The following is a 141,186-nucleotide window of genomic DNA, read 5'->3' as shown; positions in this document are numbered from 1 at the left end:
GCGTACATATTCTGTATTTAGCAGATGTTATTGGTCGCGTACATATTCTGTATTTAGCAGATGTTATTGGTCACATACATATTCCGTATTTAGCAGAAGTTATTGGTCACATACATGTATTTAGCAGATGTTATTGGTCACATACACATACAGTGCCTTGCGAAAGTATTCGGCCCCCTTGAACTTTGCGACCTTTTGCCACATTTCAGGCTTCAAACATAAAGATATAAAACTGTATTTTTTTGTGAAGAATCAACAACAAGTGGGACACAATCATGAAGTGGAACAACATTTATTGGATATTTCAAACTTTTTTAACAAACCAAAAACTGAAAAATTGGGCGTGCAAAATTATTCAGCCCCCTTAAGTTAATACTTTGTAGCGCCACCTTTTGCTGTGATTACAGCTGTAAGTCGCTTGGGGTATGTCTCTATCAGTTTTGCACATCGAGAGACTGAAATTTTTTCCCATTCCTCCTTGCAAAACAGCTCGAGCTCAGTGAGGTTGGATGGAGAGCATTTGTGAACAGCAGTTTTCAGTTCTTTCCACAGATTCTCGATTGGATTCAGGTCTGGACTTTGACTTGGCCATTCTAACACCTGGATATGTTTATTTTTGAACCATTCCATTGTAGATTTTGCTTTATGTTTTGGATCATTGTCTTGTTGGAAGACAAATATCCGTCCCATCAGGTTTTCTTCCAGAATGGTCCTGTATTTGGCTCCATCCATCTTCCCATCAATTTTAACCATCTTCCCTGTCCCTGCTGAAGAAAAACAGGCCCAAACCATGATGCTGCCACCACCATGTTTGACAGTGGGGATGGTGTGTTCAGGGTGATGAGCTGTGTTGCTTTTACGCCAAACATAACGTTTTGCATTGTTGCCAAAAAGTTCAATTTTGGTTTCATCTGACCAGAGCACCTTCTTCCACATGTTTGGTGTGTCTCCCAGGTGACTTGTGGCAAACTTTAAACGACACTTTTTATGGATATCTTTAAGAAATGGCTTTCTTCTTGCCACTCTTCCATAAAGGCCAGATTTGTGCAATATACGACTGATTGTTGTCCTATGGACAGAGTCTCCCACCTTAGCTGTAGATCTCTGCAGTTCATCCAGAGTGATCATGGGCCTCTTGGCTGCATCTCTGATCAGTCTTCTCCTTGTATGAGCTGAAAGTTAAGAGGGACGGCCAGGTCTTGGTAGATTTGCAGTGGTCTGATACTCCTTCCATTTCAATATTATCGCTTGCACAGTGCTCCTTGGGATGTTTAAAGCTTGGGAAATCTTTTTGTATCCAAATCCGGCTTTAAACTTCTTCACAACAGTATCTCGGACCTGCCTGGTGTGTTCCTTGTTCTTCATGATGCTCTCTGCGACCTCTGAGACTATCACAGTGCAGGTGCATTTATACGGAGACTTGATTACACACAGGTGGATTGTATTTATCATCATTAGTCATTTAGGTCAACATTGGATCATTCAGAGATCCTCACCGAACTTCTGGAGAGAGTTTGCTGCACTGAAAGTAAAGGGGCTGAATAATTTTGCACGCACAATTTTTCAGTTTTTGATTTGTTAAAAAAGTTTGAAATATCCAATAAATGTCGTTCCACTTCATGATTGTGTCCCACTTGTTGTTGATTCGTCACAAAAAAATACAGTTTTATATCTTTATGTTTGAAGCCTGAAATGTGGCAAAAGTTCGCAAAGTTCAAGGGGGCCGAATACTTTCGCAAGGCACTGTATTTAGCTTTAAACTTCTTCACAACAGTATCTCGGACCTGCCTGGTGTGTTCCTTGTTCTTCATGATGCTCTCTGCGACCTCTGAGACTATCACAGTGCAGGTGCATTTATACGGAGACTTGATTACACACAGGTGGATTGTATTTATCATCATTAGTCATTTAGGTCAACATTGGATCATTCAGAGATCCTCACCGAACTTCTGGAGAGAGTTTGCTGCACTGAAAGTAAAGGGGCTGAATAATTTTGCACGCACAATTTTTCAGTTTTTGATTTGTTAAAAAAGTTTGAAATATCCAATAAATGTCGTTCCACTTCATGATTGTGTCCCACTTGTTGTTGATTCGTCACAAAAAAATACAGATTTATATCTTTATGTTTGAAGCCTGAAATGTGGCAAAAGTTCGCAAAGTTCAAGGGGGCCGAATACTTTCGCAAGGCACTGTATTTAGCAGATGTTATTGGTCACATACACATATTTAGCAGATGTTATTGGTCACATACACATATTTAGCAGATGTTATTGTGGGGTAGCGAAATGCTTGTGGTCCTAGCTCCAACAGTGCAGTAGTATCTAACAATTCACAATAATTCACAAATCTAAAATTAAAATAATGGAATAAAGAAATATATAAATATTAGGACGAGCAATGTCGGAGTGGCATTGACTAGCATATAGTAGAATACAGTATATACATATGAAATTAGTAAAGCCGTATGTAAACATTATTAAAGTGACTAGTGTTCCATTATTAAAGTGGTCAGAGATTCCATCTCTATGGAAAGAGGCAGCAGTCTCTAAGGTGCAGGGTTGAGTAGCCAGGTGGTAGCCGGCTTGTGATTGCTATTTAACAGTCGGTGGCCTTGAGATAGAAGCTGTATTTCAGTCTTTTGGTCCCAGCTGTATGCACCTGTACTGACCTCGCCTTCTGGATGGTAGCGGGGCGAACAGGCCGTGGCTCGTATGGTTGATGTCCTTGATTATCTTTTTGGCCTTCCTTTGACATTGGGTGCTGTAGTTGTCCTTGAGGGCAGGCAGTGTGCCCACGGTGAAGCGTTGGGCAGACCGTACCACCCTCTGGAGAGCCCTGCGGTTGCGGGAGGTGCAGCTGCCGTACCAGGTGGTGCAGTTGCCATACCAGGCAGTGATACAACCCGACAGGATGCTCTTAATTGTGCATCTGTAAAAGTTTCTGAGGGTCTTAGAGGCCAAGCCGAATTTCAGCTTGTCAAGTTGTCATAATTACTGTATAAGTCTATGGAAGGTGGTGAGAACCATGAGCCTTCTAGGTTTTGTATTGAAGTCGATGTACCCAGAGGAGGACGGAAGCTAGCTGTCCTCCGGCTATACCATGTTGCTACCCTACAGAGTGTTGCTGAGGCTACTGTAGACCTTCATTGCAAAACATTGTGTTTTCATAAATTATTTGGTGATGTGAATATATTTTGTATTGTTCTAAAAATGAGAACTTGTTTAATGTTTCACAATTTTTATTTATATGAAATTCACTGAGGAGCTGAAATGGCATCATTACTAGTTAATTAAAAGTGTTGTTATGTTCTTTATGTTCCTGGAACATGGACACCAACCTAACAGGAAGTTACATACACTATAGTAACGATGTACTGACTGTGCACAGGGTGTGGTTGTTCACAATAATTTACCCTCAGGCCTTTGGGTTTTCCATATTAGAAAAGAGAGGGAGAGGGGAAGGAGGAGTGGGGAGAGAAGAGGACAGAGAGACGGGTAGGGGGGAGAGGTTTAGACTTTGAGGTTTGGATGGGATCATAGAGAAATTCCCAGTAAAATGACTGACTGACTGACTGTGCTGTTTCAATAGAGACTGACATTAATGCAACTGAAGAGGTTAGTCTACTTTTGTGAAGAACTAAATAGTTGAAGGTCAAACATACAATCAAACAAATTGTATTTAGAGTTGTGAAAAACACTTCCTGGCTGTGTGCTAGCTTATTGACAATGTTCAAGTCAGGATGTGTTCGGTAAAGAATATCAGAGAAGTATCAGCTTTCACTACCTCCAACTCCTGTTTGGGGGAGAAAGGGCAGAGCTGAAACTGTGTGGGAGCGGTTTGGGACCCAGCCACTGGTTCTGCTCCAAATAGAGAGAGGGAGGCACCAGAGTTTAATAAGTTTCCAGGGGAAAGTAAGGTCAGATATATAATAATTTGGCAACTTCTCTAGTGCAGCCAGACACTGTAATCTTACAAGAACAAGCCTGGAAAGCGAGGCCACCCTAGACCTATAGGGATGTAAGGACACCCCTTACTGCAGAGGCCCGACTGGAATAAAAAATCTCATAAACAATTATGACATATATCTGGAGCATGGTCTCAATGAAAAACGATACCTCTGTAGTCCTATAGAGACCATGTTTGCCATGTACACACAAACACAATGAAAAAGACACCAGAGTACTATAGTTCGTAACTTACAATGTGGAAATATTTTACCAACAGAGTGTTTTCAGTTTCACTGTTCAGTCTTTGTCTACCAGGATTTAGAATTTTCCCTACAAGGGCTTTAGTGAAATCTGAGCTGTCTTTGTGGGTGCCATTTTGCCCTGGTTTGGTTTCAGTACATCAGTACATCAGAGTCCCATTGGGCTGGCTGGACACAGTCACTGAAGAGTAGTGTTGATGTTTGAATACTTTTATACTTACCCATTGGAATGACCAGCACCTGTTTGTGGACATTGTGCTTCTCCTGCAAGCCAAAACATATGAAAACCTAAATTAGAGCTTATTCGTTATTTATGTCATTGTGAAATGTATATCAACACCAGAGCCCACTCTGTCTTATTTGAAGACATTCAACAGATGTTGATTTATTCATAGTATATTAATTCTTCACGCATTTGAGACATGTTGTAACAGTACAACCTCCATGTTTCAGGTGTGGTTGCAGCAATATGGCTACCTGCCGCCAGGTGACCTGCGGACACATGCTGCCCGCTCCCCTTACTCCATCACCACGGCCATCACAGCCATGCAGAGATTCTACGGCCTGACCATCACCGGCTCTATCGACAATAACACTTTAGAGTGAGTCCCTTTCATGCTAAACTGTTGCAGGTTCAGTACCATATTACCCTGTTTGTTAGAGTTTCTTCTGGTCAGGTCATGTGGCAAGGAAAACGCATGGTCTTACCTGTGTGAACTCACTGATTCAAAGATAAATTAATCAATGACCTGTTTCCAAGATAGAGATTCTAATGGGCATTGTGTGACCGGTCCCTGAATTGTGTTTGCCAGGGCGATGAAGCGGCCGCGCTGTGGAGTTCCAGACAAGTTTGGCACTGTGCTGAAGAGCAACCTAAGAAAGAAGCGCTATGCTATCCAGGGCCTGAAATGGGACAAGACCGATCTCACCTATTGGTAGGTTAGCCCTCCAACTCTAAGTGCATGTGTCGGGTAAAAATGAAAAGAACCCCCACAACCCATATGGTGAAGTCATGTCAAGTCATACTGTAAATTCCCCTCATCTCAACCAGATTTTCAGAAATTCCCCAGTGACTTAATATACCAAGTAAAGTGTATCACCGTTTCCTCTCTTATTCCCCCTGTCTCCATCTTCCTCCTTTCACAAACTGTTCTCTTCTCTCTCTCTAATGGTGCCCCCTCTCTCCATCTCTCAGTATACAGAACTACACCCCTAAGGTGGGGGAATATGAGACCAATGAGGCTATCAGGAAGGCCTTCAAGGTGTGGGAGAATGTGACCCCTCTACGCTTCAGGGAGATCCCCTACAGTCACATACGGGACAGGGTGGTGGACATGGCAGACATCATGCTCTTCTTCGGTGAGGGTTTCCATGGTGATGCCAGTCCCTTCGATGGCGAGGGGGGCTTCTTGGCACACGCCTACTTCCCCGGTAACGGCATAGGGGGAGACACTCACTTTGACTCTGCAGAGCCCTGGACGGTCGGCAACAGTGATCTGTCAGGTGAGTGACCTTGAGTGTTTGGAAGAGGAACGTTATGACGGGAATTCATGTTTGATTCCTGATGTCAGGAAAACCAGTTTAACCTGTTGGGAGTTACCATGCTCCCCGGGCAGTTGTGAGCAGCAGGCCATAAAACACACCATCAACAGGCCCCAACGTGTTTGTGTTTTGAACTTATCTCCAGGGCATGTTTGTGTGGGGGAGATGAATGATCTCCAGATTTTTTTAGTTTTTAGTTTTGATGGTGAGAGAGAGGCCTGCTATTTAAAACCATAGTAATAGGGTGTCAATACTTTAGATGTTTCTAGTCAGTTACATTTGAATGGTGCTTTTGCTATACATGCATAAGCTATTGTTATACAAGATTGAATTTCATGGGACAATTTAATGTGATGGTGATGACATGGTACCTTCTTTCTCAGATACTGTGTTATGGTATTCGCATGGTTCTGTTGGTCTTAGGCAATGATGTGTTCCTGGTGTCGGTACATGAGCTGGGTCATGCTCTTGGCCTGGAGCACTCCAACGACCCCTCTGCCATCATGGCTCCATTCTACCAGTGGATGGACACTGAGAACTTCCAGCTGCCTGAAGATGACCTCAGGGGAATACAGCAAATCTATGGTGAGCAAAGGCTAAGAGAAAATGCTTTATCATTCATTATCATTACTGATAATACTGTTGTTCTACTGTATCTAGGCTGTAACTAGGGCCCAGAGTTTATTTTTATCAGATCACAAAAAAAGGGCCTATGTAATGATAGTAGTAAAGGATAACATTGGATTACATCTCCCGCTACCCTGCAGGGGGTAGATCAGGTGGTGGCCCTCGCCCTCCTCCACCTAACCCACGCTCCCCTCACCACCCACCCAAACCCACTCACACCCCATACAACCCTGGCTTTGGTCCTGACATCTGTGAGGGACACTTTGACACCATCGCCATCCTCAGAGGAGAAATGTTTGTGTTCAAGGTACTTAATTACATATATGTATAGCTGAAATCAGCTTTGTTGTTGTGTGTATATACAGTGGGGCAAAAAAGTATTTAGTCAGCCACCAATTGTGCAAGTTCTCCCGCTTAAAAAGATGAGAGAGGCCTGTAATTTTCATCATAGGTACACTTCAACTATGACAGAAAATCACATTGTAGGATTTTTAATGAATTTATTTGCAAATTATGGTGGAAAATAACTATTTGGTCACCTACAAACAAGCAAGATTTCTGGCTCTCACAGACCTGTAACTTCTTCTTTAAGAGGCTCCTCTGTCCTCCACTCGTTACCTGTATTAATGGCACCTGTTTGAACTTGTTATCAGTATAAAAGACACCTGTCCACAACCTCAAACAGTCACACTTCAAACTCCACTATGGCCAAGACCAAAGAGCTGTCAAAGGACACCAGAAACAAAATTGTAGACATGCACCAGGCTGGGAAGACTGAATCTGCAATAGGTAAGCAGCTTGGTTTGAAGAAATCAACTGTGGGAGCAATTATTAGGAAATGGAAGACATACAAGACCACTGATAATCTCCCTCGATCTGGGGCTCCATGCAAAATCTCACCCCGTGGGGTCAAAATGATCACAAGAGCGGTGAGCAAAAATCCCAGAACCACACAGGGGGACCTAGTGAATGACCTGCAGAGGGCTGGGACCAAAGTAACAAAGCCTACCATCGGTAACACACTACGCCGCCAGGGACTCAAATCCTGCGGTGCAAGACGTGTCCCCCTGCTTAAGCCAGTACATGTCCAGGCCCGTCTGAAGTTTGCTAGAGAGCATTTGGATGATCCAGAAGAAGATTGGGAGAATGTCATATGGTCAGATGAAGCCAAAATATATAATATAATTTACTTTTTGGTAAAAAGTCAACTCGTCGTGTTTGGAGGACAAAGAATGCTGAGTTGCATCCAAAGAACACCATACCTACTGTGAAGCATGGGGGTGGAAACATTATGCTTTGGGGCTGTTTTTCTGCAAAGGGACCAGGACGACTGATCCGTGTAAAGGAAAGAATTAATGGGGCCATGTATCGTGAGATTTTGAGTGAAAACTTTCTTCCATCAGCAAGGGCATTGAAGTTGAAACATGGCTGGGTCTTTCAGCATGACAATGATCCCAAACACACCGCCCGGGCAACGAAGGAGTGGCTTCGTAAGAAGCATTTCAAGGTCCTGGAGTGGCCTAGCCAGTCTCCAGATCTCAACCCCATAGAAAATCTTTGGAGGGAATTGAAAGTCCGTGTTGCCCAGTAACAGCCCCAAAATATCACTGCTCTAGAGGAGATCTGCATGGAGGAATGGGCCAAAATACCAGCAACAGTGTGTGAAAACCTTGTGAAGACTTACAGAAAAAGTTTGACCTCTGTCATTGCCAACAAAGGTATTGAGATAAACTTTTGTTATTGACCAAATACTTATTTTCCACCATCTGCAAATAAATTCATTAAAAATCCTACAATGTGATTTTCTGTGTACCTATGATGTGTACCTATGATGAAAATTACAGGCCTCTCTCATCTTTTTAAGTGGGAGAACTTGCACAATTGGTGGCTGACTAAATACTTTTTTGCCCCACTGTACATGTATATTTAGTTTGTAGAGGTATTAACCCTGTCTCTTTCTCTCCTTCAGGATAAGTGGTTCTGGAGAGTCCGTAACAACGCGGTTCTGGATGGGTACCCAATGCCAATAGGCCATTTCTGGAGGGGCCTGCCGTCAAACATCAATGCTGCTTATGAAAGGGATGATGGCAATTTTGTATTTTTCAAAGGTAAATTTGACTTTACTCTGTTAACATTACAACCTCTGTTAAGGTTCCGTCACAATATTTACATAGTCTACTATTCCCATTAAATTAGATATCATTACTGAGGAAAACCACTCATTCAGATTCTCTCTCTGACTCTGTGTAGGAGACAGGCACTGGGTTTTCAAGGAGTCTCTTCTGGAGGATGGCTACCCCAAGCCTCTGAAGGAGATTGGAAGTGGTCTACCCAAAGACAAAATAGACGCTGCTCTCTTCTACACCCCCACCGGCAAGACATACTTCTTCAGAGGACACAAGTCAGTCTTTTTGCATCTGATTGTCTCTGTGTCTTTGTTTAGGTCAACATTACATGACAGAGTGGAGTGGAGCGTACAAGACTAAAGAACGTTGAAAACATATTTCTCTGTCATGAATTGCCCTATTTGGCCATAAGATGATAGCAAATTTCCCAAATAAGTGGTTCTGACTTTTGAAATGGAGAACTAAAACCAGCAATGTGAAACACAGAAATGCTACAATGATACTATTCACTCACTGAATATCAGTTATCCGGCTGAACTCAAAAGGCCAAGCTAAGAGAACCAGAACGTCTGTCTCCGGCAGGTTTTGTCTTTCAGTGGCTCACTTATATCTCATAACCCAGAGCACACCAGCTGAGCAACCACATCTTTGGAAGAGTAATAGGCCTGTAGGTGTGAGGTCAGCACAGACCAGAGGTTTGGAGACATGCGGATGCACTGACGTTGAACTGAAACATGTCTATCTCTCCCCATGTTAGGTACTATCGATACAATGAGGACTCACGCTCTGTGGACCCTGAATACCCCAAACCCATCAGTGTGTGGCAGGGCGTCCCAGACAATATTAAAGCTGGCATCATGAGCAGAGACCAAGGTAACCATCCTGTGTGTTTTTGTGTACGTGCGTGTGGGTGCATGCACGCGTGCAATTGGTATTTTTTCTGTTTTAATCTAGAGGAAAAAAGTTATTCCAACTCTGGATTTATTTTGTTCATCTTTATCTCCACACTGTATTTGTCTCTCAGGACACACCTACTTCTACAAAGCCAATAAGTATTGGAAGTTCAACAACCAGAAGCTTCGTGTTGAGCCTGGATACCCCAAGTCTGCTCTTAAGGACTGGATGGGCTGTCCAGAGGAGGACCCCAAGACCGACGGAGGGAGAGGGGGTGGAGGACAAGACCGGGAAGACAGAAAGGACGATAGAGACGAGACGGAGGTGATCATCATCGAGGAGGAGGGAGGATCTGGCGGAGGGGCGGGCGTGGTGGCGGCGGTGGTGGTTCCCCTCATGCTGCTGGCGTGTGTGATCCTCACTCTGGGGGCACTGCTGTTCTTCCGCAGGTACGGCACCCCACGCCGTCTCCTCTACTGTCAACGCTCACTACTGGACAAGGTGTAGAGGGGAGGAGAGGGAGAGAGAAGGAACGAGAGGAGGTTGAAGAGTTGAGAGGGACTGTATAGGAGAGAAAAGAGCAAACAGAGGGAAATGCAAGTGGAGATGAGGGAGAAAAATTAGAGAACTAAAGTCAAAGGGATCTGTAGACTGTGAGCGAAGGTTAGCCAGAGCAAGATATATTTGTTAGCTTAGATATTCCTTACTGGGGCCAACTTAAATATGGAATAGATTCCTTTTGCTCTTTCACTCCCACTCTATTCCTCTATTTCTCCCCCCTCTTCTGTTCTCTCATTGTGGTTGTTGACGCCAGCTCATCGCTGTTTGTTTAGCCTTTTTAAATTTTGTTTTTCAGTTGCTGTTGTCAGTGTTTGTGTCCTGGTAAATTTCAGCTTTATTTGAACATAATTATGTGCAGTGCCTCCATCCATCCATTCCAGCACCTATTGTGTTAAAGAATACAACCAGCGTCATGTGATGTTCTGCTCCATGTTAGCAGAGGATGCTAGATTCTGTCAAAGCCATTCACCTATTAAGTGTTGCCTCATATACAGTATCTCAGTTATATCACATGAACTATGAACGGTCTGGAGAGAGAGGGGATAAACACTGAGTTTACCAAACATTAGGAACACCTTCCTAATATTGAGTTGCACCCTCCCCCCTTTGCCCTCAGAACAGACTCAATTCGTTGGGGAATAGACTACAAGGTGTCGAAAGCATTCCACAGGGATGCTGGCCCATGTTGACTCCAATGCTTCCCACAGTTGTGCCAATTTGTCTGGATGTCATTTGGGTAGAGGACCATTCTTGATACACACAGGAAACTGTTGAGCATTTTTTTTAAACAGCATTGTTGCAGTTCCTGACACAAACCGGTGCACCTGGCACCTACTATGGAGTTGGGGGGCCAGACCCTGGTTTCTACACAATGAGAACACTCTTTACAGCAAATACTGTTTGCTGTGAATTATTAGTATCTTTCATATGAATCTTAACCTTGTGACCCATTCTATACACCTGTGATTTGTCATGAACATCCAGAAGGATGGACTTAGTCCTGCTGGTTGGGCTCTCGCTGAATCACCTACGTGGGGCTCGTTGACAAGCTCCATTACTGCAATAATTCAATAATAAAGTTGACTTGTTTTGAAGAAATGTAAAAGTCTCTCCTTCTGATTATAATAATTCCACGACAGTCCTTAATATTCTTTAATGTCATGCAGTGTTTTAATGATTATTATAATGATTATTATTATTATTATTATTAATGATGTTGTCATTATTATTATGTCTAGTACTATTGTTTTTTGTTCTCCATGTATAGAATGTGTTTGTGTACATTGTCATTAAATGTCCTGCTGGACAGGGAACTACGTTTTGAAAGTGGCCTTAAATGTATATTTGATTTGAGGGAAAGGGAATGGGATGGGGATATTATTTTGTGAAACTTGATTGTTTTTCCATCTCAATGCAATAAATAGAAGATATGAAAATGACTCCTTTTTGTCATTCCACTTGTTTACAGTTCTCAAATCATGGTGCTGTTTTTATTTTTCAGGGACGCAAAAGTTTACTAGTATTTAGAACAATAATAATGATATTCATTTTTATAATTATAATAATTATAACTACTGTATTTAAAGTATTTGAATAAGATTGTGCCTGTATTTTTCACATTAATCCTTTAAATAAAATGTTTTTAAAAAATGCATAGTAATATGTGCTCTTTATTTTTGTTTCAGCACTAATTGGTCAGTCACAGACATACACAGGAATATACACTCAGAGGCACTCCTTAACAAATTACTTCATAAACAACTTACGCAAGTAAAATCCTAACTGAAGCTCAATATCACCCTGGTATTGTAATCATTCACCCTTACTGCTTACCTACTCTCCATATTACTCCACCTTACCATCGTACGGCAACTGGTCCCATACTCTCACTCTTGCTTTACCTCCAGGGTTCTTGCTCCCCAAAAGCTCCCCTCTCTTACTGGTGCTTGGCAACTGGCAGGCCTGAAACTGGGTCGGAAAACAAAGACTATGTCTAAGGATTAAATTAAAATAGGAATGAAGAGGATTGTGTAAACCCTATGGTGTTCATGGCTGTGTGTGTGTGTGTGTGTGTGTGTGTGTGTGTGTGTGTGTGTGTGTGTGTGTGTGTGTGTGTGTGTGTGTGTGTGTGTGTGTGTGTGTGTGTGTGTGTGTGTGTGTGTGTGTGTGTGTGTGTGTGTGTGTGTGTGTGTGTGTGTGTGTGTGTGTGTGTGTTATATGAGCCAATAGAGCTAGCAATCAAATCATGAAGCAACTGGCTAAGGCGTCTCCTAACAGCTTTTGACAAAAAACGGATTTGTGCATAAGAGAAAGAGAGAGAGAGGAAATCACTTTAGTTAACATATTCAATGTTATGATTAAAGCATGACGTTTGGGCAATTACGTTGATGAGGTAGTGTATTTTCCTATTGTGTTAAAATGATTTAGGTCGACCAGCCTTTCCATCTGCTGGAGACAGTGTGTTGTGGAGTTGAGTTTTGAACTGGGGAGAGAGTCATGAGGCTCACTTGGTTGGGATGGGAAGGGAGAGGGAGTGTTGAATCACATTTGGAAGCCAGAGAGGGAGAAGAATTCCATTAACAACATCTGGAATTCCAACTGCATCTGAACTGCCAGACACACAGCAGGCCAACAGGATGGCGGTTGGAGGGTGTATTTCCATTGTGTGCTGAGTATATCACTGTAAATGCACAGTACATGTTTTATGTGTGTGAGTCTACCTCCATGCCTTGTGAACTTGTCAGACGTGTGTTTGTGGGGATTTGTGTGTGTGTGTGTGTGTGTGTGTGTGTGTGTGTGTGTGTGTGTGTGTGTGTGTGTGTGTGTGTGTGTGTGTGTGTGTGTGTGTGTGTGTGTGTGTGTGTGTGTGTGTGTGTGTGTGTGTGTGTGTGTGTGTGTGTGTGTGTGTGTGTGTGTGTGCACGTACTCTTTTCCCAGCTGATTCTTCAGTATGAAAAACAACCTCAGCATATTCCTCCCCACAAATCCTTTTCTATCTCTCTCCCTCCCTCTCCTTCTTCCCCTCTCTCTTTCCTCTCCCTCTGTGTAATTGGAAACAGTTTCTTCCCTTTTGCCTAAATTACTAACTTTTTTCACAAGCCCTAACAAAGACCACTCCGCCAATAACCTCCTCCTTTCCCAGCCCCTCTTTCATCATCCAGCTCTCATTTCTTTTTCCAAATAGATGAACAGAAGAAAACCCACTATTTTCTTAATCTCGTTCTCTTATCCATCCATCTCTCTTCCCCTCTCTATGGGGCCTACATTTGTTGCAGTCCAACACCTAGCTACATTATATGCACCCCAGGCAATGTCCCTGCTCTCTCTTTCTTTTGCTTTCCCTATTTTTCCCCAGTTTCTCTATCTCTCCAGGAGAGACTTCCTGGGGCTGTTTTAGTTGCAGTGCCGCAGACCTGCTAATGAATGGGCCTTGGTGATGAGGAAGTCACCGTCTGTCTGCCACAGAATGACATCACTGTCTGGCCAGGCAACCCATGATGAATAGGACCTAGAATCTTTGCTGACCACATGACTTGAAGAGGCAAAACTCTGGCCCCAAGGCTATAAGCACGAACTAAAGTTGTTTTGGTCAGGTCAATTGGTCAGGAAGAACAGGATGGTCTCATAGACTAGTAACATAGTAAATGAAAATCCGGGACACTCAAATTCGTATGATATGTTACGTTTGGTAAGGTTACATAAGACAGAAGATTACTTAAGGCAAAAACAAAAAGAGGGTGGTTGGTTGGGGGGTTGGGGGGGCGTATAACACAAATGTCTAGCAACCCAAAGGTTGCACGCTCTAATCTCGTCATTGACAACTTTACCACTTTGTGACATCTGCTGATGTAAAAAGGGCTTTATAAATACATTTGATTGATTGATTTTAGCTAATTAGCAACTTTGCAACTAATTAGCTAACCCTTCCCCTAACCCTTTAACCTAACTCCTAACCATAACTTTAAACCTAACTTTAACCGCTAGTGTAGCTAACGTTAGCCACCTAGCTAACGTTAGCCACAACAAATTATCATTTGTAACATACTGTTTCATACAAATTGTATCAAAAAATATCAAACAAAATGTAATTCATAACATATCATGCAAATGGATAGACATCCACAAATTAATACATACCTTACCAAACGTAAAATGTAATAATTTGAGTGTCCCGGATTTTCCTTTACTATGTTATGTTTATCCCTGAGTCCAGGTTGAAAATTGAAGGTCCTACTCATGACCATTGTTGTAAAACAGTGGCGGTCAGTGACGTTTAATTCGTATGTCATTCATATTCCATTCACCCAGCTCAATGTAACATCGATAGGTATAGGCTACTACATGATACTCAAATTTTCCCTACACCCATCATGAGGTTGCTACATCCTATCCTATGAATGAAAGTATACAACGTAGGTGCACAGGTCCAGAGGAAAATTAGGTGACAAACAATGACACATTCAATACTGCCTTGCACTCTCTTGCCTGCATCTAGCTGATCTAGAGTGTAATCATTAGTCTAACAGTTGCAAACAAGAGTTTCTATTGGACAAATTCAGGTATGTTTATCCCCGTTTCGTTATGTTTGCTTCTGTTTAAGAAATGTTTTTTGGCGGAATGAATACACCCCAGATCATACGCAAGCACAGTTCACTTTCATAGCAGCCACATACAAACAGCATGATCATTTGCTCATTGAATAAATTCCTTCTCGAATCTACGTGCTCTCCTCCTCATACAACTTTTCCCTTTGCTAGTGGACTTCAGTGCACAACACATCAGCTGTCTGTGACCAGGCAAAAAAAAACATTTCTAAGCCAAACCTTTATATCATAACCACTAACCTCTACACACAGCCTACATCGTTGTCACCATAATAGCTAATAATCAACATAGCTACTAGAACTCATGCATTAGTAAACCTGCTACAATCATGCAGTACAGTGTACAGTCAGCAAGCAGTTTAGCATTTACACCGGTGGGCTCCGGTGGCAATAAATGAATTAGGGCTGACCCCTTTTAGTTGACTGGTCGATTGTTTGGTCGAAAGGCTGTTGGTCAACCGAGAGTTCTTTCATCGAGCAGTAGCAAATATATATATATATATATATATATATATATATATATATATATATATATATATATATATATATATATATATAATATTTAAAAAATAGATAGTGGTTGCTGTCCGTGGGTCAGACACACATCAGTGCGCTGTTGAATTGACACCTTTTCCTAGATCATGTTGCTATGTGCATGATAGCAAAGTTAACCAGCATATTGGTGTTGAGAACAATGCGGCAGAGGCTGCAGCAGAACGAGTAGATGAGAAAACAGCCCAAGCCTTAGGAGAGAGGATACCCCCACGTAGGTCTATAATCAATAGTCTAACTTTGTGTGCCTGGCTTTATAAATCATCAATATATCTACAGAAATAAGACAAATCCTGCTTGGGTTGCATATTTGAGTCTTTGTTTAATAGTCTACTGATTCTGTGAGCACCAAGTCTGCAACAAAATGTCAAGTAAACAATTTTACAAATTCTCCTGTTTTTAAGCTTTGCTTTGCTGTAATAAAGGCTTTACACTTATTTTTTGTTAGAACAGCCTCTCTGGTATTATTTATAATTTATTTAGTGTTGTTTACACTGTTACAAATTGTCAGAAAAATTCTATTTAGAATGCTAATAATAATAATATGTTGTCATTTATACAACACTTGTTTGGCACACATCGTACGCACGCAGCACTTGCTCCTTACCTTATTTTTCTTGATCTCCAATTTTTTCCACAACTAGTCAAATGTATTACACACATCTGACTTTCCTTTTACCTCCTGAGCAACCAGTAAACATTCCCAAGTTTCAAGTTGGTCACACACACATATTTAGCATATGTTATTGCAGGTGTAGCAAAATGCTTGTGTTCCTAGCTCCAACAGTGCAGTAGTATCTAACAATTCACAACAATAAACACAAATCTAAAAGTAAAAGAATGGAATTAAGAAATATATAAATATTAGGACAAGCATTGTCGTCGTGGCAATGACTAAAATACAGTAGAATAGAATACAGTATATTCACATGAAATGAGTGAAGCAGTATGTACACATTATTTAAGTGATTAGTGTTCCATTATTAAAGTGACCAGTGGTTCCATGTCTATGTACATAGGGCAGCAGCCTGTAATGTGTAGGGTTTAGTAACAGTCTTGGTGGCCTTGAGATAGAAGCTTTTTTTCAGTCTCTTGGTCCCAGCTTTGATGCACCTGTATTGACCTTGCCTTCTGGATGGTAGCGGTGCGAACAGGCCGTGGCTCATGTGGTTGATATCCTTGAGGATCTTTTTAGCCTTCCTGTGACATCGGGTGCTTTAGGTGTCCTGGAGGGCAGGCAGTGTGTTACTGGTGATGCGTTGGGCAGACCACTCCACCCTCTGGTTAGCGTTGCGTTTGCAGTTGTCATACCAGGCGGTGATACAGCCCGACAGGATGCTCTCAATTGTGCATCTGTAAAAGTTTGTGAGGGTCTTAGGGGCCAAGCCAAATTTCTTCAGCCTCATGAGGTTGAAGAGGCGCTGTTGCACCTTCTTCACCACACTGCTTGTGTGGGTGGACCATTTCAGATTTTCAGTGATGTGTATGCCGAGGAACTTGAAGCATTCCACCTTGCTCCCATGCTCCCTCTGCTGTTTCTTGAAGTCAACGATCAGCTCCTTAGTTTTCTTAACATTAAGTTGTCTCGTCATTGTTGGTAATCAGGCCTACTACTGCTGTGTCGTCTGCAAACTTGATGATTGTGTTGGAAGCCTGCATTGCCATGCGTTGCCATGCAGTCATGGATGAACAGGGAGTACAGGAGGTGAAGGTGTTGTTTCCTTCCTTCACCACCTGGGGGCGGCCCATCAGGTAGTCCAGGACCCAGTTGCACAGGGCGGGGTTCAGACCCAGTCTGAGGTTAATGATGACCTTGGAGTGTACTATGGTGTTGAAGGCTGTGGTATAGTCAATGAACAGCATTCCTACATAGATATTCCTCTTGTCCAGATGGGATAGGGCAGTGTGCAGTGTGATACCAATTGCATCGGCTGTGGATATATTGGGGCGGTATGCAAATTGAAGTGAGTCTAGGGTGTTAGGTAAAGTGGAGGTGATATGATTTTGGTCTCCCAAGTGGTGCAGCTGTCTAAGGCACTGCATCTCAGTGCTTGAGGCATCACTACAGACATCCTGGTTTGCATCCAGGCTGTATCACAACCGCCCGTGATTGGGAGTCCAATAGGGTGGAAAACAATTGGCCCAGCATCGTCCGGGTTTGGCCGGTATAGGAATTTGTTCTTAACTGACTTTGCTAGTTAAATAAAAAAAATCCTTAACTAGCCTCTAAAGGTACATCATGATGACAGACGTGAGTGCTGCAGGGCGATAGTCATTGAGTTCGTGGACATCTTGAAGCAAGTGGGGACAGCAGACTGGGATAGGAAGAGATTGAATATGTCCGTAAACACTCTAGCCAGCAGGTCTGCGCATGCTCTGAGGACAGGGCTTGGGATGTGTTCCGGAGTTCTAAATTGAGCAGCTGCTGAAAAATGAGCTCCTGTATATATTGAGATTTAAATGTTTTTTTAGAGTGAAGTACATCGAAAAAAATCAAGAGAAAACTGCAAGACTCAATAGAAGACAAAACAAGGAACAAACCAAAAAAGACAGGCTTTTGAAAAGTAACTATTTTTCATAAAATTGTACAGTTATCTTAGCTAGCTGAATTGCTAGCAGAATTGTTTACTTGTTGCTAAGCAGTTGCTAGGGACTCTCCTGGAAGAAGCTAGCTAGCTTACAAAGAATAACAACAAAAAATATCTAGTTAACAGAAGAAAGGAAGACAAAATAAGGACAAAAGAAGGACAGAAGAAAAGGAAAAGAAAGAGGACAACAAAGTGAAACAGTCAGCACTTCTATTGCAACTTCGTATTTCGTCGTCCTAACGTAGTCTACACTGCTATCTGCCCAGCAGCTAGCCAGCTAGCAAACGTCCACCGTCTACCGAATAGCAGCACTGTAGAAACTATTACACTCAACTGAACGACTTGATTAGTGTAGTGTTAGCTAGCTACATAGTTGTCTTTGCTGTCTTCGTATCCAAGATAATTGTGTAGTTTAGAGCGTGTAGTCTTAGAGTGATTATCTTAATTTACAGAGGTTAGCTAGCCAGCTATTTGTCGTCCTTAACGTAGGAGACACTGCTAGCTAGCCAACAGCTAGCCAACGTCTACTGAATAGAACTTCCGCACTCAACAACCCGGTCGCATTCCGCTTCGCTCCACAGGTAGTATCACATTTTAATTTAATTTCATTACAGCACAACGGTTTGATTTGTTTGATCGTAGCTAGCTACATAGCTAGCTACATAGCCGTCTGTGTATCAAAGATAATTGTGTAGTCTAGAGCGATTTTCTAGGTTAGCTAGCCAGCTATTGTCGTTCTTTTAACGCAACGTAACGTAATCAACACTGCTAGCTAGCCAGCTAGCCTACTTCAGCAGTACTGTATCATTTTAATCATTTTAGTCAATAAGATTCTTGCTACGTAAGCTTAACTTTCTGAACATTCGAGACGTGTAGTCCACTTGTCATTCCAATCTCCTTGCATTAGCGTAGCCTCTTCTGTAGCCTGTCAACTATGTGTCTGTCTATCCCTGTTCTCTCCTCTCTGCACAGACCATACAAACGCTCCACACCGCGTGGCCGCGGCCACCCTAATCTGGTGGTCCCAGCGCGCACGACCCACGTGGAGTTCCAGGTCTCCGGTAGCCTCTGGAACTGCCGATCTGCGGCCAACAAGGCAGAGTTCATCTCAGCCTATGCCTCCCTCCAGTCCCTCGTCTTCTTGGCACTGACGGAAACATGGATCACCACAGATAACACTGCTACTCCTACTGCTCTCTCTTCGTCCACCCACGTGTTCTCGCACACCCCGAGAGCTTCTGGTCAGCGGGGTGGTGGCACCGGGATCCTCATCTCTCCCAAGTGGTCATTCTCTCTTTCTCCCCTTACCCATCTGTCTATCGCCTCCTTTGAATTTCATGCTGTCACAGTTACCAGCCCTTTCAAGCTTAACATCCTTATCATTTATCGCCCTCCAGGTCCCCTCGGAGAGTTCATCAATGAGCTTGATGCCTTGATAAGCTCCTTTCCTGAGGACGGCTCACCTCTCACAGTTCTGGGCGACTTTAACCTCCCCCACGTCTACCTTTGACTCATTCCTCTCTGCCTCCTTCTTTCCACTCCTCTCCTCTTTTGACCTCACCCTCTCACCTTCCCCCTACTCACAAGGCAGGCAATACGCTCGACCTCATCTTTACTAGATGCTGTTCTTCCACTAACCTCATTGCAACTCCCCTCCAAGTCTCCGACCACTACCTTGTATCCTTTTCCCTCTCGCTCTCATCCAACACTTCCCACACTGCCCCTACTCGGATGGTATCGCGCCGTCCCAACCTTCGCTCTCTCTCCCCCGCTACTCTCTCCTCTTCCATCCTATCATCTCTTACCTCTTCCCTCTGCTCAAACCTTCTCCAACCTATCTCCTGATTCTGCCTCCTCAACCCTCCTCTCCTCCCTTTCTGCATCCTTTGACTCTCTATGTCCCCTATCCTCCAGGCCGGCTCGGTCCTCCCCTCCCGCTCCGTGGCTCGACGACTCATTGCGAGCTCACAGAACAGGGCTCCGGGCAGCCGAGCGGAAATGGAGGAAAACTCGCCTCCCTGCGGACCTGGCATCCTTTCACTCCCTCCTCTCTACATTTTCCTCCTCTGTCTCTGCTGCTAAAGCCACTTTCTACCACTCTAAATTCCAAGCATCTGCCTCTAACCCTAGGAAGCTCTTTGCCACCTTCTCCTCCCTCCTGAATCCTCCTCCCCCTCCCCCTCCTCCCTCTCTGCAGATGACTTCGTCAACCATTTTGAAAAGAAGGTCGACGACATCCGATCCTCGTTTGCTAAGTCAAACGACACCGCTGGTTCTGCTCACACTGCCCTACCCTGTGCTCTGACCTCTTTCTCCCTCTCTCTCCAGATGAAATCTCGCGTCTTGTGACGGCCGGCCGCCCAACAACCTGCCCGCTTGACCCTATCCCCTCCTCTCTTCTCCAGACCATTTCCGGAGACCTTCTCCCTTACCTCACCTCGCTCATCAACTCATCCCTGACCGCTGGCTACGTCCCTTCCGTCTTCAAGAGAGCGAGAGTTGCACCCCTTCTGAAAAAACCTACACTCGATCCCTCCGATGTCAACAACTACAGACCAGTATCCCTTCTTTCTTTTCTCTCCAAAACTCTTGAACGTGCCGTCCTTGGCCAGCTCTCCCGCTATCTCTCTCAGAATGACCTTCTTGATCCAAATCAGTCAGGTTTCAAGACTAGTCATTCAACTGAGACTGCTCTTCTCTGTATCACGGAGGCGCTCCGCACTGCTAAAGCTAACTCTCTCTTCTCTGCTCTCATCCTTCTAGACCTATCGGCTGCCTTCGATACTGTGAACCATCAGATCCTCCTCTCCACCCTCTCCGAGTTGGGCATCTCCGGCGCGGCCCACGCTTGGATTGCGTCCTACCTGACAGGTCGCTCCTACCAGGTGGCATGGCGAGAATCTGTCTCCTCACCACGCGCTCTCACCACTGGTGTCCCCCAGGGCTCTGTTCTAGGCCCTCTCCTATTCTCGCTATACACCAAGTCACTTGGATCTGTCATAACCTCACATGGTCTCTCCTATCATTGCTATGCAGACGACACACAATTAATCTTCTCCTTTCCCCCTTCTGATGACCAGGTGGCGAATCGCATCTCTGCATGTCTGGCAGACATATCAGTGTGGATGACGGATCACCACCTCAAGCTGAACCTCGGCAAGACGGAGCTGCTCTTCCTCCCGGGAAGGACTGCCCGTTCCATGATCTCGCCATCACGGTTGACAACTCCATTGTGTCCTCCTCCCAGAGCGCTAAGAACCTTGGCGTGATCCTGGACAACACCCTGTCGTTCTCAACTAACATCAAGGCGGTGGCCCGTTCCTGTAGGTTCATGCTCTACAACATCCGCAGAGTACGACCCTGCCTCACACAGGAAGCGGCGCAGGTCCTAATCCAGGCACTTGTCATCTCCCGTCTGGATTACTGCAACTCGCTGTTGGTTGGGCTCCCTGCCTGTGCCATTAAACCCCTACAACTCATCCAGAACGCCGCAGCCCGTCTGGTGTTCAACCTTCCCAAGTTCTCTCACGTCACCCCGCTCCTCCGCTCTCTCCACTGGCTTCCAGTTGAAGCTCGCATCCGCTACAAGACCATGGTGCTTGCCTACGGAGCTGTGAGGGGAACGGCACCTCAGTACCTCCAGGCTCTGATCAGGCCCTACACCCAAACAAGGGCACTGCATTCATCCACCTCTGGCCTGCTCGCCTCCCTACCACTGAGGAAGTACAGTTCCCGCTCAGCCCAGTCAAAACTGTTCGCTGCTCTGGCCCCCAATGGTGGAATAAACTCCCTCACGACGCCAGGACAGTGGAGTCAATCACCACCTTCCGGAGACACCTGAAACCCCACCTCTTTAAGGAATACCTAGGATAGGATAAAGTAATCCTTCTCACCCCCCCCCACCCTTAAAAGATTTAGATGCACTATTGTAAAGTGGCTGTTCCACTGGATGTCATAAGGTGAATGCACCAATTTGGAAGTCGCTCTGGATAAGAGCGTCTGCTAAATGACTTAAATGTAAATGTAATGTAAATGGATGCCGTCTGGGCCGGCAGCCTTGCGAGGGTTAACAAGCTTAAATGTCTTACTCACGGCCATGGAGAACGAGAGCCCACAGTCCTTGGGAGCGGAATCCTGGATTCATTCTCTGATCCTTTGATTGGGTGGACAACATGTCCGAGCTCTGATAGGTTAGAGGACGTCATCTATAAGTTGTAATAATTACTGTGTAAGTCTATAGAAGGGGGGTGAGAACCATGAGCCTCTGAGGTTTTCAAATTAAGTCAAATCAAATTGTATTTATCACATGCGCCCGAATACAACGGGTGTAGACATTACCGTTAAATGCTTACTTACAAGCCCTTAACCAACAATGAGTTTTAAGAAAACAAGAGGTAAGAAAAATATATACTGATAAACTAAAGTAAAAAATAAATGAGCAACAATAAAATAACAATAACTAGGCTATATTCAGGGGGTACCCGTACTGAGTCAATGTGCGGGGGTACAGGTTAGTCGAGGTAATTGGGTTACTATGTCCATGTGGGTGGGGGTAAAGTGACTATGCATAGATAATAGATAATAAACAGTGAGTATCAGCAGCGTAAAAAAAGAGGGGTTCAATGTAAATAGTCCGGCCATTTGATTAGTTGATCAGCAGTCTTATGGCTTGGGGGTAGAAGCTGTTAAGAAGCCTTTTGGACTTGGCACTCTGGTACCACTTCCTGTGCAGTAGTAGAGAGAACCGTCTATGACTAGGGTGGCTGGAGTCTTTGGCAATTTCTAGGGCCTTCTACTGACACCGCTTGTTATAGAGGTCACGGATGTCAAGAAGCTTGGCCCCAGGGATGTACTGGGCCTTACGCACTACCCTCTGTAGTGCCTTGGGGTCAGAGGTTGAGCAGTTGCCATACCAGGCGATGATGCAACCAGTCAGGATGCTCTCAATGGTGCAGCTGTATAATTTTTTGAGGATCTGAGGACCCATGCCAAATATCTTTTCAGTCTCCTGAGGGGGAATAGTCTTTGTCGTGCTTCACAACTGTCTTGGTGTCATTGGAACATGATAGTTTGTTGGTGATGTGAAGGAACTTGAAGGTCTCAACCTGCTCCACCATAGCCCCGTTGATGAGAATAGGGTCCTGTTCACGTTGAGGGAGAAGTTGTTGTCCTTGGACCACACTTCTAGGTCTCCGACCTCCTCCCTATAGATTGTCTTATTGTTGTCGGTGATTAGGCCTACCACCGTTGTGTCATCGACAAACTAAATGATGGCGTTAGAGTCGTGCTTGGCCACGCAGTCGTGGGTGAACAGGGAGTGCAGGAGGGAACCAAGCACACTATGGTGGTCTGCTTGAAACATGTAGGTAATACAGACTCGGCCAGGGACAGGTTGAAAATGTCAGTGAAGACACTTGCCAGTTGATCAGCGCATGCTCAGAGTACACGCCCTGGTAATAACACAAATTGAATTTACTGTACTTGTGCAGTTTTCCCCAAACCTCTCCTCCAGTAACCCCAATCATTGCATGTATTCAGTGTATTCCAGTACCCACACAGGGTAAAGGCCTGGTGTAGCGAGTGAATATTTAGGCTACACATGACTTCATTTTCAAACAGCCATGCCACATCCTGCACAAGCTCTAAATACACAAAATAAAATGTGTCATTAGCTATACTCAACACCACACATGTTCATTCAAATAGGCACACTGACACAAATACGAGTGTACACAGAAACAAAGACACCTACAATTGTTTTTATGGTATTTGCTCTGTGTGCATATTTGTGGTGTGTTGCTGGACTCAATGGAAAAGAGAAAGGGTGGAAAGAAAGATGGTATGTCTAATATTCACAGTCTTCTATTACATATTCTATTAGTTTCACTGGAAAGACAATTCCCTCACTTATAGGTCTATAGTGTGTGTGTGTGTGTGTGTGTGTGTGTGTGTGTGTGTGTGTGTGTGTGTGTGTGTGTGTGTGTGTGTGTGTGTGTGTGTGTGTGTGTGTGTGTGTGTGTGTGTGTGTGCTTGCGTGCGTGCGTGCGTGCGTGCGTGTGTGTGTGTTAAACTATCCTTGTGGGTACCAGAAGTCTTCACACGGATAGTAAAACAAGGAAAATACGGCCAAGTGGAGACAACAAATGTGTGTGTATGTGGCTTGTATTACTATCCTTGAGGGTACCGGAAATCCGGTACAAAATTCTCCCTTGTGGGGGAAAAGGGTATTTTAGGCTTAGGGTTTAGGGTTAGAATTAGGGTTACGGGTTAGGAGTTAAGGGGTTAGGTTTAGGGGTTAAGGTTTAGGTGTTAGGGAAAACAGAATTTTGAATGTAAGTTATACCGTCTGTCTGCACTTTGACTATGGTGTGGTATTAGTTATTTCTAGTCAAACAAGGTATTGTGTGAAAATAATACAGGGGGTAGGAAGTTGAACACTCGTGCTTTTTTTCTTCTCATATAGCACCGTTTGTCAAACTATGCAAGAAGAGACTTCCCAGCAAGAGCTGCTGAATCAGACTCTCCCTCCTTCCCTCCTCTCCCAAACCCCAGCCACCCACGCTATGACTCAGTCACATCCGTTAGGAAACCCCCCTGCTTTAATCTGGGCCTGGCCTGGACTACTGGCACTTGTAATCTGGCAGCAAAAAATGCACACAATGTTAGTCTAGACCAGATGAGAGGGCAGAGAGACGTCTTTAACCTCATGCTGTTTCTGATTACCCAGATATCACTCTTTCAAGTTGTCTGCACCTTATCTCTGCATTGTCCTACAGGTCAAACTCTTGTCAGAAAAAGGACTGGAAGAAAACAAGAGCAATAGCGAAAGAGAGAGTTCTGAGCAGCCACATCAGAGGTAGCCTTTGAAAGTGGAGCCGGGGGCCCCTGTCAGTGTTATGTTACAGTGAGCGCTGGTCTGGAATCTGGACACAAAGAACCATGTGGGCCTAAACCATGTTTTTATTGCCCAGTCATTAGCATGGATTGGCTTGGCTCAGCTCAGTTTCCAGGGAGGGCTGGAGAGGCCTGTACTGATGAGTATACTCTTGACAGAGGTGGGGAGAGGTTCTGTTAGACCTAGCTACAACCAGAGAGCCATGCGTTTCAGCTCCATCTTCCCACACCAGAAAGTTGCTGTGTTCGGGAAACTAAATTGAGTCGGACTATTGGCAACCCAGAGGGCGAAAATAGCCAAGTATCCTTGTCCTCCTCGAGGTTGCCTTGCGCTGTGTCCTGTAGAGCACTTAGCCTACTTGGCCAGCGGACCTTGGTCCTTGTCCACTTCAGTCTCTCTTTCCACAGAGAGGTTTGCCAAACTCTCCCGGCCTCACTGCAACTATTGTCTCATACACCATCGCAACAGACTCTGGGCCCACAGAACATCTACAAACCCCACACCCTCCATACTGTACACCAGGGTTCCCCAACTGGCAGCCCACGGGCCAAAACCGTGGTTTTATTTGGCACCCCAAGTTTTCTGACAAAAAACAACACATTTTTATTGTTGGACATAATATACTAAAAACACTCAGAGATCAGCTCAGAAATCTGTTCCCAAGTATTCCCACACATAATAGAGAGAAACGTGATCATATACAAATGTACACAAGGTTTGAAATGATGTTTTAGTCAAACATATCTGTCTGGGCTTCTTGCGGCCAATTTGCTGTTTACAAATGATTTGTAATTATGTTCTGGACCCCTGACCATCTGCTCGTGGCTGAATCTAGTTAATGATCCCTGCCGTACATCCACTCACACTGTCAACACATTGCTCTGCCTTTAACCTCAAGCCTTTCTCTATTGTTACACCCAAACACACATAATTGTAGGAACAGGCTCGCATCTCATCCTTCGGTCTTCACTCGGTCTGACACATAAATGAGCACACATGGCTGTTGTTCATCGAGTAAAACACTATCCTGCTAGATAAGAACTTAATTGAAAGATGTGTCAAACACAATTGTCTCATTTCTAAAGTGGGTTTTTCCATGAAGTGAGCTGCTCACAGGCTGGCAGGAGTGTGCCGGCGGGGCCGGGGTTGACAAAGCCAGGAAGGTCGACCCAGTTCAGTTGAGCCGTCCTGCACACAGAGTTGCATCAGGGCACAAAAATGTTCAGCCCAGCGACCAGAGAGCTGTAATTACAGAGGAGCTCTGCTGAGCTCGGCAGGAAGAACGTCAAGGCCTGAGAGAAGTAGCAAGGGATTAGCCAGAGGAAGAGGGCACTTCATGATGCACAAAATACTAATGAAAGAGAGGAAGGGTGGGAAAGACAAAAGTGAGATGGAGGGAATTGTGTGTAAGGGGTGAGGTTATGTTAAAAATTGTAACTCGTTAAGTTTCCATTGTAGTCTCTCAATTGACTTAAAACTGTATTTAGTGGTAGATACACAAACAAATGAGGTGGTTTGGCAGGTCATGTATCGGAGGACACGTGACTCGACCTTCACCTATCTCGAGCCCATTGGGCAGTTGCAGCATTGAGACAAGACCGTAATCGGATACCACAAAATTGGGGGTAAAATAAAAAAAACTGACAGCACTGCAGAGCAAAATGCATGTATTTTATTGGCTTGACAAAGCCATGTGGGGAAAAGCTATTCGAACCATCACATATTCCTCATGAGTCTTTTTAGAGCCATTTGCTTTCAGTAAAAAAAAAAAAAAAAAAAAAAAATACCCTGTCCCCCAAATCGTATGCCCGAAAACCTTCCCATTCGTCTTTCCTATTAATTACTTATCATCTACTTCATGGCCTTTCCTACAAATGCCTGTTGTCCATCACTGACACCTTGTGGATCTCCAATATTACTGCAACTTTGTTTTTTGACCGGCATTGGTTTTAAGGTATATGCCATTTTCAGCTTCATAGTAATAGAGGATAAATAAATGAAGAAGTTACCCGGAACATGAAAAGTTTGAAAGAGTTAAAAAAATGTATCCATTTAGCTCTTTGTTTTGCTACAATGATCTGAATAATTATGGGCATCTCCAACTGACAGAAGTTCGCTCTTGCAGAAAACAAGCGCAAAAGCTTTTTCAAACTTTTTTTTATTTGTACATTCACAGGAGTAAACAAAAAAGAAAAGCTTTAATAATGATTTAAAAAACTATTAAAACCATTTGTGTTGAGTTTTAATATGCACCCCTTCTCCAGCTTGCGTTGACCGTACAGGGAGAACTATTGGATGAGCAGAAAGAAGCATTTAGAAGATGAAAACACAGATCAGAGGAGCGTGTCATTTCTACTATCTTGCAGATAATAGTCTCATCCCTCAAACTAAACAAAGACAGAGGGAACAGAACACTGCACAAACACGTCAGTCCTCCCTAGGACACAAGGCTGAGCACAGTGGACTGGGACAACATGCAGCAATGATGAAGCACCCCACAGAAACCAGTCGTGGAACACACACACACAACTGGTGAAGGCCAAAAACCAGTGTGTGTATGCATAGAACTCTACGTAAAGCACTTACGTATGGGGGGGGTTGGTTGCCTTACTGTCAATCTCACAAGAACATAAGAAAACAAAAAAAGAAAACAGTCAGGCAAAATGAAATAAAATCTAAACTTTCATAATGGAGCAAGACAGATAGCAGCCTGGGGGAAAACACAGCTAAACCATGGTCCCTATCTGTGTCGGTGTATGTTTAAAAAACGTGACAGATAGTGACTACATCTGTTGGTCTACTGTAGGGTCTTATATTGTAACAAAGTAAATGTAGTGATGGGGAATGGGGGGGGGGGTTATTTTAAGACAGTTCCAGCCATACAAATTCCCTCTAGCGTCGTCTGTCACGAGGTGGGGTGTCACTGCGGCTGCGGGAGCATCTGGCCCCCCCTGCACTGCTACACCCAGGTCTGCGGTAGCAGTATTCTCTGTGTTTGTCACTTTCTCCATCTCTGCCCCAGTCTCTCTCTCGCTCTCTGTACAGCTCCCCCTCGCCTCTTTCTCCAGATGCAGCACTCGCGGCTTTCATCCTTTCTCTGCGATCTTCCTCCCTTTTCTTCTCCACCTCCTCTTGCTGCTCCTTCCTCCTCTTCTCTCGCTCCTTCATCCGCTCTTGATGAGCTGTCTCCTTCTGTGAAAACTGGCCACAAAGAGACAGAACATGGGAGAACGTCAGAGATGTGTACTGTGAACAATTGAAATCAATACTTTCAACAAATGTAAGGAAGGACATGTAGACCCTATTATCAATAACAAATGAATCTATAATCTTGTTCAGATAGTTGAGTTGTGTGTATAACTGACCTGCTCTTCTGTGAGGGGGAGCCAGTATATACAAGGGGCTGCTTTGGTTTTCTTGAACAGTTCATCCAGCAGTTTGACAGGAGGTTCATCTGCAGCTTTCTCTGAAGAAACACAAAGAGTAAACATACAGTTGACACAACAAGGCACAGATCGAAACACCCATCTTTCCATCACCAACTCGTCACCTTTCTTGTCCATCTTCCGCTCCTTGCGTTTCCTCTCTCTGGAGCGGGATCGTCTGGGGACCGCTTCCTCTCCAGGTTTTCCTGGACCAATGTCCCGGACCTTGTCCCTGTCCCACTCCCTCTCAGCCCGGGTCCTCTCCCTGTGCTCCATCTCACGCTCTCGCTCCGCCCACTGTTCCCGTTCGGGCAGGAGAGGGGGCAGGGCTGCCCCCCGACCAGGCACCGCCGCAGCCCCCCGCTCACCCTCCCCAGCCCTCTCAGGGGGAGGCAGGCCTCTGTGGAAATCCAGCTACAGAGGAAGGGGAGCGTTACCATAACGATATGGGAACGATATCCATCACAAAATCACGAGAACGCAGATAGTCATACCTCCTCCTGCTGAATGAAGTCCAAACTGAGGAACTTGGGGTTGCTTTGAGGCCATTTCACCCCATGCAGGGCTGCACGAGTGGCAATTGACTCCTCTGCACTGGAGTACTGGAAGAAAAAGGAGAGCAAGACAGGACATCCATGAGGAACAGTGAGGCTTGCCTTAGATAAGACAGAATAGGGAGATGTAGGTGATGTTCTGGGCTGCCCCAGAAATGACACCCTCGTCCCCCCTATAGTCAAATGCACTAGCTTTGACCACAGCCTCCGACGGATGATAAAAATAAGTTAACTATATGGAGAATAGGATATCGGTTGAGACACAGCCCTGGATTCAGGATGATAGCTAACAGACAGAGACGTACTGTGACGTAGCAGTGAGATTTGATCTTGTCGATCCAGAAACAGTCCTCGTGCACGGTGCCGGTTCTACCGAGCAGCTCCTTCAGCTGGCTCAGGGTGAACGGACGAACCAGGTTGGACACGTGGACGATGTTGGACACTTTGCCTCGTGGAGGAGAGGGCTGCTTGGCCATGCGGACAGGGTCATCTATGGTGATGGACACTTTGCCTCGTGGAGGAGAGGGCTGCTTGGCCATGCGGACAGGGTCATCTATGGTGATGGACACTTTGCCTCGTGGAGGAGAGGGCTGCTTGGCCATGCGGACAGGGTCATCTATGGTGATGGACACTTTGCCTCGTGGAGGAGAGGGCTGCTTGGCCATGCGGACAGGGTCATCTATGGTGATGGAGCGACGGATCATTGTGTCACTGGGGGTCACTGAGGAGAGGAAAAGATAGAGATACATCAACCTGACCTCACTCAACATATCAAAGGGTAGAATCTAGCCCAGGGTTAGAGGTTTTGATGTGATAAGAAAATTAAGTTTATCTTCAATTTTGGATCAATCTATCACCTGTTTTCATCTCCATGTCATGGCTGGGGGGAGAGGTGCATTGTGTCTCCATGGAGTCTCTCTGGAATGAGCCATCCATCTTCTCCTCTCTGTCTTCTTTAACCTCCCTTCCATCCTCTCGGTCTTCCTCCTCGTGTTCACTCCTCTTGGACTCCTTCTGTCCATTCTCCTGGGTCACTGACAGGACCACCTACATTACAGGTGGGTGGAAAAGAGGTGGCACACACACGTTTTAATATGACATTCACAAATGCTAATAGCTTTGGGTTAATTAAGGATGTTAGCCGTTATAGTAAATCCTACTGAATGCACCTTTATTAATGAGTGCAGGAAAACCAATTTCCAGTAATACACTCCTACTACTTGAAACTAGATAAAATGTACAGTCCACAGACCAGGTGAAGTTAAAGTTGAACTCTGACCTGTGTGACTGTGCGTCTGATCTTGAGGTCCTGCTCACCCCGCTCCCTGCCCTCCACCCCAGAGAGGTGATCCTCCTCTGGGTGCAGATCCACCACCATCTCCTGGCCTGGACACAGTCTGATGTCTGGGATCAGAAACTGGGGGAAAACAGAATCAACAGATTAGGGGTGGGAGAAAGAAGCATCAAGACTCAGATAGTAAAAAGTTTGATAGTATTCATTCTGAGGTGTTTTAGATAATGAATATGAACAAGAGTATTTTTTTGCAGTGTACTGATGCTATACCTTCAGAGAGTCTGTGGTGATGCTCATGGATGATTTCTTGGTTGTGACTGCAGTGCTGGATCCCCATCGCCTCTTCCTCCCAGCCCCAGACTCTGTTTCGCCCTCTGCAGTGACAGCACCTGGAGAGGCCTTGCTGCCTGGAAGACATAGGGGAATTCAACCATGGCCAAACGCACAATCGCAAGCACACACACATCTATAACTGGTGCTCACTCACACATATGCAAAATAAACAAAAAACCAAGACTACCTACTGGGCTGAAAAAACAAAACAGGCATGGGCGTTTAGAGGGAGGTATACTCACTGTTAAGGGAGATCCTACGGGCTGTGAATGCTTTTGGTGTCACACACTGAAACAAAAAGAAATAAACACACCCCAAAGTAGAGAGGGGAAAAGGTGAGAGGTAGAGATGAAGAGGTGCATGGACAGATTGAAGGGAAGACAGGACAAGAGAAAGTGGGTGGGTGGGTGAACAAGGGAAGAGAAACTAGAGCGGACTGCAGGTCACTTTCCACCTCAACATAGCCAGACTATGAATAGCACCAGAGTCATATAGAAGCGCTATATATATATATATATATATATATATATAATGACTGAAGCCCCAAATGTGTTTATGATTGGTGTAGAATGGTGTTAGGGGAGCCGAAGTCTCACACACACAGAAAGACATAGTAGCCTGATGACAATACTGCAGTTTAAATTAATTTCATTGCAATAGAACATCTGAATGGTGTAGCTGGTAAACCAAGAGGCTGCCAGGATTACTGAGTCATAAAACAAGACCATGAAATATTGGGTGGTTTATAAATATTTTTCATTCCAAACTGCAATAGCAATAAATATGTAAATTAATTTGGATTTGACAATTATGTCAGAATCAATTCCCCCATTTTAGGGTAAGAGGAGGGAGTCAACAAACTACGCATTTTCTAAATATAGGTTTTTGGTAAATAATAACATTGAGAAAATGACTACTTATTCCCTGGTACCACTGACACCTGATGCTTACTGGGATGGATATGGCCCAATCTTGACTGCATGTACTGTATCTAGGCAACAAGGGTCCAATCAAAGGAGGTTGTCAAGTTTGGGTGGAAATCTGACAGCTGGTTGGCAGGCAGGATGGGCTCTGTAGTTCAGTGGTGGCGGGGCTTGAGTGGCTTAAGAAGTCAGATATCAGTCCTTTCAGATCTTTGTCATGCCTTTCTGTTGTGACTGTCCAACTGAGGTTCAATGGAGATGAGACAAGGATAATCAATAATTAACAAGAGTCACTCCAAACACTAGAAGGGGCGTAAGCAGACACCCTCTTCCTCCGGGGCATCAGGAGACAGTGTTGAGTGACAGGTAGCAGAAGAAAAAGGGATCAAATTGGCAAGTCCCTTTTTCTACCAACAACTAGACATTTGGTTGTGAGTCCAAAGAAATGCTAAAGACCATTGAGAAAGTTAACAAATGTCCAAGATCATGTCTTTGAAAAACAGCCATGAAGAGAGGCCCCAAGTTGTCCTCGTGAGAGATTAATTTGGATCCCATTCTGAACAGTTGGAGAACAAAATCCCAACATGTCCTTTCTCAGAGAACCCACTTAGTCCAGAACAAATATCGACCAGTTAAACTGTCCATTAAGCAGCACATTCGGGTGTAGATGGTGAGAAGACAAATGTACTGAAGTGACCCCATGGGAAGACATCTACAGGCCTGTCGTTGAAGGGTTTGAAACAGTCTATTGAGTGTCTGCCTCTTCATCTCCACTCTGACCCCTCTGTGTGGTGAGATTGTATGTGGCCATGCAGGTGTGTATGAACCAGTTGAGCCAGGTGTTGGTGACAGACAGACGAGATCAGTCATCCCAAACCCTCAGCCCATTAGTCCATTCAAGTGCCATCTCCGGGGCAACGTGGCTTTTGTTGCCACAGCTGTCCCACTGCAGTGCAGACTCGGGGGCCTATCAGTGGTATACCCAGGGCTCTTGGGGACATTGGAACAGGTGCAGCAGTACTGGCAGAAGTAGTATGCAGGTACCATTATGGGCAATGGAAGAGGCATGAGCACCTTTATAACAAAGCAATCAATGGGGTTTTTAACTTAACTTTCATTTAGACATACATACATACATACATACATACATACATACATACATACATACATACATACATACATACATACATACATACATACATACATACATACATACATACATACATACATACATACATACATACATACATACATACATACATACATACATACATACATACATACATACATACATACATACATACATACATACATACATACATACATACATACATACATACATAGTGGGGCAAAAAAGTATTTAGTCAGCCACCAATTGTACAAGTTCTCCGACTTAAAAAGATGAGGCCTGTAACTTTCATCATAGGTACACTTCAACTATGACAGACAAAATGAGAAAAAAAAATCCAGAAAATCACATTGTAGGATTTTTAATGAATTTATTTGCAAATTATGGTGAAAAATAGGTATTTGGTCACCTATAAACAAGCAAGATTTCTGGCTCTCACAGACTTGTACCTTCTTTAAGAGGCTCCTCTGTCCTCCACTCGTTACCTGTATTAATGGCACCTGTTTGAACTTGTTATCAGTATAAAAGACACCTGTCCACAACCTCAAACAGTCACACTCCAAACTCCACTATGGCCAAGACCAAATAGCTGTCAAAGGACACCAGAAACAAAATTGTAGACCTGCACCAGGCTGGGAAGACTGAATCTGCAATAGGTAAGCAGCTTGGTTTGAAGAAATCAACTGTGGGAGCAATTATTAGGAAATGGAAGACATACAAGACCACTGATAATCTCCCTCGATCTGGTGCTCCACGCAAGATCTCACCCCGTGGGGTCAAAATGATCACAAGAACAGTGAGCAAAAATCCCAGAACCACACGGGGGGGACCAAGTGAATGACCTGCAGAGAACTGGGACCAAAGTAACAAAGCCTACCGTCAGTAACACACTACGCCGCCAGGGACTCAAATCCTGCAGTGCCAGACGTGTCCCCCTGCTTAAGCCAGTACATGTCCAGGCCAGTCTGAAGTTTGCTAGAGAGCATTTGGATGATCCAGAAGAAGATTGGGAGAATGTCATATGGTCAGAGGAAACCAAAATATAACTTTTTGGTAAAAACTCAACTCGTCGTGTTTGGAGGACAAAGAATGCTGAGTTGCATCCAAAGAACACCACACCTACTGTGAAGCATGAGGGTGGAAACATTATGCTTTGGGTCTGTTTATCTGCAAAGGGACCAGGACGACTGATCCGTGTAAAGGAAAGAATGAATGGGGCCATGTATCGTGAGATTTTGAGTGAAAACTTTCTTCCATCAGCAAGGGCATTGAAGATGAAACGTGGCTGGGTCTTTCAGCATGACAATGATCCCAAACACACCGCCGGGGCAACGAAGGAGTGGCTTCGTAAGAAGCATTTCAAGGTCCTGGAGTGGCCTAGCCAGTCTCCAGATCTCAACCCCATAGAAAATCTTTGGAGGGAGTTGAAAGTCCATGTTGCCCAGCAATAGCCCCAAAACATCACTGCTCTAGAGATCTGCATGGAAAAATGGGCCAAAATACCAGCAACAGTGCTTGAAAACCTTGTGAAGACTTACAGAAAACATTTGACCTCTGTCATTGCCAACAAAGGGAATATAACAAAGTATTGAGATAACTTTTGTTATTGACCAAATACTTATTTTCCACCATAATTTGCAAATAAATTCATTAAAAATCCTACAATGTGATTTTGGATTTTTTTTTTCTCATTGTCTGTCATAGTTGAAGTGTACCTATGATGAAAATTACAGGCCTCTCATCTTTTTAAGTGGAAGAACTTGCACAATTGGTGGCTGACTAAACCTTTTTGCCCCACTGTACACGTGTGTGCGTATGTATGTATGTATGTGTATATATAACAATGTCTCATTTTCTTTTTGCTTAAATCCCCCTGTCCCATTGTAGGCAATTAAGTGCTTTTAGGTCATGAAAAATGTGTGTATATATATATATATATATATATGAATGTGTGTGTATGTATACACACAAATAAATAAAGTGCTCAAAAAAATAAAGGGAACACTTAAACAACACAATGTAACTCCAAGTCAATCACACTTCTGTGAAATCAAACTGTCCACTTGTCCAATTTCACATGCTGTTGTGCAAATGGAATAGACAACATGTGGAAATTATAGGCAATTAGCAAGGAACCCCCAATAAAGGAGTGGTTCTGCAGGTGGTGACCACAGACAACATCTCAGTTCCTATGCTTCCTGGTTGATGTTTTGGTCACTTTTGAATGCTGGCGGTGCTTTCACTCTAGTGGTAGCATGAGACGGAGTCTACAACCCACACAAGTGGCTCAGGTAGTGCAGCTCATCCAGGATGGCACATCAATGCGAGCTGTGGCAAGAAGGTTTGCTGTATCTGTCAGCGTAGTGTCCAGAGCATGGAGGCGCTACCAGGAGACAGGCCAGTACATCAGGAGACGTGGAGGAGGCCGTAGGAGGGCAACAACCCAGCAGCAGGACCGCTACCGCCGCCTTTGTGCAAGGATGAGCACTGCCAGAGCCCTGCAAAATGACCTCCAGCAGGCCACAAATGTGCATGTGTCTGCTCAAACGGTCAGAAACAGACTCCATGAGGGTAGTATGAGGGCCCGACGTCCACAGGTGGGGGTTGTGCTTACAGCCCAACACTGTGCAGGACGTTTGGCATTTGCCAGAGAACACCAAGATTGGCAAATTCACCACTGGCGCCCTGTGCTCTTCACAGATGAAAGCAGGTTCACACTGAGCACATGTGACAGACGTGACAGAGTCTGGAGACGCCGTGGAGAATGTTCTGCTGCCTGCAACATCCTCCAGCATGACCGGTTTGGCGGTGGGTCAGTCATGGTGTGGGGTGGCATTTCTTTGGGGGGCCGCATACCTCCATGTGCTCGCCAGAGGTAGCCTGACTGCCATTAGGTATCGAGATGAGATCCTCAGACCCCTTGTGAGACCATATGCTGGTGTGGTTGGACCTGGGTTCCTCCTAATGCAAGAAAATGCTTGACCTCATGTGGCTGGAGTGTGTCAGCAGTTCCTGCAAGAGGAAGGCATTGATGCTATGGACTGGCCCGCCCGTTCCCCAGACCTGAATCCAATTGAACACATATGGGACATTATGTCTCGCTCCATCCACTAACACCACAGACTGTCCAGGAGTTTGCGGATGCTTTAGTCCAGGTCTGGGAGGAGATCCCTCAGGATAGCATCCGCCACCTCATCAGGAGCATGCCCAAGCGTTGTAGGGAGGTCATACAGGCACGTGGAGGCCACACACACTACCGAGCCTCATTTGGACTTGTTTTAAGGACATTACATCAAAGTTGGATCAGCCTGTAGTGTGGTTTTCCACTTTAATTTGGAGTGTGACTCCAAATCCAGACCTCCATGGGTTGATAAATTTGATTTCCATTGATCATTTGTGTGATTTTGTTGTCAGCACATTCAACTATGTAAAGAAAAAAGTATTTAATAAGAATATTTCATTCATTCATTCAGATCTAGGATGTGTTATTTTAGTGTTCCCTTTATTTTTTTGAGCAGTATATGACAGGGGGATTTAAGCAAAAAGAAAAAGAGAGGTACGCTCAATAGTACCACCTAAAACTATGACCAACTAAGATCTCCAATTCCTCACTGATATGGTTCATTTTGATGTCTGACAACTGGAGTCGTTGGCCAGCGACAGTACGAGCCCTCTTTTCAGAGTCATGAAATCCCAGTGTTCCTCAGTGGCCTTACCTCCTCACTGCTCTCAGGAGCCTTCTTAGGCTCAGCCATGGCAGCCTCATTCACCTCCCTATGGAGAGAATGAAAATGAGTTATGACAATATGAAAGGTTAATGAGACAAGAGGATGGGGGGTTCTAGTTCATGGCAAAAAAGGTATTCATTAGAGGGTAAAACATCAAATGCAATATGGGGATAGGATGTACAAGCAATATGGTAGTGTCCTGTCCAAAAAATAATGACCTGCCTAACAGGGTGCTCCATTGCTGTAGCAGAGACAAGAAGAGCTGCAATATCTGGTGCAACTACTCCATATCACCAAATAAGGCGGGAATCCCTCATCTGCACATTTGCTTTTTTAGCATTTACTTCCATAAGAGAACAAGCCTCATTGATAACATATTAGGCGTTTGTTTTGCGCTAAATCAAAACCTAGAACTTGCTCTATTAGAATGTAATCATGCTTCCGTAAAAAAATGAACTTGATGTATGAAATGAGGTCTACTAACAAAATAGACAATAGATAAAAATGTGTATGCTTATGATTGCCATTCGCGCATTCTCTTTCCAATTCATGCAGAGTCTGCAGTCACTTTGAAAAGCAAGGCCCGTTGGAATATTCTATTCAAGCGCAATCCCTTTTCACTTGGTTCATTCATTAATTCCGTCAAGGAGCGGCACAGTACAATGAGAGCGGTGACTGAACTCCCGTCCACCCACCCACACACCATCATTCAACAGGAGGACTCTTGTGCTTCGCATTAAGAATCTGACAGCGCAAAATGTATTGCAACAAAATTGCAATGGGTTCTAAAAGAGCTGGACGAGAAACAATGTCGCTACAATGCAACACTGCAAACTGGGTGTTGCTTTAAAAATCCAAGCACCACGACGAACAATCTCTTCTCTTCCTACCTTATGCTTAACGGCTTTTAATCCCCCCGGACAGCATTTTTACTAAACCTGGTAGAGAGCCAAATATCTCAGCCCGATTAAACCATACAAGGAGACACGCTTTGCAATGAATTAGGCTGCTGGCCGATGCAATGCGTTGTCATCGGTTACAACCAAACCATACACGCAGCACAGCCATATTGAATTGAATGAAAAAGGAGACAGGAAAAAAGGACCCTCATTTTCTCAGTCACACCGGTTTCTAGGCAGTCGCATTAAACGCCTGAAAGGAATTGTATTAAACTGCGATTATTCCGTTGACAACACATTTAATAATAAGGGGTCAAGCACCGCATGTTTTAATTAACGGTATTGTTATTTTCCTGCCGTTTGGTCTACAAATAGAGACGGTAAAACTTGCGAGGTTGACACTTGTATTCTCTGGTATTTTTCAGATTGGCTTTATGGAGTGAAGTGTTTGGAATAGCAAACGTAATAATCAGTATTCTGAATAGACTGCACACAAAAGTTAGCTATATATTTTTTATTAAGATAATCATCGAGAATATGTGGAAAGAACTGAAAACTGCTGTTCACAAATGCTCTCCATCCAACCTCACTGAGCTCGAGCTGTTTTGCAAGGAGGAATGGGGGGGAAAAAAATCAGTCTCTCGATGTGCAAAACTGATAGAGACATACCCCAAGCGATGTACAGCTGTAATCGCAGCAAAAGGTGGCGCTACAAAGTATTAACTTAATTTTAAGGGTGCTGAATAATTTTGCACGCCCAATTGTTCAGTTGTTGATTTGTTAAAAAAGGTTGAAATATCCAATAAATGTCGTTCCACTTCATGATTGTGTCCCACTTGTTGTTGATTCTTCACAAAAAAATACAGTTTTATATCTTTATGTTTGAAGCCTGAAATGTGGCAAAAGGTCGCAAAGTTCAAGGGGGCCGAATACTTTCGCAAGGCACTGTACTATGGAACGCCATTTGGGTCTTTGCGTGTCAAAAAAAAAGCTGTACAAAAAAAGCAAACACCAGTCACGGACGATGAGCAAGGCCCGCCTCCAACTCTTCAGGACCAGTCAGAAGACCAACACGACGAGACTCCACCTACATTATTCTGTGTATACATTTTGCTGTAAACTCTGGCTGAGCAGCCTAATTATTCTGACTCCTCACAGGGGTCACATTCCTTAGGTCCGTGCACGATAAACGGCAGGACAAGATACCTTTGACCAATAAACTGCCTTTTTGATACACCTGATTCCACTCTGTCCAGCGTCGTTGTTTTGCATTCCCTCTCCAGTATGAAACACCAACACTAGTGATACATGTATTACAGACAGATGGCAAGATGCAGTAGATGTAAACATTATATTAAATTATATAGATATATTATATTAAACATTATATTAAGTGGCATTGCTTAAAGTGGCTAGTGATACATTTTTCCATTATTAAAGTGGCTGGAGTTGAGTCAGTATGTTGGCAGCAGCCACTCAATGTTAGTGGTGGCTGTTTAACAGTCTGATGGCCTTGAGATAGAAGCTGTTTTTCAGTCTCTCGGGTCCCTGCTCTGATGCACCTGTACTGACCTCGCCTTCTGGATGATAGCGGGGTGAACAGGCAGTGGCTCGGGTGGTTGTTGTCCTTCATGATCTTTATGGCCTTCCTGTTACATCGGGTGGGGTAGGTGTTCTGGAGGGGAGATAGTTTGCCCCCCCGGTGATGCGTTGTGCAGACCTCACTACCCTCTGGAGAGCCTTACGGTTGTGGGTGGAGCAGTTGCCGTACCAGGCGGTGATACAGCCCGACAGAAAGCTCTCGATTCTGCATCTGTAAAAGTTTGTGAGTGCTTTTGGTGAAAAGCAACATTTATTCAGCCTTCTGAGGTTGAAGAGGCGCTGCTGCGCCTTCACCACGCTGTCTGTGTGGGTGGACCAATTCAGTTTGTCCGTGATGTGTACGCCGAGGAACTTAAAACTTACTACCCTCCCCACTACTGTCCCATCGATGTGGATAGGGGGTGTGTTCCCTCTGCTGTTTCCTGAAGTCCACGATCATCTCCTTTGTTATGTTGACGTTGAGTGTTTTTAGTCAATGAACAGCATTCTCACATAGGTATTCCTCTTGTCCAGATGGGTTAGGGCAGTGTGCAGTGTGGTTGAGATTGCGTCGTCTGTGGACCTATTTTGGCGGCAAGCAAATTGGAGTAGGTCTAGAGTGTCAGGTAGGGTGGAGGTGATATGGTCCTTGACTAGTCTCTCAAAGCACTTCATGATGACGGAAGTGAGTGCTACGGGGCGGTAGTCGTTTAGCTCAGTTACCTTAGCTTTCTTGGGAACAGGAACAATGGTGGCCCTCTTGAAGCATGTGGGAACAGCAGACTGGGATAAGGATTGATTGAATATGTCCGTAAACACACCAGCCAGCTGGTCTGCGCATGCTCTGAGGACACGGCTGAGGATGCCGTCTGGGCTTGCAGCCTTGCGAGGTTTAACACGTTTAAATGTTTTACTCAAGTCGGCTGCAGTGAAGGAGAGTCCACAGGGTTTGGTAGCGGGCCGTGTCAGTGGAACTGTTTTGTCCTCAAAGCGAGCAAAGAAGTTGTTTAGTCTGTCTGGGAGCAAGACATCCTGGTCCACAACGCAGCTGTTTTTTTTTTTTGCAATCCGTGATTGACTGTAGACCCTGCCACATACCTCGTGTCTGAGCAGTTGATTTGCAACTCTACTTTGTCTCTATACTGACTCTTAGCTTGTTTGATTGCCTTGCGGAGGGAATACCTACACGGTTTATATTTCGGTCATGTTTCTGGTCACCTTGCCCTGGTTAAAAGCAGTGGTTCGCACTTTCAGTTTCGCGCGAATGCCGCCATCAATCCACGGTTTCTGGTTTGGGGATGTTTTAATAGTTGCTGTGGGTACGACGTCGCCGATGCACTTGCTAATAAACTCGCTCACCGAATCAGCGTATTCGTCAATGTTGTTGTTTGACGCAATGCGGAACATATCCCAATCAACGTGATCTAAGCAATCAATGTAATGAGATTGGTCGTTGAACAGACCTAGGAATCCTTGTGAGTAAGTATTAGTATTAGCTAGGTTGCCACTTGTTGATTGCCTATTGAAATTGAACTTCAGTTCATGAAAATAAATAGCTAGCCTGCAACTTAACCCCGTTGCCCAAAGCTAACATTATAAGCAGCCAGCTAGCTTCATCTGGCTAGTGAGGCTTGACCAGAACAGGTTGTGTTGTAGAGCTAGCTACAATAAGGATTAGGCACAATAGTGGAATTTGCGGTTTGCCTTCAAAATAAAAGCATGTCATTGACAGTGAAGCAAATAGAATTATGCTATACTTTTATTTTGAAGTCGAACTGCAAAGTCCACTACTGTGGCTAATCCTTATTGTGACAAGCTTCACAGATGGATCTGACCACCATAAATCAAATAATATAACGGTCTTCTAAATTAGGGTTATTTTAGATGACACCTAGCAATATAGTTAGCTAGCGAACTATAACCACTGAAACAGATGTTGTTTTGCTATGTTTTGGGGGAACATTGTTTGCATCCATGAGCTAGCTAGCTTTTATTGACCAGCACTGTAGGTGCGCAAGACAACTTTAACAGCATCATAGCATACATATCGATGAATCGTGGTGACTTATGAAATTCTAGTGCTAGTGTAATCAATGTGTAATAACTACCTAAAACAAATGTATGAACGCGTTAAATAATTTTGTGAAGTGCAATCATATTCAGGTCCTGATTGGTCAAATAGTGTTATTTGATGCGTGTCTTTTTTGACACGCAAAGACCCAAACGGCGTCCCATAGAAATCCTGGATGAGAATGAAACGACTGAACAACGAAACAGCAAGTAAGTGAAATAAATAGGTTTTGATTATGTTTTACTGATAATGGGGACATATGTAAATGGAAACAATAACTTTTTGGTCAGTGTGGTGTGTGTGTGTAACCTTTATTTAACTAGGGAAGTCAGTTAAGAACAAACTCTTATTTACAACGACGGCCTACCCCGGCCAAACCCGGACGATGCTGGGCCAATTGTGCGCCACCCTATGGGACTCCCAATCACATCCAGATGTGATACAGCCTGGATTCGAATCAGGGACTGTAGTGATGCCTCTTGCACTGAGATGCAGTGCCTTAGACCGATGTGTCCATTTGTGTGTGTTAACTATTTAAAACTGTACTAAAACGCTTAAAAGGCCGCAAAAATGGCCAATATCAGGATCAGCTTTTTTTGGCAAGGAAAATATCACGTCGGTATCGGCCAAAAATATAATATTGATGCATCACTCAAGGCAAGGGATGGCTACTTTGAAGAATCTCAAATCTAAATTACATTTGTTTATCACTTTTTTGGTTACTACATGATACTACTAACCCTAACCCATATGTGTTATTTCATAGTTTTGATGTCTTCACTAAATACACTGCTCAGAAAAAATAAAGGGAACACTAAAATAACACATCCTAGATCTGAATGAATTAAATATTCTTATTAAATACTTTTTTCTTTACACAATTTAATGTGCTGACAACAAAAATCACACAAAAATGGTCAATGGAAATCAAATTTATCAACCCATGGAGGTCTGGATTTGGAGTCACACTCAAAATTACAGTGGAAAACCACACTACAGGCTGATCCAACTTTGATGTAATGTCCTTAAAAAAAATCTAAATGAGGCTCAGTAGTGTGTGTGGCCTCCACGTGCCTGTATGACCTCCCTACAACGCCTAGGCATGCTCCTGATGAGGTGGCGGATGGTCTCCTGAGGGATCTTCTCCCAAACCTGGACTAAAGCATCCGCCAACTCCTGGACAGTCTGTGGTGCAACGTGGCGTTGGTGGATGGAGCGAGACATGATGTCCCAGATGTGCTCAATTGGATTCAGGTCTGGGGAACGGGCGGGCCAGTCCATAGCATCAATGCCTTCCTCTTGCAGGAACTGCTGACACACTCCAGCCACATGAGGTCTAGCATTGATTTGCATTAGGAGGAACCCAGGGCCAACCGCACCAGCATATGGTCTCACAAGGGGTCTGAGGATCTCATCTCGGTACCTAAAGGCAGTCAGGCTACCTCTGGCGAGTACATGGAAGGCTGTGCGGCCCCCCAAAGAAATGCCACCCCACACCATGACTGACCCACCGCCAAACCGGTCATGCTGGAGGATGTTGCAGGCAGCAGAACGTTCTCCACGGCATCTCCAGACTGTCACGTCTGTCACATGTGCTCAGTGTGAACCTGCTTTCATCTGTGAAGAGCACAGGGCACCAGTGGCGAATTTGCCAATCTTGGTGTATTCTGGCAAATGCCAAACGTCCTGCACGGTGTTGGGCTGTAAGCACAACCCCCACCTGTGGACGTCGGGCCCTCATACCACCCTCATGGAGTCTGTTTGTGCCCTGCTGGAGGTAATTTTGCAGGGCTCTGGCAGTGCTCCTCCTGCTCCTCCTTGCACAAAGGCAGAGGTCCTGCTGCTGGGTTGTTGCCCTCCCACGGCCTCCACCACGTCTCCTGATGTACTGGCCTGTCTCCTGGTAGCGCCTCCATGCTCTGGACACTACGCTGACAGACACAGCAAACCTTCTTGCCACAGCTCGCATTGATGTCCCATCCTGGATGACCTGCACTACCTGAGCCACTTGTGTGGGTTGTCGTCTCCATCTCATGCTACCACTAGAGTGAAAGCACCGCCAGCATTCAAAAGTGACCAAAACATCAGCCAGGAAGCATAGGAACTGAGAAGTGGTTTGTGGTTATCACCTGCAGAACCACTCCTTTATTGGGGATGTCTTGCTAATTGCCTATACATTTACATTACATTTAAGTAATTTAGCAGATGCTCTTATCCAGAGCGACTTACAAATAATATCTACCTGTTTTCTATTCCATTTGCACAACAGCATGTGAAATTTATTGTCAATCAGTGTTGCTTCCTAAGTGGACAGTTTGATTTCACAGAAGTGTAATTGACTTGGAGTTACATTGTGTTGTTTAAGTGTTCCCCTAATTTTTTTGAGCAGTTATATATATATATATAACTGTATGAGTAGGTGTGTCCAAACTTTTGGCTGCTACTGTGTCTTTTGCACCAATTCTATAAACTCACCTTGTAGTGTCTGTCTTCACCTCCTCTCCCTTGCTGTCCTTCTGCCCATTGTCTTCTCCTGCATGTATTCCAAGGAATGGTTTCTGATGGTCATGAAGAGGGTGGTGTCAGAGGAGAAGAACCATAAAATAAAAGATATTTAGGAGATTTGTAGAGAATAAAGAGACTACAGTTCGAATCTCTGCTGACCTTCCTGTGTCTGGCTCCATCAATGTTTATGTCCTCTTCCTCCTCCCCAGATACTCGCTTTTTATGCTGTGGGGCTTTTGGGGCCTCAGTTGGATCCTCAGGTTGACTAACCGTTTCCGTATCCTGGGATATGGTGTTTGTCTGAGGTTTCTCAGGCTAAGGGAGAAGGAGAACAAGTAAATTAATTGTATATTGTGCAGAATATCAAGACATTAGCAGCTGAGTCACAGTTGGAAGTATACATCTGTCATTTAGGCAACTTATGGTTAAAATAAGAATGATGTTGGTGTTTGTGTTATGCCATCATTACATCTCGGCTTGTCTTTTTTTTAAACCCCTTTTTCTCCCCAATTTTGTGCTATTGAGTATGCAATGCAAAGACAAAAAACAGTACATGACAATGGACTTGATCATCTTTTAATATTTCATCATTGTTTTGCTGCAAGTTGTTTCATGTTTATTGTGTGATTTACAAGTACATCATGTAGGCTTAAAGAGTCCAGCAAGAGCACACCTAGACCTATACCATGTACTTATATACATACACACGCACACAGAAAACCCCCTTGCCTCCATCTGTTACTACTAGAGCGAAACATGTTATTCATAAATCAGAAGCATTCCTGAAACATCAAACATCTGGATTTGATCATTTCGACAAGGTTACTTTGAACATGAATGAAATAACAGCTTCTAATCGCCAATGACCATTGATTGTCACTGCTTGGGTGGTCTTGTAAAATCTAGACCCTGACAAAATGAAGAAAAAAAAACAACCTAAAGAAAATCCAAGTACTAGCCTACATGGTTAATGAACATTACTATTCTCATATTGCTGTTGGATCATCATTTCATTGATTGAGAGAGAGAGAAAGAACACAAATAGACCACTCACCCTTCTACCACTGGGAGTGGTGTGTGTTTTGCCCTGGGATGATGATGAACCAGACGAACCTAAGGACGACGACCCAGAGTCAGAATCTGAGGAGTCATTCGACGAGGAAGCCAGTCTTCCCAGCTTTTCTTCTTTCTTTTGACTTCTCTCCCTTCCTTTTTCTAACTTGCCTTCCACTGGTTGGGGTGAGGGAGGTAGCACAGCTCCCGCTGGACCTGAGGGGGTGTTTGCTTCTCTGGCCATCTCTCCCACCGCCTGTTTGTCTGTCTCCTCTCTATGTGCTTGGACATGCTCCTCTGAGACCAGGCTCTTACCCTTTTCTTCTTCAGGACTCTTGCCCAGTGTGACAATCACTGGGGTCTCCCTCTCTGGCCCTGTCGTCCCCAACGGGTCTGCTCCAGAAACAGGGACCCCCTGACTTGCAGGCTTCTTTGGTGCTGCTTGCCAAGCAGAAGGCTGGGCCCCCTGCTGAGTACCTTCCTGCTCTGCTTCCCCAGGTTTGCTGGGGGACTGGAGAGCTAAGGACTGAGGATGGGGGCTTTCAGAGAATGTACGGGGCCTCTTGATGACCCCGGATGCAGAAGACTGGGATAGAACTATGGGGTCTCTCAAGAAACGGAACTTCTTGAAGGAGGACTGGGGTGACAGAGACGTTGCTAGAGATTGTGACAGGGGCGTACCAGATTCAGCTGGCCGGTTGTCTCTTAATGCTTTTTGGGGTAGGGATGGCACTTTGGGCTCCCCACCCTCCTCTGTTGCCGCCATCTTACCTGCTCCTGTGGAGAGGGGAGGAGTAGGCAGGGGGGTAAGACCAAACTCACACCTACGCTTCCATGGAGGAAGATGACTTTCCCTCTCCTCTTTCTCTCTGTGCAAGGCCTTCTCCTGTTCCAAAGCTCTCTCCTTTTCCTCTTTCTCTCTGTGCAAGGCCTTCTCCTGTTCCAAAACTCTCTCCTTTTCCTCTTTCTCTCTGTGCAAGGCCTTCTCCTGTTCCAAAGCTCTCTCCTTCTCTTTCTCTCTGTGCAAGGCCTTCTCCTGTTCCAAAGCGCTCTCCTTCTCTTTCTCTCTGTGCAAGGCCTTCTCCTGTTCCAAAGCTCTCTCCTTCTCCTCTTTCTCTCTGTGCAAGGCCTTCTCCTGTTCCAAAACTCTCTCCTTCTCCTCTTTCTCTCTGTGCAAGGCCTTCTCCTGTTCCAAAGCTCTCTCCTTTTCCTCTTTCTCTCTGTGCAAGGCCTTCTCCTGTTCCAAAGCTCTCTCCTTTTCCTCTTTCTCTCTGTGCAAGGCCTTCTCCTGTTCCAAAGCTCTCTCCCTCTCCTCTCTCTGCAAGGCCTTCTCCTGTTCCAAAGCGCTCTCCCTCTCCTCTTTCTCTCTGTGCAAGGCCTTCTCCTGTTCCAAAGCGCTCTCCCTCTCCTCTTTCTCTCTGTGCAAGGCCTTCTCCTGTTTCAAAGCTCTCTCCTTCTCCTCTTTCTCTCTGTGCAAGGCCTTCTCCTGTTCCAAAGCTCTCTCCTTCTCCTCTTTCTCTCTGTGCAAGGCCTTCTCCTGTTCCAAAGCGCTCTCCTTCTCTTTCTCTCTGTGCAAGGCCTTCTCCTGTTCCAAAGCTCTCTCCTTCTCCTCTTTCTCTCTGTGCAAGGCCTTCTCCTGTTCCAAAACTCTCTCCTTCTCCTCTTTCTCTCTGTGCAAGGCCTTCTCCTGTTCCAAAGCTCTCTCCTTCTCCTCTTTCTCTCTGTGCAAGGCCTTCTCCTGTTCCAAAGCTCTCTCCTTCTCCTCTTTCTCTCTGTGCAAGGCCTCCTGTTCCAAAGCTCTCTCCCTCTCCTCTTTCTCTCTCTGCAAGGCCTTCTCCTGTTCCAAAGCTCTCTCCCTCTCCTCTTTCTCTCTCTGCAAGGCCTTCTCCTGTTCCAAAGCTCTCTCCCTCTCCTCTTTCTCTCTCTGCAAGGCCTTCTCCTGTTCCAAAGCCTTCTCTTTTTCTCTCTGTAGCACCTTCTCCTGTTCTAAGGCCCTCTCCCTCTCCTCTCTTTCTTTCTCAAGGGCTTTCTCCCTTTCAATTCTTTCTTGCTCCAAAGCCCTCACCTTCTCCCCCCTCTCTTTCTCCTTCATCTCCCGTTCCAAAGCTTTCTGCCGCTCTAGCTCCAAAACCTTTACCCTCTCCATACGCTCTAGCTCCAAAGCCTTCTCCCTCTCTCTCTCCAAAGCCTTCTCCACCTCCCTCTCTCTCTCCAAAGCCTTCTCCACCTCCCTCTCTCTCTCCAAAGCCTTCTCCACCTCCCTCTCTCTCTCCAAAGCCTTCTCCACCTCCCTCTCTCTCTCCAAAGCCTTCTCCACCCTCTCTCTCTCCAAAGCCGTCTCCACCCTCTCTCTCTCCAAAGCCGTCTCCTCCCTCTCTCTCTCCAAAGCAGTCTCCTCCCCCTCTCTCTCCAAAGCCTTCTCCTTCCTCTCGCTCTCCAAAGCTTTCTCCTTCTCCTGCTCCAAAGCTCGCTCTCGTTCCATGGCTCTCTGCGTTTCTAATTGCATAGCTTTCTCTCGCTCTTCCCTCTCTTTTGCCAAAGCTTTCTCTCTTTCCTCCTCTTCTCGTTCAAGACCTTGCGCCCTCTCTTGCGCCAAAGCCCGCTCCTTCCTTTCTTGCTCGAAAGCTTTCTCTCGCGCCAAAGCCTTCCCCCTCTCCTTCCGCTCTCGCGCCAAAGCTTTCTCTATCTCCTTCCTCTCTCGCTCCAAAGCTCTTTCCCTTTCTTGCTCCACAGCATGCTGTTGCTCAAATATTCTCTGCCTCTCCAGTCTTTCCTGCTCCACGGCACCAAGTCGCTCTTGCTCAGGGGATTTTTCTCTTTCACTCTCTGCCTGCAGCTCCTTTTCCTTGTTGTTTTCTTGCGGCCATGCAGCATCTCTCTCTTCCATAATAGTGGGCCTAAGCACACTCACAGGAACTTCACTGTGGAGGAGATGGCCTCCAAGAGCTCCCTGGTTTGTTACTGGAACCAGTCTGGGGAAGGGCAAACTGGCTGCAGCATTGGTTGTGTGGGTGATGGCAGACACTGTGCCCTCTTGAGGACCTCTACCAGAAGACATTGTTGCAGTTGCAGCATTGTTGTCCTGCCTCTCTGCATCTCCACGCCCATGCCACCCAACTCCAGAGAAAGCCCCCTCTGATGCCATTTTGCGTGCCAGCAGGGTCAGTGGGCCAGGCTTGCGCTCTGTGTTGCTTTGTGGATCTGGGCTGCTACTACAACTGCCACTGCTAGAGGAGCCAGAGCTGGAGGTACTGGAAGTACGCTGCCTAGCTGGGGGCTCACCTGGACTAGGGGGGCTTTGTTTAGGGGTATCAGGCAGTGGGAATGATAACTCTGGGGGAGGGGAGGGAGGAGGGGTAGGCTGTCGAAGCTGCGGAGACAATAGGGGGGGAATGTGCTGTGGGTGTTGGCGGGATCCTCCAGACCTTGCTCTTGCTAGTTGGCCTCTTGGTGGCTCTCCTAGATTCCTCCTCCTGGCACCGCTATCCCAGTCCTCATCAGCGCCGTCATCATCACTATCTGCTGGGACTCTCTCTGGTCTCTGCTCGTCAACAGCTACACGCACAGCCAGAGAGGAAACAACAGCAGAGGTAGGGGCAGGTGGAGGAGACACATGGCCGTCTCTGGACATGTGCCCCTCTCCCTCTCTTGCTGGGCCTGCTAGTCCCTTTCCCTCGGAGAGGCCAAAAAGTTTGTGCTGGTCAACCAACACAGGTGCGACATCCTGATGAGGTCAGAAAGAGAGTTGAGATCGAGTATGTAGCAGGACTATGTCAGACTTTCTCCCATGCAAGCAATTATTCAAGCCTTGATTAAACTGCATATAAGATCGGGTCAATCATGCAAGATTCTCATATATGCAAGTTGTACAACAAGAGACTTAAAAACCCGAAAGAATACAGTGATTAGTCTGCAAAAAACCTGGTCTGGGGCAGCACAGGCAGCGCTGTGATTGTCCTGTGTGTGGTCCTCTTTGTCTGTATCTGGAAAAACATAGTAGTGATATGTAAGAGGGGAAAGTACACTCAGCAAGAAATGAGTCAGCTGATCTGATTTGATACACAAACAAAGCTCTCTCAGTAAAGGCATGGAGCGGTCATGTAAACTACTCGAGCATAAACCCAAAGCCAATATGTACAGGTGAGGGGGGGCACTGCCAACTTACCATCATCTTCAACTGCTTCCCGGGCCTCTCTCTCCAGACGCTGCCTCAAGAGCTCCTGCTGTTTTGACAAATACTGCTTTATGAAGCTGTTCTGGCTCATCTCTTCACCAATCTGAAATACACAAGACAAAACAGAGACTAATAAAATCCTTGCCGATAACCCTCCTCTTGAAGAAGTAATCAGAGAAACTGCCAAATATCTACAAGGAGACTATTTAATTGTTATGGTTCAATCTAAAAAAAAAACATACAAAAATAAGGAAGAAAGTCACACTATACATACTCCCAACAATTTAATGGGTAAACCTAACCAATGTTATTCTTCATGGTGCTAAAACATGATCCTTGCTATGCAACATCTTGATAGGTCTCACCTGGGAGTTTGGCTGCAGTCCTATGTGATGGTGTGATGTTCTCTGGAGGTTCTCCAGCATGAGAGCCTGTCACAAACATAAGAAGGGATTATGACAAACAGTAAACAACCGTTAACTCCCTAAATAATTAGTCATTGTTGTATTGCATCTGATAATCATGTTGTTGAGCTTGCTCCACGATGTGCTCAGAGGAAAGCACACACACGGCAGAAACAGGCATGTGTGAACCAGTATCTGGGCCGAGGAGGACACGATGAATATCATCCTTCTCTGCCCAGATACTGGTTCAACTGACATGGAACACTTCAGCAAAACATCAAAGTCAAGATCAACGTCTCATAGTCGTAGAAGAAGCGTAGATTGGCCAATATAATACAACACTTAACTAGTTAGTAGGCCTTATAATATATTTAAAAACTACTTGTTTGTTAGATGTATCTCATGCTACTTGCAATCCAGTTGGATGGCTAACATCACATCTTCTAATTATACAATCAAGCAAGAATTCGTAGATGATCCGAGGCCCAAAACCAAATAACATGTACTTATTATTATTCATTATTTTGTTTACTACGCTTCCCAAAAGCGTACTAGGTTAAAGTACAGTAAATAGAATATTACTTTGCAGGCTCGTCCACGTTGTATACCCCCCCAACTCGTGCACATCAACAAAGCGCAGACTTTGCCGCGGTCGATAAAACTAGTTATCACCAGCAATAGTTAGCCATCAGACGTGTCTCATATTAACAACACACGTCCATTTAAACTTCGGTTAACAAGTTATTCATCAAACGAGCCATCAAAATTTTACAACATAGCACAAAGCTTCCAGCGACGACAAAACATCAACACCGCATAAAGTAAACAGCACACACATTTTTATTCTCAAACTAGGCAAGCACTCCGGCCTGCAAGACAAGCATCCGCCAACACCGAGGGTTTAGCGACTGCAGGTTATAAATTGTCTCTGATCCTTAACGAAACGTACCCCTTTGAGTCTCTTAACGAGAGTATTTTTCTGTCCGCTTTTAGGAAGTCCGCGCTCCTCTAAAGCAGCTTTCAAATCCGCCACGCGAAGTGATTGTAGCGGCCTCCCGTCCAGTTTAACGTCTTCGAGGTCCGCCATTTTCCCTTTCCACTCGTTCGCGTCAGCAACGCCTTCCTTCAACCAACGTCAGAGTCGACAACTTCTGGAAGAAGTGTAAACTGAATGACATTCTTAGATTTTATTAAAATAGGATACATACATTGGATGGTGGATTGTTATCTACACACGCTATTCACTGTTAATTTGCAGAAATAACATACCTAAACATTATTTAGAAATGGTCATTTCCTACATTAAGTTATTTGTGCCGACAGGGGGTACTCATTTCACGTGTCCAAATCATCTTTGGGTCATGTCAAATGAGAAGGGGACCCATAATTATTTTTGGTCTGACCGCCGCCGTGTCTAGAGAAACCAGAGAGAAAGAGGAAGAGAGAGACCCAACTCAGCGCAAAATCTGTCCTCCAGCAGGTGCCAATTTTTCATTGTTTCGCACACCAAGCAAGGATTTTTTTGTATGGAGATCACTGAGTTTGAGTTTTTACCCGACAAAGTCATGTTAGGATATATATCTGTTATCCTGTTAACTTTTGTGCCGAATCCACTGCAGTGTTTATGGTCATGTTGCAGGAGTGTGTAGGATGGTGATTCCAAGATGTGGGAAGTGTGCAGGGGAGCATGGGACTGAGTATGTTGTAGTTTTGGTGGATAAAATTGTGTCACCTATAGGGATCCTCATGTTGCTGGGGATCGGAAGTGTCCGGTGCAATAGAGGCAGGTTGAGGTGACCAGAGTCAGAATAGTGCAAAGGAGTCATATGCAGAAGCAGAGAAGAAAGTAGAGGAGGATGGGTCAAGGGTGAGAGGATCCTTGTGAGTAGTAGATCTGTGCCAGTACAGATGGATGGGCCAATGAGTGATATGCCTCGGTAAAGTTTGCTTCTTAGCATTCATAGCAATGGTTATCCACTGTACCGCAGAAATATAACGTAAATAACAGAACATAGATTTTGTGGTGGCAGCTGCAGATAAGTATTTGGGTATACGAGATTTGGCTTAAGAAGATTTACAGGGTGTGTTGAGTGGTGGTGTCCTGTCCTCCCAGGTCATTGGCATGGTGCAGGAGCAGATAGGGTCAAGTAGTGAAATGGGGTAGTGGGTTTTTGAGTGTAGGTTTAGTTGGAAGGTTTTTATTTTTATGAAATAGTGGTATATGTGTAGTGTTATTTGATGGTGCAATGTTTCGCTTTTATATGTGTGTATCACAAAATGTAACATGTTTGACCACACACACTACCGCACAGTAGGTGGCGGCATGCACAAACAAAATGTGCGAACGCCAAGATACCAAAGAAGAAGAATACAGGGCCATAATTGCTGCAGCATGACTAAAAGAGCGTCCTGGCCCTGCAATACATGAGCAACTTGCTGTCTGTATGACACTTGTCGTTGATGCTAGTACCCACGCTGAGATGAGTATAGGCTCTGACTCGGCACGACGTCTGCTTTTAAGTAGACAAGGTCGTCTCCAACATCCTTCAATAACATCCGTCCGACTTTGTTACCGTGCAGGTATTGGTACGCCTCCGGACTTTTTAAGTTGCTCATCGCCTTACCATCGCAAGCTACGGATTCAACAAAGTAAATACGTGATACAAGACGACTTCGTCACGTCATCTTCCCAACCATCAATTACGGAGGGTAGAGTTCCCATATCATTATTAGTTTTTGCAAGCTCTTCATGAATGCTTGTTTACTTCGAAACGGAAATAACGCCCATAATTCGCGCAAGGCATCATGGGACACGGGAAACTCATGCATAGAACAATGAGATAGATATTTCACCGGATGTATAATTGTGAAGCATCCGGTTGACATTTCCACTCACGACCAAAAGTGAGAGGCAGCCCAGTGGCTGAAGGTGGAACAACATGGATTTTGGCCGACATTATAATTTACTCATCGGTGACACATTTGATCTCAATTGTTTTTTTCGTCTCAATACAGTTTGTTCCCGAAACTAGAATATGTTACGAACAGAGTGGACTAAGTTTTATAGACTCGACCCTTTGCCAAAATGTACAAAAATTGCGTTGTATAAGAGTGCAAATGTGAATTGAGTTATTGTACACGCATACTTCAGAGTATGCGTTCCCCAACTGGGAAATGTACGCTAAAACGCGCCAATAAGATTGCGCTAGCTCGTACTTGGCTCTGCCCACTATGGCTCATTTGTTCCAATTTGAAACGACAGGCTGTGGTCTATCTTGGTTTAGTTATAAAATATATTTGGTGCCAGTGCGGCTCGGTTCAGTTGGAGGTTGCAACATGTTGAAAATAATAACGTGACTTGTAAAAAAAAAAACGCTTAATGGTGAGGAATGTGTTTTAGATAACTAAGCATGTCTGGTGGTTAAGTCGTTAATTTTCCATATCAAATGTTACCGGCGTTTGGTACACTGCTAACTACCAAACAAGGAAGTGCCATTGCTGTCTAGCTAGCTACTGTTGTGGTCGAAGCAGATATAATTAACAAAAACAACTGGTTACAATAGCCAGCTATCGATATAACATGATCGAAGGGGATGTCCAAGTTCGCTGGTAAACTAGCCCTTCATCATGACTATCAGTTCTATTACACATACAAGTAATTGGACGAAGGCGTATTCTGTGGGGTGGGGAGATTTGTTAAGAGCCACGTCGCTTGTGGTACGGGTTTGGAAGCATAAGGACCTTATCTTTCATATAGGCCAAAAACAAAAGGTGAAATTGATACACCCATTTTATAGTGTTCCCACACAGACATATTGACAATGTTACATAGCTTGTTTATGGAAGCCAGAGTTGACTACCAGTGCTAATGAGCTATCAGCATCCTCGAACACTTGTGTGTAAATGGAAGTCAGACGGCACAAATATGTTGTCCCTGGAAAAATAGTTGGCTGTGTTAAAACCGTGTACTGTACAGGAAGTTTGTGGCACCTTAATTGGAGAGGACAAGCTCGTGGTAATTGCTGGAGTGGAATGGTATCAAACATGGTTTCCATTAATTATTATTTTTTCCTGTGAACTGAAAATAGAGGAATTTGTTTCTGAGTATCAATTCATGTTTAGATGGAGCATTTGGCTGTTTTGGCTTCTAGAGCCAGTTTGCCCTAACATGTACAGACTAAGGATTAACATCCTTGGACTAAGGATTAACATTATGCTCAATTAGTCCAACATTGGGCTAGGTGGTAACTAACATATCCTGATCCCATATCTATTAGGCTAGCTAGTTGGACATGCCATCTCATCTGTTTATGTAAATATGACATGAGACATTTATTTACCATGTTTTTATTCTGTTTTTCCAAAGATGTCCTGGTTCTTCCATGTCAATCAAGGCTCAAACCAGCAGCCCCCTGTCATGATGCCCCCAGCTGCTGGTGCCCTGTCTAGCAACGCACACTATCCGACAATCAGTAGCAACACACTGGATACAGCTAACACTGCTGGGCAGGGTTGGCTCTGCACACAGTCCAGTTCGTCTTCACCCAGCCTGGCAGACTTTCCATCAGTACCACAGGGTTTAGTGCCTCCCAGCTTGGAGAACCTATCTTGTACCTCTCTGAAGTCAGCGGCAGGCAGAGAGCCCCTACCACTCTCCTACGTAACTCTTCAGGAGCAGCGTTGTGTATTGAGCTGGTTCTTGAGCTGGAGCACTGCCCAGAGGGAAAGGTTTCTGCAGGACCTGTTGGGGAAAGCTGTGCCAGGGAAAGTGTGTACCCTCCTCGAGTCGCTCAATACGCTACAGGTACAACCCATCCTGCTATCACAATTATTTAATGGTTTGTCCTACAGTTCGTTACCAGCTACTAGTAATGTAACAGTCATGTTGATCTCATTTGCACTGAAACCTCGCCACCATCTGTTCCTTTCCGATTCTAGGTTAAGGACAGCCCACCAAATATTTTTGAGTGCCAACTGCGCCTCTGGACCCAATGGTTTGAGTCATGGAATGAGGAGGAGAGGAACAGTTTCCTGCACATTCTAGAAGAGAGAGAACCAATCTTTGTTGCCCACTTTTACAGAGGTGTAGCTGGGACAGCAGGCAGGGATTGAGGGATACAGGAGAAGAGGGTGTAGAATGGATAGGCAATGCGTGGGTGGAAGACAGAAACAAGTTAGGTTGGAGTGGTACATAGGGAAGCATATGTGTGGAGACAGTGAAGAACAGGCCAGTGGTTGAGAGCATTGGGCTAGTAACTGACAGGTTGCTGGATCGAATCCCTGAGCCAACTAGGTTAAAAATGTTGATGTGCCCTTGAGCAAGGCACTTAACCCTAATTGCTCATGTAAGTCATTCTGGATAAGAGTGTCTGCTAAATGACTAAAATATATGTACAATTGTTTTCTGGCTAGGGCTGAGATGAATCTAGTAACATATGAGAAAGCCCTTATAGTATTGATACATTCTGTTGACCACATACTTGAGGGTATTACAGAAGATGGACTGAATAAGGTGAACATATTTATTTAATTCTCTATTACCAAACGAATGGATAGATGTAATATCCTTATTGATCAACCTTTTTCCTCTTCTCTCAGTGCAGTTCCACCATGGCTGTGTTCAGGTAAAATGGAGTGAGTGTAGATAAAGTGAGTGGCCAGGTCCAATTCTGTTACCAGTGGGAATGCTTCTACTTCTGTAATGATCTTAAACAGTTTTTCTACAATACCAGAAATAAAATGCCATTTCATAGATCAGGTGCAATATTTTATTTGTTGAATGATTGAAAATGCATAATTGAAATTACTTTATCTTGAATCACTACCACAGAAAAAAATTGAAAAGAAATGATTTTATACAGAAATTAATTTGATTTCAAATGCATTCTCTAGTCTATCCATGACACCGAACCAACACGAGTTAAGACAATCGGAGCATCCTCATCATTAGTCTCCAGACAGGAATTGAAGAATGGATATAGTTTATCTGTGAATCTATTGCCTGTGAATGTATGGAGAAGAGACCTGGTATCTGCATTGTAGAAAGAGACCTCTCCCTTCTTGTAGTCTAAAAGTATTCCTAACTTCTGGGGGACCGCAGGCAGCTGAATATCAAGTGGCCGAGCTGCAAGGGCTTTGAGCACACCTTGTTTTGTCAAGATTATGGTCCAGTAGCCTTCAGCTGGTTTTAGTTTCAGCTGCCCCTTCCTATTAGCTGATCCTCTGGCAACTCCGATATTGTAACATGTCTTCCCAGCCACTTCAACCTCCCAGTAATTTCTCCCCCTGTTAAACCCAGTCTTTCCAAGAGCAGCAAGAGACAAGTCATACCGCCCTGGATCGTTGGGGACATTCTGTCGCTGTTGTGCTACAGACATTACTGTCTCATCCGTTGACAGAATGATTTTAGGATGGGCTGTGTCCGGGTCGAAGGCCACCTTAGCTGTGGGGGTAGAGAGGAATGGATATAGTAATGTTCTCTACTGCACAGAGCCAGACATTCATGCAATATCCATTCAATGTTTCTCAATTATCTTCCAGACTTACTCCTATGGACAACCGTTTCTGGATCTACCACAAGATCTAAGAGAGGAGTGCAACCCAAACACATTGTATTAATTCACAATAAAAGCTTTGACATGTTTTTGTCTGAAAAAGGTAAACATACACATCTTACCTTCTAAATTCATCTTGAGTTTGTCATTCTCCTCTTGCAAACCTTTAGAGTGAAAGGGGAGAGACGGCCAACGTGACAACCCCTCAAAATTATTTACAGTAATTAAGGCTATTGTTGAACTCTTTCACATGTTCAGTATTTGGTTTACATTATCACTGTCCTGTTGATTGGTCACTGATAATATGAGTATCTCACTCTTATTTCTCTCCTGTAGTCTGGCATTGTCATCCTTGCTGTCTCTGAGTTGCTGCTGCAGTCTATTGAAGGCTGCCTCCTTCTCTCGCAATTGCTGCTGCATTTTACGCAAGTCCTCTTGGTTTTGATCCGTTTGAAGCTGTACCTCTGTGTGATAAATGTTGTTCAGTACACCAAATTCAGCAAATCATTTAAACTCCATACATCGACTCAAAGGACAATCTCACCTTTGCACCTGTGCTTGATTTCATCACATTCCATTTTCGTTTCCTTCTGAAGTTTCTCCAGCTCTAAATAGATAAAAGAGAAGTTAAAATATTTTCCCCCAAAATGTCCCAAATGACCAGAAATGATTTCAGGGACCTGTGTGTCACACCTCTGTTTTTGGAGTCAAGTCTTGCATTCAGCTTCTCCTTGGCCTTAAGTTGTTCCTGTAGCTCTGGGTAGAAGGAAAGCTAAATGAATCATAATGACAAAAGAGAATGATTTCCCAAACCCATTTACTTTTTAACACCATTCAACGTGAGATGATTATACATAAATGGAACATGGACAAACCAGAGATTTCCGATGCACTTTTATCTTTGGCTTTTGAAGCTTCCGTTTGTATTGCTTTCATTTGTTTCTGTAGTTCAATGATCTTCAGAACTGAAATAACAGAACAAAAAGGCACTGTGTAATTCAATACTAACATCAAATCATTGTATTCAACCTTTTAGAAGATTATACATGTTTAATGACTTCTAATGACTACTCTTGTCAACATACTCTGTTCTGCATTTTTGGCATCGACAGCCCTCAGTTGTGTCGTGTTTTCTTCAAGCTGCTTGCTCTTCTGCTTCAGTAGACTCTGAAGATCTGAGGAGGAAAGATATTTATTTACAGTGCAGTCGGAGGGTACAGCCTTATTCTAAAATGGATTACATCATTTCCCCCTCTCATCAGTCTACACACAATACCCCATAATGACAAAGCAAAAACTGGTTGAAAATTTCATCAAGGATCTCTCTGTACTTTGATCCACTCATCTTTCACTCAATCCTGACGAGTCTCCCAGTCCCTTCTGCTGAAAAACATGATGCTTCCACCGCCATGCTTCACTGTGTGGATGGTATTGGTCAAATGAGCGGTGCCTGGTTTCCTCATGCCTGGCATTCAGAACAAGAGTTCAAACTTGGTTTCATCAGACCAGAAAATCCTGTTTTTCATGGTCTGAAAGTCCTGTCATGTGCCTTTTACTGAGGAGTGGCTTCCGTCTGGCCATACTACCATAAAGGCCTCATTGGTGGAGTGCTGCAGAGATGGTTTTCCTTCTGGAAGGTTCGTCCATCTCCACAAAGGAACTCTGGAGCTCTGCCAGAGTGACCATCAGGTTCTCGGTCACTTCTGACCAAGGCCTTTCTCCCCGATTGCTCAGTTTGGCCGGGCGGCCAGCTCTTGGAAGAGATCTGTGCATCGACCACAATCCTGTCTTGGGGTTCTACGGACAATTCCTTAGACCTCATGGCTTGGGTTTTGCTCTGACATGCACTGTCAACTGTGGGTCATTATATAGATAGGTGGGTGCCTTTCCAAATCATGTCCAATCAATTGCATTTACTACAGCTGGACTGAAGTTGTAGAAGTTGTAGAAACATCAAGGATGATCAATGGAGACCGGATGCACCTGAGCTGAATTTTGAGTCTCATAGCAAAGGGTCTGAATACTTATGTCAATAAGGTATTTCAGTTTTTTTTAAATAATAGATTTGCTAAAAATAAACATTTTTCTCTTTGTCATTATGGGTTAATGTGTAGATTGATGAGGAGCATTTTTTTATTTAATCCATTTTAGAAAAAGGCTGTAACGTAACAAAATATGGGAAAAGTGAGGGAGTCTGAATACTTTCCGAATACACTGTATCTTACCAATTATAATCTCCCCTGTGTTAAGATAGCATCCACTTTAAACTAAATGTTTCCCTTCGCATCAACCCAACAAGACGTTCAATAGTATTTTAATGAAACAAAATGTACCTTCCATCTTGTCAGCACTTGTCCGTTTGAGCTCTGATAATGTTCTTTCTAACTCTGTCAGTTTGTTACGAAGTCCCATGATCTCTGCAACTGAAAAATAAAAGCATGCCACTGGATGAAGCATTCAAAAACAGAAGTCACCCTCCAAATAATTGAGAAATAATTAACTTGTAGATTATAGATAAACTCCTTGAAACATGCTTGACAACTTACTGAGTTGTGGAATTCTACTGTCAGTTTCTTTCAGCTCGTCTCTCTTTTCATTCAGCTGGTCTCTCGTCTCCTGTAGCTGATTCTCTAGCTCTGAGACACACATTATTTCAAATGTTATCCTCTTTCTACCACAACGTTTTCTATTACACCGTATGCCTACAGAAAAGCTCTTAATGGTAAATATAAGGATAATAAACGTTCCAGCACAATTGTAAGAGTACTGAGGATAAAGACAAATTACAATGGCACTCACCAGCAATCTTGGCCTCAGATGACTGATTTAACTCTAACTCTTGCCTCTGCAATCTTGTCACTTGATTTTGGAGTGCAATGATCTGCAGAACTAAATGAGCAGGGATATGCAGGATGTCACAACATTCAACATTTGAAGTAATGTAGAAAATTCAAATCACGATTGCAGCCAACCCTGAAATGATAAGGCTTTTCACACTCACTCTGTTTACAGTTGCCATTGTTCTTCTCCTCGATTGTGGCAATCAATGCATCCAGTTCATTCTCAAGTGCTGTGGACAAGAATAATTGAAGAGCTTGAATGTATATTGGGATTTGAAAACTTCATGAATGGGCTAAATGCAGTGTATTGTCATCACACCATCCTATATGTCTACCAGTGAAGGACTATCCCTCCGAGGAAACATGATAACTATTGTTATTGGTCTAATGTGCTGAACACATAGAGACTCCTATGTTCTTCAGAACGCCTGTTACTCACCAGCAATCTGGTCAAAGTTTGTCCCATTGCTAACTCCTTTCTGCAGGTTCAAGATCTCATTCTGTATTGCAATGATCCTTAGAACTGCAACAAACAAACAGCTTAACAATTTGAGGAATATCATATACAGATAAATACTGAGCAGGCTGGACCTAAACTGTAAAAGCTGTCTGTTCAATGGAAAACAGACTATAAAAAGGCTAAATAATTACGAACCGTTCTCTGGTTGAGGAGCGTTATCCTCCAGTTCCTGTGTTTTCTTTGCCAGTTCTTTGATCTTCTCATCCAGCAACTTTTGGAGCTCTGAAAGACAAGTAAAAATCATGACAGGATCAATGCTAACATATGTATATCTTTCAAAACAAACATGATTTGCCATGAATAATGCGCGGCAACAGGGATACTCACCATTGATCTTAGTTGCAGAAGTCACAGTTCTCTTCTTTAGATCGTCTACCTCATTAGTCAGGGTCCATACCTCAAGAACTGATAGAACACATTGAAAATGAGCTGAGTAGTATTCTGAATCAGAAAGATAAACGAGACTACTCGCCTCATTCATCAGTGGGCACTGATGTATATTCATCTGCTCACCGAGTTTGTCGTTGTATCCAGTTACATTGTCCAGTTTATTCATTGCAGAACCAAGCTTATCTTGCAGATCTGTGAGAGACCAACACAAATCAGCTGTTGACTAGGTTCTATTGAATAGGGTTCATATCATTTAGATCACTCAGTGTCATCAGCAAAAGGTAGAGAGAGGTGAAGCTCACTGTCATATCGGCCCTGGAGTCCAGAGCGCTGTGCATCCTTATCGCCCAGCCTCTTCTCCAGGTCTGGTTTGAGAAAACAATATTAGACAGATGAGATGCGTGCTTCTGTTTCTTTACCTGTAGTTATGATTCAAGCAGCTTTGCTCATCAAGCGCCTAGTTACACAAGCTGGTGAACCAGACTAATATCAGAAGGACCTGATCTTGGCTTACCTTTGTTCTGGGCCTGACATCTGGCGCTCTCTTCCTCTCTGGCCTCTAGTTGTTCCTGAAGCGCTGTAATTGAAGTACTAATGTTAGCATACTGCTACATATACTCGGTACATCATGATGACTATACATAACAATTTCCCCAAACCCATTTCTTTTTAACACTTTTCAATATGTGAGATTTTAATGATCATAAGTGGAACATGAGACAAAATAGACAAACCAGAGATTTCTGATGCAGTTTCATCTTTGCCTTTTGAAGCTTCAATCTGTATCTCATTCATTTGTTTCTGTAGTTCAATGATCTTCAGAACTGAAATAACAGAACAAAAAGGCACTGTGTAATTCAATACTAACATCAAATCATTGTATTCAACCTTTTAGAAGATTATACATGTTTAATGACTTCTAATGACTACTCTTGTCAACATACTCTGTTCTGCATTTTTGGCATCTACAGCCCTCAGTTGTGTAGTGTTTTCTTCAAGCTGCTTGCTCTTCTGCTTCAGTAGACTCTGTAGATCTGAGGAGGAAAGATATTTATTACAGCGGAGTCGGAAAGTACAGCCTTATTCTAAAATGGATTACATCATTTTCCCCTCTCATCAGTCGACACAGTACCCCATAATGACAAAGCAAAAACTGGTTTTGAGAATTTTATGCATATTTATTTTAAAAAAAATATAATAATGACATATCATATTTACATAAGTATTCAGACCCTTTACTCAGTACTTTGTTGAAACACCTTTGGCAGCGATTACAGCCTCGAGTCTTTGTGGGTACGACGTTACAAGCTTGGCACACCTGTATTTGGGGAGTTTCTCCCATTCTTGTCTGCAGATCCCCTCAAGCTCTGTCAGGTTGGATGAGGAGCGTCGCTGCACAACTATTTTCAGGTCTCTCCAGAGATGTTCGATCGGGTTCAAGTCCAGGCTCTGGCTGGGCCACTCAAGGACATTCAGAAACTTGTCACAAAGCCACTCCTGCGTTGTCTTGGCTGTGTGCTTAGGGTCGTTGTCCTGTTGGAAGCTGAACCTTTGCCCTAATCTGGAGGTCCTGAGCTCTCTGGACAGGATTTCATCAAGGATCTCTCTGTACTTTGAGCCATTCATCTTTCACTCAATCCTGACTAGTCTCCCTGCCACTGAAAAACATCCCCACAGCATGATGCTGCCACCACCACGCTTCACCGTATGGATGGTATTGGCCAGATGATGAGCGGTGCCTGGTTTCCTCCAGACATGACACTTGGCATTCAGAACAAGAGTTCAATATTGGTTTCATCAGACCAGAAAATATTGTTTCTCATGGTCTGACAGTCCTGTCATGTGCCGTTTTATTGAGGAGTGGCTTCCGTCTGGCCATACTACCAAAAAGGCCTCATTGGTGGAGTGCTGCAGAGATGGTTTTCCTTCTGGAAGTGTCGCCCATCTCCACAAAGGCTCTTCTCCCCCGATAGCTCAGTTTGGCCGGGAGGCCAGCTCTTGGAAGAGTCTTGGTGGTTACAAACTTCTTCAATTTAAGAACGATGGAGGCCACTGTGGGGATCTCCAATGCTGTAGAAATGTTTTGGTGCCCTTCGCCAGATCTGTGCCTCGACGACAACCCTGTCTCGGAGCTCTACGGACAATTCCTTCGACCTCATGGCTTAGTTTCTGCTCTGACATGCACTGTCAACTGTGGGTCATTATATAGATAGGTGTGTGCCTTTCCAAATCATGTCCAATCAATTGAATTTACCACAGTTGGACTCCAGTCAAGTTGTAGAAACATCAAGGATGATCAATGGAAACAGGATGCACCTGAGCTCAATTTCTAGTCTCACAGCAAAGGGTCTGAATACTTATGTCAATAAGGTATTTCAGTTTTACATTTGTAATAGATTTGCAAAAATTCAAAAAAACATTTTTCTCTTTGTCATTATGGGTTAATGTGTAGATTGATGAGGAGCATTTTTGTATTTAATCCATTTTAGAAAAAGGCTGTAACGTAACAAAATATGGGAAAAGTGAGGGAGTCTGAATACTTTCCGAATACACTGTATCTTACCAATTATAATCTCCCCTGTGTTAAGATAGCATCCACTTTAAACTAAATGTTTCCCTTCGCATCAACCCAACAAGACGTTCAATAGTATTTTAATGAAACAAAATGTACCTTCCATCTTGTCAGCACTTGTCCGTTTGAGCTCTGATAATGTTCTTTCTAACTCTGTCAGTTTGTTACGAAGTCCCATGATCTCTGCAACTGAAAAATAAAAGCATGCCACTGGATGAAGCATTCAAAAACAGAAGTCACCCTCCAAATAATTGAGAAATAATTAACTTGTAGATTATAGATAAACTCCTTGAAACATGCTTGACAACTTACTGAGTTGTGGAATTCTACTGTCAGTTTCTTTCAGCTCGTCTCTCTTTTCATTCAGCTGGTCTCTCGTCTCCTGTAGCTGATTCTTTAGCTCTGAGACACACATTATTTCAAATGTTATCCTCTTTCTACCACAACGTTTTCTATTACACCGTATGCCTACAGAAAAGCTCTTAATGGTAAATATAAGGATAATAAACGTTCCAGCACAATTGTAAGAGTACTGAGGATAAAGACAAATTACAATGGCACTCACCAGCAATCTTGGCCTCAGATGACTGATTTAACTCTAACTCTTGCCTCTGCAATCTTGTCACTTGATTTTGGAGTGCAATGATCTGCAGAACTAAATGAGCAGGGATATGCAGGATGTCACAACATTCAACATTTGAAGTAATGTAGAAAATTCAAATCACGATTGCAGCCAACCCTGAAATGATAAGGCTTTTCACACTCACTCTGTTTACAGTTGCCATTGTTCTTCTCCTCGATTGTGGCAATCAATGCATCCAGTTCATTCTCAAGTGCTGTGGACAAGAATAATTGAAGAGCTTGAATGTATATTGGGATTTGAAAACTTCATGAATGGGCTAAATGCAGTGTATTGTCATCACACCATCCTATATGTCTACCAGTGAAGGACTATCCCTCCGAGGAAACATGATAACTATTGTTATTGGTCTAATGTGCTGAACACATAGAGACTCCTATGTTCTTCAGAACGCCTGTTACTCACCAGCAATCTGGTCAAAGTTTGTCCCATTGCTAACTCCTTTCTGCAGGTTCAAGATCTCATTCTGTATTGCAATGATCCTTAGAACTGCAACAAACAAACAGCTTAACAATTTGAGGAATATCATATACAGATAAATACTGAGCAGGCTGGACCTAAACTGTAAAAGCTGTCTGTTCAATGGAAAACAGACTATAAAAAGGCTAAATAATTACGAACCGTTCTCTGGTTGAGGAGCGTTATCCTCCAGTTCCTGTGTTTTCTTTGCCAGTTCTTTGATCTTCTCATCCAGCAACTTTTGGAGCTCTGAAAGACAAGTAAAAATCATGACAGGATCAATGCTAACATATGTATATCTTTCAAAACAAACATGATTTGCCATGAATAATGCGCGGCAACAGGGATACTCACCATTGATCTTAGTTGCAGAAGTCACAGTTCTCTTCTTTAGATCGTCTACCTCATTAGTCAGGGTCCATACCTCAAGAACTGATAGAACACATTGAAAATGAGCTGAGTAGTATTCTGAATCAGAAAGATAAACGAGACTACTCGCCTCATTCATCAGTGGGCACTGATGTATATTCATCTGCTCACCGAGTTTGTCGTTGTATCCAGTTACATTGTCCAGTTTATTCATTGCAGAACCAAGCTTATCTTGCAGATCTGTGAGAGACCAACACAAATCAGCTGTTGACTAGGTTCTATTGAATAGGGTTCATATCATTTAGATCACTCAGTGTCATCAGCAAAAGGTAGAGAGAGGTGAAGCTCACTGTCATATCGGCCCTGGAGTCCAGAGCACTGTGCATCCTTATCGCCCAGCCTCTTCTCCAGGTCTGGTTTGAGAAAACAATATTAGACAGATGAGATGCGTGCTTCTGTTTCTTTACCTGTAGTTATGATTCAAGCAGCTTTGCTCATCAAGCGCCTAGTTACACAAGCTGGTGAACCAGACTAATATCAGAAGGACCTGATCTTGGCTTACCTTTGTTCTGGGCCTGACATCTGGCGCTCTCTTCCTCTCTGGCCTCTAGTTGTTCCTGAAGCGCTGTAATTGAAGTACTAATGTTAGCATACTGCTACATATACTCGGTACATCATGATGACTATACATAACAATTTCCCCAAACCCATTTCTTTTTAACACTTTTCAATATGTGAGATTTTAATGATCATAAGTGGAACATGAGACAAAATAGACAAACCAGAGATTTCTGATGCAGTTTCATCTTTGCCTTTTGAAGCTTCAATCTGTATCTCATTCATTTGTTTCTGTAGTTCAATGATCTTCAGAACTGAAATAACAGAACAAAAAGGCACTGTGTAATTCAATACTAACATCAAATCATTGTATTCAACCTTTTAGAAGATTATACATGTTTAATGACTTCTAATGACTACTCTTGTCAACATACTCTGTTCTGCATTTTTGGCATCTACAGCCCTCAGTTGTGTAGTGTTTTCTTCAAGCTGCTTGCTCTTCTGCTTCAGTAGACTCTGTAGATCTGAGGAGGAAAGATATTTATTACAGCGGAGTCGGAAAGTACAGCCTTATTCTAAAATGGATTACATCATTTTCCCCTCTCATCAGTCGACACAGTACCCCATAATGACAAAGCAAAAACTGGTTTTGAGAATTTTATGCATATTTATTTAAAAAAAAAAATAATAATGACATATCATATTTACATAAGTATTCAGACCCTTTACTCAGTACTTTGTTGAAACACCTTTGGCAGCGATTACAGCCTCGAGTCTTTGTGGGTACGACGTTACAAGCTTGGCACACCTGTATTTGGGGAGTTTCTCCCATTCTTGTCTGCAGATCCCCTCAAGCTCTGTCAGGTTGGATGAGGAGCGTCGCTGCACAACTATTTTCAGGTCTCTCCAGAGATGTTCGATCGGGTTCAAGTCCAGGCTCTGGCTGGGCCACTCAAGGACATTCAGAAACTTGTCACAAAGCCACTCCTGCGTTGTCTTGGCTGTGTGCTTAGGGTCGTTGTCCTGTTGGAAGCTGAACCTTTGCCCTAATCTGGAGGTCCTGAGCTCTCTGGACAGGATTTCATCAAGGATCTCTCTGTACTTTGAGCCATTCATCTTTCACTCAATCCTGACTAGTCTCCTGCCACTGAAAAACATCCCCACAGCATGATGCTGCCACCACCACGCTTCACCGTATGGATGGTATTGGCCAGATGATGAGCGGTGCCTGGTTTCCTCCAGACATGACACTTGGCATTCAGAACAAGAGTTCAATATTGGTTTCATCAGACCAGAAAATATTGTTTCTCATGGTCTGACAGTCCTGTCATGTGCCGTTTATTGAGGAGTGGCTTCCGTCTGGCCATACTACCAAAAAGGCCTCATTGGTGGAGTGCTGCAGAGATGGTTTTCCTTCTGGAAGTGTCGCCCATCTCCACAAAGGCTCTTCTCCCCGATAGCTCAGTTTGGCCGGGAGGCCAGCTCTTGGAAGAGTCTTGGTGGTTACAAACTTCTTCAATTTAAGAACGATGGAGGCCACTGTGGGGATCTCCAATGCTGTAGAAATGTTTTGGTGCCCTTCGCCAGATCTGTGCCTCGACGACAACCCTGTCTCGGAGCTCTACGGACAATTCCTTCGACCTCATGGCTTAGTTTCTGCTCTGACATGCACTGTCAACTGTGGGTCATTATATAGATAGGTGTGTGCCTTTCCAAATCATGTCCAATCAATTGAATTTACCACAGTTGGACTCCAGTCAAGTTGTAGAAACATCAAGGATGATCAATGGAAACAGGATGCACCTGAGCTCAATTTCTAGTCTCACAGCAAAGGGTCTGAATACTTATGTCAATAAGGTATTTCAGTTTTACATTTGTAATAGATTTGCAAAAATTCAAAAAACATTTTTCTCTTTGTCATTATGGGTTAATGTGTAGATTGATGAGGAGCATTTTTGTATTTAATCCATTTTAGAAAAAAAGGCTGTAACGTAACAAAATATGGGAAAAGTGAGGGAGTCTGAATACTTTCCGAATACACTGTATCTTACCAATTATAATCTCCCCTGTGTTAAGATAGCATCCACTTTAAACTAAATGTTTCCCTTCGCATCAACCCAACAAGACGTTCAATAGTATTTTAATGAAACAAAATGTACCTTCCATCTTGTCAGCACTTGTCCGTTTGAGCTCTGATAATGTTCTTTCTAACTCTGTCAGTTTGTTACGAAGTCCCATGATCTCTGCAACTGAAAAATAAAAGCATGCCACTGGATGAAGCATTCAAAAACAGAAGTCACCCTCCAAATAATTGAGAAATAATTAACTTGTAGATTATAGATAAACTCCTTGAAACATGCTTGACAACTTACTGAGTTGTGGAATTCTACTGTCAGTTTCTTTCAGCTCGTCTCTCTTTTCATTCAGCTGGTCTCTCGTCTCCTGTAGCTGATTCTTTAGCTCTGAGACACACATTATTTCAAATGTTATCCTCTTTCTACCACAACGTTTTCTATTACACCGTATGCCTACAGAAAAGCTCTTAATGGTAAATATAAGGATAATAAACGTTCCAGCACAATTGTAAGAGTACTGAGGATAAAGACAAATTACAATGGCACTCACCAGCAATCTTGGCCTCAGATGACTGATTTAACTCTAACTCTTGCCTCTGCAATCTTGTCACTTGATTTTGGAGTGCAATGATCTGCAGAACTAAATGAGCAGGGATATGCAGGATGTCACAACATTCAACATTTGAAGTAATGTAGAAAATTCAAATCACGATTGCAGCCAACCCTGAAATGATAAGGCTTTTCACACTCACTCTGTTTACAGTTGCCATTGTTCTTCTCCTCGATTGTGGCAATCAATGCATCCAGTTCATTCTCAAGTGCTGTGGACAAGAATAATTGAAGAGCTTGAATGTATATTGGGATTTGAAAACTTCATGAATGGGCTAAATGCAGTGTATTGTCATCACACCATCCTATATGTCTACCAGTGAAGGACTATCCCTCCGAGGAAACATGATAACTATTGTTATTGGTCTAATGTGCTGAACACATAGAGACTCCTATGTTCTTCAGAACGCCTGTTACTCACCAGCAATCTGGTCAAAGTTTGTCCCATTGCTAACTCCTTTCTGCAGGTTCAAGATCTCATTCTGTATTGCAATGATCCTTAGAACTGCAACAAACAAACAGCTTAACAATTTGAGGAATATCATATACAGATAAATACTGAGCAGGCTGGACCTAAACTGTAAAAGCTGTCTGTTCAATGGAAAACAGACTATAAAAAGGCTAAATAATTACGAACCGTTCTCTGGTTGAGGAGCGTTATCCTCCAGTTCCTGTGTTTTCTTTGCCAGTTCTTTGATCTTCTCATCCAGCAACTTTTGGAGCTCTGAAAGACAAGTAAAAATCATGACAGGATCAATGCTAACATATGTATATCTTTCAAAACAAACATGATTTGCCATGAATAATGCGCGGCAACAGGGATACTCACCATTGATCTTAGTTGCAGAAGTCACAGTTCTCTTCTTTAGATCGTCTACCTCATTAGTCAGGGTCCATACCTCAAGAACTGATAGAACACATTGAAAATGAGCTGAGTAGTATTCTGAATCAGAAAGATAAACGAGACTACTCGCCTCATTCATCAGTGGGCACTGATGTATATTCATCTGCTCACCGAGTTTGTCGTTGTATCCAGTTACATTGTCCAGTTTATTCATTGCAGAACCAAGCTTATCTTGCAGATCTGTGAGAGACCAACACAAATCAGCTGTTGACTAGGTTCTATTGAATAGGGTTCATATCATTTAGATCACTCAGTGTCATCAGCAAAAGGTAGAGAGAGGTGAAGCTCACTGTCATATCGGCCCTGGAGTCCAGAGCACTGTGCATCCTTATCGCCCAGCCTCTTCTCCAGGTCTGGTTTGAGAAAACAATATTAGACAGATGAGATGCGTGCTTCTGTTTCTTTACCTGTAGTTATGATTCAAGCAGCTTTGCTCATCAAGCGCCTAGTTACACAAGCTGGTGAACCAGACTAATATCAGAAGGACCTGATCTTGGCTTACCTTTGTTCTGGGCCTGACATCTGGCGCTCTCTTCCTCTCTGGCCTCTAGTTGTTCCTGAAGCGCTGTAATTGAAGTACTAATGTTAGCATACTGCTACATATACTCGGTACATCATGATGACTATACATAACAATTTCCCCAAACCCATTTCTTTTTAACACTTTTCAATATGTGAGATTTTAATGATCATAAGTGGAACATGAGACAAAATAGACAAACCAGAGATTTCTGATGCAGTTTCATCTTTGCCTTTTGAAGCTTCAATCTGTATCTCATTCATTTGTTTCTGTAGTTCAATGATCTTCAGAACTGAAATAACAGAACAAAAAGGCACTGTGTAATTCAATACTAACATCAAATCATTGTATTCAACCTTTTAGAAGATTATACATGTTTAATGACTTCTAATGACTACTCTTGTCAACATACTCTGTTCTGCATTTTTGGCATCTACAGCCCTCAGTTGTGTAGTGTTTTCTTCAAGCTGCTTGCTCTTCTGCTTCAGTAGACTCTGTAGATCTGAGGAGGAAAGATATTTATTACAGCGGAGTCGGAAAGTACAGCCTTATTCTAAAATGGATTACATCATTTTCCCCTCTCATCAGTCGACACAGTACCCCATAATGACAAAGCAAAAACTGGTTTTGAGAATTTTATGCATATTTATTAAAAAAATATATAATAATGACATATCATATTTACATAAGTATTCAGACCCTTTACTCAGTACTTTGTTGAAACACCTTTGGCAGCGATTACAGCCTCGAGTCTTTGTGGGTACGACGTTACAAGCTTGGCACACCTGTATCTGGGGAGTTTCTCCCATTCTTGTCTGCAGATCCCCTCAAGCTCTGTCAGGTTGGATGAGGAGCGTCGCTGCACAACTATTTTCAGGTCTCTCCAGATATGTTCGATCGGGTTCAAGTCCAGGCTCTGGCTGGGCCACTCAAGGACATTCAGAAACTTGTCACAAAGCCACTCCTGCGTTGTCTTGGCTGTGTGCTTAGGGTCGTTGTCCTGTTGGAAGCTGAACCTTTGCCCTAATCTGGAGGTCCTGAGCTCTCTGGACAGGATTTCATCAAGGATCTCTCTGTACTTTGAGCCATTCATCTTTCACTCAATCCTGACTAGTCTCCCTGCCACTGAAAAACATCCCCACAGCATGATGCTGCCACCACCACGCTTCACCGTATGGATGGTATTGGCCAGATGATGAGCGGTGCCTGGTTTCCTCCAGACATGACACTTGGCATTCAGAACAAGAGTTCAATATTGGTTTCATCAGACCAGAAAATATTGTTTCTCATGGTCTGACAGTCCTGTCATGTGCCGTTTTATTGAGGAGTGGCTTCCGTCTGGCCATACTACCAAAAAGGCCTCATTGGTGGAGTGCTGCAGAGATGGTTTTCCTTCTGGAAGTGTCGCCCATCTCCACAAAGGCTCTTCTCCCCGATAGCTCAGTTTGGCCGGGAGGCCAGCTCTTGGAAGAGTCTTGGTGGTTACAAACTTCTTCAATTTAAGAACGATGGAGGCCACTGTGGGGATCTCCAATGCTGTAGAAATGTTTTGGTGCCCTTCGCCAGATCTGTGCCTCGACGACAACCCTGTCTCGGAGCTCTACGGACAATTCCTTCGACCTCATGGCTTAGTTTCTGCTCTGACATGCACTGTCAACTGTGGGTCATTATATAGATAGGTGTGTGCCTTTCCAAATCATGTCCAATCAATTGAATTTACCACAGTTGGACTCCAGTCAAGTTGTAGAAACATCAAGGATGATCAATGGAAACAGGATGCACCTGAGCTCAATTTCTAGTCTCACAGCAAAGGGTCTGAATACTTATGTCAATAAGGTATTTCAGTTTTACATTTGTAATAGATTTGCAAAAATTCAAAAAAACATTTTCTCTTTGTCATTATGGGTTAATGTGTAGATTGATGAGGAGCATTTTTGTATTTAATCCATTTTAGAAAAAGGCTGTAACGTAACAAAATATGGGAAAAGTGAGGGAGTCTGAATACTTTCCGAATACACTGTATCTTACCAATTATAATCTCCCTGTGTTAAGATAGCATCCACTTTAAACTAAATGTTTCCCTTCGCATCAACCCAACAAGACGTTCAATAGTATTTTAATGAAACAAAATGTACCTTCCATCTTGTCAGCACTTGTCCGTTTGAGCTCTGATAATGTTCTTTCTAACTCTGTCAGTTTGTTACGAAGTCCCATGATCTCTGCAACTGAAAAATAAAAGCATGCCACTGGATGAAGCATTCAAAAACAGAAGTCACCCTCCAAATAATTGAGAAATAATTAACTTGTAGATTATAGATAAACTCCTTGAAACATGCTTGACAACTTACTGAGTTGTGGAATTCTACTGTCAGTTTCTTTCAGCTCGTCTCTCTTTTCATTCAGCTGGTCTCTCGTCTCCTGTAGCTGATTCTCTAGCTCTGAGACACACATTATTTCAAATGTTATCCTCTTTCTACCACAACGTTTTCTATTACACCGTATGCCTACAGAAAAGCTCTTAATGGTAAATATAAGGATAATAAACGTTCCAGCACAATTGTAAGAGTACTGAGGATAAAGACAAATTACAATGGCACTCACCAGCAATCTTGGCCTCAGATGACTGATTTAACTCTAACTCTTGCCTCTGCAATCTTGTCACTTGATTTTGGAGTGCAATGATCTGCAGAACTAAATGAGCAGGGATATGCAGGATGTCACAACATTCAACATTTGAAGTAATGTAGAAAATTCAAATCACGATTGCAGCCAACCCTGAAATGATAAGGCTTTTCACACTCACTCTGTTTACAGTTGCCATTGTTCTTCTCCTCGATTGTGGCAATCAATGCATCCAGTTCATTCTCAAGTGCTGTGGACAAGAATAATTGAAGAGCTTGAATGTATATTGGGATTTGAAAACTTCATGAATGGGCTAAATGCAGTGTATTGTCATCACACCATCCTATATGTCTACCAGTGAAGGACTATCCCTCCGAGGAAACATGATAACTATTGTTATTGGTCTAATGTGCTGAACACATAGAGACTCCTATGTTCTTCAGAACGCCTGTTACTCACCAGCAATCTGGTCAAAGTTTGTCCCATTGCTAACTCCTTTCTGCAGGTTCAAGATCTCATTCTGTATTGCAATGATCCTTAGAACTGCAACAAACAAACAGCTTAACAATTTGAGGAATATCATATACAGATAAATACTGAGCAGGCTGGACCTAAACTGTAAAAGCTGTCTGTTCAATGGAAAACAGACTATAAAAAGGCTAAATAATTACGAACCGTTCTCTGGTTGAGGAGCGTTATCCTCCAGTTCCTGTGTTTTCTTTGCCAGTTCTTTGATCTTCTCATCCAGCAACTTTTGGAGCTCTGAAAGACAAGTAAAAATCATGACAGGATCAATGCTAACATATGTATATCTTTCAAAACAAACATGATTTGCCATGAATAATGCGCGGCAACAGGGATACTCACCATTGATCTTAGTTGCAGAAGTCACAGTTCTCGTCTTTAGATCGTCTACCTCATTAGTCAGGGTCCATACCTCAAGAACTGATAGAACACATTGAAATGAGCTGAGTAGTATTCTGAATCAGAAAGATAAACGAGACTACTCGCCTCATTCATCAGTGGGCACTGATGTATATTCATCTGCTCACCGAGTTTGTCGTTGTATCCAGTTACATTGTCCAGTTTATTCATTGCAGAACCAAGCTTATCTTGCAGATCTGTGAGAGACCAACACAAATCAGCTGTTGACTAGGTTCTATTGAATAGGGTTCATATCATTTAGATCACTCAGTGTCATCAGCAAAAGGTAGAGAGAGGTGAAGCTCACTGTCATATCGGCCCTGGAGTCCAGAGCACTGTGCATCCTTATCGCCCAGCCTCTTCTCCAGGTCTGGTTTGAGAAAACAATATTAGACTGATCAAATCAAATAAAATTTTGTCACATACACATGGTTAGCAGATGCTAGTGCGAGTGTAGCGAAATGCTTGTGCTTCTAGTTCCGACAATGCAGTAATAACCAACAAGTAATCTTGCTAACAATTCCAAAACTACTACCTTATAGACACAAGTGTAAGGGGATAAAGAATATGAGATGCGTGCTTCTGTTTCTTTACCTGTAGTTATGATTCAAGCAGCTTTGCTCATCAAGCGTCTAGTTACACAAACTGGTGAACCAGACTAATATCAGAAGGACCTGATCTTGGCTTACCTTTGTTCTGGGCCTGACATCTGGCGCTCTCTTCCTCTCTGGCCTCTAGTTGTTCCTGAAGCGCTGTAATTCAATTACTAATGTTAACATATTATTACATAAATGAGGTACATATTCAAAGATTGTATGAGTTATATTTTAACAAGTTAATGATATATTAAAAAATCAACAAAATAATGATATATTTATTATGCTTGATGAAGTCCAAACACTCACCAGTAACATCAGCAGCAGTTTCATTGAATTGCTGAGATGCAGCATTTTGTATGTCTCTGAGTTTCCTTTGTAGATGAAGAATTTGCATAACTTCGAGTACAAAAAAAAGTAGTGAGTTACAGTATTTTAAAGTGGCACTAAATAAATAAATGTTATCATGGAACTTTTAGATAAGTCTTTGTTCTGTTGAGAACAAGGTAAAAAAGTACTTAAGCAGCATGTCCATTATATTCAAAATATGCAGTGAGCTATTTTTAAAACAGTCGTTGGCTATTTCAGGTTACTATAGTAACTCACTCAGGTAAGAATTCTTGCTGTCTTTCTTCTCCAGTCTTTTTATATTCTCCTCAAGCTGCCTCTTGCTTTCCTTAAGCTGTGTTGTCAGCTCTGAGAGATGGAATTTAAAAGGTCATATCACAACCTGAGAAATCTGACTTCATCATAATTAATTCTACTTTGGGCTCTTTTCAATCTGTATCACTGAAGCATTTCAGATTGCGAGCTAGAAATGTAAAGGTCATTTCTGATTGAGCCGACATATGCAGAATTTACCATGAATGCTGACATGAACATTGCCTTTCAATTTCAATCAAGTTTTAACTCTGAATTTCAGCAATATGGATTGAATATATCCCTTTATTTCTATTTATTTCTATTCAGTACCAGTCAAAAGGTTGGACACACCTACTCATTCCGGGGTTTTTCTTTATTATTACAATTTTCTACATTGTAGAACAATAGTGAAGACAACAACACTATGAAATAACATATATATGGAATCATTTAGTAACCAAAAAAGTGTTAAACAAATCAAAATATATTTTAGATTTGAGATTATTCAAAGTAGCCAGCCTTTTCCTTGATGATAGCTTTGCACACTCTTGGCATTCTCTCATCCAGCTTGATGAGGCAGTCACCTGGAAAGCATTTCAATGAACAGGTGTGCCTTGTTAAAAGTAAATTTATGGAATTTCATTCCTTCTTAATGCGTTTAAGCCAATCAGTTGTGTTGTGACTGTAGTATCTGTGATCTATATCTGTTTATATTAGTTACTATGCTGTTACTAAGCAGTAATGTATTACGGTAGTGTTATGTTACTACACCTAATAGGAAATGCACATGCGCACTATTTGGCCGGGGCTGTAGAGCACGAGAGGTTTTGACTAAACAAAACAAACTGTACTCCCGTCTCCTGCCTGGTCATTTCTCCACAGCACAAATATTACAGTGACAAGGTAGAGGTGATATACAGAAGATAGCCCTATTTGGTAAAAGACCAAGTCCATATTATGGCAAGAACAGCTCAAATAAGCAAAGAGAAAGGACAGCCCATTATTACTTTAAGACATGAAGGTCAGACGATCCAGAAAATGTCAAGAACTTTGAAAGTTTCTTCAAGTGCAGTCGCAAAAACCATCGGCTATGATGAAACTCGCTCTCATGAGGACCGCCACAGGAAAGGAAGACCCAGAGTTAAGTTCATTAGAGTTACCAGTCTCAGAAAGTGAAGCCCGAATAAATGCTTCACAGAGTTCAAGTAACAGACACATCTCAACATCAACTGTTCTGAGGAGTGAATCTGGCCTTCATGGTCGATTTTCTGCAAAGAAACCACCACTAAAGGACACCAATCAGAATAAGAGACTTGCTTGGACCAAGAAACACGAGCAATGGAAATCTGTCCTTTGGTCTGACGAATCCAAATTAGAGATTTTTGGTTCCAACCGCTGCTTCTTTGTGAAACGCAGAGTAGGTGAACGGATGGTCTCTGCATGTGTGGTTCCCACCGTGAAGCATGGAGGAGGAGGTCTGATGGTGTGGTGGTGCTGGTGACACTGTCTGTGATTTATTTAGAATTCAAGGCACACTTAACCAGCATGGCTACCACAGCATGGTTACAGCATTCTGCAGCGATACGCCATCCTATCTGGTTTGCTCTTAGAGTGGGACTATAATTTGAGTCAACACACATCCAGGCTGTATAAGGGCTATTAGACCAAAAAGGAGAGTGATGACTGCTGCATCAGATGCACTGGCTCCCACAATCACCCAACCTCAATTCAATTGAGATGGTATGGGATGAGTTGCATCGCAGAGTGATAACAACTGCTCAGCATATGTGGAAACTCCTTCAAGACTGTTGGAAAAGCATTCCAGGTGAAGCTGGTTGAGAGAATGCCCAGTGTGTGCAAAGCTGGCATCAAGGCAAAGGGAGGCTATCTTGAAGAATCTCAAATATAAAATATATTTAGATTTGTTTAACACTTTTTTGATTAGTACATGATTCCAAATGTGCTATTTCATAGTTTTGATGTATTCACTGTTATTCTACAAGGTAGAAAATAGTAAAAATAAAGAAAAACCCTGGAATGAGTAGGTGTGTCCAAACCTTTGACGGGTACTGTATTAGTTTTATTGATATTACCAGTGATCTTGGCTTCAGGATTTTCTTCTTTTAGCTCTGCTATTCTCTTTTCTATTTCACTTATTTGATTCTCGAGGTTTGACATTTTTGGACCTGAAATTAAAAATGAGATATAATTTAACACTGTGTCACTGTCAGACATTACAAATAAAACATGTTTGTCTCCTGAAGGAAACTGTGTCAGTGGGATGGATCCACTTAGTCTGTTCATCACCCTTTCCACTTTGCTCAACCAGCTTGGCCAACTGCTTCTTCTTATCCTCCAACTGCTTCTCCAGCCCTACCGGAAATATGAAAAAGAAAAGGACAACCTGATAAACTAAGACTTTTACGTAAAAGAGAAGTAACTTGAATCACATTAAAATAGTGAATAGAGATGACACTTACGAACTATCTGGGCTGCGGTTGACTGACTGAGAGCTGACAGCATTCTCTGTAGGTTGACCACCTCACTCTGTAATGTGGTTATCGTCAGAACTAAAAAGTAGAGGGAGAAGGAGATGAAAGACAGACAGTCAATAAAGGTGTTGAGCTCCCATAATTGAATCTTGCCTGAAGTAAACATAACAAGAACTACCATCACACCCACTGGGCACACCATGTCATTTCAACGTGGAGAATTGGGTCATATTTGGGAGATACATTGATCAATGAGATTCCAGCCTATTTCACCCACTCAAAAAGACTGCCAAACGTTTGTTGAATTACCAATGTGTTATCACTATGCTTTCAACTATCTTAAAGCACAAACGAATTCCAAAAGAAAATCAATGTCAGATTTTTGGTGTAGATGTCACCTGAATGTGTTATCACTGCGCTTTCAACCATTTAAAAGCACAACAAAGTTCAAATGGGAATATAATGTCAGATATTTTGTTTATAACAACTTACTGTGTTATCATGGTGGTTAATCTAGTAGCACAAACAAATAACCTGTTTTGCAGTTAATATTACATTAATGTACATGGTGCAAATGATCAATGCCGTTTCAGATTCTGTACAGATTATTATAGCAATTGTGAAGATTTCCACAGACCTGTGACCCTAAACATGCATGCTTTTTATGATCACATAAGAAGACATTTATTGTTATTGTAACCTCAAAATGTGGCCATGGATGTCTTACTAATGTTGAGGTTGAATAAATACATACAGTACATCAGTTTTAGGGCATTTACTGTCTTACAAAAGTAGTATTGAATTGTGTTTGGTTGACAACACAACCAAATATCAACATTTAAAGGAGATGTATCTACTGCTTGGGTAGATAGATCTGAGCCCCTGGCTGAATCCTATTATTTTAGTTTTTATACTTTTATTTTTTGGTTGAGATGGAGATGTGAATCCAACATACCCAAGAATAGTAAAGCCCCCTTTACTGGCTGAAATAGCTGACCAATCAGCCTGTTGCCAACCCTTAGTAAACGTCTGGAAAAAAATGTGTTTGACCAGGTACAATGCTATTTCACAGCAATAACAAAAATGGACACTTACACAAATGACTGATGATTGATTGAGAGAAACTGATGATACAATTATTGTGGAGGCTGTCTTGTTAGACTTCAGTGCAGCTTTTGACATTATCGATCATAGTCTGTTAATGTGGAAATTGAGTAAATTGAGGTGACTAAACTGATTGGAGTAACCCTGGATTGTAAACTGTCATGGTCAAAACATATTGCTACAACAGTACCTAAGATGGGGAGAAGTCTGTCCATAATAAAGCGCAGCTCTGCCTTGACAACGCTATCAACAAGGCAGGTTCTACATGTCCTACGGGCCCTAGTTATTCATTCCTTTTCCATTTTAGTAAGCACGCTTATCCAGAGCAACTTTTTTATTTATTATATATTTTTTACTTTTTAGTGATATCCAATTGGTAGTTGCAGTCTTGTCCCATCGCTGCAACTCCCGTATGGACTCAGTAGAGGCGAAGGATGAGAGCCATGCGTCCTCTGAAACACGACCCCGCCAAGCCGCACAGCTTCTTGACAGACTGTTCACTTAACCAGGAAGCCAGCTGCACCAATATGTCGGAGGAAACACCATACAGCTTGCAACCAAAGTAAGCATGCATGCGCCCGGCCCGCCACAATGAGCACTAGAGCGCAATGGGACAAGGACATCCTGGCCGGCCAAACCGTCCCCTAACCTGGACCAACTGTGCCCCGCCTCATGGGTCTCCCGGTCACGGCCGGCTGCGAAACACAGCCTGCGATGCAGTTCCTGAGACCGCTGCACCACTCTGGAGACCCCCAGGGTAACTTACAGTAGTTTCTCTTGGGGAATCGAACCCACAACCCTAACATTGCAAGCACCATACTCTACCATCTGAGCTACATCATCACAAACCACTTGATTCCTCAATGTACTCAATTACTGTATTGTGTATTGTTTTTCTTCATGGTGATGGAAAGTACAAAACAGTAATGTACATTTAGGAAGACCCAGAGTTACCTCTGCTGCAGAGGATACGTTCATTAGAGTTACCAGCCTCAGAAATTGAAGCCCAAATAAATGCATCAAAGAGTTCAAGTAACAGACGCATCTAAACATGAACTGTTCTGAGGAGACTGTGTGAATCAGGCCTTCATTGTCGAATTAATGCAAAGTAACCACTACTAAAGGACACCAATCAGAAGAAGAGACTTGCTTGGGCCAAGAAACACAAGCAATGGACATTAGACCGATGGAAATCTGTCCTTTGGTCTGATGAGTCCAAATTTGCGATTTTTGGTTCCAACCACTGTGTCTTTTTGAGACGCAGAGTAAGTGAATGGATGATCTCTACATGTGTAGTTCCCACCATGAAGCATGGAGGAGGAGGTGTGAGGGTGCTTTGCTGGTGACACTGTCTGTGATTTAGTTAGAATTCAAGGCGCACTGAACCAGCATGGTTACCACAGCATTCTGCAGCAATACTCCATCCCATCTGGTTTGCGCTTAATAGGACTAACATTTATTTTTCAACAGGAAAACACCTCCAGGCTGTGTAAGGGCTATTTGACCATGAAGGAGATCGATGGAGTGCTGCATCAGATGACCTGGCCTTCACAATCCCCAGACCTCAAACATGTATATATATACACTGCTCAAAAAAATAAAGGGAACACTTAAACAACACAATGTAACTCCAAGTCAATCACACTTCTGTGAAATCAAACTGTCCACTTAGGAAGCAACACTGATTGACAATACATTTCACATGCTGTTGTGCAAATGGAATAGACAACTGGTGGAAATTATAGGCAATTAGCAAGACACCCCCAATACAGGAGTGGTTCTGCAGGTGGTGACCACAGACCACTTCTCAGTTCGTATGCTTCCTGGTTGATGTTTTGGTCACTTTTGAATGCTGGCGGTGCTTTCACTCTAGTGGTAGCATGAGACGGAGTCTACAACCCACACAAGTGGCTCAGGTAGTGCAGCTCATCCAGGATGGAACATCAATACGAGCTGTGGAAAGAAGGTTTGCTGTGTCTGTCAGCGTAGTGTCCAGAGCATGGAGGCACTACCAGGAGACAGGCCAGTACATCAGGAGACGTGGAGGAGGCCGTAGGAGGGCAACAACCCAGCAGCAGGACCGCTACCTCCGCCTTTGTGCAAGGAGGAGCACTGCCAGAGCCCTGCAAAATTACCTCCAGCAGGCCACAAATGTGCATGTGTCTGCTCAAACGGTCAGAAACAGACTCTATGAGGGTGGTATGAGGGCCCAACGTCCACAGGTGGGGGTTGTGCTTACAGCCCAACACCGTGCAGGACATTTGGCATTTGCCAGAGAACACCAAGATTGGCAAATTCGCCACTGAACAGGTGTCTACACAGATGAAAGCAGGTTCACACCGAGCACATGTGACAGACGTGACAGAGTCCGGTTTGGCGGTGGGTCAGTCATGGTGTGGGGTGGCATTTCTTTTGGGGGGCCGCACAGCCCTCCATGTAGCCCGACTGCCATTAGGTACCGAGATGAGATCCTCAGACCCCTTGTGAGACCACCTGGACAGTCTGCACCACAGACTGTCCAGGAGTCGGCAGATGCTTTAGTCCAGGTCTGGGAGGAGATCCCTCAGGAGACCATCCGCCACCTCATCAGGAGCATGTCCAGGCATTGTAGGGAGGTCATACAGGCACGCGGAGGCCACACACACTACTGAGCCTCATTTTGACTTGTTTTAAGAACATTACATCAAAGTTGGATCAGCCTGTAGTGTGGTTTTCCACTTTAACTTTGAGTGTGACTCCAAATCCAGACCTTCATGGGTTGAACAATTTGATTTCCATTGATAATTTTTGTGTGATTTTGTTGTCAGCACATTCAACTATGTAAAGAAAAAAAGTATTTAATAAAAATATTTAATTCATTCAGATCTAGGATGTGTTATTTTAGTGTTCCCTTTATTTTATTGAGCAGTGTATATATATATTTTTTACTATTCTGAATTTTCAGGGGGTGCTGCAGCAACCTCAGCACCCCTACCTCATATGTTTCCACATCGCAATAAATGACATTGAAACAACATTGAATTAACCAGTTTGTGCCCAGTGGGATGTTCAGCTTTCGTGTCCATCCTATTATCAAAACTCACCCAGTTTTGAGTCGTCATCGGCCTTGTCCTCCATTTCAGCAGTCAGGTCATTCAGCTCTTTCTGTAGCACTGTGCAAAATATGTACAACCAAGTTACAGATGTGGTTGAATAATGTATGTCTCATGAGTAGTTTTACACTAAAATAATCAAAGTATTTCTCTGAAATGACCTTGTAATTAATGAAATGCTGTTTTCACTCACCTGCAATCTGGTAAATGTTGCTCTGAGTATCCACTCCTTTCTGGAACTCCCATATCAGATTCTGCACCTCAATTATTCTCAGAACTGAAAAAGGACAACCACATTTGAAACGACTCGATTGAATTAACCAAAACATTTAGAATTAGTCTCATTTGTAATTTGTCAGTGTTTTATTTATTATAATTGCATAGCATTCCACGTGCTCTCTCAGGATGGGTTAAGTCAGTGAAAACTCACTCCTTTGTCCGTTTGAACTTTTTTCCTGCAGTTCGTTGCTCTTCGTTTTTAATTCTCGGTTTTTCTGCTCCAGTTGCTTCTGCAGCTCTGAGAGACAGATACAGTTAAAATATAACAAATGAAACCATGACAGTTTTTCATAACAGAACAACCCTTCTGCAGTGCATGGAGTAATGAGGGGGAAAGCACTGGCAGTGACACTCACCATCGATCTTGTCTGCGGCTTCTGGAGAAATGATTTGAGTCCTCAGCCACTTCACTTCATCATTCAGAGCCACGATACTTAGAACTGTTAGAACCAAAATGATCTACTATTACTATACAGTAAGCTGCTGTCAACTGTAGAAAACACAATGTACCAATTATAAATTAGCAGAAACTTTCCAACTGGCCTCACTCACCTAGTTTGGAGATGCCTGAATTTTGACTGTTAAGTAAGTTTATCTTGTCCTCTAATTCACCCCTCACCCCTGTGAGAGGCACACACAAAACAGGCTTAGGATCATAAAGAGAGTTTCAACATCTCAGAATATCATGATGATGTGTGAGAAGCAGTTTAGTCTAAATGTTAAATGTTGAGGACATGGTGAATGAAACATATTTCCAGGTAGAATATTCTGGCTTTAGTGATAGGAAGAAGAAAGAGTCTCACGGTCATATTTGTTCTCGAGACTGAAACACGTTGCATTATTCTCCTTCAGCTGTTTCTGCAGGTCTGTTTTAAAAGGAAGGAGCATAATCTATCAGACATTCTTATCAAAGTAACACAACAATCAAATCAAAAATGAAACGTAGAACACTGTGGGTTTTATACCTAAAGTAATGATTAGAGCAGACTAGCGCTGTAGGCCTGTAGTGATAAACAAGACAGGAACAGAGGAAGTGGTCTTTACCTTTGTTTTCAGCCTGAACTCTGTCAATCTCATCCTCTTTGTCCTGAACTTGTTGCAGAAGTGCTGGAGTTCAAACAGTTCATTTTAATACACATTAGAAAATTAGAGCATCATACTTCACACAACCCAATGAGGGTGTATTCACAGGAGGGTGCATTCACAGGAGGGTGCATTCACAGGAGGGTGCATACTAGCAATAAAGATCTCACCAGTGATCTGGGCTGCTGTTGTCTGCATCTGCTGTGTTGTTTGTATCTGTAAATCTCTCTGTTCCCTCATTATATAAATTATCTTCATAACTGGTCAGAGAGAAAGAAAATTAGCAAAGTAACAGGGTGGGATTATTTTAGTCTGTATCCCTTCTTCAAATCATATTTCATAAATTGTTGAAAATAGCTTTTGTATTTTCTGGACAGTTAGATATGATAAAAAATATCAAATGTTGCTGCTTCACTCACTCAGCTGTACACTAGTCTCGTCCTCCCCCTTCAGTTGTTTCTTCCAAGCTTCTTGTTGTTTTTCCTTGTTGTTTAAATTCTTCTGCAGCTCTAATAAAAACGCACAATGCTTTTGACATTCTTCCAATCATGCAACATTTAGTGCAAAAGGGTTCACAGTCAGTGGTGCAACCAATAACAATTACAAGTAGGGTTGGCATGTACCTGCATGTTGGGCATTGGTCTTCTTTTGTAGGTTTGATATTTGTATATATAGGTTATTTATTGCATTCTGCAATGCTAAAATCTCCTCAGCTGAAATAATCAAGAACAGAGCAGTCAGTAGGACATGCAGAGACACTAGATCCTATTGCAGCATATCTCAGTCTAGGATCATTATGGAGAGACACTTGTCCACTTACTTAGTTCAGTGTTAGTGTTGTTGTCCGGCAGTTGTAATATCTTGTCAATTAGTTGCTGTTTCATCTCCTTCAGTTGCCTCTGTAGATCTATTAAAAAAAAGAAGCAATTTAGCTCTATCAGAGATCAGTTCAACTCAATGTCCAACTCGGGGGGGTAATTATGTCTATAAAATAACAACTATTTAGTCACCAGTCATTTTAGTTTCGGATTCCTCAGTGAGCTCCGAGATCCTTTTCTGTAGCTCTGTAATCTCATTCTCTAATGTGATCATCATCACCACTGAAAAGCCAAGAGAGATAATTTAGCAATGCATTTTGGAAGAAATTCTCCTCTGATATTGTCAGCATGCTCTGTGAGCTATCTTGTGTGAGTGGGCGTTTGCCCTACAGATGTTTTTTTCCCCAGGTGAGTCAGTTTCAGTAATCCAACCCAAACAAACTGACCTATTTTGGAGTCATTACTCCCTTCGGAGTTGCTCTCCAGTTCATTGATCTTGGCATCCAGTTGTCTTTGTAGAACTAGACAGAACAATAGTAAAATGATTTGCGGGCACCAGGCTTTTGGGAAAGGAAGAAGGTAAGTATTCTATGGTAAAAAGATACGCAAGAAACATTTCTAAATCTTGAGTAGTTTAGATTATACTGTACCAGTGATTTGGGTTAAAGTCTCCTGACTGTGATTTGTTTTCTCTAACTCCCAGATCTGGGTCTGCAGTTCAATAATCTCAAGAACTAAAAAATAACAAATGTCATAGTCAAGTGAAATTACACATGCATATTTAAAATGTACAAAACTGCTATCCTGCATTCTTTCTAAGAAACTGGACTGAAAATGATTCCCTGATTCTGAACCAATTTTACACAATTCACCACTACTGCACAGTAACATGAATGCTGAAATAACAGGGTTCTTCTCTTACTACGTTGAGAACTGTGACTGTTCTTTTCCAGTTGTTCTGTTTTAAACTGCAATTGTTTTTTCTTTTCCTCCAACTGGCTCAGTAGGTCTAAAAGACAAATAAACATACTTCATGAAGAACTAGTAAGGTAGTTGTTAACATTTTGATTTTAACACAGTTCAGAATGGTACAAAAATCATTACCTTGATTTGATAAAAATGAAAATACATTTTGTTCACTAGGTTTCATAGTGACTATGTGGAGATAACTCACTACAGCAAATTATACATTGTAACAAATGTTGAACAGAGTGGAATTGGAGGGTGTCATGGTTATGTTCATGGAGAGAAGGCATAATAAACAACATTCTACCAGTGATCTTGGTGGAAGTTGAGGTGGATGTGTTCTTCTTCTGTAATTCATTCACTTCATAGGTAAGAGCTGTGATCCTCAGAACTATAATGAGAAAAATAGGAAAATGAAATAAATATGAGTGATAGGGTTTCTACCAGTAATCTAACATCTATGCTAATACCAATTAAGTCAGTTCCACTCACCCAGGTTTCCATTGTCATGCGACATCTGTTCCAGTTGACTCATCTTATCCTCCAACTGAGCTTGCAGTTCTGTTAGATATATTGTATTGTTTCAAGCATTAACAGTATTGTACCATAGTATAGTTGTTCTATAAGAAGTTGTTTGACATATGTCTAAAAGATAAGACTTGCAGTGGTGAGGTAACACTTACTGGCAATGTGATCTGATGTTTCCCGACCGCAGGTTGCAGACTTCACTCTCAACTGTCTCACTGTGAGCTTCAGTTTAAACACTTCTTGTTCTAAAATGAATAATAAAGAGTTTTAGAGCCATTTAATTGGTCCCTACACTTGACATCGAATAATTGGTCTTAGATGCCCAAAATTAAATGAAAGCTTATTGGTCGCATACAAAATTTTGCAGATGTTATCGCAGATGCAGTGGAATCATGGCTGGCTCTAGCCTTTTGGGGGCCCTAAGAGGCCCCCCACCTCGCGGGCAAAACATTTTAGTGGACCGCCCTTGACGGTAGAGATAAAAAATATTTACGTTTTAAAGTTCATTTCCTGCAATTCTACACATTTTGCCATGAGGTGAAGAGAAAATGTTGCAGTTTTAAAGGAACTTTTCTGCAGTTCTACACATTTTGCCATGGGGCGGAGAGAAACATTTTTCAGTTTTGCAGCTAATTTCCTGCAATTCTACACATTTTGCTATGACATCTTTATGCCATGTAAATGATATCTGAGTGAAAGTGACTAACAAAATAAATGGGGGCACCCTGGAGGTCAGGACCTCTGGGCACATGCCCTGCGTGCCCGGGTCGGTATTCGGCCATTATCACTACAAGTTTAGATAGCTGGCTAGACTAACTTATCAATCTAAAAATTGTTAGCTGACATGGGTAATTGATTGGCTGTCAGTGACTGACATAACAAGTACGTTGAGACATCGACTGAGTTGCTAAAAGTATGAAAAATTATGTTTTTTAGGGTCGTTTATGTAGGTTATGCCTGGAGCCGGCCCTGAGTGAAATGCTTAAGTTTCTAGCTCCAACAACGCAGTAATATCAAGCAATACAATAACAATATACAATTAAGACACATCAGAACGAGCAATGTCAGAGTCCGAAAAAGTAATATTATAAACATTCTGAGCAAAAAATGTAAGTAATAATACAAAAAAATACAAAATACTGCAAAGTTGGCTAGGAGCTAGAAAAAGGGTGACCGCGCTTTAGGTGATATGTAGGACCAGCAGCAATACAATAGCTCACCCAGTTGAATGGTGTGGCTGGTTTTCTCATGCAATTGTCTGTTTGTGTCCTCCAGTTGCTCTTTCAGACCTGTGAACACAGTTGTGTTAAAATAACATAGGTTCAATAGAATCATTTGTCACATCACATACAGGTCTTATCTATTCAGATTATATGATTACATGACAACACTCATTTTAGGTAGGCATATGCAACAATATAATCTATTATTACCACATTATGTATTTCAACCCCCCCACCCCTCGCTGAATTGCTGTAAAATTGGTGAACAATGTGCAGCATCTTATGATACCAGTATAATAATAGATTTGATATGAAGAAGTGTTTGCAAAAGCAAGGTACTCACCCTCACAGCTGTTCACAACAGTGCACTGTAAAGAAAAATGTAAGTTGATCCATTAAAAAAAAAATTAAGGCAACCAGCTGCCATATCATTTCTAGTTTGCTCAACTTTGAGGCAGGAATGTTTTGCTAACATACAGGTAACTGCCAAAATAAAGGAAACATCAACATAAAGGGCCTTAATAGGGCACACTTTTGTTGGTGGTGAAAAAAGCTGTTTCAGGCACCGCTCCAGAATCTCCCATAAGTGTTTAATTGGGTTGAGATCTGGTGACAGACGGCCATGGCATATGGTTTACATTGTTTTCATGTTCATCAAACCATTCAGTGACCACTCATGTCATGCTCTGTGGATGGGGGCATTGTCATCCTATGGAGGCATAACCATGGTAGCCAAAATAATGGCCTGCCCTGCAGGGGAGGGCTGAATTTTCAGTGTGCCACAGAAGACTACACAGGTCTGCTAATACAGGACTAATAAAGGCCTGGTGCACTAATTTTAGGCAAAGTTCCTACAAGTTCTTACCTGACCAAGGTAGCCATTTGGTAAAGTGATCTGAAGGTAAGAAAAACAGAACATTACATCATTCTAACACCCAATTTCTAACCTAATCACATTGAACATTATTATCGGGCAAGTGGAAACCAGACAAACCTGTATGGACAAAACAACTGTTATATGCTACGAGAGAGGGACCAAGCTTGGTTTAAAAATGTGTGTATTTTGGAGTAAGAGACAGAATGTATAAGGCTCTTATGTAACAGTGTTGCTTTCTTCCCTCTCCTCGCCCCAACCTGGGCTTGAACAGGGACCCTCTGAACACATTAACAACTGCCTTCCCACGTAGCATCGTTAACTATCGCTCCCACCAAAAACAATTACATCACCGATTGAAATACTACTAGCATGCACAGTTAACTAGCTAGCCATTTCACACCTATTACACTTACATTGTGCTTCCGGAGGATTGCATCTACATCCGTTCCATGAGTCATTGGCCCCTGTAACACCACAGGGGGATCTACATTCTTTATGTCTCTCTGGATGCGAGGTTGCAAAGCATGGCCACCTTCATGGGGGACTGACAAACAAAACACATTAGTGTTCAATGACTGTCCTTAACCATTTAAACGACACATAGAAATGTATATATTGTATTCTATTGCTATTATCCAGTAGTACAATATCTGTCTATGCTGTGAAAATAGCTTGAAGCAATACATTTTCAAACTCAGTTGTGTCTTACCATGTCTACTTAACGAATCCTGAAGGAGACAGGGGAGAAGGAGGCAAATTAAAGTTGTCTGTATTCTTGCCATCATTCTCAGACAGACTTATGCTCGTTCCACAGTCGTCTAGCTTTTATAAAGCTGGCTGCTCCCAACGTAGTTTCTGAATACTCTTCTAAAGACCTCATCCAAGGGGGAGGGATGAAGTATCCAAGATACTCTCCAACTAATTTAAACATTGTGTAATTTTGACCTATTTCCAAATCAGGAAAACAGAGAACTTAACAACCAGCCTAGACTAGAGCAATATTAGAGCAAATAGTCTTATCAGAAAATAGTCTTGCTGACGGGAAACAGGAACAGGAATCCAAAGTTCATATAACTGATATGTTATATTAACCAACCAATGGGTAGCGGTCTGGTTGCGTCCACACACTCCTCTGGACAAGGGCCATGGATGTGCGGTAAATTAAGGGGAGCTGCTGGCACTGGACGATTAGGGGCAAACAATCACGGTTTATTCATTGCATACTAAACAAAAATACGTAAAGTGTTGGTCCCATGTTTCATGAGCTGAAATAAAAGATCCCAGAAATTTTCCATACGCACAAAAAACTTATTTCTCTCCAATTTTGTGCACAAATTTGTTTCCATCCCTGTTACTGAGACTTTCTCGATTACCAAGATAAACCATCCACCTGACAGGTGTGGCATATCAAGATGTTGATTAAACAGCATTACACAGTTACACCTTGTGCCGGGAACAATAAAAGTTCACTCTAAAATGTGCAGTTTTGTCACATAGCACATTGCCACAGGGAGCATGCAATTGAGGGAGCGTGCAACTGGCATGCGGAATGTCCACCAGAGCTGTTGCCAGAGAATTCAATGTTCATTTCTCTACCATAAAACGCCTCTAATGCTGTTTTAGAGAATTCGGCAGTACGTTCAACTGTTCTCACAACCCAGACCACGTGTATGGCATCGTGTGGGCAAGTGGTTTGCTGATGTCAACGTTGTGAATAGAGTCCCCCATGGTGGCGATGGGGTAATGGTATGGGAAGGCATAAGCTACGGACAACGAGCACAATTGCATTTTATCTATGGCAATCTTAATGCACAGAGATACTGTGACGAGATCCTGAGGCCCATTGTCGTACCATTCATCTGCCGCCATCCCCTCATGTTTCAGAATGATAATGCACAGCCCCATGTTGCAAGGATCTGTACACGATTCCTGGAAAATTCCCAAATTCCAATTCCAAAATGGCCCAGTTCTTCCATGGACTGCATACTCACCAGACATGTCACAGATTAAGCATGTTTGGGATGGTCTGGATTGACGTATACGACAGCATGTTCCATTTCCCGCCAATATCCAGCAACTTCACACAGCCATTGAACAGGAGTGGGACAACATTCAACAGGCCACAATCAACAGCCTGATTAACTCTATGTGAAGGAGATGTGTTGCGCTGCATGAGGCAACTGGCAGTCACACCAGCTACTGACTGGTTTTCTGATCCACACCCCTACCTTTATTTTAAGGTATCTGTGCATATCTGTATTCCCAGTCATGTGAAATCCATAGATTAGGGCCTAATAAATATATTTCAATTGACTGATTTTCTTATATGATCTGTAACTCAGTAAAATTTTGAAATTGTTGCATGTTGCGTTTATATTTTTATTCAGTATAGTTGGATCTGTTTTCACAGAAGTATGATTGGTAGCAGAGAGATTAAAATAATTAATGGCTTAGATAAGATTGCTTTAGCTGGAGTCAGAGTGTTATTATGGAGATACAAAATTCACAAACTGTGACACTGGATTGACATAAAATGGAAAAAAGTTTAGATGATTATGAAGATTCTGCATAGGTTATAGAGGAACACAGCCCTCTAACACTTGTATGACCTTTTCAACAGAAATATGGATAAGTAAGACTTTACGAAACCATTCATTCCAACTGTGACCCTGGATTGACATCAAAATGTGAGATTTTCAGATGATCATGAATATGATGCACTGTCATAAATGTCTTGCACAAGAAGAATACTGCAGAAAAAAGCACATCCAATACCAGCTACATTTGTGTTTATCATGCGACCAACACCCTTATTTGCCATGATAAACAGTAGATAACCAGTGTAGTCAAGGCACGTAGCCTCTAAACAGCTACAAGATTAATACCATACAGCTAACCCAGTGCTGCTCGGTGACATAAATATTAACAAGTCCACTATTTTCACCGTTACAGGTGTAAACAACAAAAAAAAGTTCATTTCAGTTCACTATAGTATGTGTTCTCTCACTCTACTAACAACTCAGTGTAAACACCAGATCAAATCAGTCTGGAAACTGAATGAAGAAATGTTGGTCACTTGTACTGTGGAGGAGCCTATGGCTAATTGAGCTACTGCCATGGGTAAGCCTTGCTCACAACACTTATTGTAGTGTTGTGGTATTGTGGACTTGATATTGTAAATGTGTACTAAAAGATTAATAATGTATTAATTTCTAGTATGATGTATTGTTTTATTTAGGCCAGTGGTGTCAAACCAATTCCATGGAGGGCTTTGTGTCTGCTGGTTTTTGGTTTTTCCTTTCAATTAAAGACATCCAGGCGAGGGGTGACCATTACTAATTAGTGACCTTAAGCTGTTGTGTTTTGCTGTGATGTAATTGTTTGGACCCCAGGAAGATTCGGGATCCTATACTAAGTACTGGGGAGTCTATACTAAATATTAATAAGGGGAACAAAACAATGCTCTCTAGTCTATTCCAACAGCACTATCTGTATATGCTGTGAAAAAAACATGAAGCAATACATTTTCAAACTCAGATGTGTCTTATCATGTCTACTTAAAGAATCCTGAAGGAGACAGGGGAGGCAAATTAAGGAGGCTGCTGAGGGGAGGACAGCTCATAATAATGGCAAGAACGGCGGAAATGGAACAGCATCATGATGTATTTGATACCATTCCACCAATCCCACTCCAGCCATTATCACCAGCCTGTGTTTGCAAGCATCCACACTAGATGAAATTGTATATATATATATATATATCCCCAAAGCCAACACCTCATTTGGCCTCCTTTCCTTCCAGTTCTCTGCTGCCAGTGACTGGAACGAATTGCAAAAAAAGTTGGAGACTTTTATTTCCCTCACCAACTTTAAACATCAACTATCTGAGCAGCTAACTGATCGCTGCAGCTGTACATAGTCCATCTGTAAATAGCCCACCCAATCTATCTACCTCATCCACATACTGTTTTTATTTTATTTACCTTGTTGCTCTTTTGCACACCAGTATCTCTACTTGCACATCATCATCTGCTCATTTATCACTTGTGTTAATCTGCTAAATTGAAACTATTCGCTACTATGGCCTATTTATTGCCTACCTCCTCATGCCTTTTGCACACACTGTATATGTTATTTTTTCTAATGTGTCATTGACTTGTTTATTGTGTTATTGGCTTGTTTATTGTTTATTCCATGTGTAACTCTGTGTTGTTGTCTGTGTCACACGGCTTTGCTTTATCTTGGCCAGGTCGCAGTTGCAAATGAGAACTTGTTCTCAACTAGCCTACCTGATTAAATAAAGGTGAAATAAAAAATAAATAGTCCTACAGCCTACACCTGTCAATCAACTGATCAAAGCATCCAACTGCACGCTGTAGGGCTATTCATAAGGTGGTAACACAGACCATTCAAATCAAAATGCATCACATTTTATTGGTCGCATACACATATTTAGCAGATGTTATTGCGGGTGAAACAAAATGTTTGTGTTTTTAGCTCCAACAGTGCAGTAATATGTAACAATACACAACACACACAAATTTAAAAAGTCAAAAGAAAGGAATTAAGAATTACAGAAATATTAGGACGAGTAATGTCAGTGTCTGGAGTATAATATATATATATATATATATATATATATATATATATATATATATATATACAGTGCATTGCGGAAGTATTCGGCCCCGTTGAACTTTGCGACCTTTTGCCACATTTCAGGCTTCAAACATAAAGATATAAAACTGTAAGACTGCAAGACACCCCCAATAAAGGAGTGGTTCTGCAGGTGGGGACCACAGACCACTTCTCAGTTCCTATGCTTCCTGGCTGATGTTTTGGTCACTTTTGAACTCTAGTGGTAGCATGAGACGGAGTCTACAACCCACACAAGTGGTTCAGGTAGTGCAGCTCATCCAAGATGGCACATCAACACGAGCTGTGGCAAGAAGGTTTGCTGTGTCTGTCATCGTAGTGTCCAGAGCATGGAGGCGCTACCAGGAGACAGGCCAGTACATCAGGAGACGTGGAGGAGGGCAACAACCCAGCAGCAGGACAGCTACCTCCGCCTTTGTGCAAGGAGGAGCACTGCCAGAGCCCTGCAAAATGACCTCCAGCAGGCCACAAATGTGCATGTGTCTGCTCACACGGTCAGAAACAGACTCCATGAAGGTGGTATGAGGGCCCGACGTCCACAGGTGGGGGTTGTGCTTACAGCCCAACACCGTGCAGGACGTTTGGCATTTGCCAGAGAACACCAAGATTGGCAAATTCGCCACTGGCGCCCTGTGGTCTTCACAGATGAAAGCAGGTTCACACTGAGCACATGTGACAGACGTGACAGTCTGGAGACGCCATGGAGAACTGCTGCCTGCGGTTTGGTGGTGGGTCAGTCATGGTGTGGGGTGGCATTTCTTTGGGGGGCCGCACAGCCCTCCATGTGCTTGCCAGAGGTAGCCCGACTGCCATTAGGTATCGAGATGAGATCCTCAGACCCCTTGTGAGACCATATGCTGGTGCGGTTGGCCCTGGGTTCCTCCTAATGCAAGACAATGCTAGACCTCATGTGGCTGGAGTGTGTCAGCAGTTCCTGCAAGAGGAAGGCATTGATGCTATGGACTGGCACGCCCGTTGCCCAGACCTGAATCCAATTGAGCACATCTGGGACATCATGTGTCGCTCCATCCACCAACGCCACGTTGCACCAGACTGTCCACGAGTTGGCGGATGCTTTAGTCCAGGTCTGGGAGGAGATCCCTCAGGAGATCATCCGCCACCTCATCAGGAGCATGCCCAGGCGTTGTAGGGAGGTCATACAGGCACATGGAGGCCACACACACTACTGAGCCTCATTTAACTTGTTTTAAGGACATTACATCAAAGTTGGATCAGCCTGTAGTGTGGTTTTTCCACTTTAATTTTGAGTGTGACTCCAAATCCAGACCTCCATGGGTTGATTTTAATTTTTGTGTGATATTGTTGTCAGCACATTCAACTATGTAAAGAAAAAAGTATTTAATAAGAATATTTCATTAATTCAGATCTAGGATGTGTTATTTTAAATCAAATCAAATCAAATGTATTTATATAGCCCTTCGTACATCAGCTGATATCTCCAAAGTGCTATACAGAAACCCAGCCTAAAACCCCAAACAGCAAGCAATGCAGGTGTAGAAGCACGGTGTCACGACTAGTCAAGGTGGGTGGAATCAGGCGCAGAGAGAAAATAGTGATTAGTAGTTTATTCTCCAGTGAACAAAAATAAACACGGACAACCCAAAAAACAAACAGGGTGAAAATATCCAAAACAGGATAACAGACAAACCGGAGAAATAAAACACAAAAACACCGACAGCCGAAACGAAATGACAAAAACAAACAATCCCGCACAAAACAAGGGCGGGACAACCTACATTATATACAGATACTAATTAACTAACACACAGGTGAAAACAATCAGACAAAACCAACAGATAACCGAAAAGGGATCGGTAGTGGCTAATAGGACGGTGACGACGACCGCCGAGCACAGCCTGAACGGGCAGGAGAGCCAACCTCGGCGGAAGTCGTGACAGTACCCCCTGACGCGCGGCTCCCGCAGCGCGCCGCCACCGTCCTCGAGGACGACCCAGAGGACGAGGTGCTGGGCGATCCGGGTGGAGGCGGTGGAATTCTATCAGGAGAGAAGGGTCCAAAATGTCCCTCACCGGAACCCAGCATCTCTCCTCCGGGCCGTACCCCTCCCAGTCCACGAGGTACTGTAGGCCCCCCACCCGGCGTCTAGAATCCAGAATGCCTCGAACTGTATACGCCGGGGGCCCATCGATGTCCAGAGGGGGCGGAGGGACCTCAGACACCTCACCTTCTTGCAGGGGACCAGCCACCACCAGCCTGAGGAGAGACGCATGAAACGAGGTGTTAATACGGTAATACCTAGGAAGTTGTAACCTATAACACACCTCGTTTATTCTCCTCAGGACTTTGAACGGCCCCACACACTGCAGCCCCAGCTTCCGACAGGGCAGGCGGAGGGACAGGTTTCGGGTCGAGAGCCAGACCCTGTCACCCGGTGCAAACACGGGGGTCTCACTGCGGTGCTGGTCAGCGCTCCTCTTCTGCCGTTCCCCCGCTAACCGTAATGAGTCCTGAACGGCTTTCCAGGTGTCCTTGGAGCGCTGTACCCATTCCTCCACCGCAGGAGCCTCGGTCCGACTCTGATGCCATGGAGCCAGGACCGGCTGGTAATCTAACACACACTCAAAAGGAGACAAGTTAGTAGAGGAGTGGCGTAAGGAGTTCTGGGCTAGTTCGGCCCATGGAACATACCTTGCCCACTCACCAGGCCGGTCCCGACAGTAGGACCGCAGAAACCTGCCCACATCCTGGTTAACGCGCTCCACCTGCCCATTACTCTCGGGGTGAAAACCTGAGGTTAAGCTAACCGAGACCCCCAGTCTCTCCATGAACGCCCTCCACACTCTGGACGTGAATTGGGGACCCCGATCAGAGACGATGTCCTCAGGCACCCCATAGTGCCGGAAGACATGGGTAAACAAAGCCTCAGCAGTCTGCAGGGCCGTAGGAAGACCGGGCAACGGAATAAGATGACAGGACTTAGAAAACCGATCCACAACGACCAGGATCGTAGTACTTCCCTGGGACGGGGCAAGGTCGGTAAGAAAATCCACCGATAAATGTGTCCACGGCCTTTGTGGAACGGAGAGGGGTTGTAATTTCCCTCTAGGTAGGTGCCGAGGAGCCTTGCTCTGAGCACACACTGAGCAGGAGGAGACATAAAATCTCACGTCTTTAGCCAGTGTGGGCCACCAGTATCTCCCTCTCAGACTCTGCACTGTCCTCTTGAACCCAGGATGACCCGAGGAGGGAAGAGTATGAGCCCACCTAATCAGCTTATCCCGGACCACCCTCGGCACGTACTTGGTCCCTACTGGACAGTTAGGAGGAGCCGGCTCTGACCGTGAGGCCCTCTCTATCTCAGCATCTACCTCCCATACCACCGGTGCCACAAGACATGACGGTGGAATGATGGGAGTTGGCTCTACTGACCGTTCCTCTGTATCATAGAGGCGAGACAGTGCGTCAGCTTTGGTGTTTTGGGAGCCTGGCCGATATGTGAGGGTAAACTGGAACATAGTAAAAAACATGGCCCATCTAGCCTGACGTGGATTTAGTCTCTTCGCTTCCCGGATGTACTCGAGATTACGATGGTCAGTCCAGATGAGAAAAGGGTATTTAGCCCCCTCAAGCCAATGTCTCCACACCTTCAGAGCCTTGACTACAGCTAACAGCTCCCGGTCCCCCACATCATAGTTTCGCTCCGCTGGGCTGAGCTTGCTCGAAAAGAAAGCACACGGGCGGAGTTTGGATGGCACGTCCGAGTGTTGGGACAGCACGGCTCCAACCCCAGCCTCGGACGCATCCACCTCCACTATGAACGCTAAAGAGGGATCCGGATGCGTCAACACGGGCGCATTGGTGAACAGCTCCTTCAGACGACTGAAAGCCCTGCCCGCCTCTGCTGACCAGCGCAAGCGCACCGGTCCTCCCTTCAGCAGTGAGGTGATGGGAGCAGCCACCTGACCAAAACCCCGGATAAACCTCCGGTAGTAATTAGCAAACCCTAAAAACCGCTGCACTTCTTTCACCGTGGTCGGAGTCGGCCAATTACGTACGGCTGTAACGCGATCATCCTCCATTACCACCCCGGAGGTGAAAATACGATACCCCAGGAAGGAAACGGACTGTTTGAAAAACTCACATTTCTCCGCCTTGCAATACAGGTCATGCTCCAGTAGTCGCCCAAGTACCTTACGCACCAGAGACACATGCTCCGCGCGTGTGGCAGAATAGATCAAGATGTCATCAATGTACACTACCACTCCCTGCCCGAGCAGGTCTCGGAGAATCTCATCTACGAAGGATTGGAAAACGGCTGGAGCATTCTTCAACCCGTATGGCATGACGCGGTACTCATAATGACCAGAAGTAGTACTAAATGCGGTTTTCCACTCATCTCCTCCCCGGATAAGTACCAGATTATACGCGCTCCTCAGGTCCAGTTTTGTGAAGAATTGCGGTCGGTGTTTTTGTGTTTTATTTCTCCGGTTTGTCTGTTATCCTGTTTTGGATATTTTCACCCTGTTTGTTTTTTGGGTTGTCCGTGTTTATTTTTGTTCACCGGAGAATAAACTACTATTCACTATTTGCTCTCTGCACCTGATTCCACCCACCTTGACTAGTCGTGACAGAATCCCGCACCACCCATGGAATCAGCAGGAGCAGCAGCGTCTCCTCTCCCATCGATGGAAGAGAGGGTCCTACATCATACCAGCGTGATTCACCGGATTGGTTCTGCTATGGACCAAATGATGGAGAGAATGGATCGATGGGAGAGGAGTGGCCTCCCCACCTCATCTCTAGCAGCCCTTCTCCAGCACCTCCTGTTTCTGCGACCACATCTGGCTCTGGGGCTCTTCGGCTGACACTCCCACGGGAGTTTGACGGATCGGCGGCTGGGTGCCAGGGTTTCCTCCTTCAACTGGAATTATACCTGGCTACCGTGCGTCCTGCTCCCTCTGGAGAGGAGAGCGTGCGCGCCCTCGTCTCCTGTTTGACTGGGCGAGCTCTCGAGTGGGCCAACACAGTGTGGAATGGTCCGGACTCGGCGAGGGATCATTACCCCGAGTTCACCCGCCGATTCCGAGCTGTGTTTGATCATACACCAGAGGGTCAGGAGACGAGGAGCGCGCAGGACTTTGCCCTGGAGTTCAGGACCTTGGCCGCAGGAGCAGGGTGGAACGACAGGGCCCTGATAGATAATTTCTGATGCAGTCTCAGGGAGGACGTCCGCAGGGAGCTAGCATGTCGGGACACCACCCTCACACTGGATGAACTCATTGACATGGCTATCCGTCTCGACAACCGGCTGGCTGCCTGCGGGCGTTCGGATCAGGTCCTGTCGTTTCCACTTCCCAGCCCTCCTGCCCCCATCCCTATGGAGTTAGGAGGGGCGGCTTCGAGGGGGACCGGAGGAGGAGTGTCCTCCTGCACCAGTTGTGGTCGGCGAGGGCACACGGCCGACCGGTGCTGGAGGAACTCGTCTGGGAGTCGGGAGGGCAGACGGAGCACTACTCGATCACCTCAGGCGAGTAAGCACCAGACTCACCCAGAGCTTCCTGTCGGTCATATGTTTGTGTTAATTTATTTCCCTGGGTTTCTTCCCTCTCTACAGCATAAGGCGCTAGTCGATTCAGGCGCAGCTGGGAATTTCATAGATCGTGGGCTCGCGTAAAGGCTAGGGATTCCCCTGGTGTCGTTAGACCTACCTTTCCCTGTGCACTCCTTAGATAGCCGACCATTAGGGTCAGGAGTAGTTAGGGAGGCTACGGTGCCGCTGGACATGGTAACACAGGGGGGTCATAAGGAGTAGATTAGTCTGTTCCTTATAGATTCACCTGCGTTTCCAGTGGTGTTGGGAATTCCCTGGCTAGCTCAACACAACCCGGTGATTTCCTGGCGACAGGGGGCTCTTAAGGGGTGGTCAGAGGAGTGTTCAGGCAGGTGTATAGGAGTTGCCATTGGTGCGACTACGGTGGAGAGTCCAGACCAGGTTTCCACCGTGCGCATTCCCTCTGAATATGCCGATTTGGCTATCGCCTTCAGTAAAAAGAGGGCGACCCAATTACCACCCCATCGTCGAGAGGACTGCGCGATAAACCTTCTGGAGAACGCTGCACTTCCTAGGAGTCACGTGTATCCATTGTCCCAGGAGGAGACAGTCGCGATGGAAACATATGTTGCTGAATCGCTGGGACAGGGGTACATTCGCCCCTCCGCATCACCCGTCTCAAGCTTCTTTTTTGTGAAGAAGAAGGATGGAGGTCTGCGTCCATGCATTGATTATAGAGGTCTAAATTCCATCACAGTGGGGTTTAGTTACCCACTACCTCTCATCGCTACGGCGGTGGAATCATTTCACGGGGCGAGCTTCTTCACAAAACTGGACCTGAGGAGTGCGTATAATCTGGTACGTATCCGGGGAGGAGATGAGTGGAAAATTGCATTTAGTACTACATCTGGTCATTATGAGTACCGCGTCATGCCATATGGGTTGAAGAATGCTCCAGCCGTCTTCCAATCCTTCGTAGATATGATTCTCCGAGACCTGCTCGGGCAGGGAGTGGTAGTGTACATCAATGACATCTTGATCTATTCTGCCACACGCGCAGCGCATGTGTCTCTGGTGCGTAAGGTACTTGGGCGACTGCTGGAGCATGACCTGTATTGCAAGGCGGAGAAATGTGAGTTTTTCAAACAGGCCGTTTCCTTCCTGGGTTATCGTATTTCCACCTCCGGGGTGGTGATGGAGGATGACCGTGTTACAGCCGTGCGTAATTGGCCGACTCCGACCACGGTGAAAGAAGTGCAGCGTTTTTTAGGGTTTGCCAATTACTACCGGAGGTTTATCCGGGGTTTTGGTCAGGTGGCTGCTCCCATCACCTCACTGCTGAAGGGAGGACCGGTGCACTTGCATTGGTCAGCAGAGGCGGGCAGAGCTTTCAGTCGTTTGAAGGAGCTGTTCATCAATGCGCCCGTGTTGGTGCATCCGGACCCCTCTTTAGCATTCATAGTGGAGGTGGACGCGTCCGAGGCGGGGGTCGGGCCGTGCTGTCCCAGCGCTCGGGCGTGCCACCCAAGCTCCGCCCTTGTGCCTTCTTTTTGAGAAAGCTCGGTCCGGCGGAGCGAAACTATGACGTGGGGGACCGGGAGTTGTTAGCTGTAGTCAAGGCTCTGAAGGTGTGGAGACATTGGCTTGAGGGGGCGAAACACCCTTTTCTCATCTGGACTGACCATCGTAATCTCGAGTATATCCGGGCAGCGAGGAGACTAAATCCACGTCAAGCGAGATGGGCCATGTTTTTCACCAGGTTTCGGTTTACCATCTCATACCGGCCAGGCTCCCAAAACACCAAAGCCGCCGCGCTGTCCCGCCTCTATGATACCGAGGAGAGGTCCGTTGAGCCAACTCCCATCATTCCACCTTCATGTCTCGTGGTATGGGAGGTGGACGCGGAAATAGAGGGCCTCACGGTTAGAGCCGGCGCCCCCTAACTGTCCAGCGGGGGCTCAGTACGTGTCGAGGGGGGTCCGGGATAAGCTGATCCGGTGGGCTCATACTCTCCCCTCCTCGGGTCATCCTGGCATCGAGAGGACAGAGCGGAGTCTTAGAGGGAGATACTGGTGGCCCACACTGGCTAAGGACGTGAGATTTTATGTCTCCTCCTGCTCAGTGTGCTCTCAGAGCAAGGCTCCTCTGCACTTGCCTAGAGGGAAGTTACAACCCCTCCCCGTTCCACAACGGCCGTGGACACACTTATCGGTGGATTTTCTTACCGACCTTGCCCCGTCCCAGGGAAGTACTACAATTCTGGACGTTGTGGACCGGTTTTCTAAGTCCTGTCGTCTCATCCCATTGCCCGGTCTCCCTGCGGCCCTGCAGACTGTGGAGGCCTTGTTTACCCATGTCTTCCAGCACTATGGGGTGCCCACCCCGAGAGTAATGGGCAGGTGGAGCGCGTAAACCAGGATGTGGGCAGGTTTCTACGGTCCTATTGCCGGGACCGGCCTGGTGAGTGGGCAAGGTATGTTCCTTGGGCTGAGCTCGCTCAGAACTCCCTACGCCACTCCTCAACTAACTTGTCCCCTTTTGAGTGTGTGTTAGGTTACCAGCCGGTCCTGGCCCCATGGCATCAGAGCCAGACCGAGACTCCTGCGGTTGAGGAATGGGTACAGCGCTCCAAGGACACCTGGAAAGCCGTCCAGGACTCGCTAAGGTTAGCGGGAGAACGGCAGAAGAGGAGAGCTGACCAGCACCGCAGTGAGGCCCCCGTGTTTGCACCGGGGGACAGGGACCTGCCCCTCCGCCTGCCCTGTCGGAAGCTGGGGCCGCAGTGTGTGGGGCCATTCAAAATCATGAGGAGAATAAACGAGGTGTGTTACAGGTTACAACTTCCTAGGTATTACCGTATTAACCCCTTGTTTCATGCGTCTCTCCTCAGGCTGGTGGTGGCTGGTCCCCCGCAAGAAGGTGAGGTGCCTGAGGTCCCTCCACCCCCTCTGGACATCGAGGGGTCCCCGGCGTACACGGTTCGTTGCACTCTGGATTCGAGACGCCGGGTGGGGGGCCTACAGTACCTCGTGGACTGGGAGGGGTACGGTCCGGAGGAGAGATGCTGGGTTCCGGAGGGGGACATTTTGGACCCTTCTCTCCTGAGAGATTTCCACCGCCTCCTCGTCCTCCGGGTCGTCCTTGGCGCGCTGCGGGAGCCGCGCGTCGGGGGCGGGGGGGGGGTACTGTCACGACTTCCGCCGAAGTTGGCTCCCCTGCCTGTTCGGGCGGTGCTCGGCGGTCGTCGTCACCGTCCTACTAGCCGCTACCGATCTCTTTTTCGTTTGTCTGTTGATTTTGTCTTATTAGTTTCACCTGTGTGTATTTTGGTTTAATTAGCTTCCCTATATGTAGTAGTTTGACCCGCCCTTGTGTGCGGGATTGTTTTTTGTTACTCTGTTGGTTGTGGTTTCATGTTTGTATTCTCCGGACTGTTTGGTCCTGTGTTTGGGCTGGTCTGTTTTATGTGCCCTGTATGTTGGCTTGACCGTTTTTTGCCGGAGAATAAATTTGGATTTACCGAACCCTGCTCTCTGCGCCTGATTCCAACCCACCACTTCTAGTAGGCTGTGACAAACAGAGTCAAATAAATACTTAGGGAAGACATTCCAAATACTGTTCTGGTTCTTGATATACTTCAGAATCCAATTTATTTTCAAACTATTATTTAGAGTATTGAAATCTAAAACCTCAAGACCTCCTTGTTATTGGGTATTAGTGAGAATATCTTTCTGTAGATAGTGAGGCTTGTTCCTCCAAATAAAATTATAAAAAATCTTATCTAAGTACTTTACAATTTTAGGGGATAATTCAAGTGATAACAAGACATAAACCAATTTGGATAACCCTTCAGCTCTTGGACAATAACACCTGACCGTATAAAGAAAAACCTCTCAGCAACCAGAGGTTCGATTTCTTCTTTGTTTTCTCAATAATGGGGTTAAAGTTTAATTCACTCCTTTGTTTTTCATTCTCGCATATAACTAATCCAAGATAATTAACCTTATATTTAATTGGGATACCATATACTTCCTGTAAAACACAGTCCTTGAGTGGAAATGACTGACTTATTGATATTAATTTTCAAACTCGAAACTAAGGAGAAATCTTCAATATAGGAAACTGCTTTAGAAATCTAATTTCTGTCTCTCAAAAATATGGTGGTATCAGCCATTTGACATAGTTTAAATTCCTTGCCAAGTGCTAAAACACCTTGAAAATTCCCTTTCTTGATATGAAGAGCCATAATTTGAGTAACCAATGAAAATAAACGGCCCCACACACTGCAGCCCCAGCTTCCGACAGGGCAGGCGGAGGGACATTCTCACTCTCTTGGCATGAGCAATTTCTTTCCTCATTGAAATAGCCAAAAGCCTTATATCAAATTTCACTAGCTCCCAGTAACTTCCAAACATATTCATAACACAGGCACAATTCCAGTATTTATCAATAATTCCTGCTACTTCCTTCTTAAATACTTCATTATCTAGTTAAGTCTTGTTCATTTTACAGTAACATTTACTAACTTTTTTGTTGACAAAACATGCATATTTATCTTTATTGAGATCCCTTTGTGGTCTGTTAAAAATCGATGGTTCAATCGAGACTATATCAACCTTGTCAGCCATTTCTTCAGATATCAGCCAGAAATCAATACAGGATTGAATAGATAAATCTTTGGTATCCCATGTAAACATAATATCTGGGCTCTTTTGTCTCCAAATATCTAGAACACCTAACCTTAGACATATATTCCTTATCTCAAACAGAATTGCTATCCTTTGGAGGCCATCTATCTAGATTATCATGTAATACTGTATTAAAATCTCCACCCAGTATTACCTAGGCCAATGGAAATTTAGACAATTTTACTTATTTTCCTCTCAATGTCTCTAAATAAAATACAGTTACTTGACTTGTTATTGGAAGAATAAGTATTTACAATAATGAATTGAGTGTGGTTGACATATACCAATAGTATAATCCACCTCCCTGTATTATCTGCTTCATGACTCAATATATGACCCTTAAAGTTGCCTTTTAAAATAGTGACACCTGCTGACCGATTCGTAGCAAATGAAAACCAAATATCATTCCCCCCATTGACACTTCCAAAACGCAGTATCTGTGGAAAAGGCATGAGTTTCTTGAATGAAATAAAAGTCAGCACTATTACCCTTACAATACAAAAAAATATTTCCTTTTCAAAATATGACGGATTTCCCTGGCATTAATAGAAAAAAACAGAAATGGACATTTACTATCACAGTGACTATATGAAGAACATTACACTTGTTTTCACATGAATCGGGTTCTCACAAAAAGAAGGTCTTACTAGTTGCAAATAAAAACAGTCCTATGCACCACGCAAGAGGTTGATCTAAATGATTATATATATATATATATATATATATATATTGTTTTATACAATTGCAAATAACATTGTACCATAGATTGGTAAAACGAATAGCCATCAAGATAACATTGTCAGTGCGAATTTCCCTGCCATAAAAATAGATATATAAAAAAAAGTTTTGCTCACACAAACAATGCTCTTTACTCAAGAAATATAAAGTTTTATCAGATGCAAATAAAACTCAGTGCTGCAACCACTCACTTGATAAATTCAGCAGCCAACAAGCTAGGCATCAGCGTGAATTTCCCTTTGATTAGCAAAAGCCATGGCTCCCGCAAAGTATGCACTTTTCCCTTCCTTCCTCTGTCGATCATCCTCCACAGATGATTCCGAGCTTCTTTGTCAAATGCTGTCAGATCCTCAGGTTGTTCTTTAAATAGTCATTTTTCTTTGCACTTTTCCATGTCATATCCCTCGCTGTCCTGGAGATTAATCTCATGATCACTGGTTGTGGTGGCTGGTTGTTTTCCCTATCTCTCACCCTTCCCAGGCAGTGCACTACATCCAGAGAACCTGCAACAACATTTCGCTCCTCCTCCGCGATTATTGCCCTGCAAATGTCCTTCACTCTTGCTTTGATGTTGTCGTCAGATTTTTCTGCTATTGCATAAATTCGAAGATTCCACCTCCGACCATACCGGTCCTTGTTTACATTTGACTCCATTTCAGTGAGTTTTTTCTCCTGCTTTGCAACCTGCATTTTTAATATTGCGTTCTGTTGCTTCAGTTTTTACTTCATCAGCATTGAAATCAATCGCTTTCTTCATGTTCAAATCAAATCAAATTTATATAGCCCTTCGTACATCAGCTGATATCTCAAAGTGCTGTACAGAAACCCAGCCTAAAACCCCAAACAGCAAGCAATGCAGATGTAGAAGCACTGTGGCTATGAAGAACGATACTGTTAACGATACTGACAGTGTTCTTTTTCACCAAATCCGTGATTTCATCTGCGTTCTCTTTGATTTTAACCGTGAGGATACGGACGATGTTGTCCTGTAGCTGGCTCAGTGATGGTTCACTTCTCAGCTTCTTTGGAAGTTGCTCTTTGGTTGGGGTATTCAGGTATGAATCACATTTACCCCCTTTTTTACACTGCAAACATATGAGTGAGTTTCAACAATGTCTCTTTTCTCCTTGGAAGTTTCAACATCCATTATCTCAGCAACAGTTTGGTCATGTCCTGATTCCATGCTACTAGCTATGAAAACGTTAGCAAGCTAATTTAACTACACACGCTGAAACCTTTCGATAGCTAACGTTAGCTTGTTCGTTGGAAATCGTAAAAAATATATTTCAATGGTTTGATTAATTACAAAATTATTCAAAATAGCTACATTGTATGGTTAGATATCATTTGTTTGTGAAAAAACAAACAAATTGCAACTGCAGCTTAAAACTATAAACTTTGTGAGAAAATCCTAAAATTGTTCCTCAGCTAGAAGTGTTACACCCTCTCATGCCGCCATCTTGACCCCTTGGTCAACTTTAAACAAGTTTACCAAACCCTCCATGCTTTTTATCTTGACTGTGATATTTGTATCCTATCCTCTTCAATGTGACAGGCTAGCTGCAGACACAGCCATTGACCTGAGGAGAAGGGGAGTGGCCTCTGTCAGTCTATGACCTTGAGTACTTCAGACAGAGTTGGTGTCTCAACTCATCATCATTGAGAAGGATTCTCCACCAGGTATTTATCCTAAGGTAGATGATAAACCATTTGACAGTATTGCTCTTCAATATGAGTTTGAAAGACTGATGCTGTTTTCTTCATGATTTTCTGAATTATACATTTTCATAGGCTTTACTAGTTCTTATCATTTCACTGTAGTGACTTTGATAAAGGCATTACCCTGTTTCTCTCAATTCAGAGATGTATTTGCCAATGAAGACACCACAGAGCTGAGTGGGAAGTGCATTGTGGAGATGGCGGAAAGGTACATTACATTTACATTATACTACAGCATGTACATGGTCATGCACCGTTATACACTCAGTGGCTAGTTTATTAGGTACACCACCCCATTCACAAAAATGGTTAGCATCTACAGAGAGTTAGTCACGTGGTCGTGGCTTGCTATATAAAGAAGGCAGACAAGCATGAAGGCATTCAGTTACTGTTCGATTAAACATTAGAATGGGCAAAACTAGTGACCTGAGTAACTTTGAGCGTGGTATGATCATCAGGTCAGGCACGCTGGTCCCAGCATCTCAGGAACAGCTGGCCTCCTGGACTTTTCACGCACAACAGTGTCTAGGGTTTACTGAGAATGGTGCGACAAACCAAAAACATCCTCGGTCCTCTGCCAGGACCTAGGACCAAGGGAGACCCTCAAGTGTTTTAGTACTATATCTCTTGACACAATGATGAAAGTAATCATGGCCTCTAAACCTTCAAGCTGCATACTGGACCCTATTCCAACTAAACTACTGAAAGAGTTGCTTCCTGTGCTTGGCCCTCCTATGTTGAACATAATAAACGGCTCTCTATCCACCGGATGTGTAACAAACTCACTAAAAGCAGCAGTAATTTTTCATTTTAATTTAATTGTACCTTTATTTTACTAGGCAAGTCAGTTAAGAACAAATTCATATTTTCAATGAAAGCCTAGGAACAGTGGGTTAACTGCCTTGTTCAGGGGCAGAACGACAGATTTGTACCTTGTCAGCTCGGGGATTCGATAATAAAGCCTCTCTTGAAAAAGCCAAACCTTGACCCAGAAAATATAAAGAACTATCGGCCTATATTGAATCTCCAATTCCTCTCAAACATTTGAGAAAAAGCTGTTGCGCGGCAACTCACTGCCTTCCTGAAAACAAGCAATGTATACGAAATGCTTCAGTCTGGTTTTAGACCCCATCATAGCACTGAGACTGCACTTGTGAAGGTGGTAAATTACCTTTTAATGGCGTCAGACCGAGGCTCTGCATCTGTCCTCGTGCTCCTAGACCTTAGTGCTGCTTTTGATACCATCGATCACCACATTCTTTTGGAGAGATTGGAAACCCAAATTGGTCTACACAGACAAGTTCTGGCCTGGTTTAGATCTTATCTGTCGGAAAGATATCACCTTGTCCTCTGACAAATCAACTGTACATTTCGGTGTACCTCAAGGTTCCGTTTTAAGACCACTATTGTTTCCACTATATATTTTACCTCTTAGTGATGTCATTCGGAAACATAATGTTAACTTTCACTGCTATGGGGATGACACACAGCTGTACATTTCGATGAAACATGGTGAAGCCCCAAAATTGCCCTCGCTGGAAGCCTGTGTTTCAAACATAAGGAAGTGGATGGCTGCAAATGTTCTACTTTTAAACTCAAAACAAACAAGACAAAACAGAGATGCTTGTTCTAGGTCCCCAGAAAGAAAGAGATATTCTGTTGAATCTGACAATTAATCTTGATGGTTGTACAGTTATCTCAAATAAAACTGTGAAGGACCTCGGTGTTACTCTAGACCCTGATCTCTCTTTTGACAAACATATCAAGACTGTTTCAATGACAGCTTTTTTCCATCTATGTAACATTGCAAAAATCAGAAACTTTCTGTCCAAAAATGATGCAAAAAAAGTAATCCATGCTTTTGTCACTTCTAGGTTAGACTAGTGCAATGCTCTACTTTCCAGCTATTAGATAAGCACTAAATAAACTTCAGTTAGTGCTAAACACAGCTGCTAGAATCTTGACTAGATCCAAAACATTTGATCATATTACTCCAGTGCTAGCCTCTCTACACTGGCTTCCAGTTAAGGCAAGGGCTGATTTCAAGGTTTTACTGCTAACCTACAAAGCATTACATGGGCTTGCTCCTACCCATCTTTCCGATTTGGTCCTACCGTACATGCTAGAGGTCAACAGGTCCTGGTCCTTCTGTAGCTCAGTTGGTAGAGCATGGCGCTTGTAACGCCAGGGTAGTGGGTTCGATTCCCGGGACCACCCATACGTAGAATGTATGCACACATGACTGTAAGTCGCTTTGGATAAAAGCGTCTGCTAAATGGCATATCATATATCATATCATAACAGATTAATCGGAATGGCCGATTAATTAGGGCCGGTTTCCGATTATTCTTTTTTTATTTAATTCTTTTTTGTATACCTTTTATTTAACTAGGCAGTTAATAACACATTCTTATTTTCAATGACGGCCTAGGAACTGTGGGTTAACTGCCTTGTTCAGGGGCAGAACGACAGATTTTCACCTTGTCAGCTCAGGGGTTCCAATCTTGCAACTGCACAGTTAACTAGTCCAACGCTCCAACCATTGCACTCCAAGAGGAGCCTGCCTGTTACGCGAATGCAGTAGAAGCCAAGGTAAATTGCTAGCTAGCATTAAACTTATATTATAAAAAAACAATCAATCATAATCACTAGTTATAACTACTAATCCATTTTAGCAGGCAATTATTAACCAGGTGAAATTGTGTAATTTCTCTTGCGTTCATTGCACGCAGAGTCAGGGAATATGCAACAGTTTGGGCTGCCTGGCTCATTGCAAACTAATTTGCCAGAATTTTACCAAATTATGACATACATTGAAGGTTGTGCAATGTAACAAGAATATCTAGATTTAGGGATGCCACCAATTAGATAAAATGCCGAACGGTTCCGTATTTCACTGAAATAATAAACATTTTGTTTTCGAAATGATAGTTTCCAGATTCGATCATACTAACGACCAAAGGCTCGTATTTCTGTGTGTTATTATGTTATAATTAAGTCTGATTTGATAGAGCAGTCTGACTGAGCAGCAGCAGGCCCGTAATCATTCATTCAAACAGCACTTTTGTGCGTTTTGCCAGCAGCTCTTCGCAAGCACAGCGCTGTTTATGACTTCAAGCCTATCAGCCTAATGGCTGGTGTAACCAATGTGAAATGGCTAGCTAGTTAGCTGGGTGTGCGCTAATACTGTTTCAAACTTCACTCGCTTTTAGGTTTGGAGTAGTTATTCCCCTTGCGCTGCAAGGGCCGCGGCTTTTGTGGAGCGATGGGTAACGATGCTTCGAGTGTGGCTGTTGTTGATGTGTTCCTGGTTCGAGCCCAGGTAGGGGCGAGGAGAGGGATGGAAGCTATACTGTTACACTGGCAATACTATAGTGCCTATAAGAACATCCAATAGTCAAAAGTATATGAAATACAAATTGTATCGAGAGAAAGTCCTATAAATACTATATTAACTACAACCAAAAACCTCTTACCTTGGAATATTGAAGTCTCATGTTAAAAGGAACCACCAACTTTCATATGTTCTCATGTTCTGAGCAAGGAACTTAACCGTTAGCTTTTTTACACAGCACATATTTTACATGGCACACATTTTTACATGGCACATTTTACTTTCTTCTCCAACATTTTGTTTTTGCATTATTTAAACCAAATTGAACACGTTTCATTATTTATTTGAGGCTAAATTGATGTTATTGATGTTTTATATTAAGTTAAAATAAGTGTTAATTCAGTATTGTTTTAATTGTCATTATTACGAAGTTTAAATAAATCAGCCGATTTAATCGGTATCAGATTTTTTGGTCCTCCAATAATCGGTATCTGCATTGAAAAATCATAATCGGTCGACCTCTAGTACATACTTACACGTACGCAACTGTCACAAGATGCAGGCCTCCTAATTGTCCCTAAAGACCTCTAAGTCTTTATTGAAGACTCATCTCTTCAGTAGGTCCTATGATTGAGTGTTGTCTGGCCCAGGAGTGTGAAAGTGAACGGAAAGGCACTGGAGCAACGAACTGCCCTTGCTGTCTCTGCCTGGCCGGTTCCCCACTCCACTGGGATTCTCTGCCTCTAACCCTATTACAGGGGATGAGTTACTGGCTTACTGGTGCTCTTCCATGCCGTCCCTGGGAGGGGTGCATCACTTGAGTGGGTCGAGTCATTGACGTGATCTTCCTATCTGGGTTGGCGCCCCTTGAGTTGTGCCGTGGCGGAGATCTTTGTGGGTTATACTCAGCATGGTCTCAGGATGGTAAGTTGGTGGTTGAAGATATCTCTCTAGTGGTGTGGGGGCTGTGCTTTGGCAAAGTGTGTGGGGTTATATCTTGCCTGTTTGGCCCTGTCTGGGGGTATCGTCGGATGGCGCCAAACAGGCTGGGTTTCTGTACAGCACTTTGAGATATCAGCTGATGTAAGAAGGGCTTTATAAATACATTTGATTTTGATTTGAATCAGTGGTAGTCCTGTGGGTGAAAACAGCTAGTTGACGAGGTTGAATGAGAATGTTAAGAAACATGCAAGCTAACATGCAGGCCACAAACAGGCAAATAACAGCACAACACAACAGTATCTCGGGAATGCACAACTCATCGGGCCTTGTCACAGATGGGCTATTGCAGTAGACAACCACACCGGGTTCCCCTCCTATGAGCAAAAAACTAGAAGCGGTGGCTCCAGTGGGCACACGATCACCAACACTGGACAATTGAGTGGAAAAATGTTGCCTGTTCCAACAAATCCCGTTTCTTGTAGCATCATGCTGATAGCAGTCAGGAATTGGCATTCCCTTGTGTCAAGCGGTATAGGCTGGTGGTGGGTGTGTAATGGTGTGGGGAATGATTTCCTGGCACACATTAGGTCCCTTGATACCAATTGAGCAATGTTTCCATGCCCTGAAGAATTCAGGTTGTTCGGGAGTCAAAGGGGGTCTCGACTCAGTGCTAGATGAGTGTACCTAATAAACTGTCCAGTGAGTACTTCTGCAGTTAATTATAAAGCCTTAACAAAACAGGCTGAATATACTTTTGAAGATTTGTTTGTTTTAGATCTGGGCTCTCACCTTAACTGTTTTTTGATTTGCAGATGTTTTTCAAAGTTCAAGTTCTGTTTTGCATTCCGTCTCCAATTTGAAGATAACCTGATGTCGCTGTCAGGAAACGTGTTGACCTGGTTATGGGCTACAAGATGTTGACGTTAGTGAGATAATCTATTTGCACGCTGAACTGAAATGTACATAGGCCTATACACGAGTCTCTAACTTACTCTATTTTCAGGTCGGAGTGTGACAGACCACACCTCCTTCAAATTCCTCCTTAACCAGGTCCTATATCTTTCCTGGCTCTCCTAGGTGGTACCCGCATTTTTCCGGGTTCCTCAATTTGTTCTTACCCTCACCATGGACGCTTCTGAGACTCCTCAAAACCGTGACACATGGACTACTGCAGTGGCAGTACATTACACGGTATTCCTATACATAGAATACTAAATCATTATAATTCTGTGTTCATATTCCTATGGAGGATCTACACCGTTGTTGTTTATTGAGTATGAGTTTTACCAATTAATAAGCTTGGATGTGATTAACCTTGCCAAACTATTGCCTCAGATTTACAAAAGTTGGGAGATGCTACCACGTCTAAACACAAAATGACTGATAAAGCATACTTTATTCAAATGAGCATTGTATGAAGAGACATGCCAGCTGTGATTTTTAGCTGCACCTAAAAACACTAACCAAATGTGAATGTATTTTGTAATATTGATAGCAATACAAGTATCTACATTCCTATACCACTTAACACTAATATGTTGTGTGTAGCAGGGTAATTGTTATTGCATGAGTTTACTTTGGGCTCTTGTTGTGCACTGTCACGAACCAGCTTGAAGCTCATAACAAAAGGGAGACCATGTGGAGATAAGGAATAACAAAATATATTAACTAAGGTAACCTAAATGCAATTAACAATGGGGTGTGTGTAATTGAGTGTTTTGCATGCATAAATGTGAAATCTATGAAGGTGTCTGCATGGAGAGTCTTCCCCCAATGAATCTGGAAGAGGTCTATTTATCCTGGGACACACTCGGGCCCAGGTGTTTCCCATGTAGCTGACGACCCTCCCAACTCCTCCCACTGGTATCCTAATAAGGAAACAAGAACAAAGAGAGATGGCAGGAGTGGGAGGGTCGTCACAGCACTTATTTAAACAGTTATTTAAATGTTTTATTAATAGCCTCATCAGAGAGGAATGTGAAGCCAGATGTTTTACTCAGCCCAAAATCTGTACACGAGAAATAAGCCCATGAGGTGAGGAATTTTGGTATTTTTTTGGATATCAATGAGTGTTGAATTTGGTCAACAAAAATGGAATTGCTAATTTGCTACATGAGACTTATTTGACTAAATAGAAGTTCGGAAATTGTTAGGTTGTTATTAAATGTACTGATGTAAGTGAACGCACATTGCATTCCGGCAATTTAGGGAAAAAAACGACTTCTGAATTGTGCCTGTGGATATAACCAGAGGTTTACCTTGCGAACGATTTGTGCTGAACGACATCTTTCTCCAAAACATTATTGAACAGACTTTGAGGTATGTTTGGTGGGTGTGGTGAGGTGTGGCTTGAAGTAACGTGTTTAAAGGGCAGTGGCCATGCAGACAGCGTTCCACAACCCAACCCCTCCCCGTTTTTCAACTGGTTTAGTACAACAACGTTTCCGTTCAATTGAACGTCCCCAGAACGTAAAAACGTACTGAACGCAGCTCCACTTTAGCATGGACATTGCCATCGAGGGCTTACACACACATGTTTTATGTAGTAAACTAGGTAGGGAGTCCTATGAGTTGGAAGCAATCAGCAAATTAAGAAAATTGACTAAGCCTTGCTCAATTGCGCTGCCCATGCTGTCACAGGGACTATATTGGCACAGATACAAAGATGAGTCATCTATCTCTATGGCCTGTTGTTCACATGCGTCTCTGCCCTCTCATTGGCTATAATGGTCCCACCTGATCTCGATCCTCCCGTCTGTTTTCGATGACATGTACTTCTATTGTTAGAGTGGTCACTTGACTATCTTGTCAATATAATAGACCATCGTTGGTCTAATGGAATCTGAACGTACTCTTTCTAAACAACTAAGATAACCTTACAAACATGGCGATTGCGATTCCTATAAGTGTGTAATGAAAAGAGTTATTTTGCCGACCAGTCCCAATGACCGGCACCTCCCTCCTCCAATCCCTGTCTTTGCATAGAATGGCACACCCTCTTTACCGTCACTCAGGAGATACTGAGGGAGGGGGGGTGCTCTGAGTTCCTGGTCCTCCTAGCCTCGATTTGGCCGGACACGACACACTTTCGGATTTACAGAACAAAAGCAACAACGGACCGAGGGGGGTAGGTACAGTAAGGCAACAATTTTTATTAACAAATTATTCAATTCTAAAGGCGTATCATATCAAGTATCAGTTTGGGTCTCAACTTGAGACAGCTACAAAGTTCTAGAATTGTTTCCGAAACGAGAACCCGTTTTGAGGTTCGACGGCTAAATAAAGCATCAGGGTCAGACAAACGGTATTGTTCCCCCTTTTTTGTTCTCCAACTTCAGCCATTAACAAAAGAGAAGATTGGGATATTTTGTTTTCACTTTACCAAACTCCAGAGTGAAGGGGTGAAGTACACGATTCCGGTAAGTTTTTATTTTTTGTTATTACTGTAGCGTGTCCGTGTGAGTGCGCTTGTGCAGTCTGACCATTTTAGCGAGTACGCCACAAAGGATCAAGACATCGGAAGGGTAGGCCTATTGTCATGGCCACTACTCCAATCTGTGAGCTGTTTAACATCGTCTGCTGTCTTGATGTATGATATGAGGCCTGGTTACCTTTAGTAAAGCGATGAATATCTTTCTGTCGTCGGCAATAGAATATGTTAACGAGCTATTAGTTTGCTCGCTCCCTGGTTGGCCCAATCATTTTTGGGATATTAACGAATAACTTCCGAGAACCAGAGTTCCAACAGACCACAGCAGGATACATTGAGTACGCTAAATCACTTGAGTGATTTGGTTCTGGGTTCCGATACTAGATATTCCTGACCGTCACAGGCTCTTAAATTGGTCAACATAACTTGATCTAATTTTTCAAATATTTACTCCCAGTTTCTTTTCGTGTTAATTTGGTTATTATTATAAGCAATCGTAGGGTTTCCCAAACTCGGTCCTGGGGCCTCCCAGTGGTGTACTGGTTGTTTTTTTTGCCTTAACACTACACATCTGATTAAATAATCACCTCATCAAGCTTTGATTATTTAAATCAGCTATGTAGCACAAGGGCAAAAACTAAAACGTGCATCATTGGGAAGACCAAAGGCTGAGTTTGGGAAACCCTGTGCTGTGGTAATCATCATGTGAACTCCTAGCTGGAAGGACACAGGGTGTCCGCCATTTGTCACAGTCCTGCACCCTTATTCATTCATCATTACACACCTGATTCCGCTAACAAAGTTTCGGTATTGGTCGTCAAAGTAAGTTGAATCGGGTGTTACACTGCCAGTCTGGGACATGCACACTGCCAGTCTGGGACATGCACACTGTGGCCCGCCAGGGTAAATGGACCGCTTGAGTATGGGCACTTGGAATAAATCCCAGTTTTGTGTGTTTGTCAGGGGGAAATTACTTTAAATTTACACCTGTTGCATGTCATAGTTTGCTCTGTGAATTGGCAATGAACTTATGCTTTTGGTCAGATAAGGACAGAGGTTGCACAAATTCCTTCAAATAGCCGGTTTCAAGTTGGCCTTTTGTATAGTCAATGCCTCTGCTTCAGATGTTTTTTAATAATGCAGGTTATTATACAATACTTTCCTATATAAATGACTGTTTTATTTATGTATATATTTTATCATGTATGAATTGCCTACACATTGAATATGTCAATTGCTCAATCTCTTTTGTCTTTCCATAGGTGTTTCTGCTGTGCCTCACTGCCTCTGTCAGGGGGGGTCAAACTTGATTCTGAGGACTGACGACTTGAAGGGAAACAAGGACGACGGAACAAAGCCAGTGCTGGAAAGGGTAAGAGAAGCGCCTGTGGCAGATTTCTCACACCCCACCCTCACAACACAAAAGTCAATCACCACACTTTGGTTCCAAGGGGGAGGGGAGCACAATCTGGACAGAGGGTATACAACCAGTTTCATGGTGAGACTTTGAGAAGGGAGTGTGACTTAGAGGGGGAGGGGAAACAGCTGTCAGGTCTTTGACTTTGGGAATAGAAAGTCCTCCTAGATACTTTCATCTAGACTGACTCATATACTGCTCCTTTGACACCTTTTCCCCTAAAGCACATGACACCATTATAGTATCTAGACATTGGCAACCTCCAGTGTGATTTCTCACTGTTAATGTTATAATCAATTTATAAAGCACACAATGTATTTGATATCTTTATCATATCTCTACCAGACTGGAGTGACGGGCGGTGACCTCACCGATGGCAACACAGGTTGACCGTAACAGGAGACTAGGACTGGAGGTAAACATGAAGGAGTCATCCCAGTGTGATGTCACATGGACAGAGAATGAAGGCAAGCATGCCTCCCTGCATTTCTCCAAGACTTCACACTATCAGATCACCAATGGAAAGAGCAATCTATCCTCTGACCCCAGTGCAACAGACAGTGATGTAAGTGAGGGCAGAGATGGGGGTGTTAGTTTCAGCACCAATCATAACTCTGTGGTGTGCCTACCTTTGGTCTCCGAGGGCCTGAAGCTAGTATGGACACAGTCAGATCAGACACGTGAGCTTGACACCATCCCAGAGCTGGTCCAGGCATTCAATGTGTTCCCATACCCAACATCTCGTGAGGTGAATGCCTTGGCACGGCTCTGTGCCCTGCCTCTGGACAAAGTCAAGGTCTGGTTCATGGTGCAGAGAATCAAATATGGTATCAGCTGGGCCTCAGAGGAGATTGAGGAGACGCGTCGCAAGTTGGCCGGACCTGAGCGGACTAACGACAATGCAAATGAGAAGGAGATAAAAATGAGCAATGGGTGTGGGGCAATATCTGTGGAGGCAGAGGATGATGATCAAATTAATAATTGTCTTCACTCCTATCTGCTTCACCCAAGAAAACGAGCCAGACATGAGACCCCAGAACCCTGCAAACCAGCCGCCACTGTCCAACATTTCAGTTCCTCTCTCCCACCCCCTCAGGATTCATACTACTACCGCCCTCCTGTGGACATGCCAGCAACTACCGCAACTGATGCTTCCCTGAGCCTCTCTGAGACCTCACTTGGCTCTCCACAGCAACAACAACGCGGACGCTACAAAAAGACCAAAGCCCAACTTGCAGTCCTTCGCAGCAGCTTCCTGCGGGAAAACTGGCCCGCAGAGACTGAGCTCCGACGCCTGCAAGAGGAAACCAGCCTGAGCCGCAATGACATCCGCAAGTGGTTCAGCGACAGCCGGTACCAGCTTAGAAATGGGCGTGGACTGCTTGGAACATCCATTGTATATCCTCAGTTGACCACAGGAGAAGCAAAGAACGAGTCTCAGCAACTTCGACCTCTTCCACTCGTATCACACAGGCCTCGGGATCAAGAAAATGGTGTTGAAATGCAGGGAAGGGCTCAAGAGAAGGGAGCTCGCAGCAACGGGGTGAAAGATTCACACTTCTTCCAGAACTTTCTGTCAAACAGCTTGGAGGCATTTGGGGAGGGAGCAGTGGGAGTGGAGGCAGAGGAGGACGAGGTTGCGGAGGAAGCCTCAGTTCACACTGAAACTGTTAAGGAAGTGAACGAGGCGGTGGTGAAACAAGAAAAGCCTCTACACTTTAGGGGCAGTAAGAACCCAGAGATTAAACAACCACCATCAGCCGTTACCATCTCCACTTCCCCTCCCCCCTCACATTCTACCACCCCTTCAACTTTGACCGCTAATAAGCGTAGTTCTACTAGCACAGTGCAGAGGTCTGCTCGCTCAGCCAAAGCCTCACTGACAGCCCTGTCTCTCTCCAGTCCTTCCTCATCTCCTCTTCTTACACCCGCTGGCCGACCACGGAAGACCAAGGAACAACTGGACATACTAAAGGAGCACTTCTTGCGTTGCCAGTGGCCTAAGAGTGAGGACTACACCCAGCTGGTAGAGCTCACAGGCTTGCCTCGTGCAGACGTCAGCCAGTGGTTTGGGGATACGCGCTATGCTGTTAAAAATGGTCAGCTACGTTGGGTGCAGGGGGTCCGTGAGCAATTCCGAGAGCAATTCCTGGCTGAACTAGCCACACAGCAAAATGGCAGTGGTGGAAACGGTTCCAGTGGAACTCCTCGGGTTACGGGTAGCCGCAAACGAAAGTCTCAAGTGAATGGCGCAACAGCACCAACATCCACTGCAGATTCCTCGGACATCAATCCGCTGGAGGTTTACCATCGCTCGACAGGGGTTCTTCATGAGAAAGACCTAGATGCCCTTTGCAAAAAGTCACGAATGAGCTACCAGCAGGTGCGGGACTGGTTTGCATCTCAGGAGAGCAAGGCATTTGACCCAGAGGCCAATGTTACTGATTGAGATGAGGAACTTGTGGAATGGTAGGAGTTGGAAAATAGCAGTTTTTTTTTTTGAGGACAAGACTAATCATGTTTTACCCAGAATTTCTCCTAAATTTGACAAACTTTTCATATTGAATTACTTTGCTTTAATGTGAGCGGGTGTGACTCTTAAATGCTTAGTATCAGCACAGATTTTGCGACTGTGCTGAATTATTGCTGCACCCCCCCCCATAAGTTTAGACTTTAAATCCTGATGGTGCTGCCTACTGTAGACAGGACAGTACATAGTACACTGGTTCAACCCCCCCCCTCACCTATTTTGTTTGTGCTGTATCATTTGTAGTCCAGTATTGTAGCAACATATTAACTGGATAAAAAGTATGTATTGGTTGGAGCTCCTTAGGTACTGTAGTTTAGTTCTGTATTTTACAGAAGTGAAACTGCACTGGGAAAACCTAAACATATAATAATCACTTAATGTAGAAATCATTCCTTTACAACCTACATGTCCTTTTTACAACAACAAACTGGACATCCACACGTAATACTTCTGAATAGACAGGTTGCACTTTAATTTTTGAGCCCTAACATTTTAGCTGTGATAATGTTTATTAAATGCATTCCTTTTCAGAAAAATTGAATTCTTATTAAAATTGTTATGCAGTTTGCACTGACCTGCAATGTTCTAAAGTGAAGTTCAATGTCCACGAAGACTACAAGTTCAAACCATATTTTGGATAAACTGAAGAACTGCACTCTTTGGTCTGGTATAATCCTGTATTTTTCACTCTGCTCACCTGTCTCAATTTCTGTTTACCTGTGAAGGGCTGCAATACAGGCTTATTTTATCGTTGGGTTTTCAGTTGATTTCACCTAGTCCATGCCCCAGATTAGTGGGGACAGTATTCTTCCTATATTGAGCATTTGTGTGAGATGATTGAGGGGCAAAAGAAGTCACTGGAATTGTGTAATCCAACCAAATTCAGTTCAGCAGAGAAGGGATTGAAGCATAATAGATTGTCTTCGTCTATTTTAATCCAAAGCAATAAAGTGTTTTGTGCAGGCCATTTTCTATGCCTGAGGAAAATTACTTGTTACAGTCATCCAGGTATACCAGTAAAAGTATTTTAATCAACATTAAGCAACATTTTCTACAGTGTAAATGTTTTTTCTATTAGCTATGAGAATATTACAAAGGAAGTACAAGAATGCTGAAGGAGAAATGTTTGTCGGAACACTTCTCAGTTGCCAATCCCTTTAATTGTAGTTGTAAACAGTTTTTCAATGTTTTACTTAACTGGACACATGGCACTAATTTCAAAAGTCAGATTCTCCCGTACTTTTGTATATTTTATATCTAGTAGTTGTGAAAGTAACACTCCAAATCCAAAAGTGGTCCCTGAAAATTGCGTACTACGTCACATATGTGCACCACCTCATTGCTCTCTACTGTTTCCCCTGAGTTGTTGGGCCCGTCCTGCAACCTCATTGGATAATGCTGGGCAGGCCTCTTGCTAGCTTCCACTCAATGCAAGGGCTAGAACTCAAATTGTTAAGAGGCTGGCCCACGTGGGGTGAAATGTAGGGGAAATGGTGCTGCACAGTTTCAAGAAAAGTATTTTCAAACTAGGGATTTTGTGGCTAATTGAATTGAAGACAGTAATTCTGCTCATAGATTATGCATATATGAACTACACTTTGACACATCCCAAAGCGGGAGGTTTAAACATATATATATACTTTGTTTGCCAAAGTACCGGAGCATGTCTTTTTAATGTTGTATTATGTTCAATTTAACATTTGCACAACTACATCACTCGAAACAAGTAAAAAAAACATTTAAAAAAACATTGTGTGTGTTAACTGCTTCCCTGCACTTTCTGAAATCAGGGTCAGCTGTTCATCAGATTCTGCAGAAAAAAAGAACTATGCCAAAATGCTTAAGGACACATACTGAAATCAAAGTTGGGTCTTTGCCATTTCAACTCCAGTCACTTTAGGAGCTACTTAATTTAAAACCTAAATTTAACTGGATCTCAATTTTGTCACTGGAATTTAAATGAATTCAGTATGAAACAATAACCTACCAGTTTACTGGCCATTTCTGAAAGGCCTTGGGGAGTGCAGTGATGACCCAGTCAAGAACTGGAAAATGTTTGGAGTCAGATTCTCAGACCTGAGAATTGGGGAGAGAGGTTTGCTCATTTAGCTTTACACTAAACTACTTTGACGACGACAGTCCCAGGAACTGTACTTTTGTAGTATAAAGAGACCGATCTAGATTCAACTCTCTGAGATATGTCTCCCACACAACTCTTCTGCAAAGGATTCAGGTAGGGCAGTTGTGCTTCATAGATCTGAGGTGAGGACAATCCTCCATTTGCGTATTAATTATAATGAACAAAAATATTCCAACATGCAACAATTTCAAAGATTTTACTGAGTGACTGATTTCCTTACATGAACTGTAAATTTTAAATGAATTCATTCGGCCTTAATCTATGGATTTCACATACCTCGGAATACTGATATGCATCTGTTGGTCACAGATACTTAAAAAAATAAATAAGGTAGGTGCATGGATCAGAAAACAATGGGCCTCAGGATCTTGTTGCGGTACAGTTACCCGGGATTCATCCGCAAAGAGCACATTTTTCCAGTGTGCCAGTAGCGATCGAAAGTGAGTTTTGACCACAAGTCAATTTCGACGCCAAACTGCAGTCAGGTCGACACGTTGGTGAGGACGACGAGCACCCAGATGAGCTTCCCAAGTCGGTTTCTGACAGTTTGTGTAGAAGTTCTTCTGTTGTGCAAACCCAGTTTCATCAGCTGTTCGGGTGGCTGGTTTCAGACGATCCAGCAGGTGAAGAAGCCGGATGTGGAGGTCCTTGGCTGGCGTGGTTACATGTGGTCTGTGGTTGTAATACCAGTTGGAAGTACTGTCAAATTCTCTAAAATGATGACGGAGGCAGCTTATGGCAGAGAAATGTTCATTCAATTATCTGGCAACAGCTCTGGTGGACAATCCTGCAGTCAGCATGGCACAACTTCAGACGTCTGTGGCATTGTGTGACAAAACTGCACATTTTAGAATGGCCTTTTTTTTGGTCCCTGGCACAAGGTCCCACCTGTTTAATGATCATGCTGTTTTACCAGCTTCTTGATATGCCACACCTGTCAGGTGGATGGATTATCTTAGCAAAGGAGAAATGCTCACTAACAGGGATGTAAACAAATTTGAGAGAAAAGCTTTTTGTGGGTATGAACATTTCTTTTCATGTTGCTTTTATATTTTTGTTCAGTGTAATTGACACTCAACCAATTATCAGTTTCTGGCAGACTTTTATCCAAATGAGAATCTCCCACACTACATGTACCTGTAAGAATTACCTTAATACCAGTAGATAGCATTTTTGCTGTTAGCCAAATTGCTAATTAAAGGCTTAAAATATGAACACATTTGTGAATCATTGCATTAACCAAGAGTGCAACATTATGGTTCAGATGAGAAGCTCCTGTATAGTTTGATGTGCGTTCCTTATTTTGCTTGTCTATATACTATGGTATTTACGGTACGCTAACAGGTGCACACACATGCATGAAGCAAGAACGTGGCTCTGGTCACAGAACATCCAAAGGATGAAGTAAGGATAGTGAAAACAGAAAAGTAGCAAATCTGATGTTGAAGAGCAATCTTACTACAACATTACTAATGTAAATCCACCCTTACCACTACTTTCAACGATGCACCATGGAAATGGAAATCAACTGATATGCATCAATTCTTACCGGGTGGGAGTGTTAATAATGGTGGGAGTCCCTATGAGAAGAGAGAGAGAAAAAAAAATCAGTCCCACATTAGACAGTTTAATGTTCAAAGTGATTTACAGAAAAATAGTTGTGTTGCTTGAATGAACTACCATGGTATGCTAAGACAATTCTATGCCAATCTGTAACCATCTGTTTGTGGATTGTTGATATGTTTGTGACATCTTTCAAATAATGTTTGGAATGAAAATGTGCCAATGATTATTTTTTTCATGACATTAAGTTAATCTGTTGTGTGCCACTCACTGAAGCCACCACGCTCGTGCAGAGAGCCAAGGCTGGAGATTGATGTGGCAGAACCAGGCGGAGTCTGAGAGCGGGAGCAGGAGAGAAACAGAGACCATAAGAAAATACACTTACTGGAGGAGGGTTTCTCAGTCTGCTACAGTTAAGACAGAGAAGGGACATGAAAACTGCTTTAGCAAAGAAGGAATGAAAACTCACTGCGAGGGTGAGCCTAGGGTTTCTATCTCTGAATCTCTCCTGGGTTTCAGCAAAGCCTTGGTGGCTGAAACAGTTATTGACAGGTGAAAATATCTCTGAATTTAATCAATTGAGAGAATATAGGACATTGTGTTTGAAAGACTGCTGTTAGACAGTCAGTGTGATGTGTGTATGCATACATACTTGTCTGTGCAACCACATTCATATATCTCCTACCTAACAGGACGTGAGCGAGGGGTGACTGTAAGTGTAAAGACAGATAAGGAAAGTTACACACCATTGCTCATCTGAGGTTTAAAATGGATTGGAATTTCTCCTATTGGGGATTCATTTAAATTGTATCACCTTGCTAAGATCTCTGAAATGCCTCTGACCACAACCCATCAACATTCATCTTTACCTGGGGAGGTAACAGCCACTGGGAGAGACATCCTTTGGGCACTGCTAGGGGAAACAGATCAGTTGTCAGTCAATGCTTTGAACTAATGAGATAATGACAACATATTGAAAATATATTTCTCAGGTGTGATAAATATTTGAGACTTATACCCATTTGTTTGAAATTGTCCAGGTGATGCCTGTGAAAAAAAGAGGAAAGTCTAAAATGAGTATTGTGACAGCAATAGCGTACTTGATTAATCAAAGTCAAAAGACAGTCTTTACTAATGCTCAAAGACATTTGATGCTAAACACACTGAAAATCATACCCTCCTCTGAGAGAGAGGTTTCTTCAACTCGGCATTCTCTCTTTTCAGCTCTAAAACTTGCCTGCATAAAGGTTATGCGAGAGAAAGAAATGTCACTGAAATTGACTGAAGTAAGACAGAAGAATAATAGTAACATACTATCAGTTGTTGTTACTGAACCTGTAACACTGATCTGTGACATCCTTCAGTCTCCTCTCCAGCTCCATAGATTTGTTCTTGAAGTAGACAATGACCCTTTCCTTCTGCCTTCGCTGGAATAGAGCAATCTGACAGGCAGATATATCATTGTTCAAATAGGTATTGCGCTGGTAGGCCCATAATAAACATGTGTTTAACTTTAATTTTTACACTGCTTTTACACCGCAACTTTTATTTCAAATACACCTAACACAAAATGTAAAACAGAGTTGAACCTGTGCTATGTGCTCCAGACGAGACTGAATGAGCTTAACAGGGTCTTTGAAGAACACCTGCTCCTGAGGCTTCATCTTCCAATATAGGAAGAGTGATGTAGGGAAAAGAAAGTGTTATAAGTATGTAGAGATGAGGGACACTTGATTTACTGGGTAGGCTACATGTTGCTGTTGATGAATCAGTGACAGTCATTGAATTGAACAAATAAAACCAACCTGGTCTGAGATGGCCAGGTAATTGCAGCTGGCTCCACACACAGTGCAATGTTCTGAGGGGGAAAAAAAGGCAACATTTCGAGACAACACAACAGTATGAAATAAGAACAGATCTGGGACCATAGGATGGGTGTGGGCGGGGGACAGGGAAATGACAACAGTCGTACTTTTATTAGGGTTGATGCAGCCTTCACAGCAGATGTGACCACAGCTGGAGACAGCAAAGTTCTGCCCCTCTCTTCGGAAGCAGCTGTTACAGTGGAACCAGTCCATCCTAATGCCTTGTTCTTGACTAGCTCTTGAATCTTGACACAAAACCGTGGAAAGGTTAGAATTCAGGATGACTGGATTCCATGATGATAACGTTAACTAGTTATGTTCACGCATTTTAACCAGGTTTATTGTCTCAAGTTTGCGTATCAATTGGACTTTTGTGTCGCTAGCAAACTAGCCAGCTAGCTAACATTAGATATGATCAATGACTGGTTTGAAACCTAGTCTGAATAGCCAGTAATGCTAGCTTAGCAGCTAACGTTACCTAGCAAACCAGCTAGCTAGCATAAGGTTGTAAAGTGATACAGGGGAGAGAAAACACGTCAGACACAATCAAATATGACTCATTTCAATGTTGTTGACTACCTTAGTTTTGAAATGTTGACCATCAACCGAAGATGAGGAGCTGAAAAGTCTGCTTTATTTTATATTTTTACTGTAGCAACTAGTCCTGTTCTCCTGCACTGCAGGGTGTTGGTACCGTTGAATGCGCGCGCGTCGTTGATTGGTCGAGTCCTCCATAGCGCGCTAAATTAGTAGACGTTTGGATGGTTGCCTAATTTCATCCCTTCACATGATACGGTAACCGTACAGAGAAATCTCAGTGAACAAAATGTCCTGGACTCCCGCTAAAATATGTATTTGATGATAACTATATGGTTTATAAAATATTAAAAGTGTATTCCATTGTCAATATTGTATGACAAGACTGAGCAAAAACAGGTGCGCAACAGATGTACTTGTCACAACAGTATCAATACCCTGGTCATTGTTTGCTCAATTTCCCCTTGAATTTCCAAAATATCCAAGTTTAACCAGGAAAAATTACTAAACTAAGAACAGTGGCTAATCATTAATCCTGTTGTTAGTCTTTCACATTGTGTAGGCCTGCACAGCGCATTGGTAAAGTATTTTAGCCTTATTCTAAAATGGATTCAATAGTTTTTTCCCCCTAGTCAATCTGCACACACTACCCCATAATAACAAAGCAAAAACAGGTTTTTAGAAAATGTTGCAAATGTATATATATTTTTTAAAGTACAAATTACATTTACATAAGTATTCAGACCATTTACTCAGTACTTTGTTGAAGCACCTTTGGCAGCGATTACAGCCTCAAGTTTTTTGGGGTATGACACTAATCTTGGCACACTTGTATTTGGGGAGTTTCTCCCATTCTTCTCTGCAGATCCTCTCAAACTCTCTGCAGATCCTCTCAAAACCGAGACTCAACAGCCTCGGTTTTTCGGATGACTGCCTTGCCTGGTTCACCAATTACTTTGCAGACAGAGTTCAGTGTGTCAAATCAGAGGGCATGCTGTCCGGTCCTCTGGCAGTCTCTATGGGGGTGCCACAGGGTTCAATTCTCGGGCCGACTCTTTTCTCTGTATATATCAATGATGTTGCTCTTGCTGCGGGCGATTCCCTGATCCACCTCTACGCAGACGACACCATTCTATATACTTTCGGCCCGTCATTGGACACTGTGCTATCCAACCTCCAAACGAGCTTCAATGCCATACAGCACTCCTTCCGTGGCCTCCAACTGCTCTTAAACGCGAGTAAAACCAAATGCATGCTTTTCAACCGATCGCTGCCTGCACCCGCATGCCCGACTAGCATCACTACCCTGGATGGTTCCAACCTTGAATACGTGGACATCTATAAGTACCTAGGTGTATGGCTAGACTGCAAACTCTCCTTCCAGACTCACATCAAACATCTCCAATCAAAAATCAAATCCAGAGTCGGCTTTCTATTCCGCAACAAAGCCTCCTTCACTCACGCTGCCAAGCTTACCCTAGTAAAACTGACTATCCTACCGATCCTCGACTTCGGCGATGTCATCTACAAAATGGCTTCCAACACTCTACTCAGCAAACTGGATGCAGTCTATCACAGTGCCATCCGTTTTGTCACTAAAGCACCTTATACCACCCACCACTGCGACTTGTATGCTCTAGTCGGCTGGCCCTCACTACATATTCGTCGCCAGACCCACTGGCTCCAGGTCATCTACAAGTCCATGCTAGGTAAAGCTCCGCCTTATCTCAGTTCACTGGTCACGATGGCAACACCCATCCGTAGCACGCGCTCCAGCAGGTGTATCTCACTGATCATCCCTAAAGCCAACACCTCATTTGGCCGCCTTTCGTTCCAGTACTCTGCTGCCTGTGACTGGAACGAATTGCAAAAATCGCTGAAGTTGGAGACTTTTATCTCCCTCTCCAACTTCAAACATCAGCTATCCGAGCAGCTAACCGATCGCTGCAGCTGTACATAGTCTATAGGTAAATAGCTCACCCTTTTTCACCTACCTCATTCCCATACTGTTTTTATACTGTTTTTATTTATTTACTTTTCTGCTCTTTTGCACACCAATATCTCTACCTGTACATGCCCATCTGATCATTTATCACTCCAGTGTTAATCTGCAAAATTGTATTATTCGCCTACCTCCTCATGCCTTTTGCACACATTGTATATAGACTGCCCATTTTTTTCTACTGTGTTATTGACTTGCTAATTGTTTACTCCATGTGTAACTCTGTGTTGTCTGTTCACACTGCTATGCTTTATCTTGGCCAGGTCGCAGTTGCAAATGAGAACTTGTTCTCAACTAGCCTACCTGGTTAAATAAAGGTGAAATAAAAAAAAATAAAAAAAAAAAGGTTGGATGGGGAGCATATTTTCAGACCTATTTTCAGGTCTCTCCAGAGATGTTAAATCGAGTTCAGGTCCGGGCTCTGTCTGGGCCACTCAAGGACATTCAGTGACTTGTCCCTAAGCCACTCCCGTGTTGTGTTGTCTTGGCTGTGTGCTTAGGGTCATTGTCCTGTTGGAAGGTGAACCTTCATCCTAATCTGAGGTGCTGAGCGCTCTGGAGCAGGTTTACGTCAAGGATCTCTCTGTACTTTGCTCCATTCATCTTTCCCTCAATCCTGCATAGTCTCCCAGTCCCTGCCGCTGAAAAACATCCCCACAGCATGATGCTGCCACCACCATGCTCCACCTTAGGGATGGTATTGGCCAGGTGATGAGCGGTGCCTGGTTTCCTCCAGATGTGACGCTTGGCATTCAGGGCAAAGAGTCCAATCTTTGTTTCATCAGACCAGAGAATCTTGTTTTCTCTTGGTCTGAGAGTCATTTAGGTGCCTTTTGGGAAACTACAAGCACACTGTCATGTGCCTTTTACTGAGGATTGGCTTTCGTCTGGCCAGTCTACCATAAATGCCTGATTGGTGGAGTGCTGCAGAGATGGTTGTCCTTCTGGAAGGTTCTCCCATCTCCACAGAGGAACAATGGGGCTCTGTTAGAGTGACCATCAGCTTCCTGATCGCCTCCCTGACCAAGGCCCTTCTCCCCCAATTGCTCAGTTTGGCCAGCTGTAGAAAGGGTCTTAGTGGTTCCAAACTGCCTCCATTTCAGAATGATGGAGGCCACTGTGTTCTTAGGGACCTACAATTATGCAGACATTTTTTGCTAGCCTTCCCCAGATCTGTGCCTCGACACAATCCTGTCTCAGAGCTCTACGGAGAATTCCTTTGAAAAAGTGAAGGGGTCTGAATACTTTCCGAATACACTGTATAAAGGAATGCTATGACTCAAAAGGTTAAGGGAGGAAGTTAGGTAGCTGTGGAAAAAGTACCCAATTGTCCTACTTGAGTAAAAGATACCTTAATAGAAAATGACTCAAGTAAAATTGAAAGTCACCTGGTAAAATACAACTTGAGTAAAAGTATAAAAGTATTTGGTTTTAAAATATACTTGAGTATCAAAGTAAATTTAATTGCAACAATATACTTAAGTATCAAAAGTAAAAGTACAAATCATTTCAAATTACTATATTATGCAATCCAAATGGCACAAGTTTTTTATTTTAACGGATAGTCAAGGGCACACACCAACACTCAGACATAATTTACAAATTAAGCATTTGTGTTCAGTGAGTCCACCAGATTAGAGGCAGTAGGGACGACCAGGGATGTTTTCTTCAAAATGTTCCTGTCCTGTTAAGCTTTCAAAATGTAACCGGTATTTTCCTTAGTAATGTAGTGAAGTAAAAGTAGTCAAAAATATAAATAGTAAAGTACAGACACGCTGAAAAACTACTTTAGTACTTTAAAGTATTTTTACTGAAGTACTTTACACCACTGAGGTTAGGTATAGGCCTACTATAGTATGGAGACCACCGTAGTTCTGTTGGTACTGTGCTGCCGTCTGTCAGTGGCAGACAAAGTTAATGATATCACCTGGCAGCAGCCCATGCCTGACATCTGGAATGAGCTGAGACAGATGAGATGTTGGTAGAGCAAATTGTTGAACTGAAATACACCAAGATTGAATTTGCTGAAGTGAAAGTCAGCCTAAAAACCGGGTGGCAGACCTAATCAGACAGAATGAAGGTAGGGGATCTCGCAGCTGCTGAGCTACATGCCTACACACTGCATTACAACTAAATAGCCTTTGTGTGATATTGATTGGTTTTGCTTACGTGTTTAAGCACAAGATGTTGAACTGAAAGCCATTGAGGTCAGACTACAGGCAAGTGAACACCTAGCGGAAGAACTGGAGAGCAAATGAAGGTAAAATATTTTGTGGATAATAGGCAGAATTTCCAGCACACCCAAAACCGATTAGTGAAGGTGCAGGAGGCAAAATGCAAAACGCCTCAGAACACTTCCAGTAAGATCCTAAATTAATTAATAGTAGCTGAACTTTCAGGTAGTAAACAATCAGAACAATAGTGGGGAAAGACATTGTTTCTTCCGTTGTTGCGCTATTGCTCTTTTTGAAAGCATGGGTACCTTATACAAAATCATTTTTTTCTAGTATTTGTAGTGGAAATATTCATCTAGTATTTGTATTTCTGATTGTGTGAGTGGATTTTTTGGGTACTTCAGATTACCACAGGTGTCAAATTATTTCTGTCCCACTGTAGAGATATGCTCTGCAGAGCAACTGACTGAAAGCTCAGCTATTATTAAAATAAACATTCATCTGACTGAAAGTGAGACTTGTTTTTCAAAATAGTGTAATGGAGTGACTTGGCTCCGGCTTCCAGTGACTGGTTAGTGATCTGTAACAAATACCTCAGTTCATAAAAGGTTGCCTTCTCTGCTAGGTCAATATAGGCCCCGACAATCAGGACATTACCTTGACCTACAGAAACAGCAATGCTTACAGACTCATCTTCATTTTTGTACCATTGTAATAACCAAGACAACGGCACTCAATTATTTCACAAATACAGGCATTTTCAGACAGTGAAGGTACTGCAGAGTCAATAGCGGCGGTTATGAGGCACATATCTACGCTGTCGTAGAAACAGCATCTATGAATATCAAAACGCTGGCGACTAAAGACAATGCAGTGGTGCTACAACTGGAGAGAGAATTGCGCGAGCCTTGAAACAAGTAATCTGGTTTGAGATCATGAAGACAAGTCTAGCACAATCCATGGATTTCTGATCTCCTTTTAAGCATAGTTGAACTATACAAGCGCGCTTGGTTTAATAAAAGGCTTCAACCCATTTACTTGCATCACATCAGCACAATGACCTGCTTGCAAAATAAAGTTTAAACTCATGGCACAGTCAAGTTTAATGTGCTTGACCTTAGGTTCTTGTTAGATAACAAGTGAGAATAAAACCAAGAAAAAGCGACACATTATCTCAAATCACATCAACGGCAGCCATTCCAGAGTAAGGACATGCACGGTAGATGGCTGCCCATCTCCCAGGAAACCCAGCTGTACTCAGGGTCACACCTGAAACAAACACAAGTACAGTTCAGCTAATATGTCAATGAAACAGAATATACAAAAATGAACTTTGACATGATCATTTGGGGTGTAACAAAACCAGGTTCACATTACAGGCCAGTGAATTGTCAGTGGTTATAAGTGGTCCAAGGACAGCATTTTGAGTTGACCTAAAAAAAATAGAGTTTAAGCATTGAAAAGGGTGGCTGGACATGCCCCCCCCCCCGACATCCCATTCTAGTGCCCTGGGACGATAAGTAAATTCATCTTTCTGCACCCCACTCAAGTCATGCAAAACCTGATGCTACTCCCCTTCTGGGACTTGCAGCTGAAGTCACAGCAGCTACAGAGGTTACTATGGGAGGGGTCATCAAGGAGGTCTCAACTGATTTTTTAAAAATTAAGTCAAGATTTGAATGGCACTGTTTCTCTCCAAATTAGATACTTTGGGCAAGTTGAGGTCCCTCCTTTCAGTAAAAGTAGTTCAACTGAATAGGCGTATACAATATTTTTTACCCATGCCCTTGCACATAATGGCAGGCCTTCCTGCTGGTATCAAGGCTGCTGGGGTTCCAGGGCAAACATTTGCAGTGTATATAGACCTGAGAAGAGATTAGGGATCAGTGCTCATATTCATCAGTGTCAAAATGTAAGTCACATAAGTTTACCACTGCAACGGTAAACTTGAAGGCTTGCAGAGAGACGGATTTCAGAAATGTCTTGTCTTGGTTCAAATTGAGTTTGAAGTCATGCTATCCACCAGACATGTCAAATGGTTTGCCATCAATCAGGAATGGTTCGCCACATGAATCCACATCGCACAAAAGCACCAGTCACATCTTGCTGTATAACCCATTTGTAAAACTCCTTGGCGAAGAGGAACACGGAGCCCACCGGATGCAGCTCTGGTGTTGGTCGCCACACAGCAAGGGCTGATGGTCCTTCTGCTCCACTGTTGCCAAGATGTGGATGAATGCACCAAGGAGGTATTCCCTAGACAGATATGATCCAGAGAAGTCATCTGCAGGATACACATCATATGGGCAGGCTTGCATCTGTTAACGTCAAGCTTACTAGTAGTCTCAAAAACCTATCCGTCATAAGTCTCATGTGGTAGACCACATCTCCTTCACCATTTGTATGAAACAGCACTAGGTCAAGTATGGGAGGTGCTCAATCTAAAGTACAAAGGAAATATATTAAACATGAAGCTGACCGTGCAAGTTCAGGGTTGGAATAGTTCTCCAGCATTAGCATACATGATACAACAGAACAATTATTATATTCCTTAGGGGTACACAAAACAGCCACATCTCACCTGTCATAGACAAACAACTGGGTAAGACTGAAAGTCAGAGTTCAGGTGAGCTTTGGGAGTAGACATAGGTCAGCTCATTCAAGTACATCAGTGTGTCCCCAGTAGTGAGGAAGGAGAGAGTTAAACAACCCTAAAGTCTTACCAAATACACATGGGTACATTTGCTAAAGCCTACCATCCTCCTGAAGGTGGTAATTTAGTGCCACATGGAACATATCCCTCCAGTGTCTCTGCTGGGGAGGCTAACAACTTCCCAGACAGGAGTGAGGGATCGATCTGTGACCTGGCTGCCCTGCATCTCAGAGTGACTGAATCAGGGCTTCTGCCATATCTGGTAGGATAATTGTTGAAAATATTTTTTACAAACTAACATCTGCTGCTTTTTGGTCTAGTACAGTTCAAATTTAAAATGCAATAGGACTGCATAAAAGACAATGATACAAATTACCTTCTTGTGCCACAATGGCAGAAACAGCTATGCAAAGGAGAGCCACACTGCAGCAAAATAAAGCCATCATGATTGAACGCCGAGGTTCAGTTGGGATGCCTATAATAATTGTCAGCAAGCAATCATGTTAACCACTGCCATCTGTGTGTTTTACAATATTAAAAACCTCCAGCTGCAGGCAATCAATCACTGATCTGGAAATCATTAGTATGAACTCATTCCAGTCTTGCAATTAATGATCAGATGCTTATGCTGTGTTTGTAACCAAGTGAGAGTTATTAATTTACCAGTTGTGAAGTCGTAAATACTAGTTGGATCCATTCCAGTGTTTTGAACTCATTGAGAAACGCAGATTGGCTAAACGGCCAACAAGCTGAACAAACAAACTGAAAGTACAGCAATCATGCTTGTAAACAAGTTATAGTGTTCAAAAACCATATTAGATTGCTTTTTATAAATGTTTTGTTGCATTTAACTGAAGAAAATCCAATTGAGAATTTTCATGGTAGATGACAAAGGTCAGCCTGTGGGAGCTCAGGATGAACGACAATTCACCCACTGGTTTCTATACAGCACATTGGACCAATTGTGCGCCACACGTAGGGACTCCAAATCACAGCCGGTCGAACCAGGGTCTGTAGTGACGCCTCCAGCACTGAAATGCAGTGCCTTAGACTGCTGCACCACTTGGGAGCCCATTATTGAACCTATAGTCAAGAGTTCAAAAGTACCAGGTCTACAAACAGCAGCCATATTGGAGTCACCCCCCAGGCCAAGTCAGCTACAGTCGACATCTTCACCCCACAAGAGGTTCCTGGAGGACAACGCAAAGAAATCATTTTAAAAAGGGAGAAACCTATGACGCTTGGTCTGTAATGAGTTCTGTTACCAGATACAGTGCAAGTACTGGGCTCGTGAGCTATTATGAAATTTAACTGGGGTGGGATTCATTTGTGACCTGTCAGAGGGGAAATGCCAGTGTTATGAAATGTTTAATCAGTTATATGTCAATGAATGTGCCAAAAACAGTTTGCTCTTGAACTGCTGGGATTTTCAATCTATGCGAATGAATGTCTAGTTAAACTGTTAGAAAGGTAGACATTTTTGCCAGTGAGGTATGAAAGACACTGAAACCAAGATAATCTTTGGGGTATATTCCCCTGATGGGCACTCTCCTAAAAAAAACACATTGAAACTAAGGTAAACTACAGCCATTTTCCTGAATTGTTACCTAAGCATGGCCATCAGCCACCTACAATCCCTAAACTTGGCTTGTCAATTTCATCTTGGGGTGGGCTACTGCTGAAAAAGTAAAGCCAACAAGAAGCAGGTTCACATATGACAATCTTTCAAATAGCGCTACCATTGCATGAACACCTGCCGTGACTATCATTAGCAAACGAATTATGCCAAGAGAAGAAAGTGTTACAGTTCAAGAGTATTCAGGACACGAAGTCGCAAAATACTGAGCACTCTCATTGAGATCATCTTACAACCAGATGGTCACCTCTTGGCTATTTTGTGTAGATACCGGCTCCGCACTACTGGATTTAGGGTACATCTCATCAGGATCATAGCATTTTGACAACCATTAGAAACAAACACCATTGTAAAGTACTCATTTTATTGAAACATGCTCAAGTCAAAGGACTTCATATCCATACTGGGGATAGTAGAAAGTGATGCACCCTTCAGGCCACCTACAATTAGATGGCTGTAGAGACAGAAAAGACAGCCATCCCTGTAACAGGTTGAAGAATTGTTAGTAACATGCATCTCATTGCCGTTGGGGGATTTTACAGTAAAATAACCAGCACACACACCTGACAAGCAAAGTGTTCCAGACCATTACACCGACCAGTCAACTGAATACAGAACACAATGACAGATGAGTAAGTTACAGGTTCAAGTTCATTTGGCATCAAAGCTGATACAATTAAAAGCCAAGTGTAAACTATAGTCTTCAATGCCAAAATCACCAACCTTGTTCTACAGTAGGATATTTTACAAATTCACTGGGGATCCGGGTTTTCCACTATTGTGAGCGGTCCAAGAACAGAGTTTTGAACCAGGCCCTGGGGTTCTGAGAAAAAATATATAAATTACTTCAAGCTGCAGTCCCATCAGAACTCAAGAGTGATCAGCTCAAATGAATATGGAACTACAGTTTAGTCAGGCTTGAAATGAAGTGCCTCAAAATACCTGAATCCACACCCCTCTTCAACCGAGGCTTGCAACTCGAGTCACAGCACTTGCAGAGGTCACTTTGAGACGGGTCGTCCAGCAGCTCCCATCTATGAATAAAAAAAAGTTGGCTGTTGCATTGGCACTAACGTCATTATGGTCGTTATGTGACCAATACTTACTCTCCAGTCTCTTTAATGTAGTGGCAGGCCTTCTTTTCTATATCAAAAACCTCAGGGTCCCATGCAACAAGCTTACAATGAATATACACCTGGGGTGAAATAAGAGAACAGTCAAGAGCTACAGTATGAAAACAACCCAGTCATACCGAGAACTTGTGGTCCACTCACTTCCTCGCCTAAAGCAAACTTGAAGGACTGCAGGTAAAGCAGAATAGCAGACGAGTGGTACCTAGGCAGGAACCTGGAGTTCCCAGTCTTCCCATCTGCAAGGCAACTGAAAATGCATTGTGCAATGAGCAGACAAACAGAACTTCCATCCAGCAAATAAGCTAACTTTAAAATGTATTCAACATTTGAGTAGGCTGTGTAGCGCTAGGCAGTCAAAAACCAAAACGTGCACCCTACATGGCCATAGCCAGGTCTGGTACATACCCCTTGTTGGTGATGATGGGGTACACCAGGCTCGCAGACTGCAGTTCTGGTGTTGTGGCGCCACACACACTCCTCCAAGAGCAGCAGCAAGGGCTGATGGTCCTTCTGATCCACTGCTGCCCAGATGGGGATGAAAGAGCCCAGGGGAAACAGGCTGCTCTTAGCCAGACCAGTAAGGTCTTCTACATGCAACAGAGAGGGGAAGGGGCACAATGCTCATACGTACTGTACAGCCACAGGTTTCAACTAGCTTTGGGCAGTGTCCTCTGCTAGGAATTTCTTTACCAGTTAAGTTGACTGAACATATTCTTACAATAATTGATGTTGTATGAGTCACTCACCATTGAGGAGTGCCATGTGGAAAACCAATCCTCCATGACCCTCAGCACTACCATAGGCAGGGATAAGGAATGGGGGAATCCATCCCTCAGGTCTACATACAAGGGGGAATGTTTAGTTTAATAATGAAGGTGGCAAAGGATTAGGAAGATTTGATTCCAACACCATAGCTAGAGTACACTACACCCAATAGAGCCCTAAAACTCAACTCAGTTCCACTGCATTAAAAAAAAAAAAAAAAAAAAAAAAAATATTTCCCCTCTAATTAGGGACTGATTTAGACCTGGGACACCAGGTGTGTGCAATTAATGATAAAGTAGAACCGAAAGACAGCAGGGGCCAGACCTCTTAGGGTAAGAGTTGAGTACCCCTGGCATAGATGGTTACCTTATGTAAACACACTTAATATGGTGACTAATAGCAGCAGGTTTGGGCTTTCGGTTAGGTCTGTAAGTCAGGCTGGTTGAATAGATGTGTTTTTGCCAGTCACCTGGGGAATAGAAGGAGAAGCATTAGTCGTCGCAGGATCCAAAATGGCATACATTGGGTCAAGAGTTAGACATTACCCGTTTCTTGATGGCACAGCCATTGAGGTTGTAGTGGAATGTCGCCATCCCTTCTCCCGTGGGAAGAACAGAAAATGTGGACGGAACACAGTGTCCAAGGAAAAGACGGGCAGCATGTTCAACCAACTCTGGACTGACCTTCCATGTCACTTTAACGGAGTGTTTCTCACAATCCACATTAAAATCTAAAATATAAATTTGATAATGTCATCATTCACATCTCAAGAGCCAACACCACAACTTGGCTAGTCTGTTAGGCGGCCAGCATGAGATAAGTAGCCTATTCAAGTTAACATGGTATCAGCGCTACATAATCATATTATGCGTTCATTATTAGACGTACCTTCATTGGCAGTGCTTGCTGCTACGACAGCCAAAAGAATTGCACATTGCCAAAGGAGAGACATGACTGAATGATCTAGGAGTGCCTACAAACTAGAAATATTTATGGACCAATTGATCCTAATCATTTTAATTCTGAACACCTGTGAAAGGTCAAGGAGCGCTAATTTTAGACCTAAAAACATACCAACATCATCAGTTTTGGTATTTCCTGGTCTGAAAACATCCTTGAATTTTTATGGGTTTTAAAAGTAAAAATTGTAATAGTTACATATTTTCCCCATAAAGTAGTCTGCAAAGCGGAACCTATGTCTCACAAAACACAAAATGAGGGATTTTCGGTGAAATACATCAATTATATTTTACAACTGTGTTTGTGTTTCACCCCTCCTGAATTTCACCAAAATCCTGAATGCATATCAATCAAGATATGGAACTCAAGGGATAACAAACTCTACTGAGTCACTACTGGCACAAGTGAACTCCAAGATTTCATCTTTGTTCTCTGCTATACAAGCTATCTGCAGGCAGATTCAGAGGAATCTCCTGGACAAGTACGCGACCAAGTACATCATACAACCCTCGTCCTCACATTATATTATCCCTTAACACCATTTTTTTTAAACCTTTGTTTAACTAGGCAAGTCAGTTAAGAACAAATTCTTATTTTCAATGACGGCCTAGGAACAGTGGGTTAACTGCCTGTTCAGGGGCAGAACGACGTCACTTAGATGGCTTTACATATCCATGAATATTCCTTAGAACAACAGAAGAAATAAAGAAAACCTTTTTTAAAACAGAGTTGGAAGAGACTGGGACTACTTTCCTAGTTTGGTGGCTAAGCCCTCCATAGTGAATGGTTTCTGAGCCATTGTCTCAATAAGACGACTTACAGATTTCACTACCCTGCCAGTGCGTGTTCTGACCACATCTTGCGAATCACGTGAACCCGGTCTTTGTAAGTCTTGGTCACTTGCTAAATCAGTGGGTGCAATTGAGTCAGGAATACCTGAAGGTTCTGTGTCAGGGACTACAGCTACCCTGTCATGGTCAGGAATGCTAATTGCAGTCTCATTATTGAGAGATAGCTGAGCTTGACGGTCTTGATTTGGATTGTCCCTGCAGCTGTACGCTGACTGTTCTTGCTCCATCTCATCTCTGACTGTCTCCTGTCTCTCCGAAGAGTCCTGATTTGCGGGGTCATCTACTCCACTGAGTATCCATGAACTGGTCATATCTCCAGAGCTTTCCTCTTCATCAAAGCCTGAAAGGTCCATTGACTGACCCTCATACTCTGGATCTACAGCTCCATCTGATTGAGATTCACGTGAATCATCCTTAGGTGTTTCTACCGGCAGAAAGCTGATGTCTAGAAGAAGGTTCCGATGTACCACCTTGGTGTTTCCTTTATCATCCACCACCTTATATATGTGTGTGTGTAAGTTTCTGTCAATGACCGTGTACACCTTAGCTTCCCACTTGTCGGCTAGTTCTCTTTTCCCCCTTTCTCCTTTTTTTAGCGAGAAGCACTCTGTCTCCTTTGTTCAGGTGAGTGCTTCTGACTTTTCTGTCATAATGTTTGGCCTGTTTCTGTTGTTCTTTAACTGTATGCTGTTGAGTGATGCTCACTGCTTCATGGAGATGGGACTTCAGTGTTTTGACATAGCTACTATAGTCAACAAGCACAGGATCCCTCAAAACTTGCTTGAACATTATATCAACAGGGAGTCTCGGAACGCGACCTAACATGACTTGGAATGAAGGAGCGCACCCATCTTCCTCCATTAGATCCGACTTTGTCATTTTGAATATCACATCCACCTTGGTTGGGTCCCCAGCCACCCCGTCACCATTAATGACATAACCCAAAACTTTCACAGACGTCCGCAAGAAATTGCATTTCTTTGGACTCAGTTTCAGGTTGTGCTGTCTCAGTCTCTGGAACACCAGCTCCAATCTATCCAAGGCTTGTCTTTCGCTTGGTGCAAACACCAAGAGGTCGTCTAGGTAACACAGCAGGCTACTGAAGTTTAGGTCTACAAAAATGCTAAGCATCATCCTCATAAATGAAGCTGGACTATTGCATAGGCCCTGCGGCATTCGATTGTATTCATGCAGACCCAGTGGGGTAGTGAAGGCTGTATACTTTTTGTCCTCCTCACACATAGGTATGTTGTAAAAGCCTGATGTCAAGTCCATCGTACTGAAGTAGGTGTAGCCCCCTAGAGCTTCAAGACAGTCAGATTGGTGTGGAAGTGGATGTGCATCTTTGTGTGTCCTTGCATTTAGCCATCTGAAATCTGTACATATACGAAGCCCACCATCTTTCTTCCACACCATTACTAGAGGGTAAGCATATTCGCAAACATATTTCCTGATTATTTCCTGTTCCTCCATTTCCGTCAACACTTGTCGTAGTTTCTGGTAATGGGCAGGCGGAACCCTCCGATACCCCTGCCACATCAACCACCAACACAACTTCCACCTGTTGTGTCAGAATCCAAATTCTTTAGGTAACATTAATAAATAAGATGTTTTATCAATTTTGATAAGTATGCTTATGTGGGGAAAGTTACTTGTGCCCCAGAGAGGGGAGAGGTCAGGCTTGTCTTCTTATGGGAATGTGTCTGTAACTATTACATGTCCCCTCTGAGGTTGTCCTTATCTTGATTTAGTGTAAAGCCTTGGAGGCTCACTGTCTTTTCTGATCTTGTCCAGGAGGGGGTATATTTGAGATGGGAGTATCTCAAATTGACAAATGCCATTGGATGAGGTAATGTTTTGTTCCTAAGTGGTACCAAGAAGTGGATTGGAACTTTGTTTAGGAGACCAAACTGAACGATAATTTATAGCTAATGCTGTCTGGCTATGGGATACTCCTCTCTCAAGTAAAGTCTTCCTTTGTAATGTTCCTAAGATCTGTTATTTGTCATGTGAGCTGAGAGGGGTGTGTCTTCACTATAAATGATACTAAGAATAGTTTAAGCACTCTGAGAATTAATTTGTAGACACTGAATTGATCTGCGAGTCACAGGGCTATGGTGAAGCTCATAATTAAATATGGACTTTATGATATAACTGACTTGCGTGTGGCTTGCTCTCATCATTTGGTCATACAGGAAATTTCCACGACACACCCCACAGGTCTCCAGTGACCTTCCTCCAAATGTTGGTAAGGGAAACGTCAGCACACATTTAACTAGGCAAGTAAAGAACTCTTATTTAAAGTGACCGCCTACCCCGGCCAAACCCTAACAATGCTGGGCCAATCGTGCACCGCCCTACAGGACTCCCAATCACTTCAGTGTCTATAGTTACGCCTCCAGCACTGAAATGCAGTGCCTTAGACCTCTGCGCCACTCGGGAGCCCATCATTATTGAACCAATAGTCATGAGTTCCTGTTCAAAAGTACCAGGTCTACAAACAGCAGCCATATTGGAGTCACCCCCCAGGCCAAGTCAGCTACAGTCGACATCTTCACCCCACAAGAGGTTCCTGGAGGACAACGCAAAGAAATCATTTTAAAAAGGGAGAAACCTATGACGCTTGGTCTGTAATGAGTTCTGTTACCAGATACAGTGCAAGTACTGGGCTCGTGAGCTATTATGAAATTTAACTGGGGTGGGATTCATTTGTGACCTGTCAGAGGGGAAATGCCAGTGTTATGAAATGTTTAATCAGTTATATGTCAATGAATGTGCCAAAAACAGTTTGCTCTTGAACTGCTGGGATTTTCAATCTATGCGAATGAATGTCTAGTTAAACTGTTAGAAAGGTAGACATTTTTGCCAGTGAGGTATGAAAGACACTGAAACCAAGATAATCTTTGGGGGTATATTCCCTGATGGGCACTCTCCTAAAAAAAACACATTGAAACTAAGGTAAACTACAGCCATTTTCCTGAATTGTTACCTAAGCATGGCCATCAGCCACCTACAATCCCTAAACTTGGCTTGTCAATTTCATCTTGGGGTGGGCTACTGCTGAAAAAGTAAAGCCAACAAGAAGCAGGTTCACATATGACAATCTTTCAAATAGCGCTACCATTGCATGAACACCTGCCGTGACTATCATTAGCAAACGAATTATGCCAAGAGAAGAAAGTGTTACAGTTCAAGAGTATTCAGGACACGAAGTCGCAAAATACTGAGCACTCTCATTGAGATCATCTTACAACCAGATGGTCACCTCTTGGCTATTTCGTGTAGATACCGGCTCCGCACTACTGGATTTAGGGTACATCTCATCAGGATCATAGCATTTTGACAACCATTAGAAACAAACACCATTGTAAAGTACTCATTTTATTGAAACATGCTCAAGTCAAAGGACTTCATATCCATACTGGGGATAGTAGAAAGTGATGCACCCTTCAGGCCACCTACAATTAGATGGCTGTAGAGACAGAAAAGACAGCCATCCCTGTAACAGGTTGAAGAATTGTTAGTAACATGCATCTCATTGCCGTTGGGGGATTTTACAGTAAAATAACCAGCACACACACCTGACAAGCAAAGTGTTCCAGACCATTACACCGACCAGTCAACTGAATACAGAACACAATGACAGATGAGTAAGTTACAGGTTCAAGTTCATTTGGCATCAAAGCTGATACAATTAAAAGCCAAGTGTAAACTATAGTCTTCAATGCCAAAATCACCAACCTTGTTCTACAGTAGGATATTTTACAAATTCACTGGGGATCCGGGTTTTCCACTATTGTGAGCGGTCCAAGAACAGAGTTTTGAACCAGGCCCTGGGGTTCTGAGAAAAAAAATATAAATTACTTCAAGCTGCAGTCCCATCAGAACTCAAGAGTGATCAGCTCAAATGAATATGGAACTACAGTTTAGTCAGGCTTGAAATGAAGTGCCTCAAAATACCTGAATCCACACCCCTCTTCAACCGAGGCTTGCAACTCGAGTCACAGCACTTGCAGAGGTCACTTTGAGACGGGTCGTCCAGCAGCTCCCATCTATGAATAAAAAAAGTTGGCTGTTGCATTGGCACTAACGTCATTATGGTCGTTATGTGACCAATACTTACTCTCCAGTCTCTTTAATGTAGTGGCAGGCCTTCTTTTCTATATCAAAAACCTCAGGGTCCCATGCAACAAGCTTACAATGAATATACACCTGGGGTGAAATAAGAGAACAGTCAAGAGCTACAGTATGAAAACAACCCAGTCATACCGAGAACTTGTGGTCCACTCACTTCCTCGCCTAAAGCAAACTTGAAGGACTGCAGGTAAAGCAGAATAGCAGACGAGTGGTACCTAGGCAGGAACCTGGAGTTCCCAGTCTTCCCATCTGCAAGGCAACTGAAAATGCATTGTGCAATGAGCAGACAAACAGAACTTCCATCCAGCAAATAAGCTAACTTTAAAATGTATTCAACATTTGAGTAGGCTGTGTAGCGCTAGGCAGTCAAAAACCAAAACGTGCACCCTACATGGCCATAGCCAGGTCTGGTACATACCCCTTGTTGGTGATGATGGGGTACACCAGGCTCGCAGACTGCAGTTCTGGTGTTGTGGCCGCCACACACTCCTCCAAGAGCAGCAGCAAGGGCTGATGGTCCTTCTGATCCACTGCTGCCCAGATGGGGATGAAAGAGCCCAGGGGAAACAGGCTGCTCTTAGCCAGACCAGTAAGGTCTTCTACATGCAACAGAGAGGGGAAGGGGCACAATGCTCATACGTACTGTACAGCCACAGGTTTCAACTAGCTTTGGGCAGTGTCCTCTGCTAGGAATTTCTTTACCAGTTAAGTTGACTGAACATATTCTTACAATAATTGATGTTGTATGAGTCACTCACCATTGAGGAGTGCCATGTGGAAAACCAATCCTCCATGACCCTCAGCACTACCATAGGCAGGGATAAGGAATGGGGGAATCCATCCCTCAGGTCTACATACAAGGGGGAATGTTTAGTTTAATAATGAAGGTGGCAAAGGATTAGGAAGATTTGATTCCAACACCATAGCTAGAGTACACTACACCCAATAGAGCCCTAAAACTCAACTCAGTTCCACTGCATTTAAAAAAAAATATTTCCCCTCTAATTAGGGACTGATTTAGACCTGGGACACCAGGTGTGTGCAATTAATGATAAAGTAGAACCGAAAGACAGCAGGGGCCAGACCTCTTAGGGTAAGAGTTGAGTACCCCTGGCATAGATGGTTACCTTATGTAAACACACTTAATATGGTGACTAATAGCAGCAGGTTTGGGCTTTCGGTTAGGTCTGTAAGTCAGGCTGGTTGAATAGATGTGTTTTTTGCCAGTCACCTGGGGAATAGAAGGAGAAGCATTAGTCGTCGCAGGATCCAAAATGGCATACATTGGGTCAAGAGTTAGACATTACCCGTTTCTTGATGGCACAGCCATTGAGGTTGTAGTGGAATGTCGCCATCCCTTCTCCCGTGGGAAGAACAGAAAATGTGGACGGAACACAGTGTCCAAGGAAAAGACGGGCAGCATGTTCAACCAACTCTGGACTGACCTTCCATGTCACTTTAACGGAGTGTTTCTCACAATCCACATTAAAATCTAAAATATAAATTTGATAATGTCATCATTCACATCTCAAGAGCCAACACCACAACTTGGCTAGTCTGTTAGGCGGCCAGCATGAGATAAGTAGCCTATTCAAGTTAACATGGTATCAGCGCTACATAATCATATTATGCGTTCATTATTAGACGTACCTTCATTGGCAGTGCTTGCTGCTACGACAGCCAAAAGAATTGCACATTGCCAAAGGAGAGACATGACTGAATGATCTAGGAGTGCCTACAAACTAGAAATATTTATGGACCAATTGATCCTAATCATTTTAATTCTGAACACCTGTGAAAGGTCAAGGAGCGCTAATTTTAGACCTAAAAACATACCAACATCATCAGTTTTGGTATTTCCTGGTCTGAAAACATCCTTGAATTTTTATGGGTTTTAAAAGTAAAAATTGTAATAGTTACATATTTTCCCCATAAAGTAGTCTGCAAAGCGGAACCTATGTCTCACAAAACACAAAATGAGGGATTTTCGGTGAAATACATCAATTATATTTTACAACTGTGTTTGTGTTTCACCCCTCCTGAATTTCACCAAAATCCTGAATGCATATCAATCAAGATATGGAACTCAAGGGATAACAAACTCTACTGAGTCACTACTGGCACAAGTGAACTCCAAGATTTCATCTTTGTTCTCTGCTATACAAGCTATCTGCAGGCAGATTCAGAGGAATCTCCTGGACAAGTACGCGACCAAGTACATCATACAACCCTCGTCCTCACATTATATTATCCCTTAACACCATTTTTTTTAAACCTTTGTTTAACTAGGCAAGTCAGTTAAGAACAAATTCTTATTTTCAATGACGGCCTAGGAACAGTGGGTTAACTGCCTGTTCAGGGGCAGAACGACGTCACTTAGATGGCTTTACATATCCATGAATATTCCTTAGAACAACAGAAGAAATAAAGAAAACCTTTTTTAAAACAGAGTTGGAAGAGACTGGGACTACTTTCCTAGTTTGGTGGCTAAGCCCTCCATAGTGAATGGTTTCTGAGCCATTGTCTCAATAAGACGACTTACAGATTTCACTACCCTGCCAGTGCGTGTTCTGACCACATCTTGCGAATCACGTGAACCCGGTCTTTGTAAGTCTTGGTCACTTGCTAAATCAGTGGGTGCAATTGAGTCAGGAATACCTGAAGGTTCTGTGTCAGGGACTACAGCTACCCTGTCATGGTCAGGAATGCTAATTGCAGTCTCATTATTGAGAGATAGCTGAGCTTGACGGTCTTGATTTGGATTGTCCCTGCAGCTGTACGCTGACTGTTCTTGCTCCATCTCATCTCTGACTGTCTCCTGTCTCTCCGAAGAGTCCTGATTTGCGGGGTCATCTACTCCACTGAGTATCCATGAACTGGTCATATCTCCAGAGCTTTCCTCTTCATCAAAGCCTGAAAGGTCCATTGACTGACCCTCATACTCTGGATCTACAGCTCCATCTGATTGAGATTCACGTGAATCATCCTTAGGTGTTTCTACCGGCAGAAAGCTGATGTCTAGAAGAAGGTTCCGATGTACCACCTTGGTGTTTCCTTTATCATCCACCACCTTATATATGTGTGTGTGTAAGTTTGTGTCAATGACCGTGTACACCTTAGCTTCCCACTTGTCGGCTAGTTCTCTTTTCCCCCTTTCTCCTTTTTTTAGCGAGAAGCACTCTGTCTCCTTTGTTCAGGTGAGTGCTTCTGACTTTTCTGTCATAATGTTTGGCCTGTTTCTGTTGTTCTTTAACTGTATGCTGTTGAGTGATGCTCACTGCTTCATGGAGATGGGACTTCAGTGTTTTGACATAGCTACTATAGTCAACAAGCACAGGATCCCTCAAAACTTGCTTGAACATTATATCAACAGGGAGTCTCGGAACGCGACCTAACATGACTTGGAATGAAGGAGCGCACCCATCTTCCTCCATTAGATCCGACTTTGTCATTTTGAATATCACATCCACCTTGGTTGGGTCCCCAGCCACCCCGTCACCATTAATGACATAACCCAAAACTTTCACAGACGTCCGCAAGAAATTGCATTTCTTTGGACTCAGTTTCAGGTTGTGCTGTCTCAGTCTCTGGAACACCAGCTCCAATCTATCCAAGGCTTGTCTTTCGCTTGGTGCAAACACCAAGAGGTCGTCTAGGTAACACAGCAGGCTACTGAAGTTTAGGTCTACAAAAATGCTAAGCATCATCCTCATAAATGAAGCTGGACTATTGCATAGGCCCTGCGGCATTCGATTGTATTCATGCAGACCCAGTGGGGTAGTGAAGGCTGTATACTTTTTGTCCTCCTCACACATAGGTATGTTGTAAAAGCCTGATGTCAAGTCCATCGTACTGAAGTAGGTGTAGCCCCCTAGAGCTTCAAGACAGTCAGATTGGTGTGGAAGTGGATGTGCATCTTTGTGTGTCCTTGCATTTAGCCATCTGAAATCTGTACATATACGAAGCCCACCATCTTTCTTCCACACCATTACTAGAGGGTAAGCATATTCGCAAACATATTTCCTGATTATTTCCTGTTCCTCCATTTCCGTCAACACTTGTCGTAGTTTCTGGTAATGGGCAGGCGGAACCCTCCGATACCCCTGCCACATCAACCACCAACACAACTTCCACCTGTTGTGTCAGAATCCAAATTCTTTAGGTAACATTAATAAATAAGATGTTTTATCAATTTTGATAAGTATGCTTATGTGGGGAAAGTTACTTGTGCCCCAGAGAGGGGAGAGGTCAGGCTTGTCTTCTTATGGGAATGTGTCTGTAACTATTACATGTCCCCTCTGAGGTTGTCCTTATCTTGATTTAGTGTAAAGCCTTGGAGGCTCACTGTCTTTTCTGATCTTGTCCAGGAGGGGGTATATTTGAGATGGGAGTATCTCAAATTGACAAATGCCATTGGATGAGGTAATGTTTTGTTCCTAAGTGGTACCAAGAAGTGGATTGGAACTTTGTTTAGGAGACCAAACTGAACGATAATTTATAGCTAATGCTGTCTGGCTATGGGATACTCCTCTCTCAAGTAAAGTCTTCCTTTGTAATGTTCCTAAGATCTGTTATTTGTCATGTGAGCTGAGAGGGGTGTGTCTTCACTATAAATGATACTAAGAATAGTTTAAGCACTCTGAGAATTAATTTGTAGACACTGAATTGATCTGCGAGTCACAGGGCTATGGTGAAGCTCATAATTAAATATGGACTTTATGATATAACTGACTTGCGTGTGGCTTGCTCTCATCATTTGGTCATACAGGAAATTTCCACGACACACCCCACAGGTCTCCAGTGACCTTCCTCCAAATGTTGGTAAGGGAAACGTCAGCACACATTTAACTAGGCAAGT

The 141,186-nt window shown here is 43.4% G+C and overlaps 7 protein-coding genes, 1 long non-coding RNA gene and 1 pseudogene across 61 annotated transcripts in view; 3 read left to right on the top strand and 6 right to left on the bottom strand.

Annotated features, from left to right (window-relative positions):
* The window catches only part of LOC118401873 (matrix metalloproteinase-14-like), a 19,609-nt gene extending 8,000 nt beyond the window's left edge, over positions 1-11,609 (top strand). Inside the window, exons 2-10 of the mRNA XM_035799516.2 lie at positions 4,661-4,809; positions 5,020-5,142; positions 5,403-5,710; positions 6,173-6,334; positions 6,517-6,683; positions 8,346-8,484; positions 8,627-8,777; positions 9,260-9,375; positions 9,527-11,609. Of these exons, the coding sequence (XP_035655409.1) occupies positions 4,661-4,809; positions 5,020-5,142; positions 5,403-5,710; positions 6,173-6,334; positions 6,517-6,683; positions 8,346-8,484; positions 8,627-8,777; positions 9,260-9,375; positions 9,527-9,903 (1,692 nt within the window). The 3' untranslated portion in view covers positions 9,904-11,609. The remainder of the gene's footprint in view (positions 1-4,660; positions 4,810-5,019; positions 5,143-5,402; positions 5,711-6,172; positions 6,335-6,516; positions 6,684-8,345; positions 8,485-8,626; positions 8,778-9,259; positions 9,376-9,526) is intronic.
* A 15,127-nt stretch (positions 11,610-26,736) lies between these two features.
* Positions 26,737-49,806, bottom strand: acin1a (apoptotic chromatin condensation inducer 1a). Of its 11 annotated transcripts, none has more exons than XM_052476625.1 (18): positions 49,619-49,806; positions 48,631-48,696; positions 48,257-48,368; positions 48,013-48,074; positions 45,671-47,815; positions 44,093-45,622; positions 43,198-43,353; positions 43,009-43,091; positions 35,971-36,028; positions 30,445-30,490; positions 30,140-30,276; positions 29,855-29,992; positions 29,433-29,622; positions 28,881-29,296; positions 28,516-28,623; positions 28,147-28,435; positions 27,962-28,062; positions 26,737-27,797 (listed from the first exon to the last, which is right to left on the bottom strand). In XM_052476625.1, exons 1-18 carry the CDS (start codon positions 49,754-49,756, stop codon positions 27,489-27,491), a joined length of 6,084 nt encoding a protein of 2,027 aa, XP_052332585.1. In that variant the 5' UTR covers positions 49,757-49,806; the 3' UTR covers positions 26,737-27,488. The 11 variants fall into 11 exon arrangements, with proteins under 11 accessions (XP_052332585.1, XP_052332594.1, XP_052332588.1 ...); XM_052476634.1 differs by having other exon boundaries at positions 44,093-45,220; XM_052476628.1 differs by having other exon boundaries at positions 44,093-44,151; positions 44,263-47,815; positions 49,619-49,805.
* A 2,487-nt stretch (positions 49,807-52,293) lies between these two features.
* Positions 52,294-54,423, top strand: c23h14orf119 (chromosome 23 C14orf119 homolog). The gene is made up of 3 exons (XM_035799514.2): positions 52,294-52,440; positions 53,036-53,473; positions 53,608-54,423. The coding sequence occupies exons 1-3, from the start codon at positions 52,297-52,299 to the stop codon at positions 53,779-53,781; spliced, it is 756 nt and encodes a 251-aa protein (XP_035655407.2). The 5' UTR covers positions 52,294-52,296; the 3' UTR covers positions 53,782-54,423.
* Positions 54,424-85,796, bottom strand: LOC118373556 (putative leucine-rich repeat-containing protein DDB_G0290503). Of its 37 annotated transcripts, XM_052476582.1 has the most exons (82): positions 85,635-85,795; positions 85,339-85,469; positions 84,914-84,943; positions 84,392-84,416; positions 84,046-84,114; positions 82,981-83,070; positions 82,790-82,858; positions 82,605-82,688; positions 82,254-82,340; positions 81,982-82,065; positions 81,778-81,852; positions 81,524-81,613; positions 81,334-81,420; positions 81,137-81,226; positions 80,933-81,022; positions 80,684-80,773; positions 80,475-80,537; positions 80,234-80,296; positions 79,983-80,051; positions 79,787-79,870; positions 79,582-79,668; positions 79,345-79,428; positions 79,143-79,211; positions 74,944-75,033; positions 74,771-74,836; positions 74,557-74,649; positions 72,428-72,517; positions 72,131-72,220; positions 71,915-71,977; positions 71,533-71,595; positions 71,354-71,422; positions 71,169-71,246; positions 70,977-71,063; positions 70,761-70,844; positions 70,483-70,551; positions 70,281-70,370; positions 70,028-70,117; positions 69,815-69,904; positions 68,092-68,181; positions 67,882-67,971; positions 67,662-67,724; positions 67,450-67,512; positions 67,271-67,339; positions 67,085-67,162; positions 66,893-66,979; positions 66,677-66,760; positions 66,399-66,467; positions 66,197-66,286; positions 65,944-66,033; positions 65,731-65,820; positions 64,006-64,095; positions 63,796-63,885; positions 63,576-63,638; positions 63,364-63,426; positions 63,185-63,253; positions 62,999-63,076; positions 62,807-62,893; positions 62,591-62,674; positions 62,313-62,381; positions 62,111-62,200; positions 61,858-61,947; positions 61,645-61,734; positions 59,918-60,007; positions 59,708-59,797; positions 59,488-59,550; positions 59,276-59,338; positions 59,097-59,165; positions 58,911-58,988; positions 58,719-58,805; positions 58,503-58,586; positions 58,225-58,293; positions 58,023-58,112; positions 57,770-57,859; positions 57,557-57,646; positions 56,309-56,398; positions 56,099-56,188; positions 55,917-55,979; positions 55,768-55,830; positions 55,541-55,687; positions 55,346-55,387; positions 55,216-55,251; positions 54,424-55,111 (listed from the first exon to the last, which is right to left on the bottom strand). In XM_052476582.1, the coding sequence occupies exons 1-82, from the start codon at positions 85,708-85,710 to the stop codon at positions 54,558-54,560; spliced, it is 6,972 nt and encodes a 2,323-aa protein (XP_052332542.1). In that variant the 5' UTR covers positions 85,711-85,795; the 3' UTR covers positions 54,424-54,557. The 37 variants fall into 37 exon arrangements, with proteins under 37 accessions (XP_052332542.1, XP_052332581.1, XP_052332580.1 ...); XM_052476621.1 differs by lacking the exons at positions 56,309-56,398; positions 57,557-57,646; positions 57,770-57,859; ... (7 more) ...; positions 59,488-59,550; positions 59,708-59,797 and having other exon boundaries at positions 85,635-85,796; XM_052476620.1 differs by lacking the exons at positions 57,557-57,646; positions 57,770-57,859; positions 58,023-58,112; ... (7 more) ...; positions 59,708-59,797; positions 59,918-60,007 and having other exon boundaries at positions 85,635-85,796.
* A 22,116-nt stretch (positions 85,797-107,912) lies between these two features.
* Positions 107,913-120,197, bottom strand: LOC118373553 (RING finger protein 212B-like). 6 transcript variants are annotated; one of them, XM_035759717.2, is made up of 14 exons: positions 120,060-120,197; positions 119,588-119,725; positions 119,421-119,473; positions 119,205-119,279; positions 118,951-119,057; positions 118,792-118,852; positions 118,634-118,662; positions 118,485-118,528; positions 118,301-118,325; positions 118,085-118,148; positions 117,887-117,950; positions 117,602-117,632; positions 115,900-115,988; positions 108,256-108,403 (listed from the first exon to the last, which is right to left on the bottom strand). In XM_035759717.2, exons 2-13 carry the CDS (start codon positions 119,691-119,693, stop codon positions 115,904-115,906), a joined length of 744 nt encoding a protein of 247 aa, XP_035615610.1. In that variant the 5' UTR covers positions 119,694-119,725; positions 120,060-120,197; the 3' UTR covers positions 108,256-108,403; positions 115,900-115,903. The 6 variants fall into 6 exon arrangements, with proteins under 6 accessions (XP_035615607.1, XP_035615608.1, XP_035615610.1 ...); XM_035759719.2 differs by lacking the exon at positions 108,256-108,403 and adding an exon at positions 115,090-115,738; XM_035759720.2 differs by lacking the exon at positions 108,256-108,403 and adding an exon at positions 115,090-115,722.
* On the top strand, positions 108,460-114,665 carry LOC118373552 (zinc fingers and homeoboxes protein 1-like). Of its 3 annotated transcripts, XM_035759711.2 has the most exons (4): positions 109,613-109,662; positions 109,874-109,954; positions 111,228-111,337; positions 111,728-114,665. In XM_035759711.2, the coding sequence occupies exon 4, from the start codon at positions 111,756-111,758 to the stop codon at positions 113,829-113,831; it is 2,076 nt and encodes a 691-aa protein (XP_035615604.1). In that variant the 5' UTR covers positions 109,613-109,662; positions 109,874-109,954; positions 111,228-111,337; positions 111,728-111,755; the 3' UTR covers positions 113,832-114,665. The 3 variants fall into 3 exon arrangements, with proteins under 3 accessions (XP_035615605.1, XP_035615604.1, XP_035615606.1); XM_035759712.2 differs by lacking the exons at positions 109,613-109,662; positions 109,874-109,954 and adding an exon at positions 108,460-108,569; XM_035759713.2 differs by lacking the exon at positions 109,874-109,954 and having other exon boundaries at positions 109,644-109,662.
* A 4,929-nt stretch (positions 120,198-125,126) lies between the features above and the next one.
* On the bottom strand, positions 125,127-127,359 carry LOC118373555 (uncharacterized). Its single transcript, XR_004823442.1, has 3 exons — positions 127,223-127,359; positions 125,973-126,058; positions 125,127-125,462 (listed from the first exon to the last, which is right to left on the bottom strand). It is a non-coding gene; the product is annotated as an uncharacterized LOC118373555 (long non-coding RNA).
* A 1,470-nt stretch (positions 127,360-128,829) lies between these two features.
* LOC127911003 (uncharacterized) lies at positions 128,830-131,419 on the bottom strand (annotated as a pseudogene).
* Positions 131,420-135,556: 4,137 nt separating this feature from the next.
* On the bottom strand, positions 135,557-138,128 carry LOC127911001 (uncharacterized). The gene is made up of 11 exons (XM_052476650.1): positions 137,979-138,128; positions 137,636-137,820; positions 137,456-137,559; positions 137,087-137,178; positions 136,747-136,927; positions 136,483-136,588; positions 136,315-136,403; positions 136,152-136,243; positions 135,933-136,032; positions 135,773-135,814; positions 135,557-135,690 (listed from the first exon to the last, which is right to left on the bottom strand). The coding sequence occupies exons 1-9, from the start codon at positions 138,040-138,042 to the stop codon at positions 135,962-135,964; spliced, it is 984 nt and encodes a 327-aa protein (XP_052332610.1). The 5' UTR covers positions 138,043-138,128; the 3' UTR covers positions 135,557-135,690; positions 135,773-135,814; positions 135,933-135,961.
* Positions 138,129-141,186: the final 3,058 nt, after the last annotated feature.

Source organism: Oncorhynchus keta, chromosome 23, assembly GCF_023373465.1.
Source record: "Oncorhynchus keta strain PuntledgeMale-10-30-2019 chromosome 23, Oket_V2, whole genome shotgun sequence".
Classification (NCBI taxonomy): Eukaryota; Metazoa; Chordata; class Actinopteri; order Salmoniformes; family Salmonidae; genus Oncorhynchus; species Oncorhynchus keta.
This window is presented reverse-complemented; position numbering and strand designations above follow the sequence as displayed.

What these genes read in the sequence shown, in the direction of transcription:
- LOC118373556 (XM_052476582.1), bottom strand. Translation starts at nt 85,710, where the DNA reads ATGATGGCAAGAATACAGACAACTTTAATTTGCCTCCTTCTCCCCTGT. An exon ending in CAGCCACACCATTCAACTGG is followed by an intron (nt 83,071 to 84,045) that starts GTGAGCTATTGT and finishes TATTCATTTTAG; the next exon opens with AACAAGAAGTGTTTAAACTG. An exon ending in TGGATACAACGACAAACTCG is followed by an intron (nt 67,163 to 67,270) that starts GTGAGCAGATGA and finishes GTGTTCTATCAG; the next exon opens with TTCTTGAGGTATGGACCCTG.
- LOC118373553 (XM_035759714.1), bottom strand. Translation starts at nt 119,693, where the DNA reads ATGGACTGGTTCCACTGTAACAGCTGCTTCCGAAGAGAGGGGCAGAAC. An exon ending in ACCTGGCCATCTCAGACCAG is followed by an intron (nt 119,280 to 119,420) that starts GTTGGTTTTATT and finishes CTATATTGGAAG; the next exon opens with ATGAAGCCTCAGGAGCAGGT. An exon ending in AGTGGCTGTTACCTCCCCAG is followed by an intron (nt 118,326 to 118,484) that starts GTAAAGATGAAT and finishes TTACACTTACAG; the next exon opens with TCACCCCTCGCTCACGTCCT.
- c23h14orf119 (XM_035799514.2), top strand. Translation starts at nt 52,297, where the DNA reads ATGACTATCAGTTCTATTACACATACAAGTAATTGGACGAAGGCGTAT. An exon ending in ATATAGGCCAAAAACAAAAG is followed by an intron (nt 52,441 to 53,035) that starts GTGAAATTGATA and finishes GTTTTTCCAAAG; the next exon opens with ATGTCCTGGTTCTTCCATGT. An exon ending in AGTCGCTCAATACGCTACAG is followed by an intron (nt 53,474 to 53,607) that starts GTACAACCCATC and finishes TTCCGATTCTAG; the next exon opens with GTTAAGGACAGCCCACCAAA.
- LOC118373552 (XM_035759712.2), top strand. Translation starts at nt 111,756, where the DNA reads ATGGCAACACAGGTTGACCGTAACAGGAGACTAGGACTGGAGGTAAAC.
- acin1a (XM_052476623.1), bottom strand. Translation starts at nt 49,756, where the DNA reads ATGGCGGACCTCGAAGACGTTAAACTGGACGGGAGGCCGCTACAATCA. An exon ending in ATGGAGCCAGACACAGGAAG is followed by an intron (nt 43,092 to 43,197) that starts GTCAGCAGAGAT and finishes CATGACCATCAG; the next exon opens with AAACCATTCCTTGGAATACA. An exon ending in ACTTCATTCAGCAGGAGGAG is followed by an intron (nt 28,436 to 28,515) that starts GTATGACTATCT and finishes CTTCCTCTGTAG; the next exon opens with CTGGATTTCCACAGAGGCCT.
- LOC127911001 (XM_052476650.1), bottom strand. Translation starts at nt 138,042, where the DNA reads ATGTCTCTCCTTTGGCAATGTGCAATTCTTTTGGCTGTCGTAGCAGCA. An exon ending in AGCAAGCACTGCCAATGAAG is followed by an intron (nt 137,821 to 137,978) that starts GTACGTCTAATA and finishes TTTATATTTTAG; the next exon opens with ATTTTAATGTGGATTGTGAG. An exon ending in GAAGAGGGGTGTGGATTCAG is followed by an intron (nt 136,033 to 136,151) that starts GTATTTTGAGGC and finishes TTTTTTTCTCAG; the next exon opens with AACCCCAGGGCCTGGTTCAA.